Source organism: Sorex fumeus, unplaced genomic scaffold (assembly GCF_029834395.1).
Source record: "Sorex fumeus unplaced genomic scaffold, SorFum_2.1 ptg000047l, whole genome shotgun sequence".
In the NCBI taxonomy this organism is placed as follows: domain Eukaryota; kingdom Metazoa; phylum Chordata; class Mammalia; order Eulipotyphla; family Soricidae; genus Sorex; species Sorex fumeus.
The window spans coordinates 15007340-15151518 of NW_026606104.1; the positions used below are offsets into that span (position 1 = coordinate 15007340).

Sequence of the window (144179 nt, forward strand, 5' to 3'; positions counted from 1 at the left end):
TAAGGCACTAGCCTTGAATGTGGCCTACCTGGTTCCAGTCCCCAGCACTGCAGATGGTCCCACGGGCACTACCAGGGATGATTCCTGAGCACAGACTTTTAAGAGAGCCCTGAGCACAGTTAGCCAAAACAAAAGATAAATGCCATCTTTATAAGTATAGAACTGGTTTGAAAATAGACCACGAAGTCAGGCAGATCAATACAATGTGTAATTGGTGAAGTTGGACTAATGAATATGCCTTACTATGAATGCAAATTTGGGTTTCTACTGCTTCTTTTGAGAGCGATTTTTACTTAAATATGTTGTACCATTGTGGAAGGAAAGAAAGAGTGGCTACCAAATCTTCCACTGAATAGAATGACAGGATCATGGTATAAGTTTGCTTCACACAGGAATTGAACCAGAGCACATACACACAGTGGACAGGAAATCCAAAAGAGAAGAATGAAGTAAAAGTCTTATGAGTTAAGTTTTAATCTATTTACATCACATGTTGATAATGAATAATTAATAAAAATTTAAACTTAGTGTTGTCTTCATAATACTATGAGTGATTTCAGCAATTTCAAGGGAATAGTTTTTCCTTTTGTATTTTTAATGTTTAATATTTATTTGTGGGGGCCATTCCAACTGGTTCTCTGGAGAGCCAGGTGTCTCTCTATAGCCTAATACATGAAATAGAAGACAGTGTTACATCACGCATTTTTGTAATTCTTAGAACATTGCACCATAAAAAGAGTCTTACTGGTCTTTTTGCCACATGATGCTTGACTTCCTTTCCCCCATTCTCTTTCTGGCCACTCTCTGGGACTGTAAAGTCACCAGCACTTCCAAAGCGTTCTGTTCTGCAAAGGAGCACAGCCACTCCTTCCTGCCACTGGTCCTGATCCCAAACTCTTTCATCCAGAAAGTATGGTTAGTAAAAATCATACAGCCTTCAGAAACAAAAGGAAGCCTGGCCTCCTGTAGGTTCTCTGTGTGGAAACATAGAGGAGTGGATGATTTCATTTTCTCTGTTAGAGGAACTGTGCTTTGTTCAACTCATCCTTCGACAGTATAAACCAAATAGCAGAATACTAAAATTTCAAGGATTACTCATTTCATAAACAGGCAGTTTGCAGAAGTTTAATCAACAGTATTTTCTAGCTCCATCATTTTGTACTCTACCACGTGACCATATTTATGATACCACTTTTCCCATTTTGATACTACGCAGCTATTAGGAGAGATGAAGAAATGAAATTTGCTTATAAATGGATAGATATGGAGAGTATCATGCTAAGTTAAACGAGTCAGAAAGAGAGGGACAGACATAGAAGGACTGTACTCATTTGTGCAGTATAATAAAACATAACATGAGACTGACACATAAGGACAGTAGACACAAGGGCCAAGAAGATTGCTCCATAGTTTGAAGCCTGCCTCATGAGCAGGGGCATAAGGCAGCTGGAATAGAGAAGGGATTACTAAGAAAATGATGGTTGAAAGGATAAGTTGGGATGGGATATTTGTGCTGAAAGTAGATAAAGGACCAAAAGTGATGTCCTCAAAGTATCTGTGTTGCAAACCATAATTCCCAAAAGTAGAAAGAATGTATAAGGGAAATTGTCTGCCATGGAGGCAGGGGGAGGGCATGAAAGGGAGGGTATACTGGGGAGATTGGTGGTGGGGAATGTGCACTGGTGAAGGGATGGGTGTTTGAACATTGTATAATTGTAAGTAAAACATGAAAGCTTGTAACTGTATCTCACGGTGATTCAATAAATAAATTAAAAAAAATTGCTGTCTGTAGAAAGATCGCATTCATCTGGGGGATATAAAGTAACAAAATATGAGATTAATACACAAGAATAACTGAGATCAGCACCAGGAGGATTACTCCATAGCTTAGAGGCCAGCCGGGTATTCTAAGGGAAAGGGCAGCTCAGATAGAGAAGGGAGCACCAAATAAAGGGTGTTTGGAGGATCCTCCCAGGAGGGGAGATGCATGTCGAAAGTAGACTATGGACTGAACATGTTTGCCACTCAATGCCTCTTTTGCAGACCACAACACCCAAAGGGAGAGAGAGAACAAAAGGGAATGCCCTGCCACAGAGGCAGGGTGGGATGGGGGGGATGGGGGTGGGAGGGATATTATCCATGGTGGTGGAAAATGGGCACTGGTGGAGGGATGGGTATTTGATCATTGTATAATCAAAACCCAAGCACAAAAATTTGTTGATCTACAACTGTACCTCATGGTGTTTCACTAATAAAAATTTAAAAAAAAGAAAGACATTTTGAATAGTTAAAAAAATTGCTGTCTGTAAGAGACATTGAGAAAAATTTTTAAAAAACCTGTTTACTCTAAAAGAGTTAATTTTGCTTGAGAGAAAGAGAGAGAGAGAGAGAGAGAGAGAGAGAGAGAGAGAGAGACACCTGTCAATACTCAGGGATTACCCCGGGCTCTGCTCTCAGGAATTACTCCTGGCAGTACTCTAGGAACCATATGGGTTGCTAGGGATTAAACACAGATCTTCCGTGTGCAAGCCAAGCACCCTACCTGCTGTTTTATCACACTGGCCCCATTTTGTCATGTTATATTTTACAGTAGCTCACTAGCTCAGAGATTAACTTCTTTGTTCTAACTCCTTGTCTCTGTCCCAATTACTCCCAATATATTATGCAATATGAACATTTAAAAAAAGAAGAAGGATCTTGTCCTGATATGTACATGTAATTCAAGATCATTGGTATTTTACTAACGGTCTTCATTTATATAACCCACGCTATTTTTCAATTGCTTCTCTACTCCTCATCCTCTTATTCTTATCCCCATCCATTTGGCACTTGGCACTTGGCTCTTCCTTACAGGAATTTCCTTTTTCCTTATCTGTTTCTTAAGGTTTAGATGCCTTTTTTCCATAGTTCTTTTTCCTGTACGTTCCTTAATTAAAAGATATCTTTTCACATTATGCTTAATTACTTTTTTGTCTTCCTAACTAAACTGTAGTCTATTGGAAAAACAGATGCTAGGTGACCCCAGGCTCCAACAGAATGCAAATTCATAGTACTCAAAAATAAAATCAATCCAAGTCATTAAAAAATACTGTTTCAAATGCTAGGTGGTGTAATATTTAGAGCAACAAATAGTTGAAAATATATTTATTGTATAAAATTTAAGTGACTGGATTATTCAGCTAGAAATAATATTTATTTTCCCTAAATCCAGATTTCAGGTAAAGAAATAAAGTTCTAAAAGAATTTTATGGGTCCTTCATGCCCTACTGAGGTCACGAGTTGCCCCCTCCACCCCCCAACCCCCAGCAGCTCTCCGGCATGGCCATGGCTCCAGAGGCACAAGAACTTGATGCAGAGTCTGGCAGCTTGCGGCAGAAAAGTGAATGGACTATGCCTTAATCCATGGTACCATGACTCCCCAGGAGGGAAGGGGTGTCGCTTCCTTCTGTCTCTTTCCCCCTGGGCAGCAAGATGGCAGCTGCCTCGAAGCTTTTTGGAAAGCCAGGTATGAGCTGGTGGTGACGGGGCAACTGCAACCTCAATGAAAGGGGGGCATTCCCAGCTCGTCCTTCACGCCCTTCTGAGGTCACGAGTTGCCTCCCTCCCCGCCACCAGTGGCTCTCTAGCACGGCCATGGCTCCAGAGGCACAAGGACTTAATGCAGAGCCTAGCAGCTTGTGGAAGAAAAGTGAATGGACTAAGCCTTAATCCATAGTACCATGCCTCCCTGGGAGGGAAGGGTTGTCACTCCCTTCTGCCTCTCTCCCCCTGGGCAGCAAGATGGCAGCTGCCTCCGAGCTTTTTGGAAAGCCAGGTATGAGCTGGCGATGACAGGGCAACTGCAACCTCATGGAAGGGGGGCGTTCCCGGCTCGTCCTTCACGCCCTTCCGAAGTCACAAGTTGCCCTCCACGAGTGGCTCTCCGGCATGGCCAGGGCTCCAGAGCCACAGAAATCAATCTCATAATTATCTGACTCTTGGCAGAAATCCCTCCAGGCTTAATAAGTAAAATATCAGAAATCCAAAATCATGCATCATGTGGTTCTCATAACCAGCTTAGAAAACAAATTACTTCACAATGCCTTTTTATCAGTTATGATTGTTGGGGGGAAATTCTAAACAACAATGGTGCATTTTTTGTCAAAATAATGAATGTAATCAAAGTAGATAGTTAAGTAGAATTCATCTTCCTCACAGGCATTGGGAGGGGTGGGAGGGAGGTATAGTGGGGTTTTTGGTGGTGAAAAATAAGTACTGGTGAAGGGAAAGGTGTTTGATCATTGCATGACCAAGACTTAAACCTGAAAGCTTTGTAACTTTCCCACAGTGATTCAATAAATTAAAAAAAAAAGAATCTTATGAGTGTTTGGGGTTAGGGGAGCTAGATATATTTTGGTATCATGTGGCAGAAAACCAACTGAAAAAGTTAATACACATATATTTGTGTCTGGAAGAACAATGGGCATATCTCACATAGCACTTCCATGGTGAGATCAGCCTTAGAGTTCAGGCTCTGTATCAGGGGATATGAACAGAGACTCACATCTCCCTTTAAATTCATCATCCCATTACCAATTTCTCCTTTCAGAAGGTAATAATTGGTTACAGAACATTCCTGAGCTGCAAAACACACAACTTTGTTTTCATAGAGATATTATCTTCCCTAATTCTGGCTCAAAAAGTGCTGGAGATGAACTCTGTTAAACTCATTGTGAGTCAGATTCCCACCCTGAATGAATCAACTCTAGGCAGAACAAGATGCTGTTCTTCCTGAGAGAGGTGCTTGCCCTGAGTGAGTCAACAGTAGGAGGAAGGGTAGGGTTAAAGATAAAAGATATGAGAAGGAGGGAGGAGGGGAAAACTCTCTTGAAGTGACCTGTTACTCCAAGTGAGTTCTTCTGGCTTTTCCTGAAAGTATTGAAACTGAAGAACCATGAGCTTCTGAATTTACTGAATCAGAATTTGCATATTAACCTAGTTTCCAGGTGATTTGTATATATATACAATGAACATTGAGAAGCACAGGAGACATTAGCCAGGAATGACATTCTCTGTTTCTTCTGAGGCTGAGAAAATTAGCACTGGTTTCAAGTTCTAACCTGAAAGCATTTCAAGGAAATGTTTGCAACATTGTCCTCAATTTTTGTTTGTTTTGGGGGTCTCCCGAAAAGTCCTCAGGAGATATTATTTACTCCTTATGATTTTAAGACAGTTGGCCTGTGAGGGGATCACCAGGGACACCCTGAAAGTGTTTGGGATACTCTGAGCCATGTGAGGTAGTGTTCAGAGGCAGGCCTTTGGGACATGATCTGGTGATGCTCAAGAAGACAGGGATGAAGTCACATTTGGGATATGATAGCCCCATCCTCTAACTTTGTGCTTTTTCCTGGTCCCTATCCTATATTTTAAAAATATAAAATGAAATATGCTGAAAAGTTTTAATAGTTTATTTTGGAGAAAATTTTATAGAGAAATAAGACACTATTTTTCCCTGGAATAATTTGTTACATATGCAAAGGGACATTGCCATTTCCTTTAGGGTCCCATCACTTTTTGTTTTTTGAACTAATGCCTTTAGTTACTTGGTGGACCCTTTTATTCTGTACACTAATTTCTGGGTTATACTTTGCAGACCAGTACAATGTTCTTTTAAATTTGCTTTTAGCTATAGATGTTGGTGATTCCTATGGGCTGGGCTCCCAGGTGCCTCCTGTGGGCATTCATTATGAAATACCTGGGTGGGGGGAGAGTTTCACAGGGACAGTTGGTACATCTTAGTACCCAATGCTTTTTCCCAAATGTCAGTAGTGGAGCGATGCACCCTTTTTACTTGTAAAAACCGAGCTACTCCATTCTCTGGGCCATTAAAAAGAGTCATCTTGGGGCTGGATTGCTAGCCTAGGGGTGGGGTGCTTGTATTGCACCCGGCTGGCCTGGCTTTGATCTTTGGAAACCTCTATGGGTCCCTGGAGCCCTGCCAGAAGTGATTCCTGAGCACCAACAGGCGTGGCCAACAGCCCAAAATAAATAAAATTAAAAAAGAGTTATCTTCCCTGTAAGAAGAAGATGCCTTAAAATTAATGTCCATTAGTATCCTCCTTTGAGGATAATATTCGTAATATGTGGTTGCTCTGTTGAAAGTTGCCCTGAATGCAAATAAGCATTCCAGCTCAGACCAGGTTCCTCATAGGAAATTTAATTATATTGATTCTGTTACCCCTTCCATGATGAATTTGCTCCCCTGTAAATCAAGAGACAAGCATATGTTACTGGCAGGATCAACTATATAACGATAGCACTGGAACGATAGCCCAGCAGGTAGAGCATTTGCCTTCCACTCGGCCAACCCAGGTTCGATTCCTTTGGCCCTCTCAGAGAGCCTAGCAAGCTACCGAGAGTATCTTGCCTGCACAACAATGCTGGGAAAGCTACCCATGATGTAGTGAATATGCCAAACACAGTAACAACTAGTCTCACAATGGAGATGTTACTGGGCCCGCCGGAGCAAATTGATGAACAATGGGAGGACAGTGCTACAGTGCTACAGATGTTGGTGGTGTTCCATGTGCCCTCATGCACATCCTTATATGATATATATTTACACAGCAAAATGATCATCATAATATGTTTAATCAGTTTCTTATGCCATATCACGATCATGATCACTATCATCCTGTTGTTCGTCAATTGCCTCGAGCAGGCACCAGTAACATCTCCTTCTTCCTAGCCCTGAGATTTTAAAAGAGCCATATTCAATGTTCTTTCAGGGTTAGGAGAATGAGGTCCATCATTGTTACTGGTATTTGGCATATTGAGTACGACATGGGAAGTTTGCCAGACTCTGTTGGGCAGGCAGGATACTTTCAGTAGCCTGCCAGGTTCTCCAAAGGAAAGATGAGATAATAAGATGTCATGCTTCCAGGAGCTGGGTTTTATAGTCTCTGCGTTTTGGCCGTTGGTGGGAACCACCTGGCGCTAGGGGCAGCTGGTGGGTGTGACTCCTACCTACTGGAAGATGGGGGATCTGGGTGGAGAAGGCCCAGTTCCAATTCGAGCAGGCTTGGAGATTTCGGCCTGGGGACCCGCATGCCTGAGTTCCTCTGCCAGTTCCTTCATGCATGAGGCTTGTCCGGACGTGTGGAGAATGGTCTCAGCATGGCTGTGGCTGGTTCTGGAGATCTTCGACTGCTGGGGCTCTGCTGGGGGTGGGGGAGGGAAGCTCAATCCGCCTCTTTCCAAGGGGCCTGAGTGAGGACAGTCAGGTGCAGGGGCAGGAGACTCTGCACTGTTCCCTTCCGGGAGCTGGGTTTTATAGTCTCTACCATATATAGTTATAAATCTTTTATTGTTTTAAAAACTTGGGCTGTAAATAGTAGAGTTTTTATGTGATTGACTCTGTTTAGACTGCAGGTACTGGATTTTGTCTCCTAAAACTACCAAGAGTGACCACTGAGCACAGAACTCGGAGTAAACCCTGAGTACAGGGGCTATAGCCAGTAAGACAATTGCCTCGCACACAGGTGAACAGGGTTCGAACCCTGGATTCCATATGGTCCCCTGAGCACTACCAAAAGCAATTCTTGAGTGAAGACCCATGAGTTACCCCCTTAGCACCACTAGGCGTGGCCCCAAAACCAAAACCAAAAACAAAAACCCTGAGCACATCCAAGTATGTCCCCCAAGCCTCAACCAAATCAAAAAAAAAAACTTTAAATATTTACTTTCACCAATATTTGCATATGAAAGTAAAGTTATAACTAAAGATACCATACTATATATCTCACCAAAAGAAACCTATAATTACCTATTAACATATATTTATGTTACACAGATCTCATCTGTATTTAATTTCATAGACATTTAAAGCTATACACATGCTTCCTCTTCATCCCCAATGCCGTGTTGGTCTTCTTCCCCACCCAAATCAGTTTATCCGCCAGTATTTGAACCCAGGACTTGGCTTTCTCTGTGCAAGCGCCCCAGGTGTCCTCTCGGACACTGCAACAAAAGCAGCCCTGAGCCTCTGTCTCTCCCTCTTCATTCCCAACACTGTGCCCGTCTTCTTCCCCACCCAGTTTTTACCCCCTCACATACCATATTTCTGTGGGGGCGTGGCCTCTTTAGAAGCAGGCGTGGCTTCGGTAGAGGTGGGCATGTCTAATTTTGGTCTGTCAGTCACTCACGCAGCCACAGGTAGTTTGCTCATACCAAGAAGTCTAGTGTAATATCATAGTCCCCATACCTACACACAAACATGAAGAAACAATACAAATCCCCACTATGTGGGGAGGACGATGAAAAGAGTCTAGAAGCCTCAGTAGGTGATACTCACCTAAGGGACCTCTCTGACAAAGAATTCAGATACGAAGTCATGAAGATGTTCAATGAACTCAGTGAAAAGTCAGACAGATATTCAGTAAACTGAAAGAAGACATGAAAGAAACAATGGATTGGACAATTGAGAAAATCTAGGAAGAAATGAGAGCAGAAATTGGAAAGCTATGCACAGAAAGGTCTTGAATTACAGATTCTGTAGATGAAATAAAAAACTCAGTCTGTGCCCTCAACAGTAGAATGACCACGGCTGAAGAGAGAATCAGTGAGCTGGATGATCAGCTGCACCAAGCCAACAGGCAACAACAAACAATGGCAAGGGACCTCAAAATAGCTCTAGAGAGAATCAGAGTCCTAGGAGACGATTCCAAGAGAAACAACATTAGAATCATTGGACTACCAGAAGCTAAGGGAAACAATCCCACGGAAAAAACCACGGTTAAACAAATCATCACAGAAAAATTCCCAGAGCTCGACAACACAGCCATTCACATTCAAAGAGCCCAAAGGGTGCCAGCTAAAAGAGACCCTAACAAAAACACTCCAAGACATATCATAGTTAGAATGGTCGAAGCTGCCAATAGAGAAACAATACTGCAACCAGCAAAGTCAAAGAAGGAAATCACATACAAAAGAGCATCCCTTAGATTCACGGCAGACCTATCAGAGGAAATCCTCCAAGCCCGAATGGTATATAGTGAAAAAACTCACTGAAATGAATGCTTCGCCAAGAATACTGTATCTGGCTAAACTTGCACTCAAATTTGAAGGACTGGTACACTATTTTCTAGATAAACAGCAACGCAGGAACTTCATAGACTCAAACCCTAACCTAAAAGAAGGGTTACAGGGGCTAGTATAAGACAAGATAAACCCTACAAACACAACAGACCCCTACAAAAAGATGACACTAAACCCCATAACAATACTCTCTCTCATTGTCAACGGTCTAAATTCACCAATTAAGAGACACAGAGTGGCAAAATAGATTCAGAGACAGAACCCAACATTCTGCTGCCTACAAGAAACTCATCTCAACAGTCAGAGCAAACACAGACTGAAAGTTAAAGGATGGAAAACAATCCTGGAAGCAAACAGCTTCCTTAAAAAAGCTGGGGTAGCCATACTAGTATCTGAAAATATTAATTTAAGGTTAAAAAAATTAGAAGAGACAGCGAAGCCTATTTTCTCTTTCTCTTCATCAAGGGATACATACAATAGGAAGAAGTCACACTCAATGCCTCTTTTGCTGATCACAACACCCAAAAGGAGAGAGAGAACAAGGGGGAATGCCCTGCCACAGTGGCAGGTGGGATGGGGGGATGGGGGGGAGGGATATTATCCTGGTGGTGGAAAATGGGCACTGGTGGAGGGACGGGTATTTGATCGTGGTATGACCGAGATCCAAGCACAAAAATTTGTAAATCTACAACTGTACCTCATGGTGTTTCACTAATAAAAAAAAAAAAGAAGAAGTCACACTCTTAAATGTATACGCACCTAACGAGGGAACAGATAATACTTAAAACAACTGCAAACAGATTTTAAGGAGGACATTGCTAGCAGCACAATAGTAGCTGGAGACTTCAACATCACCTTATCAATACTGAATAGATCAACAATAACAAAACTCAGCAAGGAAACATTGGGTTTGAAAGAAGAAATAGAAGAGAAAGGGATTATAGATCTATACAGGGCTTTATACCCCAAAAAGAAATAATATACATTCTTCTCCAGTGCTCCTGGGACATTCTCCAAAATAGACCATGTGCTAGGCCACAAAACATACCTCAATAGAATCAGGAAGATACAAATAGTAACAACAATCTTTTCAGACCACGATGCACTGAGAATAGAAGTGAATCACACACAGACATGGAGAACCAAATCAAACACCTGGAAATTAAACAACTCAATGCTGAACAACGAGTGGGTCAGGAAGGAAGTCAAGGACGAAATAAAAAATACCTGGAAACAAATGAGAATGAAGACACAAGCTACCAGAACCTATGGGATGTAGCTACAGCCGTGTTAAGAGAAAAATTTATATCTCTCCAAGCGTTTCTCAGGATGGAAGAAAGGGCCCACATAAACAACTTGACTTCACAGCTCAAGAGCTTAGAAAAGGATCAACAGAAGGAGCCAAATCAGGCTGAAGGAAAGAGATTATAATCCTTAGAGCAGAAATCAATGACATGAAAACCAAAGAAACAATCTGAAAGATCAATGAAACCAAGAGCTGATTCTTTGAGAAATAAATAAGATAGATGAACCACTAGCAACACTAACAAAGAAAGAGAGCGAGAACCCTAATAAACCTATTCAGAAATGAGAAGAGAGATATCACAACAAAAACCAAACAAATTCAAAAGGTCATCAGAGACTACTTTGAGAGTCTGTATGCCACGAAACAAGAGAACCTAGAAGAAATTGCTAAATTCCTGGATTCCTATAATCTCCCAAGGCTGAATCAAGAAGCTCTAGAGTACCTGAATAGACTTATTAACATCAAGGAAATTGAAACTGTAATCAAAATTATTTCCCAAAACAAGGATATTGAAACTGTAATCAAAAGTCTTCCCAAAAACAAAAGCGCAGGTCCAGATAGATTTACTAGTGATTTTTTTCCAAGCATTTAAAGAGGACCTATTGCCAGTTATTCTCAAGCTATTCCAGGATATTGAAGAAATAGAAACTCTCCCAAAACAGTTTCTATGAAGCCCATATCTCTCTAATACCAAAAGGAAACAAAGAGACCACAAGAAAAGAAAACTACAGGCCGATATCCCTGATGAACACAGATGCGAAGAGTCTCAACAAAATACCATCAAATAGAATTCAACAACTCATCAAAAAGCTAATACACTATGACCAAGTGGGATTCATCCCGGGGATGAAAGGATGGTTTAATATTCGGAATCAATCAACAAAATCCATCATATCCACAAAAGAGAAGATAAAAATCATATGATCATATCAATAGATGCAGTGAAAGCAGAGAAAGCACCCATTTATGATGAAAATCTTCACCAAAATGGTGATAGAGGGGACTTTCCTCAATATAGTTAAAGCCAACTACAACAAGACCACACAAGCATCATCCTCAATGGGGAAAACTGAGAGCCTTCCCCCTAACATCAGAGACAAGAATAGGATGCGCACTCTCTACACTGCTGTTCAATATAGTACTGCAAGTACTTTCAATAGTGATTAGTCAAGAAAAAGATATTAGGGGCATCCAGATAGGGAAGGAAGAAATTAAGCTATCACTACTTACAGATGATATGCTAATATACTTAGAAAACCCTTAAACCTCTACCAAGAAACTCCTAGAAATAATAGACTTGTATAGTAAAGTTGCAGGCTATAAAATTAATACCCAAAAATCCATGGCTTTCCTATACACGAATAGTGAGAGAGAAGAAAGTGACATGAAGAAAACAAACCCATTCACAATTGTGCCCCAGAAAATCAAGTATCAGGAATCAGCTTAACTAAGGAAGTAAAAGACCTGTAGAAAGAAAACTACAAAACTGATCCTTGGAACATGTGACAATAGAGGCATCAGTGGTGTTGGTGTCCTTGTCAACATGAACTTGGCCATGTGCATTGATTCATTCGAATGCCTAACAACCTGAATAAGATGTTTACTCTTGAATAGATGTGACTCACTGCCAGCAGTTTTTATCTTCGTCGTCTAAGCACCAACATCCAACTACGATGAAGAAGAAATTGAGAAGTTCTACATGGAGCTGGAGAAGTTCTATAAAGAAGAACACAACTTCTACAAGATCATTGTCAGTGATTTTAATGCAAAGAGAGGACCTAGAATATCGCCTGAAGAACTCCACATTGGGACCCATGGCCTAGAATTGAACAAACAGGGTGAGAGACTGTCTAAGTTCATCATGTCAACCAAGACCATTCAAGGCAACTCGTAGTTTCAGAAGGCCAAATATAAACGTTGAATATGAGAGTCTCCCGGTGGACGGTTTCACAACAAAATTAACCACATCATATTCAATCGGCAGTTTAACTCGACTGATGTCTCTGTTGTCCCAAATTTCCAAACGGGATCGGACACACTGTCTCCTTCGTGCAAAATTCTACTTCACAGAGTGGGAAGAAAGGACTGCAAAGTTTAAGAAGAGAACTCCCAGAACAACCACCAACTGGGAGCTCTTTGGCACTATTGTGGCAATGTGGGAAGATGCCTTCACTGACAACATTGGCGAGGAATAAGATCGACTGGTTCAGCACCTCCATGACTGCAGAAAGAATGCCGAGAGTGAGAAAGCCACAAAAAGACACCTGTCTTCAAAAACTCTTGAGTTCATTCGCCAGCATGGTTTGGCATGAGTCTTCCCCCCCCCCCTTTTTTTATTGGTGAAACACCATGAGGTATGGTTGTAGATCAACAAATTTTTGTGCTTGGGTCTCGACTATGCAATGATCAAACACCCATCCCTCCACCAGTGCCCATTACCACCACCATGGATAATATCACTCCCACCCCCATCCCCCCATCCCATCCTGCCTCTGTGGCAGGGCATTCCCTTTTGTTCTCTCTATTCTTTTGGGTGTTGTGGTCTGCAAAAGAGGCATTGAGTGGCAAACATGTTCAGTCCATAGTCTACTTTCAACATGCCTCTCCCCTCCTGGGAGGATCCTCCAGACACCCTTTATTTGGTGCTCCTCTCTCTATCCGAGCTGTCCTTTCCCATAGAACACCCGGCTGGCCTCTAAGCTATGGAGTAATCCTCCTGGTGCTGATCTCAGCTATTCTTGGATATTAATCTCATATTTTGTTACTTTATATCCCCCATATGAATGCAATTTTTCTATGTCTATCCCTCTCTTTATGACTCATTTCGCTTAGCATGATACTTTCCATGTTGTACCACTTGTATGTAAATTTCATGACTTCATCTTTTCTAACAGCTACATAGTACTCCATTGTGTAGATGTATCAAAGTTTCATTAACCAGTCATCTGTTCTTGGACAATCAGGTTTCTTCCAGTTTCTGGCTATTGTAAAGAGTGCTGCAATGAGCAAACAAGTGCAGATGTTCCTTCGACTATACATTTTTGCCTCTCTGGGATATATTCCCAGGAGTAGTATTGCTGGGTCAAATGGGAGCTCAATTTCTAATTTTTGGAGAATCGTCCATACTGTTTTCCAAAAGGGCTGAACCAGTCGGCATTCCCACCAACAGTAAAGAAGGGTCCCTTTCTCGCCACATCCATGCCAGCATCAGTTGCTTTTGTTTTTGTGGATGTGGGGATGTGGGCCAGTCTCTGAGGTGTGAGATGGTATCTCATTGTGGTTTTGATCTGCATCTCCCTGATGATTAATGATGTAGAGCATTTTCTCATGTGCTTTTTTGCCATTTGGATTTCTTCTTTGAGAAAGTCTCTGTTCATTTCATTGCCCCATTTTTGGATGGGGTTGGATGTTTTCTTCTTGTGGAGTTTAACCAGTACTTTGTATATCCTTGATATCAACCCCTTGTCAGATGTGTATTCGGCAAATATACTTTCCCATTCTGTAGACTGTCTTTGTATTTTGGTCACTGTTTCTTTTAAGGTGCAGAAGCTTCTTAGTTTAAGATAGTTCCATTTATCTGTCTCTGTTTTTACTTGCTCGGCCAGTGGCGTGGCATCTTTGAAAATACCATTAGCTTCAATGTCATGGAGGGTTTTGCCAACTTTGTCTTCAATGTACCTTATGGTTTCTGGTCTGATGTTGAGGTCTTTAATCCATTTTGATCTTACTTTTGTACATGGTGTTAGGCAGAGTTCTGAGCCCATTTTTTTTTTGCATGCAGCCGTCCAGTGATGCCAGCACAATTTGTTAAAGAGTCTTTCCTTACTCCACTTCACATTTCTTGCACCTTTATCAAAGATTAGATGATCATATGATTGAGGGGAGATGTCAGTGTATTCAACCCTGTTCCATTGGTCTGCAGTTCTGCCTTTGTACCAGTACCATGCTGTTTTAATTATTACTGCTTTGTAGTAGAGCTTGAAGTTAGGGAGGTTGATTCCTCCCATTTTCTTTTCCCCAAGAATTGCTTCAGCTATTCGTGGGGGCCTATTGTTCCATATAAATTTCAGGAGTGTTTGCTCCATTTCTTTGAAGAATATCACGGGTATCCTTATAAGGATTGCATTGAATTTATACAATGATTTCGGTAGTGTTGCCATTTTGACAATATTAAGTCTCCCGACCCATGAGCAGGGGATATCTTTCCATTTCTTCATGTCCTCTTTTATTTCCTGAAGTAGCATTTTGTAGTTTTCTTTGTACAGGTCCTTTACTTCCTTAGTTAAGCTGATTCCTAGGTACTTGATTTTCTGGGGCACAATTGTGAACGGGATTGTTTTTTTCATGTCGCTTTCTTCTCTCTCACTGTTTGCGTATAGGAAAGCCATGTACTTTTGGGTATTGATTTTATAGCCTGCAACTTTACTATACCAGTCTATTGTTTCTAGGAGTTTTTTGCTGGAGGTTATTGGGTTCTCTAAGTAGAGTATCATATCATCTGCGAATAGTGAGAGCTTGATTTCTTCCTTTCCTACCTGAATGCCCTTAATATCTTTTTCCTGCCTAATCGCTATTGCAAGTACTTCCAGTACTATATTGAACAGCAGTGGAGAGAGTGGGCATCCTTGTCTCCTCCCTGATCTTAGTGGGAAGGCTCTCAGTTTTTCCCCATTGAGGATGATGCTTGCTGTAGGCTTGTGGTAGATGGCTTAAACTATGTTGAGGAAATCCCCTCTATACCCATTTTGGCGAGGCTTTTCATCATAAAGGGGTGCTGGATCTTTTCAAATGCTTTCTCTGCATCTATTGATATGATCATATGCTTTTTATCTTTTCTTTTGTTGATATGATGGATTATGTTGATTGTTTTCTGAATGTTAAACCATCCTTGCATCCCTGGGATAAATCCTACTTGGTCATGGTGTATGATCTTTTTGATGAGTAGTTGGATTCTATTTGCTAGTAGTTTGTTGGGGATCTTTGCGTCTGTGTTCATCAGGGATATCGGCCTGTAGTTCTCTTTCTTTGTGTTATCTCTGTCTGCTTTTGGTATCAGTGTGATATTTGCTTCGTAGAAACTGTTCGGAAGTGTATTTGATATTACAATTTCATGGAAAAGCTTAAAGAGGATTGGGAGTAAGTCCTCTTTAAAGATTTGGAAGAATTCACTAGTGAATCCATCTGGGCAGGACTTTTGTGCTTGGGGAGACTTTTTATTACCATTTCAATTTCCTTGATGGTGATAGGTCTGTTCAGGTATTCCAGGTCTTCTTGGTTCAGCCTTGGGAGTCTGTAGGAGTCTAGGAATTTATCCATTTCCTCGAGGTTTTGATGTTCCATGGCATAAAGCTTCTCAAAGTACTCCCTGAGGATCCTTTGAATTTCTGTAGGTTCTGTTGTAATGACCCCCTTTTCATTTCTGATTCGGTTTACTAGGGTTTTCTCTCTCCTTTCTTTGTGAGTTTTGCTAGAGGCTTATCGATCTTGTTAATTTTCTCGAAGAACCAGCTCTTGGTTTCATTGATCTTTCGGATTGGTTTTTGGGTTTCCATCTCGTTAATCTCTGCTCTGAGTTTTATTATTTCCTTTCTCCTGTTCTTGTTGTGCTCCTTTTGTTGGTCCTTCTTCAAGCTCTTAAGCTGTGAGGTTAGGTTATTTATGTGTGCTCGCTCCTCCTTCCTGAGGAATGCTTGTAGAGCTATAAACTTTCCTCTTAACACAGCTTTTGTCTTTGACAGTTTCTTTTTCATCAAGGTTTTCTTCCTGTCCCTCTGGGACTCCAATAATTCTTATGTTACCCCTCTTGGCGTCATCACGATCTTCTCTTGCCATCTATTCCCGAATTGTGAGTCTCTTTTCCATTTTCTGCTCTTTTCTGGAGAGTCTCTGAACTTCATCTTCGAGCTCACTGATTCTGTTCTCAGCAGTTGTTACTCTGCTGCTGAGGCCTTCCACTGAGTTTTTCAATTCGCCTACCAGGTTTTTCAGGTCTGACATTTCCGATTGCATTTTCCTCATTTCTGCCTTCAAATCCTCTTGTCTTTTATTGTCATTGCTTTCCACTGTTTCTTTTAGTTCCCTAAGCATCCTAAGTAGCTCCCTTCTGAATTCCTTGTCAGAGAGGTTGTCTAACACTACAGTACTGTTGGAGTCTTCTGGGCTAGTCTCTTCAATAAGAAAGTTTGGTGGGCTTTTCCATTGCTTTACCATTGTGATCAGTGTGGGTGGTTTAGTCCTTCACATTCACTGTTACTATTCTGGTTGAATGAGGAGAGAGTGCCCAGAGCCGTTCAGCTTTGTTGCTGCGAGATGGGCCTCAGTTCCCGTCCCATGCAGATCATACTGTTCCGTCTGAAGGTGGGAAAGGATTTTGGATAAGGTTGGTCGATGGTAGCCACCCTTCTACCTTTCTGAGTCTGACTTTCTTTTCAATCAGGCGTTATTCTTTGTTTTATAACCGACACTGAGTGAAACTTTGGAGGAGGTGCTATTTAGTACTGAGCTTTTTTTTTTTTGGTAGGAGTACTGCTATTTATTCAGCCACTGATTAGCTGATTGAATTGTGCATGAACTCCACCTTACTTTTTTTTTCTTTTTCCATTTTTTAATAATTTTATTTATTGAATCACCATGAGAGCAGTTACAAAGCTTTTGGGTCTAAGTCTCAATCATACAATGAAACATCCATACCTTCACCAGTGCCCATTCTCCACCACCAAAAATCCCAGTATACCCCCATCCCACACCCTCCCCCTGCCTGTGGGGCAGATGATTTCCACATTACTCTCTCTCTACTTTGATCACATTCACTATTTCGACACCAGACCCACCATTATTTAAGATTTTACCCCAACACTCAGATCTGCTGAAAAGGCAACAATAGACAATTTGTGTTCTATTGCTGGTTATGAATAACATATGATGTTGTGTGGCTGCAGTAGGGCCATGTGGTTTTGAAGTTCTGAAATTTTAACACTTAAATCTGGAGGGATTTCTGCCAAAAGCCACTGGGTTTAGAGATCTGCTCCTGAGTCTCTGGAATCATGGCCGTTGAGCAGCTTGATGAGGAGCCAAAGAGGCCATTCGTGGGCGATGATTTTGGGTCTCATTGGGGTGGGGAAGACAGGCCTGGCTCTACCTCCCCCCCCATCCCGTGAGACCCAACAAGTTTCGTCACTGCGGGCCCAAGCCTGACTGTCCAATGGCCTCTGGAGGATGACAGCCACCAAGTCGCCAAGAGGGAGCAGGAGGAGGGACAGAACCCTTTCCTCCCTGGGGTGGCCCGGTGACAGTAACCTACTGCGGGGTCCGGACACATTTCTGACAAAAGCCACTGGGTTTCAAAATCTGTTTCTGAGTCTCTGGGATCAAGGCCGTTGATCAGCTTGATGAGGAGCCAGAGAGGCCGTTTGTGGGCGATGACTTGGGGGTCTCGTTAGGGTGGGGAGGACAGGCCCGGTTCCACCTTCTCCCCACATCCCGTGAGACCCAACAAGTTTCATCACTGCGGGCCCAAGCCTGACTGTCCAATGACCTCTGGAGGATGACAGCCACCAAGTCGCCAAGAGGGAGCAGGCGGAGGGACAGCACCCATTCCCCCCTGGGGTGGCCCGGTGACAGTAACCTACTGCGGGGTCCGGACACATTTCTGACAAAAGCTGCTGGGCTTCGAGATTTGTTTCTGAGTCTCTGGGATCAAGGCCGTTGATCAGCTTGATGAGGAGCCAGAGAGGCCGTTTGTGGGCGATGACTTGGGGTCTCGTTATTGTGGGGAGGACAGGCCCGGTTCCATCTCCCCCCCCCCCCCCATCCTGTGAGACCCAACAAGTTTCGTCACTGCGGGCCCAAGCCTGATTGTCCAATGGCCTCTGGAGAATGACAGCCACCAAGTCGCCAAGAGGGAGCAGGCGGAGGGACAGAACCCTTTCCTCCCTGGGGTGGCCCGGTGACAGTAACCTACTGCGGGGTCTGGACACATTTCTGACAAAAACCACTGGGTTTCAAGATCTGTTTCTGGGTCTCTGGGATCAAGGCCATTGATCAGCTTGATGAGGAGCCAGAGAGGCCGTTTGTGGGCGATGACTTGGGGGTCTCGTTAGGGTGGGGAGGACAGGCCCGGTTCCACCTTCCCCCCACATCCCGTGAGACCCAACAAGTTTCATCACTGCGGGCTCAAGCCTGACTGTCCAATGACCTCTGGAGGATGACAGCCACCAAGTCGCCAAGAGGGAGCAGGCAGAGGGACAACCCTTTCCTCCCTGGGGTGGCCAGGCGACAGTAACGTACTGTGGAGTCCAGATGCATTTCTGCCAAACGCCACTGGGTTTTGAGATTTGTTTCTGAGTCTCTGGGATCATGGCCATTAAGCAGCTTGATGAGGAGCCAGAGAGGCTGTTCGTGGGCGATAACTTGGGGTCTCGTTGGGGTGGGGAGGACAAGCCCGGCTCCACCCTCATCCCGTGAGGCCCTGTGTGTCTCGTCACTGGGGGCCCAAATGTGACTATCCAGTAGCCTCAGACGGATGGCGGCAACTGGGCCGCCAGGGGGAGTAGGCCAAGGCACGAAACCTATTCCCACCTGGGTTGGCCCAGCACTGGTAGTCTACTGCAGAGACCAGACGCATTTCTACCTAAAGCCACTGGGTTCTGAGATTCGTTTCTGAGTCTCTGGGATCATGTCCATTAAGCAGTTCAATCAGGAACCAAAGAGGCCTTGCCTCCTATTATATAGCTGAGCCGGAGGTGGTTTGTGGGTGTGTTTCCCACATACCTAACTTTTGGCCATTTACTTTCTTGGTAAACTTTGCCCCAAGTTTTTGGGGTCTGGCCAAAGGCACAGCAGCAATTTTGGGGTATCTGTAAGTCTGAAGGCGCCATGAGGCTGCTGATGCACTCGCCTCACAGGTACAGATTGACCTGCTGGCAGCACCATACCCCCTAGTACTGAGCTTTTACAGCTCATTTCAAAAAGGTCTTTTGTTAGAAATGGAATAGGTGAGTGGAATGTTTTTGAGTTGTAGTAGAAGTGGTGAGAAATTTTTAGTTGGTATTAGGCGACAAGTTGTGAGATGAAAGTCCTGAGTGCTCAGAGTGGTTAATATAACTGCAGCCACATTAGCGGCTGCCCGCTCAGAAGGCCACGCCCACGTTGGGAGGATACGCCCCATTCTTAGTGGCCACGCCCCTAGCAAGTCCCAGGCCACTCCCACCCAGGATCCTGGAATGGAGGATGGGTAGTGGACAGATCCACGGAGCTGGACAGGCCCCGGGGGTCTCCGCACTGGGGTTCGGTGGGAAGAGATGGTTTGGCATGAGTCTTAGGCAACCACAAGCTAATGTTCAAGCTCACAAATCTGTGCAGAGAAGCGATAAAGGAAGACTTCAAAGAGAGAAGAGAAGCATTGTTGTCCGGTATGGCAGTTTTGAGAGCTCAGACATTAGCTTGTGTTTACCTGAGGCTTGTGATACAGCAGAAGCTGGGAAAAGTTTTTGCAATACTCACTTGTCCTTCGCCAACTATAAGACCAAGATGACTGCCCTCCCACGTCCTGATGTATCTATCACATCTTCCAGGAGAGCAATGGATAAGGTTATCCACAACTTCTACTCGGATCTCTTTGATAGCCACGTCCACCTGCCCACATACCAAATTATGCAGTATGGATTTGTCATTCACAACATTCTCCCTTTCAAAATCTGACATGCCATTTTGTTGATAAAGAAGTGAACAGTACCCAGACAAGGTCAGACCTGAACACCTGAACACCTGAAGAATCTACAGTCAGTACTCGTCAATACACTGGCTCGGTTTTTCACATGCTCCCTGTCTGAATGCAAGATTCCTTCCCAATGGAAAACCAGCAGGACTGTAGTGCTGTACAAGAAAGGAAAAATCCATGACATTGGCAACTATCGCCCAATCTACCTGTTGTCCATTGTCTACAAGCTGTTCACTCGAGTCATCCTGAAAAGAAGAGGCAGAACACTAGACAAAGGACAACGATGCAAGCTAGCAGTGTTATGAAAAGGATTTAGCATGATCAACCATATTCACACGGTACCCAAGCTCATTGAGGTTTCTTGGGAGTTCAATATGCCACTCTGTCTAGCATTCATTGATTTAAAGAAGGTCTTTGATTCTGTTGAGACTGAAGCAGTCATCAAAACCCTAGCAAAATAGGGCGTTAAAACTCAGTACATTAGGATCCTCCGCAAGCTGTATTACGGATTCACCACAAGGATCTCACCATTCTACAAGGAAGTGATCGTCGACATAAAGATAGGGGTTCAGCAGGATGAAACTCGTCAAGAATGTCATGCGATGACTGGAATGGGAATTTCAATTTCACCAAAACTCTTCAGTGCCACTGTTGAGAACATCATGCAATGACTGGAATGGGAAAAAATGGGAGTGACGACTGGAATGGGAAGGGATAGGAGTGAAGATAGATAGTTGGCAGCTACAGCACTTCCACTTTGCTGATGACATCGTTCTAATAACACGTTACCTGTATGAATTCAGGGTTCCATCCCGATGGAAAACTAACGGAATGGTTCTGTTGTACAATAACAATTGTCGTTCTAATAACACCAAACATTAGCCAAGCGGCACAAATGCTGGTTGACTTTGACCATGAGTGAGGAAAGATCAGACTGCAGCTGAATCTCACCAAGACAATGTTCATGAAGAATGAACTAGTCCCTGATGTTCCATTTGCTCTCAATGGAATGAACATCTCTGAATGCAGCAGCTATGTGTACCTGGGTCGAGAACTCAACATGAGGAATGACTTGGTGCCAGAACTGCACAGGAGGAAAAGAGTGGCATGGAGCACCTTCAACAGTGTCTAAGACGATATGGATGATCCTCAAAAAATTAGAAACTGAGCTCCCATTTGACCCAGCAATTCCACTCCTGGGAATATATCTCAGAGAGGCAAAAAAGTATAGTCGAAGTGACATCTGCACCTGTTTGTTCATTGCAGCACTGTTTACAATAGCTAGAATCTGGAAAAAACCTGAGAACAGATGACTGGTTAAAGAACAGTTCCTGAGAACAGTTCCTGAGAACAGATGACTGGTTAAAGAAACTTTGGTACATCTACACAATGGAGTATTATGCAACTGTTAGAAAAGATGAAGTCATGAAATTCATAAACAAGTGGTACTACATGGAAAGTATCTTGCTAAGCGAAATGAGTCAGAAAGGGAGGGATAGACATAGAAAGATTGCATTCATCTGGGGAACATAAAGTAACAAAATAGAAGACTAACACCCAAGAATAGCTGAGATAAGTACCAGGAGGATTACTCCATTGGCTTTGAGGCCAGCCGCACATGTTAGGGGAGAAGGCAGCTCAGATAGAGAAGGGAGCACCAAATAAAGGGTGTTTGGAGGTTTCTCTCACGATGGGAGATGCATGGTGAGAGTAGACTATAGACCAAATATGATTGACACTCAATGTCTCTTTTGCGAATCACAGCACTCAAAAGGAGAAAGATAACAAAAGGGAATGCCTGCCACAGAGGTAGGGTGGGATGGGGGGATGGGGGATGGGAGGAATACTGGGATCAGTGGTGGTGGAGAATGGGCACTGGTGGAGGGATGGGTATTCAATCATTGTATAACTGAAACCCAAGCACAAAAATTTGTAAGCCTACAACTGTACCTCATGGTGTTTCACTAATAAAAATTTAAGGGAAAAAAAGTGTTGAAGAAGTTTTTAAGAGGATGAAGAACCTCCGGCTCCGGGCACGCCTTTTCGACTCCACTGTACTTCCTGTGCTAACATATGCCTCAGAGACTTGGACCCTATTAAAATAGGACGAGAACACTATTCGGGCATTCCAAAGAGGAATCTAAAGTGCTATGCTTGGAGTATCACACTTCACTCACGTGAGAGAAGGCATCCGGAGTTCCGACCTCCATGGACAATCAAGAGTCAGAGATGCTGTCTCATTTGCCAAGGCATTGAAAATCAGATGGGCCAGACATGTAGTGTGATTTAGAGACAACGGCTTCACTAGAGCTTTACCGACTGGAATCCATGGGACGTCAAAAGAACGCGTTGCTGCCCACCTATGAGATGGTCAGACTTTTTCGTCAAAACCCTGAACAAACGGTTTGAAGCCCTTCGTGTTCCCAGAACAAGCACTTGTTATTGGGCCACACTAGCACACAACAGGGACGAATGGAGATGTTAGTGGAGCCTGCTCAAGCAAATCGACAATCAAAGGGATGACAAGTCATACAAGTGATGCAAGTTTTTTTCTACTAGTCAACTCTTCTTCCTGAATGCTGTGCTGTCCGATCTGTTGTGCACCCATTAATGTATGAGAGTGCACATTTTTTAGTGTGGAGTGTTATGTAATATCTTTAATGCACAAAGATATTGCAACTGGAAAAATTTGTTTCCCTCATTTTCTTTTTCTTACGTATTTCTGTAATCTCAGAAGCATCCAGGATTTTGCCAATTCAGTTGCTCTGCAATGATCAAAATCTGAATTATGTGGCTCCCTGACATTTATACATTCCTTGGGTACGGCTGTATACTTTCAGAGCAATGTACGTGACACAAAGCTAATTCTTCCTTTTCTGTGTTGGCTTGAAGAATATCATGAAAGATACAGTAACAAATAAAAACAGATTGCTTTGGAAATATTTTAATTTAGATCATGTAATATGTTTAATTTTTTATTAGATCATAGCCATTATGAATACATAGACTTTTTCATTATTAACTGAGTTAATCATTTATAATGCTGCACGTCTTAAGAATAGAGTTTTACGCTTATTTACATATATGTTCTCCATATATGTTCTCATGCTTCTACCCCCACTTCCAAAATAAAAGTGTCCTTCCACAAAAGTTTCTGAACTTTCTCCACCAATATTGGTTTTCTTTTCTTTTCTCACTTTGGTAAGCTTTTTTTTGTTGTCACAAGCAAAGGTTTTCTAATGATTTGGTTTTGGAGATTCTTTTATTTGATTCATTTTAGAATTATTTTACTTTTTAGTGTCACATCAGTTTTGAGGGTTACTTTTGGCTTGGTGCTCAGGGTCACTCTCTGGAAGTGCTCCTGGGACCATGTGGTACCAGAGGTCCATTCAATCTGGGTCTCTGGTATTCAATCTGGGTCTCAGCCCTTTGAATCTTCTCCTTGCTCCCGATTTTTTAATCAACTATAAGTAACGTAGATGAATATAGTATCACCGGTACTTCTTTTTCTTCTGAATTATTTTGCTCAGCATGAATCCTTCCTGTTTCAATCCTGATGTTGCAAATGGAAAGATTTCACCTTTCTCTCCCCTTTTTGAGTAGTGTGTATATATAAAACACACTTTCCTTATCCACTCATTTATTGTTAGGCACTTGGGTTTATTTTCTGTCTTGGCCAAGTAAGAAAACCAAGGGATGGAGGAACAAAGTGGCCATGTCCTTGTAGACTGGGAATCTAATTCACTCACATGAATGAAAATTCCTTAGCACCATGACAAATCATGATTATATACTCTGTGTTCCTTTTTGTTGGTAAATTTAGGGATGCTGGCAAGCCTGGTCTGACCTAAAATGTGAACCTATTTGTAGGATAGCATTAGTTCATTCTTTTGCCTTTCCACAGGGAGCTTAGCTTTATTGGATTACTCTCATCACAGTGCTCTCATTCCTCTGTGTTTATTTGTAACCTCTTTCTTCGTGTTATGTTAACCTGTAAATATTGTTTGTCTCTTCTCCTTATGTCCTTTGCATAGTTAATTCAGAGAAATATCCTCTTTTTACAGACACAGGAAGACAATTAGTGCAATGCTGATGAGGGACTGGATGGACCCAGGGCAAGCTGTGAGCTACCCTGGCATCAAAATGGACCGAGCTAATGCGCCATAATACTTAACTATAAGTTAAGGGCATAGTCATGGACAAATTCTGTCATGATCCAAAAAGTAATAACTGGAGCAGGACCCTTGTAGGGTTTGGAATGATTAATCTAGCCTGAGCTGAGATCTATAGCAAGATGTCCCCAGGAGAGCCACCCTACATGCTCAATGTATCTCTTACTCTGTCCATACAAAATAACTAATATTAAGAAGTAGAATTAAGATGATAATTAAGATGTTTTAATTAAGTTATTGGACTAAGGAGAGGACAAACACTCCTAGGTGGTATTTCCCTCCCTTGCACCTGATTGGAAATCAGGAAGGGCTTTTGACATGTTGATGTGCTACCCCCAATGCTGGGGAGTTGGGGAGAGACTAGAGAGAGGAGGGAGCAAGATGGAGCACGGAGAGACTAGCAAGGAGGACAGAGGAAGAAGAATGTAGGGGAAGAATACAGGAACAGATGCATGGAGAGATGAAAGAAGTGGCTGCGAGAAAGGAATGCAGAGAGATGAGCGAGAGAGACAAGAGGAGACGGGAATGAGGGGCAGTATGAGACTAGAATGGGGAGCTTAGTGAGACTGGGACAAGAGCTTGGGAAGAGTGGAATAAGTGGCAACTGATCATCAGACAGCTTGGCCCTCATTTCTCCCTTCATCCACCTATGGCATGGACCACCTGGGTCTGGTGAGTAGCCCGAGCCCACAGAACGCAAGTGGTGAGAGTGAGGGCCGCCAGGATTTCCCTAGCCTCCACAGAGATTACACACCCATTCTTCCCAAATTACATAATTTCAGTCATCTTATTTATTACTAGGGGTCTTACTTTTGGCTATGACTTTTAGTGCTAAATAAGGATTGTTTAAACTATTTTTAGTTTTGTTTATCTGAAATCAAAGATTTCAGTAATTTTGTGTAATAATGAAGGAAAAATTCACAAATAGATATGGGGTGTGTGTGTGTGTGTGTGTGTGTGTGAGTGTGCATGCACTCCTGCCCATGACAGACACAATGAGGGTCACAGGTAGGTTGATCGGTGCTTAGGTCTCGTGGGCTCAGGGAGCCACGTGGCACTACATATTGGAACTGAGGGTCTCATGGAGGCATTTCTCTACCACTTGAGCCACAACCACATCCTATTAGGACTTTTTAATAAAAACCAAACACCAATATACACTCTTCGCCGTATGATTTATTGAACTAAAATAAGCAAAACTATGTTCAAAATCTGTTAACTGATTTTTCTGTGAGCGCCTTCCATATTAATACATTGTAGTAAGCATGACCTTGTGTTGTACATAGTTGAATATGAGAAAATTTTGGTGATAATAGTAACATCAATTTATATTTCAATTTAACAAAACCAAACATATTTTTTCCTCAAATACTTGCTATTGTTTTTTGACTCCTAGAAACAATAGACTCGTATAGTAAAGTTGCAGGCTATAAAATCAATACCCAAAAGTCCATGGCTTTCCTATACGCAAACAGTGAGAGAGAAGAAAGCAACATGAAAAACAATCCCGTTCACAATTGTGCCCCAGAAAAGCAAACACTTTTGTATGACTTGATCACTTGTCATTTGATCACTTGTCACTTGATCACTTGACTTCCCATTAATCATCGATTTGCTCAAGCGGGCACCAGTAATGTCTCCATTTGTCCCTGTCGCGTGCTAGTGTAGCCCAATAGCATCTGTTGTATTCTAGGAACACTAACTTTAGCTGCCAGAGTTCCAAGCACCGCCAATACCACAGTAGAAATACTATTCCAGAACTAGGATAATTTTCCTCTTGTTCATCTTGAGGAATAAACAATGCTACTTGTGCAATGTTGGATATTTCAGATTGTTGACCGCTATCATCCACACTTTGAATGGCAAAGAACATGTCGGTTGCATCTTCTCTTGCAATATTGTCTTGTTCAAATGCAAATGTTTCCTTAGAGTTGACATTCTTTGGTATCAGATTCTTAGTGATTACTTGCTCGGCATCATCAAATAGTCTTTAAGATCAAGGATATCTCCACTTTTTCTTATGATATACCGTTGAACTAAAAACGATTACATGTAATTTAGAAACAGAGCATACAATGCTAAATTCCCTTTTATTCTCTCACCTGAAAAATGTCACTTAAGTCATGTTTATTCTCCAAAGACTAGTTTTTTATATAAAAGATGAATTTTAATTTTGATCTTTGCCAGATGCAACGTCTTTGTATGAAAAGTGTGTTCTGTTTTATTGATTTAAGCATGAGTGTATATAGTAAATATTTTAAAAAGTTACCAATTAATGTCAGTTTTATTTTACCTACTTTTACTCTTGCTTTTGAAATGAGCATCTTTCACTCTACATAAAACTTCATCCTTACCTTTTCCGATATCAAAATCATCTCCTGGTGCTGTCCATGTTAAAGTGATCATATTCCCCTCACATGTGGCCTCAAGATCTGTGATTTGATTTGGTGGGAAATAGTCAAGAGTATAGGGATTGAAATTAGGTGGAACACCTTTATGTATAAAGGCACCTCCAGCCGCCATTTTGCTGAAATTCTCCACGTTTGTTTGAATGTCCTTATCAGTCTCAGGTCTTGGTGGGTTTCCTTGAATTTCTCCTGGAATAAAAAATTTCTGTTATTTAATGCACAAAATGTACAAGTATTTTTCAGAACTCAATAAAATAAATTTCTTGTTAATGCTGCTTTATTTCATCCCAGAAATACACAGGTAAAATTGTATTGAATTTGGTGACAAAGTTGCAAATGTCCATCTATGAATGGAAAAAATCTTTCTTTAGTATCCTGACCAGGATCTTGTAGGAGACAGTGCAGCAATGAACTGCTTTGAAATGAATATTGCACTCAATCCCCATGGAGTATATGCCTTTAAATCTTTCGCCCCCATGTGCTCTCTCTTATTTTTTTTTTATTTGAGAAAGTTTTCCTTGTAAGTACTTGAGCCAGGCTCTTCTCTTCCTCCCTGTGCAAGTGCTAAAAAATAAGACTTGGGGTTTTATTCTAATTGTCTTCAGAAATCCCCTAAAAGTCAGAAGATAAGGAATGAGAAATAGGAAACCTAATAAAGAATGTATTCTGTGAGTTTCTAAAAAAAATGCAGTGACGACACGCAGGATGAGAACAGGGACTGGAGCTTCCCCATGCCGGCCCACTGTGGAGGTTGGGGATGGGCAGAGAAATGGAGAAACAGGGACCTGGGCCCCAGGCTAGTCGGTAGTCAGTTTATTTCTCTCTCTTCCCCGGTGTAGTCGGATCTCTCCCCTTACTTCACAATCATAGTCGTAGTTTTGATTTTAGTCCCAGTCATTATAGTTCCATCATCCTAGTCTCCTCGTAGACCTCAAAGTCCTCTACTTCCAATCATCTTTGTCATCTAGTCTTCCTTCTCGTCCCAAAGTCCCAAAGTCTCCAAAGTCTCAGTTCTCATCCTTATTCTACTAGTCGATTTTCTATCTTCAAAATCTATTCCCAACTCTCTAGTCCCCACCTACTCTCTACAGCACTGTTACATATGAAGGGTGGGGATACACGAAGGTGGGGTTGACAGTTATCATAACAACAAATTGAGGTAAAGCCACTCCTTCAAGAGATCAGATAAAGGACAAAATTTCATTTGAGATTATTCCATATTACTAGGAAATCCACTCAAGGGCAGGATTCTTTTGGGGCGGGTGGTGAGGGAGGGGGGAGATTGCTTTCTTCTTTCCTCAGCTTGTAATCTATTTAAAAAATTGTAAATTTACTTCTTATAATATTTTTTATGAACACAGTAAGAGATATATTAAGCTTAAAACTTAGGTCTTCCTGTGGAAATCTCGCTATATATTCTAGACCACAGTCCTCAGGCCAGGTCCTTATTCAGTTGCATCTTTTTGGGTCATGACAGAGTTTGTCCATGACTACGCTCTTAACATATAGTTATGTATTATGGTGCTTGGCCCGGCCCATTTTGATGCCAGCATAGCTCACAGCTTTTCCTGGGTCCATCTAGTCCCTTGTCGGGACCCTGTTCTTGGAGGGCTAAGAACTAAGGGCAACTGAGGCATAAGTCAAGTAAATATGTATCCCCAGGAGTAAATATTATTTTGGAGTCAATTAATTCCCATGTTACAAAGCATAGCATGAGCTGTATTCATGTGAAAAGTATACATTATTAATTAAAGCATGCCAATGACATAAAGGAAAGAGAAAAGCAATATAGGATAATATAGAGCTTGTTGGAATTGGTTGCTCCTCAGGGGCACTGTTGTGGGAGTGGCAATATACCTTAAGCTCCCTGGGAAAGGAGCAAGGACAACCCGATGTTTTCCAGCTGCATTCTTAATCTTTATCATAACCTTACTAAATACATTTTGGTCTTGTAACTGAAAACACTCAAAGTTGTATATATTTATGTATATTTATAGTATATAAATACTATAAATTGCCAGAGTCTGGCAAACTCTCTGTGGTGTACCCAATATGCCAAATACCAGTAGCAATGATGGATCTTGTTCTGCTAACCCTAAAAGAGTCTTGAATATGGCACTTTTTAAAATCTCAGGGCAAGGACGAAGGAGACATTACTGGTGCCTACTTGAGGCAATCGATGAACAACAGGATGATCGTGATCATGATATATGTAACTGAAGGATATATTTTTCAATGGTTTATACTTAAGCACATAACATATTCATCTGATTTCTTCACCTTGAACATAAAATTAAAGGTATTATTGATAACATAGAATATCCTTCAAACTAATGTAATAATGGATTGTATTTATTCATTGATTACAAGGTCATACACTGTACCAAGGGTTATGTCAACTTGGAGGCAAATCTCTTTTTTTTTACCTTTACCCTCAGCTTTATTGAAATATAATTGACACATAAAATAGTTGAAGTGTTAAGTCTACAACGTGTTGATTTGATAGATTTGCATATTGCAAAATGATGACCATTGTAGTTTTCTTACAGTTGTATCATGTCATTTAATTACTTTTTTAAAAGACAGGACATTTAAGATATATTCTTAGCAAACTTCAAGTACTTTCTGTTGCCCTTTCATAGGATATTGTCTCTATCAAGTAGATCAACTTGGGTCTCTGTGATGCAGAAATTAAGAATAAACATTTATCTCTGAATCCTACCCAAGTTTAGGTTTACAATATTTATTTATTATTTTTTGTTTCATATTTTTCTTTATTTTTTTCATAGTGAGACATCATGAGGTACAGTTGCAGACAAACATTTTTGTGCTTGGGTTTCAATTATATAATGATCAAATACCATCCCTCCACCAGTGCCCACTTCCCACCACCATGCATCCCAGTATCCCTCCCACCCCCCACACCCCCCCCCCCCATCCCACCCTGGCTCTGTGGCAGGGCATTCCCCTCTGTTCTCTATCTCCTTTTGGGTGTTGTGGTTTGCAAAAGAGGCACTGAGTGGCAATCATGTTTGGTCTATAGTCTATTTTAAGCATGCTTCTCCCATCCTGGGAGGGTCCTCCCAACACCTTTATTTGGTGTTCCCCTCTTTATCTGAGCTCCCTTTTCCCTAGTATGTGTGGTTGGCCTCCAAGTCATGGAGTAGAATTCCTGGTACTAATCTTGGCCATTCTTGGGTGTTAATTTCCTATTTTGTTACTTTATGTTCCCCAGATGAATGCAATCTTTCTATGTCTATCCCTTTCTTTGTGAGTCATTTCGCTTAACATGATATTTTCCATGTAGTACCACTTGTATACTGGACCTGCCAGTAACTAGACAGTTACACCCACCAACTGCCGTGTAACTCCAACAACGGCCAGGATCCAGAGATCATCACACTCAGCTCCTGGGAGAGAACAAGGCAGAGTCTCCTACCCTATGCCTGACTGTCTCCACCAAGGCCCAACAGCTGAAGACCACCGAGGCCCAGCCAAGGCCATGCTGGGACCACTCTCCACACACTTGGATGAGCCTCACGCCTAAAAGAACTGACAGAGGAACCCAGGTGTGTGGGACCCGGGGCTGAGATCTCCAAGCCTGCACAGTTTGGGACTGGACCTGCCAGTAACTAGACAGTTACACCCACCAACTGCCGTGTAACTCCAACAACGGCCAGGATCCAGAGATCATCACACTCAGCTCCTGGGAGAGAACAAGGCAGTCTCCTACCCTAGGCCTGACTGTCTCCACCAGGGGCCAACAGCTGAGGACCACCGAGGCCCAGCCAAGGCCATGCTGGGACCACTCTCCACACACTTGGATGAGCCTCACGCATAAAAGAACTGACAGAGGAACCCAGGTGTGTGGGACCCGGGGCTGAGATCTCCAAGCCTGCACAGTTTGGGACTGGACCTGCCAGTAACTAGACAGTTACACCCACCAACTGCCGTGTAACTCCAACAACGGCCAGGATCCAGAGATCATCACACTCAGCTCCTGGGAGAGAACAAGGTAGTCTCCTACCCTATGCCTGACTGTCTCCACCAGGGCCCAACAGCTGAAGACCACCGAGGCCCAGCCAAGGCCATGCTGGGACCACTCTCCACACACTTGGATGAGCCTCACGCCTAAAAGAACTGACAGAGGAACCCAGGTGTGTGGGACCCGGGGCTGAGATCTCCAAGCCTGCACAGTTTGGGACTGGACCTGCCAGTAACTAGACAGTTACACCTACCAACTGCCGTGTAACTCCAACAACGGCCAGGATCCAGAGATCATCACACTCAGCTCCTGGGAGAGAACAAGGCAGTCTCCTACCCTAGGCCTGACTGTCTCCACCAGGGACCAACAGCTGAAGACCACCGAGGCCCAGTCAAGGCCATGCTGGGACCACTCTCCACACACTTGGATGAGCCTCACACATAAAAGAACTGACAGAGGAACCCAGGTGTGTGGGACCCGGGGCTGAGATCTCCAAGCCTGCGCAGTTTGGGACTGGACCTGCCAGTAACTAGACAGTTACACCCACCAACTGCCGTGTAACTCCAACAACGGCCAGGATCCAGAGATCATCACACTCAGCTCCTGGGAGAGAACAAGGCAGAATCTCCTACACTATGCCTGACTGTCTCCACCAGGGCCCAACACCTGAAGACCACCGCGGCCCAGCCAAGGCCATGCTGGGACCACTCTCCACACACTTGGATGAGCCTCACGCATAAAAGAACTGACAGAGGAACCCAGGTGTGTGGGACCCGGGGCTGAGATCTCCAAGCCTGCACAGTTTGGGACTGGACCTGCCAGTAACTAGACAGTTACACCCACCAACTGCCGTGTAACTCCAACAACGGCCAGGATCCAGAGATCATCCCACTCAGCTCCCGGAAGCGCGCGGCCGCATTCGAGGCCGCGCGGCATCTTATCATCTCATTCCTAATTTGGTCAAACTGGCAGGCTACCAAATGTAACATGTCCACACGGCTGAGTCTGGCAAACTCCCCGTGGTATACCCAATATGCCAAATACCAGTAACAATGATGGGTCTCATTCTCCTCACCCTGAAAAAGCCTTGAATATGGCACTTTAAAAAAAAAAATCTCAGGGCTAGGACGAAGAAGACGTTTCTGGCACCTGCTCGAGGCAAATCGACGAACAACAGGGTGGTCGTGATGATCGTGATCGTGACCACTTGTATGTGAATTTTGTGACTTCGTCTTTTCTAACAGCTACATAGTACTTCATTGTGTAAATGTACCAAAGTTTCTTTAACCAGTCATCTGTTCTCGGGCACTCAGGTTTTTTCCAGATTCTGGCTATTGTAAAGAGTGCTGCAATAAACAGGCAATTGCAGATGTCACTTCGACTATACTTTTTTTGCCTCTCTGGGATATATTCCCAGGAGTGGTATTGCTGGATGAAATGGGAGCTCAATTTCTAGTTTTTTGAGAATCAACCATACTGTTTTCCAAAAGTGCTGAACCAGTCGGCATTCCCACCAACAGTGAAGGAATGTCCCTTTCTCACCACATCCTCGCCAGCACCAGTTGCTTTTGTTCTTGTGGTTATGGGCCAGTCACTGTGGTGTGAAGTGATGTCTCATTGTGATTTTGATCTGCATCTCCCTGATGGTTAATGATGTGGAACATTTTCTCATGTGCCTTTTAGCCGTTCGGATTTCTTCTTTGTGAAAGTTTCTATTCATTTCATCTCCCCATTTTTTGATGGGGTTGAATGTTTTCTTTTTGTGGAGTTGAACCAGTACTTTGTATATCCTTGAAATTAACCCCTTATCAGATGTGTATTGGTGAATATCCCTTCCCATTCTGTAGACTGTCTTTGTATTTTGGTCACTGTTTCTATTGAGGTGCAGAAGCTTCTTAGTTTAAGATAGTCCCACTTGTCTATCTCTGTTTTCACTTGCTTGGCCAGCGGTGTGACATCTTTGAAGGCACCATTAGCTTCTATGTCATGAAAGGTTTTGCCAACTTTTTCCTCAATGTACCTTATAGATTCCGGTCTGATGTTGAGGTCTTTAATCCACTTAGATCTTACTTTTGTACATGGAGTTAGGCAGAGATCTGAGCCCATTTTGCATGTAGCCGTCCAGTTTTGCCAGCATAATTTGTTAAAGAGGCTTTCCCTGCTTCACTTCACTTTTCTTGCCCCCTTATCGAAGATTAGATGCTCGTATTCTTGGAGGGAGATGTCAGTATATTCAACCCTGTTCCATTGATCTACAGCTCTGCCTTTGTTCCAGTACCATGCTGTTTTAATTATTACTGCCTTGTAGTAGAGTTTGAAGTTAGGGAGGTTGATTCCTCCCATTTTCTTTTTCCCTAGAATTGCTTTAGTTATTCGTGGGGGTTTATTGTTCCATATAAATTTCAGGAGTGTTTGCTCCACTTCTTTGAAGAATGTCATGGTATCCTAATAGGGATTGCATTGAATTTATACAGTGCTTTGGGAAGTGTTGCCATTTTGACAATGCTAATTCTCCCGATCCATGTACAGGGGATATTTTTCCACTTCCTCCTGTCCTCTTTTATTTCCTGAATTAGTTTTTTGTAGTTTTCTTTGTAGAGGTCCTTTACTTCGTTAGTTAAGGTGATTCCTAGGTACTTGATTTTCTGGGGCACAGTTGTGAATGGGATTGTTTTCTTCATGTCACTTTCTTCTCTTTCACTATTTGCATATAGGAAAGCCATGGACTTTTGGGTATTGATTTTATAGCCTGCCACTTTACTATACAAGCCTATTATTTCTAGAAGTTTCTTGGTAGAGGTTTTAGGATTCTCTAGGTATAGTATCATATCGTCTGCGAATAGTGAGAGCTTGATTTCTTCCTTTCCTACCTGGATGCTCCTAATATATTTTTCTTGCCTAATCTCTATTGCAAGTACCTCCAGTACTATATTGAACAGCAGTGGAGAGAGTGGACATCCTTGTCTCGTCCCTGATCTTAGAGGGAAGGCTCTCAGTTTCACGCCATTGAGGACGATGCTTGCTGTAGGCTTGTGGTAGATGGCTTTAACTATGTTGAGGAATGTCCCCTTTATCTCCATTTTAGCTAGGGTTTTCATCATAAATTGATGCTGGGTCTTGTCAAATGCTTTCTCTGCATCTATGGATATGACCAAATGGTTTTTATCTTTTCTTTTGTTGATATGGTGGATTATGTTGATTGATTTCTGAGTGTTGAACAAGCCTTGCATCCCCGGGATGAATCCTACTTGGTCATGGTGTATGATCTTTTTGATGAGTAGTTGAATTCTATTTGCTAGTATTTTGTTGAGAAACTTCGCATCCGTGTTCATCAGGGATATCGGCCTTTAGTTTTCTTTTCTCGTGTTGTCTTTGTTTCATTTTGTTATTAGAGAGATATGGGCTTCATAGAAACTATTTGGGAGAGTTTCCGTTTTTTCAATTTCCTGGAAAAGCTTGAGAAAGACTGGCAGCAGGTCCTCTTTAAATGTTTGGAAAAATTCACTAGTGAATCCATCTGGACCCGGGCTTTTGTTTTTGGGAAGACTTTTGATTGCAGTTTCTATTTCGTTGATGTTAATAAGTCTATTCAGATACTCCAGATCTACTTGATTCAGCTTTGGGAGATGATAGGAGTCCAGGAATTTGTCCATTTCTTCTAGGTTCTCTTGTTTCGTGGCATACAGACTTTCAAAGTAGTATCTGATGATCTTTTGGATTTCTTTGGTTTCTGTTGTGATATCCCCCTTCTCATTTCTGATTTGATTTATTAGGGTTCTCTCTCTCTGTTTCTTTGTGAGTGTTGCTAGTGGTTTATCTATCTTGTTTATTTTCTCGAAGAACCAGTTCTTGGTTTCATTGATCTTTCGGATTGTTTCTTTGGTTTCCATGTCATTGATTTCTGCTCTAAGTTTTATGATCTCTTTCCTTCTGCCTGATTTAGGCTCTTTCTGTTGATCCTTTTCTAAGGTCTTGAGCTGTGAGGTCAAGTTGTTTATGTGCATTGTTTCTACAGACCTAAGATATGCTTGCAGAGCTATAAATTTTCCCCTTAATACGTCTTTCGCTGCATCCCATAGGTTCTGGTAGCTCGTGTCTTCATTCTCATTTGTTTCCAAGTATCTTTTGATTTCGTCCTTGACTTCCTTCCTGACCCACTCGTTGTTCAGCATCGAGTTGTTTAACTTCTAGGTCTTTGATTTGGTTTTCCGTGTCTGTGTGTGATTCACTTCTATCCTCAGTGCATCATGGTCTGAACAGATGGCTGATACTATTTCTATCTTCCTGATTCTGTTGAGGTATGTTTTGTGTCCTAGGACATGGCCTATTTTGGAAAATGTTCCATGTTCACTGGAGAAGAATGTGTATTCTTTCTTTTTGGGGTGTAAAGCCCTGTAAAGGTATATAAGCCCTCTCTCTTCCATTTCTTCTTTCAAAGCCAATGATTCCTTGCTGGTTTTGTTCTTGTTGATCTTTCCAGAGGTGATAGGGCAATGTTGAAGTATCCAAGTACTATTGTGTTGCTTGTAATGTCCTCCTTAAAATCTGCTAGCAGTTGTTTTAAATATTTAGCTGTTCCCTCATTAGGTGCATATACATTTAAGAGTGTGATTTCTTCCTGTTGTACATATCCCTTGATGAAGAGAAAACAGCCTTTACTGTCCCTTCTAGTTTTTTTCAAGGTGAAATTATTGTTGTCGGATATTAGTATGGCCACCCCAGCTTTTTTGCAGGAGCTGTTTGCTTGCAGGATTGTTTTCCATCCTTTGACTTTGAGTCTATGTTTGCTCTGAGTGTTGAGATGAGTTTCTTGTAGGCAGCAGAATGTTGGGTTCTGTCTCTGTATCCATTTTGCCACTTTGTGTCTCTTAAATGGTGAATTGAGACTGTTGACATTGAGAGAGAGTATGGTTATGGGGTTTTGTGTCATGTTTCTGTGCGGGTGTGTTGTGGTTGTAGGGTTTGTCTTGTCTTATATTAGCCCCTTTAGGCCTTGTTTTAGATTTGGTTTTGAGTCTATGAAGTTCCTGAGCTGCTGTTTACCTAGAAAATAGTGTAGCATTCCTTCGATTTTGAGTGAGAGTTTAGCCGGATAGAGTATTCTCGGTGAAGCATTCATTTCAGTGAGTTTTTTTAGTATATCTGGCCACTGCCTTCGGGCTTGGAGGGTTTCCTCTGATAGGTCTGCTGTGAATCTCAGGGGTGCTCCTTTGTGTGTGATTTCCTTTTTTGCCCTTGCCGCTTGCAGTATTGTGTCTCTTTTGGCAGCATCGATCATTCTAACTATAATATGTCTTGGAGTGTTTCTGTTGGGGTCTCTTTTAGCTGGCACACTTCGGACTTCTTGAATCTGAATGGCTGTATTGTGGAGCTCTGGTAATTTCTCGGTGATGATTTGTTTAAACATGTTTTTTTTTCATTGGGATTGTTACCCTGAGTTTCTGGTAGTCCAATGATTCTAGTGTTGTTTCTTTTGGAATCATCTTGTAGGACTCTGATTCTCTGTAGAGCTATTTTGAGGTCCTTTTCCACTGTTTGTTGTTGCTTGTTGGCTTGGTGCAGCTGATCTTCCAGGTCACTGATTCTTTCCTCAGCTGTGGTCATTCTATTTTTGAGGGCAGAGAGTGAGTTGTTGACTTCATCTAGGGAATCTGTGATGCGTGCCATTTCTGTGTGAAGTTTTCCAATTTCGGCTCTCATTTCTTGCTGTATTTTGTCAATTGTGCAATCGATTGTTTCTTTCATGTCCTCTTTCAGTTTAGCGGATATCTGTCTGTTTCATCGAGTTGATTGAACATCTTAATGACTTCATATCTGAATTCCTTGTCAGAGAGGTCCCTAAGGTGGCTAGCACCTAGTGAGTCTTATGGACTTATTTTCTCGTGGTCTCCCTGTGGCGGAGATTTGCGTTATTTCTTCATGTTGTTGTGTAGGTGTAGGGATGAGATTTCTTGATTTGTGTAAACTACCTGCAGTCACATCAGCTTTGTCCCACCAAAAATTAGGACACGCCCACTTTCTAAAAAGCCACGCCCACTTCTAAAGTGGCCACACCCCTACAGCTACCTGGTATGTATCCCGGGAGAAAAGATTTGGTGGGAAGGAGAGACCAGCTGGGCTTGGGCGGTAGAAAGGGAGAGGCAGAGGGGCTCGGATCAGCTTTGTTGCCCGGAGTCCGCGGAACGCCGCCTCCGTGGCTTGCGCAGTGCAATCCAAAGTTCCAGGTTCGAGAAACGACGCTAAAACTGACCTGGGTATTTAAGAAGGGAGACCAGCTCGGCTTGGGCGGCGGAAAGGGAGAGTGAGGCAAATCTCTTTATGACTATGAACTTCATTATAGGAGATAAAAAAAAAAACTTCAGTTCCAGTTATAAACTGTATGAAGCTTTATTTATTTATTCCTTAAATTTTATTTTTATAAAGTTTTTCATAATTGATTACACTCAATATTCCAACACCAATCCCATCACCATTACACATTCTCACCACCATTATTTTGAATTTTTCCAAGCACCACTGAAGCCTACTCTAATAGCAGCCCTAAATAATTTATTTTGTATTGTTTGTAATGAATAATTTTCTACAAATGCTCAAAATGTATGAAGTTTTAGCAATATCAGATCATAATTATTGAAGCCAGTACAAGATTTAGGACATTTATGACATACTTACCATTAACTACCCAGCCTGGTACAAATGCTGCTCTATTTGGGGAATATCTTAAGCTTCTCATGGCAGTTGCGCCTCGATGAACCTGTATTTTTAAATTATGTCAGCCATTTCCTTTATAATCTGTATAATATCTGGAGTAGTCACCATATTCTTTATAGAATCGTCACCTAGTTTTAGAAAAGAAAGAGTGAACTACTTTTGTAAAGAAATTTATGTATTTTGAAATTAAACATTTATTTATATTATAACAGTTTGGGCTTTGTGTGAGAGATACACATCTATCTATAATATATACATATATAATATGTCAACAATTATGTTTAGTGATATATATTTACATAAATATATACTTTAGTATATTTGTATAATATTACATATATTGCTATTTTTATCTGAAACATCTTTCTCTTACAAAATTATAAGCAGATTATCATGAAACTTTTTACCATTTGTCAACCAAATGATTTAAAATGACTTGTCGTCTTACTTTACTCAAACATATTGAGGTGTCTGTTCAAATTAGATGAATTTCCATTAAATGCATATTTTTGCATAGATTTTAATTTCCACTTAAGTCATGAACAGATTACTTAGACTTAAAAAAATCTTCAACTCCTGATCACTGTGATCCATTAACTCCCTACTCTGACATTGCAAAACTTATCTTTCATTAGAAGCAACTTTTGGGAGAAGATCAGAAATACCCTCTCATAAGCATATTTCTTGATAGTATAAGAACTGGAGGCTCTTGTTAAGTAGCAAACATGTTTTACAGAAGGCTGATAATGAAAGATAAAGGTTCTTATGATAAGTTTTTTGAATCTCTGTCCCACTCTGGATCATAAATGGAACACAAATATCTCAATCTCTCAGTGAAGGGTCCTATTTAGTGTGCATTAAAAATCCTTCAGGGCTAGAGCGTACACTGGGGCAGGCCTCTTGGCACTCTCCTTCAGCATTTCTCTGGACGTGAGCAGACCCACAGAGTCCAGGTGGAGATGGCTGGGAGGATAGGATCACTGATATTTGGGCAAATCAGTTATAATGTGTCACAGAAGAATTTGGAAAAAGGAACTATTTTAAAGGCACCGATTGAAACTTCTGTTAAGTCAGATGCTCGTTGCGTATATTGCTTTTTTTTTTTTTGCCTACTGAACTCTTAAAGGAAAGTGAATTTCTGAAAACTATTCAGAGTCTTGTTAAAAAAAAGTAGTTAAGCATCATTTACCTATACAAATTAGGAGACAGAAGACAATGTTCAACACCTCATCTTATTTCCCACCAGTCAAATTTGGTGTCTGATACCCCATGACTTCCAACGCTCTTGTGGCAGTTCTGCTGCCCTTAGGCCTAACTCCCAGGATTATTTTTATTTTGTAAGTTGTGTTTTGTTTCAGCTCTTGGGAATCCCTTTGCCTGTCACTCCCTACAAAGGACCCAGGACTTACCCTTACCCTCATATGACCACTTGTGTTTGATCCTTCTGTTTAGTCTTTCATAATGATATTTGAAGCACTTAAAATATGAAGGAACCCTTTTTAAGAATCTTAATGTTCCATCCTCAATAGCTTGAATATGACATCCTTAACTTTAAAAGAGATATTGGTTGATATATGACAAACAATAATGTCAGTTCTTGTTCTAGAGATCAATGCAAATAACATTTACTGAGTGTTTACCATGTGTAAGCTATATGATAGTCATTTATAGGTTTTACCAAGACAGATTTTTTTGGATCCTGATGTTCATCAATAATATTCATCAATTCTCTTGGTGTTTTTACTATTGTTCCTTAACATAAAGATATAAGTTCATCCATGAAAACCTGTAAATTACCTGCACCATTATCTAAAAGTTCCAAAGTTGTGGTTCCATGGTCTGATTCAATGATGGCTCTCACAGAGGCTCCAAGAATGGGTGTAAACCCTTTTAGTACTTCTGCATATACAACCATAGGGCTGGGGAATTTGTGCCTTGATTCATTTTAGCATTTACTGTGATTGGAGACACAGAAGAATTTGCTACCTGAGAATTTACGGTAATAGTTAATATTTCTTCATTTGCTTTGGCTTGAAGACTGTAAGTCCAAACACCATCCTAAAAATTAAATGGAAATGTGATAGGCATCCAAGATCAAACTCTTTTATGTATTCCTATTTTTGTATTCCAAAATATATTTACAAGTATGTTGCACAATAAATAGTGTGTTGAGAGTTTCAAAGGTTGGAGGACAAGATAGGATGAGAGAAGAAACAATTTGAACAAAGTATCTGTTGTAATGCATATTCACCTCTATGAAACCTTAGGAAGTATAAATTTTTGAAAATTTACCATGCGTTTAACCTCAAATTCTACAGTCTATGATATGATAATGTTATGAAATAATTCTAGGGGCTGGAGAGATAGTACAGGGATTAAGGTATTTTCCTTGCATTTGGCCAACTCAGATGCAATTTCTGACCCCAGAGCCAGCAACAGCTGTGAATCCCACCAAATTAGTCCAATGCTTCCTACTTCTCAAAACTACACATTAAATAACTATGTTGTGCATTCTCTTACTATAGACTCAGTTATTCTAAGTTTTAAAAAATATTGTCTTTTTCTTACTTCAAATGAGTTAGTTCTTTTTTCCATCCATACCATAATTTTCAGGACCACGTGTTTATAGCAAATACTATCTATTTACTCTTAATTTTTGAATATGCTATAAGTATTGACACTGTATTTATATATAAGATATTTCAACTTTGAAACAAATTTTTAAGAAAATACAAAGATTGATTACCTTAGCAATTCCTGGAATACGAAGGTAGGTCATATTGGAATCTTTATCTTCTGTGAAATTTTCCATCTTTGTTCTTTCGGGATCTCGGAGAAAAATTAGGGGAAATATTTTGTCCCATGTGATGAGAAAGAATGTTTCCTTTCCCACGGTGCTATCAATGATTATAGTGTCATTTATCCACTGACTTTGGTTGAGCTTTTCCCCACTACTTTCAAGCTGTTTAAGCAAAAGTTTGAGTTAGCAACTAGAGAAGAGAATTCTTTCATTCATTTTCATTTTTTAAAAACGTAATTCTTAATTTTTGGCCTCACAAACTTATATATGGAATACTACCTTAGGCTTTAGATATCTCTCACATCTGATTATTATATGACAGTTTTAGTCAGAAAGTTCAGAAAGATAGAATCTGAGGAGGAGACAGGGTATGATAAAATGCACATGAGTAGGGCCATAGTCTCTACAATGAAGGGTTTCACCATGTTTTTCTTTCCTCAGTTGTTATGGCAAATACCCACTTCAAGTATGAATAAGCTGGTATGTGTATATGCTTGAGTATACCTGTGCATGCTGTTATTGATTTACTTATTTTTATGCTCACTTAATACTTCTTGATGTGGCAGAGTATTTAAATAGAAATAGAATATGGTAAGGGGTAGGGTCTGCTCAAGAGGGCCATCAACACTACCACATTATGAGACAAGCACATAATGGATATTTTATTGACTTGAAATCTTAAAATTTTCTCACATGGTAGAGTGAGTAACTCTGGGAAGTAAACCTATCCATCAAGTCTAGAATTTTGAGAATAACAGATATGAAAGATTTTCTCTGAGGGGCTTTTTATAGGGAGGTTTTTTTCAACTCTGTGGATAGCTCTTAGTCAAGGAGAGCCAGTCATGCCCATTTCCTAAGAATATGCACTCCACCTTGTCATTTTAATGATAGGAAGTCCCACTCCCCTGCAACTCAGTCCAAAACCACCAGTACTTTTACCTAAGAGGTGACATGAAGGATGTGTTCTAATAGCATCATTGGTGACAAAAATCCTAGTCCTGTGGATACAGCATTACTATCCCATTAAATTGAAGTATGAATGACTTATTTTGGATTCAGTATCAGAAAACCATAAGAAAGTTAGAAGAATTTGGCTGCATGGTAATGCTACACAAAATCAATGAATGAAAAGTGGGTTGCTTCTCTTTTAAGTTCCCACAAACTCTGATTATTATAACATACTTCTGTGTAGTTACAATCGTCTTCCAAGAGCTACCCCTCATTTACATGAATCCATATTTTTCTTTACAAAACTTTCTCCCTATTATTTATTTTAAAATCTATTGGTATTTCAAATGGGGTATTTCTAGCTGACTTATTAATTCTAGTCTTAAATTTTTAAATTTCTTTCATATACTCAATTTTAGTATTCTACCATATACTCAAAGTTAAAAAGTTAAGCAGAACACAAAATACTCCTTAAAATCATTACTGCAAGGTCTGAAGTGATAGAACAGGTAGTTGGGCACTTGTCTCACACACAGATCACCCAGATTTGAGCCCCAGCACCCCATACTGACCCCAGAGCCTGCCAGAAGTGATGATCCCTGATCACATAGCCAGGAGAAATCCCTGAGCACTGCTGGGTGTGGCTACTCTACCCCAAAATCCCTTCTCTATTGACAATTTTTCTTGTTTATTTATTGATAGAAAGGAACGTCATTTACAACTAAACTCTCCTCAAAATACAAAATATTATAAATATTCAAAATAAAAACTCCAAAATATTTTTTAAATATTGAATTAAAAACCTATCATTAGAAATTAAGTTAGAAAGGCATTGCAATAGGAATTCCAAAATATTTAAAATATAATGAGAATGTTTTTATTACCAGCTATCAACTACCAATTATTGCTATCAGCTATCAATTACTAAAGAGCATAAAAGTATCCCCATAAATTGTTAAGCTCTATATTATTTTTATTCAGTGAGTGTTATCGTCATTGTCAACTATATTGAAACCCGCAAAAATAAACTTTGTTTTTTTTTTTCAGTTTCTTCTTCACCAATTTCAAAGCTAGATCTCAGAGCAAACTTAATCTATTTTGTAGGAAATAACATATCTCCAAAACAATCTGTACTTTTAGCTTATCCCTTCATCCTACAGCTTCTGTGCTCCTCTTGGTTGGAAAGTAGAGGAAAGCAAATCTATTTAGTTGATCATATATATTTTAAAGTAGGTAGTGACTTGTAGGTAGAATTATAAGTCAGAATTCTTGGCATATAGTTACATGACAGGGACTGGAGCAATAGTTCAGTGGGTAGGGCATTGTCTTGTACTCGGCCTGCTAGGGTTCAATCCCTGGAATCCCATATGGTCCCCAAGCTCCACAGGAGTAATTCCTGAGTGCAGAGCATGAGCATTGCTGGGTGTGACCCAAAACACATAAAACAAACAAACAAACAAAAAGGGAAATAAACACAAGATATAGATGGTGTAAATGGATAAGAACAAATAGGGAAATTTATAAAACATTTTGAAGGAAACAGACTAAAGACATTTTATTTTTCACATGAATAAAGAATAATCTGGGTTTATGCAGTTTTAAAATCTAAATAAAATGCAGTTATTAAATGTCGTTATTAAAACATAGGTGCACAAGTTGAGTAAAGAGGAGAATGAAGTGAAATTCAGTGAAAATTATCACAAAAATTAAGGGGGAAATGTTGGCATATATCTCTATATATCCATATATAGTGATATATATATATAATGATTCTTTTGCTTCTGTGATAGGTTGCTTCCATTTTCACACCCTGTTCTCATGTTTATTTACTTAATTGAATATATTCCATAGTAGTGAGGCTTGGGGAAATCTTAGAAGTATGGCATTTTTTTCACACAGTGAGAGAAACAGGATTATATTTTTGAACAAAGTCCATTTTTTCATGGGAAATTTGATGTGCTATTATTCCTTTACCAAACCCTGTGGGAAAGGAGAAAGAATCTATATACCTGTTATTTCATCACTTAATTCTGTACTTTTAGGGGACATATGTATAGAATATATGCATAATTTTAGGGTGAATATTTAAAGTAAAATATACTTTGTCAAAAACCAAAAGAGCTCAAAACCAAAAACAAATTATTATTTTTTTGATTAAGACGATAACCAAAGTGTCAAGAAATAAGAACTCTGACCTGAAGAGATTTTTCAGAGAGAGGAGTGTTTTCTGATGTGAGGGCTGAGAAAGCTTCCACAAGGCCATTGTTCTCAGAAGCATCAGTAGAAAAAAATGCTTTCCTCTTTAAATATACATACAAATTAGAGTGATTCCTAGAAGATGTGTAACTATAAATTACATCTTAGTGATTAATAACACAGCAGAGCAAACACACCATAGTTTTTTAAATATGTGTTATTAGACCCCAATAATTAATAGAAAAACTTATCTGAGGCATTAACTCAAAATTTTTTAGATGGGAAGTATAAGTTGCTTTTGTTCTTCACTTATAATTGTAGATGGTTGAAATACACCAAATTATCATAAAACACAAGAGAATTTTCTATAATTAAATGTATTAAAGCTCATAGATTCCACACGGCCCTTTGTGGTAATTATTTACTTTCATTTAAGATACAGGTCTGAAAAGGATGGCTTTCAGGTATTTTAGCCAGGGCAGATCAATATCAAAAAACTAGAAAGATTAAGGAGATGCTAAATTAAGTAAGATATGTTGGTAGTGTGGAGAAAAAAATGGTAAGAATGGAGACAGTTTTTAAAAACCTATTAATTATAGAAGCCAGAGTGATAGTACAGTGGGTAGGCAGCTTGCCTTGCAAATGGGTTCAATCCCTGACGTCCCATATGGTCCCTGAGCACTGTCAGGAGTGATCTTTGAGTGAAGAATCAGGAGTAACCCCTGAGCATTACTGTGTGTGTCCCCCAATTCCACCCAAATCCCCCTCCAAAACTTACTAATTGCTATGGGGTGGGATGTGGCAGGATGCTTGGGGGAAAATAAATAAGTGACCATCAAATCACCTTGAAATGATGGGAGTATGTACAATTAAATATTTAAAATCACATGTTTATTTGATAGATTAGAAATCAACCTCATGCATTCATTGACATTAATGATCAGCATTTCCTACTGTTTGATGTACTGAAAACATGTCATTTCATCACAAACCTGAGATAACAATTTTCATAAAACTAAGCTAGAACTGTTACTTAGATCTATTCACCCAGTTCTTCTGCTAATCCCACTCCCCTACTCTACTCTGTAGCAAATGCCTTGATCTGATGGTTTCTCATAAGGTTTCATTGCCATCCCAACATATTTTTCCTTATGCCCTGATTTATCTTCTTTTATGCAATTTTCTTGCGAAAAAAAAAACACACCTTGTTTATGACTCAATCCAGAAGTCACCTCATCTTCGATGTCTTCTTTCCTAACTGTAGAGCATGGGAGAATGGTCTTCCTCAGACTACATTGTACTTAATTTCTACATAGCCTTATGCACCAGAGGAAGATTAGCTGATTATGCTACCTGTTATCTGGTAAGAAGTTTTATTTGTCTCTCTAGTCAGCTGTTGTGAGCACTTTGAGAAAAGAGAATGGTTTTGCTGTATCTCTGATCTCAGCTCTGGCAGTACTAACAGAGAGTAGCTTTAAGAAGCAATTGAGTTTTCTACTTCTACATTTACACACTACTATTCAGGGAATAAAATATACAGGTCATGTATTACCTGTTTGGGTGCTCATTTCAATGACATTTGTTTCAGCTTTTGGTCCCAAAGCAATTAAATGAAGGACTGCCTCACTTTTGGAAGGCAGCTATGCTCACCACTATACCACCAATGCAGGATTGTCCCACTTTTGACCATTTCATCAACACAGTTTATTGGAGTGTTATTCTCCCTATCAGTCAGCAGTACTATTTCATATCCATTTAGTCTGGGATATGTTGATTGAATTCCTGGAAACATAACCAGAAGGTAATTACTTTCTGTTCCTAGATCAGCTAGATTTTATGAAATTTATGGGAATATACACAGAGAAATGTAAAAGTAAAAGGATATTCTTTCTTTCCCATTCTTTCTCTCCCCTCCCTCCCTCCCTTCCTTCCTTCCTTCCTTCCTTCCTTCCTTCTTTCCTTCCTTCCTTCCTTCCTTCCTTCCTTCCTTCCTTCCTTCCTGCCTGCCTTCCTGCCTTCTTCCTTTCTTCTCTTTCTTTCTTTCTTTCTTTCTTTCTTTCTTTCTTTCTTTCTTTCTTTCTTTCTTTCTTTCTTTCTTTCTCTCTCTCCCCTTCCTTCCTTCCTTCCTTCCTTCCTTCCTTCCTTCCTTCCTTCTTTCTTTCTCCTTCCTTCCTTCCTTCCTTCCTTCCTTCCTTCCTTCCTTCCTTCCTTCCTTCCTCCCTCCTTCCTCCTTCCTTCCTTCCTTCCTTCCTCCTTCCTCCTTCCTTCCTTCCTTCCTTCCTTCCTCCTTCCTCCTTCCTTCCTTCCTTCCTCCTTCCTTCCTTCCTTCCTTCCTTCCTTCCTTCCTTCCTCCCTCCCTCCCTCCCTCCCTCCTTCCTTCCTTCCTTCCTTCCTTCCTTCCATTCTTTCTTTCTTCTTTTTTTCCTTTATTTTTGTGTGTGTTTGGGCTACATTCAATGATGCTTAGATTATACTGGCTTTACACTCAAGGATCATTCCTTGAATGTAGAGCTAGGAGATCATATGAGTGCTGGGGATTAAACCCTGGTCAACCACATCAAGAGAAGCACCCTTCCCACAGTAATATCTCTCCAGTAATATCTCTTCTTTTCTATTATTTTTACATATTTGTTCAGATCACAGCCAGTGAGTTAGTCTAATTTGACTGCTTTGTAGGCAGTAGAGTTGCTTCATTCATCTAAAGAACTGAATTAAAATTTGAAGTTGTACTGAGAACTCAGTGAAAGACTTATATAGAGAGATAAATAGCAAAGATAACTAATTTCTTCCTTAACTCAGTCTTATAAAGTTACTCTTTACTGAAAAAGTTTCCAGGTATTTCATATTTCATGAAGTTTCATCCAAGAATGACCTTCCCCCTGTTCCAAGATCACAACCCTGTTATAACACTTCCTACAATTTATTTCATTTGGGGAGTTGTATTCTTAAAGCATATATGTCTGATACTTAAAGCCTTGAGTATCTTTCTGTTGTTCTTATACTATAAACCTTATTTTTTTAAGCTTTAAAATCTAACCATTTATCTGCAAAATGCATTTTATATATTTGTAAAAGTTCACAGAACACTACTATCATTTCTTGAAATAATCTAGACCTTTTACAGCTCTTTCCCAAAGAATATTGCATGTGCTCGCTACCTGAACTACTGATTTGTCATCCTTTAAATCTTCACTAGAATGTTAGCTTCAGTGGCTTCAGTGAAGTGAACTATGCTTCAGTGAAGGTATCCTGGGCCTCCCCTTTCCCTATCACATCAACTAGTTTGGTTCCTTCACAAAACATTGTGCAAAATACACATTTATTGTTTCTATGTATGCTTTATATCCAATTAAATTCTCTACTAAACCAGCAAATTCTCTAGTAAACTATCCATCCATGGACCAGTGTTGATCCACAGGTATTGACACCCACTGATTTACTCCCTAGTTATGACTGCTGGCCTATGGACCAGGATGAAGGATAGAAATCCACGATGTAAAAAGGTTGGAAATAATGTGGTAAACTAATCAGAGTAATAATGTAAATTTTCCAAAACAAAAATTTCTAGTGACTTTTCCCCCTTTGTGCTTAGTCCTATGATTTTTAGGTTTAAAAAAATCACATTAAAGTTAAGGTTCAAGTATGAGAAAGAGCAGTTAACATTAAAATGTTTTAATAAGATATACAAAGGAAAACTAATTTGCCACTGTGATTTTTACCCGTATAGCCGTTCGAATTCCTGAGCTAATGAAAGTTCCTCCCAGAGGATTCAGAGGTAACTTTGTCAAGAGTGCCTTTCTATCTTTTTGATTTGTTATTTGGGTTAGAGGGCTTTGGACGACAGCATTACTATCAAAAACAATTATTCCCACCCAGGATCTGTTTTCAACAGTCTACAGCAGGAAATGTTTTGCCGCTTGGTTCGTTCGAGTCAGACGATTAGAACTCTGAATTATAAAGAACAAGAAAAATTATCAAATGATGTTCAACTGGAAAACAATGACAGATTACATAAAATGAGTAAACAGCATTTGTTGTTTATATTTTCTCTCATGAGTAATTGATGTTATAGCATTTTTAGATAAAGTTCAAATAGTTATGTGTATTATGGAATACACGTATTAAAAAAGTAACTAGAAATGATTCTTGGTTCTAGAAGTAGAAATTGATGGTAGTCACAATGCCTAATTATCATTGGGATATAATGTTTCAGTTGTGTCAAGATTAAACCAATCACCAAGTTCCATGGTTTGAAACTAGAGGACAATGGGTTACTGCTCACTTTAGAGCAACATTTGTCTGTCCATTGGGAAATAGGCTGCCTCTAAAATGAAACATCCCAGTAGTAGATATTCTGAGAGACCCAGTTGCTATCTTTCCCATTTTCTCTTTTATTTCTAACCTTTTCCCCCAACCATCAAGTTTCAGACAATAGATTTATTGAAAAATTTGAGGGGTGAGTATAGGTATCCCATGAAGACTCACATCTTTCTTTCCTAGGTGATTGACCTTGTTCTAGATCTCTTCATTGTTTTTTTCCCCCCCTCAGTCTAGTAACACCAACTAACTTTGGTACCTCTTACCAACACATGACCTTTTGTTTTTCTGAACTCTCTAGGACCAAATCACAACAAGAAATTTCTTCTATATCATATACAACTTAATTTTGTTGTTCAACGTGGCTCTACCTGCACCCACCGAGGGAAGGATGCTTATGTTTATCTTCTCCCAATGAGAAACCTCATCTTTCCTCAGTGGCACTACCCATAACTTATGTTTTCTGTTGGCGTCTTTTCTGTTCGTATTGGTGTCTTCTTTTTGGAGCTCTATGTTTTTATGGAAGGTTCAGCGGCATCATTCTCTGCTTTTTTCCAGTAACTCTGTTTTATTAGAGATACTATTCCTGATCTTCAGAATGTTATGTTATATCTTAAATGTGTTCTCCTTCTGAGTGCTTTATGATATTATGTAGGCTCATATGTGGTACATTCAAGTCAATTTTTTAGTCCCTTTATACCATACAATCTATTCTAGACAAAAGAGATACAAAGAAGAATAAGATTGCTTTTCACGTTCGATTCTGAGTTCAAAAGGAGTCCCCAGTCTCCTTTATAGGAGATAAATGTATGAGCTTAGTGCAACTTATTGTAATGGAGATTTGCATAGGTCGTTTTGGGAGACTAGAAAAGGAACTTTCCTTACTCCAGTTTGGAAGACAAACATATCATGGATGAATTGGATGCATGCACTAAACTCTGAAGGATGTATAGAAGACAATAAGGTTAGGGTGAAAGGGGAGAAATTTTTCTCTAACTGTGAACTCTTCTGGAATAAGTGTTTCTATTTCTAGGGTCTAGCACAATGTGTAGATTTTACTGAATGTGCGTAGAAGAAATAAATGGCTAGATGTAGTCATATCTTCCTTACAATGTGTTCAGTGGTTACCCCTGGCTCTTGTTTAGTTACTCTCTATGGTTCCAGGTATCAAACCCAGACCTTCTGTATGCAAAGCATATGCTCAGCTCATTGAGCTATCTCTGTAGACCTCATATTGCTTATTGTCTATTTCTTTGAGAACAAAGATATTATCTGATAACTAATTCCAACAAAATAAAGCTTATGAAAATTCTCTGGCTGATCTTATCTCTTTACTTTGAATAAAACTACAAATCCATTCTCTTCTTATGTCTACCAAGTATTTCTAGTAGATATCGGGGGCAAAGTTAGGGAATATTTCCATATTTCAATATGTAGTTGTGAGCAAAGAAAATATTACAAAAGGGTTTCAAATTTCTCTCAATCAACTCCATTTTCTAGAAAGAACAGACTCTCATGGGTTATGTCTTTTCAACTCGACCTCCAACTTTTTTCTTCATTACAGTATTCACTGATTCTCTTGAGGTCATGATTACAGAAATTGATTGCTATCATGAAGTTTTGGACAAAGTAGATACAGGTTACAGGCTGAGCTTTTAGGCTTTGATACCTCTGCATCTGTGTCCAACAAGTGTGGGCCCACATACTTACTTCCATGCTTCCAGACTTATCAAGAACTAAACACACAATTCTTTCACCTACCGTTAGTAATGAGAACACAGGTAGAGGGGGTGGTGCCATCATAAGGCATTGTGTTATTAATATCCTCAGAGGTTCTGATCACTTCCCATGTGCTTCTGTGATTACACTTTTTATTTTGTAGGTTTGGAGCTTCTTTATTATGGTTCTTTTCATTACAGAATCTCATGACCTAAAAGTTCTACAAAATACAAAAAGATACATACAGAGCATTAAAATACATCGAATATGAATTTTATTATTTACTTTATTATTTTATTTGTTCAGAAGTTTCAAAACCTTTAAAAAACCCTTTGTAAGTATGTTGTCTAATGACATATAGAGTTACAATATCAAGACAAATTTCCAGTAACAGTAGAAAATATCAGTTTAGTGCTCATTATGTGTTAGTGACATTTCAAAAAATTCTGTACTAATCCAGGTAGTCTTTCAGTTATCTTTATGAATATTTTATAAACTCAATAACATATAATTTGATTTTAAGTATGCAACTTGAAATGACAGTTGGTATACTTACAGAATCTATAGCTTTCATAAACATTACTGATGTTTTAGCAGTTTGCTTTTTGTCAGGGAAGAACTGACAACCTCTTTTATACAGTCCTGTGGTAGAATTCAATCTGCAAGGTCTTAGTACATCACTGCCTCTTTGATCCTTATAAACTCTATTTTTACCAGCAATGACTTTGAAGCACCTGAAAAATATTAACATTTTTATCCTTTAAATCAATCCAATTAACCATTGGAACTTAAAAGAACTCATGTGTTTATATTTACATTGATTATCATCTTGAAGTTTTGTTTTTATAACATTTTTGTTGTTGTTGAGTGACCCTGTTGTGCTTACTTCAGCTTATGATATACAAAGTTATTGCCTCTCCACCACTACCAGAGTGCCAAGATCCTCCACCAGGTTTAATCAGATTTGTATATCAACTCATCCTCTTTGACAGCGAAGTTTAAGTGTCTCTATAAGAGAAGTTACTTTTTTCAGGAAACTGAGGCTGAAATTTTAATTTTTTATATTTCTTTGGGGGTGCTTTAGGGTCACACTCAGCAGTGTTCAGAGGGTCCTCCTGGCTCTCTGCTCAGGGATTACTAATTCCTGGTGTTGCTCAAGGGAAACATGTGATCCTTGCAATCGAACCAATTCCCCACATACTCTCCCTCAGATTCCACCAGACGAACCTTTAAGTGGTAACCCCAGTATATGCAAAAGTTATTTTGCTGTTGGCATGAAAGCTGCTGCTTGACCAGGAAGTCTTGGCATGTGCCCTTAGATTAATGGCTGCATGTTCTCTTCTCCAACATCTTTCTAGTAGCTTTGTGGTGGTAAATGCATTGCAGATATTTAAACTAACTTATGAAAATATTTATTCTTGGAGTAACTTGAGCTTCTTTGTAGATTTCAAAAACAATATACCTGAAAGAATGGGAACTACTATGGGGAGGCATTTTGATAAAGGTATTAATGCATGATATTGGCCAGTGGTTACAATAAATAAGATGGGATTGTAAACATAGCCCACGTTTCTAATGTTGTTCCAGTTCAAACAAGCAATTCAAGAAGTCATTTCTTAAGCAGGGAGATGGTACAGTGGTGAAGGCAAATACTGGGCTTTTCGGGATTCTGTTCTTGGTGCCATGTGGTCCCTCATCACTTCAGATAGATAACGGTATATGAAACCACTGGGTTAGTGGGCTGAGAATCACAGATGTGGTCACTTAGTACCACTAGGTGGTCTGAGTACCACTTGTGAGACCCCCCCCCCCCATCTCCCCCAGAAGAAGAAATAACTTGATTTTATTTAGTCATTTAGGGAGTTAGTCTCCTAGAGCCATATATATGTCTATTGCCTCAATATCATGAGGCATAATGATATTATATATATGTAAGTCAAGAAAAATTTTCTTTAGCAGACATTAGACATTTTGAGAAAATGTGGTATAAACATATAAAATTATTTTAATGTGTCCTAAAACAAGTGTGTTTAGGTCAGTGAAGTCTTCATTATATTCCTCTCTGATTTTTGTCCAAAGTCCCAACCCCTAGCAGTGCATTTGAAATTGATTAAATTAACGGCACTTGTATTTGGATTTGTTTCCCTCGCTCTTGCTCTTAAAACCAGGAGGATTGTGCTCTGTACTTTATTAATTGTGATGTTAGATAAATATTTTTATTTTTTAATTTCCTTATATTTCAGATGCTTTTTTAAAAAAATCCTGGTATCTCACAGTACTAATGTACTAAACATGAAATGTCTGCTTTCTAAAATGTTTCATAAGGACACTAGCATCTTAAGTGGGGTAAGTTCACAATAATTTGTATTTATCTGTTCATGTTGTTGTTGGAGACTGGGTGTCCCAGGCATTGCTCAGGAGCCCCTGGGCCCATAGACCAACAGTTCAGTGTTCTGGGCCAGAGGCTACAGTGCTGCTTGGGCCCTGTGGTGTTGGGGCTACCTGGGCAACAGGCTGGTTCTGGGAGCCTCCAGTGCTGTATCTAGAGATGATTGAGGAATACATGTGGCTGGGAATTGAACCTAGGTCTATCTAAACACTGTACTGTCCTATTCCCTAAATTTACAATATATAGATAAGTTCTTAAAAAATGTACTTGATAAATACAAAGAACTTTCCATTTGGCTTTTAAAGTTGTTGATGTTTTACTCAGTCCACAGTCACCACTAACTGCTAGTCGTCGTTATTCATTCTTTTCTAATTCAATTTTGGTCTACTAGCATGTAGTACAACATTTCCACAGAGGACAGTTTCAGCACAATTGCCTTCTGCCAGCTATAGTGTCAAGCTACAAACATATGTCATCCAGCCTACCAAATATTTTTCTTGAATTATGTGTAGTTTAAATGGACAACAAGCTACTTTAAGATTCATTTGCTAAAATAAAACCAGTTTTATGATACAGCCTATATGACATACTTTTAAATGAAAATAATCAGCATTTAAAAGAAATTTAAGAACAGTAGTAGCTCTTCGGGGCCCTGCCCTTCAAGGATCTTAGGGGAGCCGAGAGCACGTCCCTTTCGGGTGCCCTGTGTGCTCCCCCTTTTCCCTTGGCTGGGGACCCCGTCCCCCAGGCAACCAGAGGAGATTTTGGGGAACACTTACCCGAGTTCCACCAGACTTCTCATCCACCTCTTAGGGCACTGCCCTTCCAGGTTCCTGGGTGGGAGTGTCCCTGGGATCGGCTGGGGGCGTGGCCTTTCCAAAAGTGGGCGTGGCTTTCTTTGAGGCCAGCACCAGCTCAGGCTGCCAGAGTTACATTTCCAACTCCCAGCACTCTTGACTCTCATCCCAGCCTTTATCACCTAATTCTGTTAAAAAAAAATTCTGGCCACCTCAACTATAATACAACAATAAGCCACAGGCCTACTCCAATTCTAACAAAAGACCAGTACACAAGAAGCTGTACAAGCCCAATATTAAAGAGCACCTCCTACAAAGCTTCACTAGATGTCCGTCATAAGCCGAAGAATAATGCCTGAGAGGAAGGTCAGATTCTAGAAAGGGAGAAGGTGACCACAATCGACTGACCTTATCTAGAATCCTTTCCCATAATAAGAGGGAACAATGCTAGTGAATTTTAGGGTTTTAGCTATAGACAACCAAAACAACATGAAGAAACAGCGCAAATCTTCACTTCAAAGAGAGGATGAAGAAGAGTCTCGAATCCTCAAGTGGGGTTATCCACAAATATGTTCTCTCTGATAAAGAATTCTGAGATGAAATGCTGAAGATGTTCAAGGAACTACTCAAAGAATAAATGGAGGAGATATCTAAAGGAAGAAATGAAAGAACCAGTAGAACGGATAGTTGTGAAAATACAGGAAGAAATGAGAGCAGAAATAGAAAAGCTAGTGTCACAAATAAAAGATTCGGTAGATGAAATTAAAAACTCACTAGGTGCCTTCAGCAGTAGGATGAATACAGCTGAAGATAGGATCAGTGAGCTTGAAGATGAGCAACAGAAATCTCATAGAGAACAACAAACATTGGGAAAAGACCTAAAAATAGTTCTAGGGAGAATCAGAGACCTAGGGGATGATGCCAAGAGGAACAACATTAGAATCATTGGAATACCAGAAGGACAGGGAGGCAACCCCAATGAAAAAGCCACAGTGAAAGAAATCACTGCTGAAAAGTTCACAGAGTTAAATAATTCAATTATCTAGATCCAAGGAGCCAGAAGGGTGCCAGCTAAAAGAGACCCTAATACAATCACTACAAGGAATATAATAGAATGATGGATGCTGTGCATAGAGACACAGTACTGAAAGCAGCAAGATCAAAGAAGGAAATCACATACAAAGGAGCACCCTTAGATTTACAGCACACCTATCAGAGGAAACCTTCTAAGCTCAAAGATAATGGTGGGAAATAGTGAAAAAAGTCAATGAACTGAACACCTCACCAACAATACTTTATCCAGCTAAAGTGTTACTCAAACTCGATGGAACTATATACTATTTTATATATAAACAACATCTCAGAAACTTCATAGACTCAAAAACAAATTTAAAGGAATGATTAAAGGAGCTCCTGTAAGATAAGAAGGAAAACACTTATAAGTGCAACCAACCCTGCAGAAAGATGGCACAAAACCCCATAACAATAATCTCTCGTAACGTCAATGGTCTAAATACACCACTCAAGAGACACAGAGTGGCAAAATGGATCCAGAAACTGAAATCAATATTCTGCTGTCTACAAGAAACTAATCTGAATAATCAGAGCAAACACAGATCAAAGTAAAAGGATGAAAAACAAAAGGCAAAAGGTCTTCTTTGCCTGCAAGCAAACAGCGAGAAAGCTGGGGTTGCCATACTAGTATCCGACAACATAAATTTCATGTTGAAAAAGATTCAAAGAGACAGCAAAGGCCATTTTCTATTTATCAAGAGATACGTACAATAGGAAGAAATCACACTCTTAAATGTATACAAACCTAATGAGGGGACAGCTAAATACTTAACTACTAACAGATTTTAAGGAAGACTTGCTGGCAACACAATAGTAGTTGGAGACTTCAACATCACCTTATCACCTCTGGATAGATCAACAAGAACAAAACTCAACAAGGAAACATTGGCTTTTAAGGAAGAAATAGAAAAGAGAGGGCAATAGAGTTATACAGGGCGTTACACCCCCAAAAGAAAGAATACACATTCTTCTCCAGATAACACAGAACATTTTCAAAAATAGACCACGTGCTAGGCCACAAAACATGCCTCAATAGAATCAGGAAGATAGAAGTAGTATCAGCAATCTTTTCAGACCACAATGTGCTGAAGATAGAAGCGAATCACACAGAGACATCGAGAAACAAACCAAACACCAGAAATTAAACAACTCAATGTTGAACAATGAGTGGGTCAGGAAGGAAGGCAAAGACGAAATCAAAAGATACCTGGAAACAAATAAGAATAAAGACATGAGCTACAGAACTTATGGGACACAGCTAAAGCCTTGCTAAGAGGAAAATTTATAGTGTTACAAGCATTTCTACGGAAAGAGGAAAGGGCCTACATAGATATCCTAACCACACAGTTTAAGATCTTAAAAAAGACCAACAAAAGGAACCCAAAATACGTCGAAGGAAAGAAATAATAAAACTTAGAGCAGAAAAACAATCCTAAAGTTCATTGAAACCAAGAGCTGGTTCTTTGAGGAAATAAACAAGATTGATAAACCACTAGCAAGACTCACAAAGAAAGAGAGAGAGAACCCAAATAAACTGAATCAGAAATGAAAAAGGAGACATAACAAAAGAAACCAATGAAATTCAAAAGATCATCAGAGACTACTTTGAAAGTCTGTTTGCCATGAAACAAGAGAATCTAGAAGAAATGGATAAATTCCTGGATTCCTATAATCTCCCAAGATTGAACCAGGAAGACTTGGGATACCTGAATAGACCAATTCATATCAAGGAAATTGAAGCGATAATCAAAAGTCTTCCCAAAAACAAAACCCCAGGCCCAGACGGATTCACTAGTGAATTCTTCCAAACATTCAAATAAGACCTTTTGCCAGTTCTCCTCAAGCTTTTCCAGGAAATTGAGGAAACAGAAACTCTCCTAAACAGCTTCTATGAGGCACATATCTCCCTAATACAAAAAGGAAACAAAGATACCACCAACAAAGAAAACAAAGATACCACTAACAAAGAAAACTATAGTCCAATATCCCTGATGAACACAGATGTGTAGATCCTCAACAAAATATTAGCGAACAGAATCCAAGAACTTATCAAAAAGATCATACACCACCACCAAGTGGGACTCATCCCGAGGATGGTTTAACATTCAGAAATCAATCAACATAATCCATCATATAAACAAAAGTAAAGATAAAAACCATATGATCATATCAATAGACACAGAGAAAACTTTTGACAAGATACAGCACCTGTTTATGATGAAAACTCTCACCAAAATGGGTTTTGAAGATTTCAAGACAGTAAAAGCAATCTACAACAAACCCATGACTAGCATTATCCTCAATGGGGAAAAACTAAGGACCTACCCTCTAAGATCAGGAACAAGACAAGGATGCCCACTTATGTTCAATGTAGTACTGGAAGTACTTGCAATAGTGATCAGGCAAGAAAAAGACATTAAAGGTATCCAGATAGGAAAGGAAGAAATCAAGCTCTCACTATTCGCAGATGATGTGATACTATACTTAGAGAACCCTATAACCTCCACCAAGAAACTCCTAGAAACAATAGAATTGTACAGTAAATTTGCAGGTTATAAAATTAATGCCCAAAAATCCATACGCAAATAATGAGACAGAGGAAAGTGACATGAAAAAAAAATCCCATTTACAATCTTGCCCAGAAAATCAAATACCTCGGAATCAGCCTAACTAAAGAGGTAAAGTAACTCTACAATGAAAACTACAGAATGCTACTCCATGAGATAAAAGAGGACACGAGGGAATGGAAACATATTCCTTGCTCATGGTTAGGAAGAATTAACATTGTCAAAATGGCAATACTCCCTAAAACATTATACAGATTCAATGCAATCCCTATATGGATACCATGAAATTCTTCAAAGAAACCGATCAATCACTCCTGAAATTCATATGGAACAACAAACGCCCATGAATAGCTAAAGCAATTCTTGGGAAAAAGACAAGGGGAGGCATTACCCTCCCAAACCTCAAACTCTACTACAAAGCGTTAATAATTAAAACAGCATGGTACTGGAACAAAGGCAGAACTGCAGACCAATGGAACAGGGTTGAATACACTGACATCTCCCCTCAATCATATGATCATCTAATCTTTGATAAAGGTGCAAGTAATGTGAAGTGGAGTAAGGAAAGCCTCTTTAATAAATTGTGTTGGCATCATTGGACGGCTACATGCAAAAAAATAGGCTGAGAACTCTGCCTAACACCATGTACAAAAGTAAGATCAAAATGGATTAAAGACCTCAACATCAGACCAGAAACCATAAGGTACATTGAAGATAAAGTTGGCAAAACCCTCCATGATATTGAAACTAATGGTACCTTCAAAGATGCCACGCCACTGGCCAAGCAAGTGAAAACAGAGATAGATAAATGGGACTATCTTAAACTAAGAAGCTTCTGCACCTCCAAAGAAACAGTGACCAAAATACAAAGACAGTCTACAGAATGGGAAAGGATATTCGCCGAATACACATCTGACAAGGGGTTGATATCCAGGATATACAAAATAATGGTTAAACTCCACAAGAAGAAAACATCCAACCCCATCCAAAAATGGGGCAATGAAATGAACAGAAACTTTCTCAAAGAAGAAATCCGAATGGCAAAAAAGCACATGAGAAAATGCTCTACATCATTAATCATCAGAGAGATGCAGATCAAAACCACAATGAGATACCATCTCACACCTCAGAGACTGGTCCACATTCAAAAGAACAAAAGCAACTGATGCTGGCGTGGATGTGGCGAGAAAGGGACACTCCTTCACTGTTGGTGGGAATGTCCACTGGTTCAGCCCTTTTGGAAAACAGTATGGACGATTCTCAAAAAATTAGAAATTGAGCTCCCATTTGACCCAGCAATACCACTCCTGGGAATATATCCCAGAGAGGCAAAAATGTATAGTCGAAGTGACATCTGTACTTGTTTGTTCATTGCAGCACTCTTTACAATAGCCAGAAACTGGAAGAAACCTGAATGCCCAAGAACAGATGACTGGTTAAAGAAACTTTGGTACATCTACACAATGGAGTACTATGTAGCTGTTAGAAAAGATGAAGTCATGAAATTTACATACAAGTGGTACAATATGGAAAGTATCATGCTAAGCGAAATGAGTCAGAAAGAGAGGGATAGACATAGAAAGATTGCATTCATCTGGGGGATATAAAGTAACAAAGTATGAGATTAATACCCAAGAATAGCTGAGATCAGCACCAGGATGATTACTCCATAACTTAGAGGCCAGCCGGGTATCCTAGAGGAAAGGGCAGTTCAGATAGAGAAGGGAGCACCAAATAAAGGATGTTTGGAGGATCCTCCCAGGAGGGGAGATGCATGTCGAAAGTAGACTATGGACTGAACATGTTTGCCACTCAATGCCTCTTTTGCAGACCACAACACCCAAACGGAGAGAGAGAACACAGGGGATTGCCCTGCCACAGAGGCAGGGGGGGATGGGGGGGATGGGGGTGGGAGGGATATTATCCATGGTGGTAAAAAACGGGCACTGGTGGAGGGATGGGTATCTGATCATTGTATAATTGAAACCCAAGCACAAAAAATTGTAAATCTACAACTGTAAATAAATAAATAAATAAATAAAAATAAAAATAAAAAAATAAAAAAAAAACCAGCATGGTACTGGAAGAAAGGCAGGGCTGCAGACCAATAGAACAGGGTGAAATTTTGTACACACAACCCCAATTGTATGAACATCTAATCTTTGATAAGGGAGCGAGAAATGTGAAGTGTAGCAAGAAAAGCCTCTTCAACAAATGGTACTGGCAAAACTAGAAAACCATATGCAAAAAAATGGGCTTAGACCTTGAGCTAGCACCATGAACAAAAGTCAGAACAAAATGGATGAAAGATCTCAATATCAGGACAAAATCCATAAGGTACACTGAGGACAAGGTAGGCAAAACCCTCCACTATGTTGAGGCTAACATCTTCAAAGATGATACTCCTTTGACCATCCAAGTGGATACAGAGATAAACACATGGGACTATTTTATATTAGGAAGGTTCTGCACCTCAAAAGATATAATGACCAGAATGCAAAGACAATCTACAGAATGGGAAAAGATATTCACCCAATACCCATCCGTTGGGCTGGAGTGATAGCACAGCGGTAGGGCGTTTGCCTTGCATGCAGTCAATATGGCCGACCCGAGTTCGATTCCTCTGCCCCTCTCGAAGAGCCCGACAAGCTACTGAGAGTATCTCTCCCGCACGGCAGAGCCTGGCAAGCTACCCATGACGTATTCTATATGCCAAAACACAGTAACAATAAGTCTCATGATGGAGACGTTACTGGGCCTGCTCGAGCAAATCGATGAACAACAGAAGGAATGTGACCATGACCCATCCGTCAAGGGGCTGATATCAAGGATATACAAAACACTGGTTGAACTCCACAAGAAGAAAACATCTAACATCATCAAAAAATAGGGTAATGAAATGAACAGAAACTTTCTCAAAGAAGAAATCCGAATGGCTAAAAGGCACATGAGAAAATGCTCTGCATGACTATTCATCAGAGAGATGCAGATCAAAACAACAATGAGATATCATCTCACACCTCAGAGACTGGCCCACATCCACAAGAACAAAAGCAACCGGTGCTGGCGTGGATGTGGTGAGAAAGGGACTCTCCTTCACTGCTGATGAGAATGCTGGCTGGTCCAGCCCTTTTGGAAAACAGTATAAATGATTCTCAAAAAATTAGAAATTGAGCTCCCATTTGACCCAGCAATACCACTCCTGGGAATATATCCCAGAGAGGCAAGAAATTATAGCTGAAATGACAACTGCACTTGTATGTTCATTACTGCACTGTCCACAATAGCCAAAATCTGGAAAAAACTCGAGTGCCCGATAACAGATGACTGGTTAAAGAAACTTTGGTACAATCACACAATGGAGTACTATGCAGCTGTTAAGAAAGATAAAGTCATGAAATTTACATACAAGTGGTACCACATGGAAAGTATCATGCTAAGTGAAATGGGTCAGAAAGAGAGGAACAGACATAGAAAGTTTGCATTCATCTGGGGAACATAAAGTAACAAAATAGGAGACTAACACTGAAGGATAGCTGAGATAAGTACCAGGAGGTTCACTCCATGGCTTGAAGTCTAACTGCACATGCTAGGGGAGAGGGCAGCTCAGAAAAAGAAGGAAACACCATGAAAAGGGGGTTGGGAGGATCCTCCCAGGATGAGAGATGCATGCTGAAAGTAGACTATAGACTGAACCTGATTGCCACTCAATGTCTCTTTTGCAAACTTCAGCAAACAAAAGGAGAGAGAGAACAAAAGGGAATGCCCTTCCATAGAGGCGGGATGGAATGGGAGGTAGGGGGGAGGGAGGGATACTGGGATCATTGTGGGAGGAGATTGGGCACTGGTGAAGGGATGGATACTTGATCATTGTATAATTGAAACTCAAGCACAAAAACTTGTAAGGTCAACAGTTGTACCTCATGGTGTTTCACTAATAAATAGAAAGAAAAGAAGTAACAACCTAAAATAATTTAAGAAAATTTAAATGGTCATACCTTGTTGCTTCAATTTTCTTGTTTGAAGCAGCATAGAAAGGCTCATCCTCATTATACTCATGAAACACTCCCCAGCGGAGGTGAGCCCATTCATGGACAATCAGTTAACCTGTGAGTAATATTTCAAATAGAAGATCAGAATTCAAGTGGCAAAAGTAGTTCGTCAAATAGTTTCTAATTTTTAAGAAAATATTGATGTTGTTTTAAATAAACTAAATAGGTGTGATAGCACAGTGTAGGGAGTTTGCCTTGCCCACAGCCGACCCAACCAACCCAGATTCAAATCCTCTGCCCTTCTCAAAGAGCCCAGGCAAGTCTCCAAGAGTATTTCACCTGGAAGGCAAAGCCTGGCAAGCTACCATGACGTATTCAATATGTCAAAAAAAGTAACAACAAGTCTCGCAATGGAGATGTTACTGGGCCCATTCCAGTAAATCGATGAACAACAGGAGGACAGTGACAGTGATACTATGTTATATGTACTGTTATTAGTAAGTACATTATTTTTTATTTTGAATGTTAAATAAATGAAATATTTGGTTCATGTATCCTAAGGGTATAGAGACTGGGCTCGGCGTTTGGTTTTTGGAGAGAAAAACATCTTGGATTTTTGGTTCTACAAAGCTCTCTCCAACCAACAAAATAGGTAGATATGCAATATACCAATGACACTAAAATTTCTGACAGTATAAATTAAATAATAAAAATGGTCTGTATATGTTTCTTAAGGGTTTATAATTAAAAATATGGAAAACATAGCTATAGACTATATAATAATAATTTCATAAATGTCTAAGGGAAGTAATTTATTGTTCTTAAATATAATCAATTATAACATAAAAATTATTAATTGTATATATTCAGCACCATATTTGAAATTAAAAGATCAGTAATATACAGTTCCTGACAGGGAAAAGTTTACATAGAGGAAGTCAGAATAAAAATCTTTTCCTAAGGATCATTACAAGTAAAATAGAAGAATCAAGGTAAATACATAGCTTAAAGATAGAAAAAAATGCAATTTTAATCAATATAGAAAAAGTCCACTTTCCGGACCCGCGTGGCAGCTCCAGCCGAGACTCCCGCATGACTGAAGACCCACAGAACAAGATAAGCGGAACTCTCTGAGACCTTGGACTCCAGACTCGGCGGACCCAGGGACAGAGCTTCTCTGCTTGCTCTCACCACCACAGGTGACAAAGGGATTCTAATCAGGAGCCCCACACTACCCTGCCCTGTCTGCTTCCATCAACCACCAGAGATTGAATTGCGCACAGGAGACCCACCCTACCCAGATAAATACCCCACTGGCAGACTTCCACTCTCAACACTACTTCCACTACCCAGCCGTCGCCACACTCCAGGACGCTTTCCGGACCCGCGCGGCAGCTCCGGCCGAGACCCACGCACAACTGAAGACCCACAGAACAAGATAAGCGGAACTCTCTGAGACCTTGGACTCCAGGCTCCGCGGACCCAGGGACAGAGCTTCTCTGCTTGCTCCCACCACCACAGGTGACAAAGGGATTCTAATCAGGAGCCCCACACTACCCTGCCCTGTCTGCTTCCATCAACCACCAGAGATCGAATTGCGCACAGGAGACCCACCCTACCCAGATAAATACCCCACTGGCAGACTTCTACTCTCGACACTACTTCCACTACCCAGCCGTCGCCACACTCCAGGACGCTTTCCGGACCCGCGAGGCCGCTTTGCGGCTGCGCGACACATCATAAGACACTAAATACCCATCTTCCGGAATTGTCGTACCATATTTGATAGGGTTCAAATATGGTAACACCTACAAGGGTGATTAGAGGTCGCCCCAAAAGCCTCTATCCCTCTCGGAAAGACTGGCAAGCTACCGAGAGTATTCTGCCCACACGGAAGAGCCTGGCAAGCTATCCGCTGTGTATTCGGTATGCCAAAACCAGTAACTACAACTGGTCTCATTCACCTGACCCTGAAGGCTTCACCGACATGGCAGCACTGAGAAGGATGAGAAAGGAGAGGCCGACAAAATCTCAAGGCCGACCTAGGCTGCCACAACGAAGGAAGACAAAAATGATCATCTGTACTTTCAATGCACGTACGCTAGCATCAGATGCATCCATCGAGGACCTGATGGTACAAGCGCGAATGATCAAGTATGACATCATTGGTCTGACCGAGACAAGAAGGCACGAATCTCAACATGCCGTTTTCGACACTGGAGAAGAATTGTTCCTCGGAACATGCGATAAAAGAGGTGTTGGAGGCGTCGGTGTCCTTGTCAACACAAACTTGGCCAAGAGCATTGATTCATTCAAATGCCTAACAACCCGAATCGGACGTTTACATTTGAATAGATGTGACTCACTGCCTGCAGTTTCTATCTTTGTTGTCTACTCACCAACATCTCATTATGATGAAAGAGAAATCGAGAAGTTCTACATGGAGCTAGAGAAGTTCTATAAAGAAGACCACACCTTCTACAAGATCATTGTGGGTGATTTTAATGCCACGATAGGACCGAGAAGATCAGCTGAAGAACTTCACATCAGGACCCATGGCCTAGAATGGAACGAACAGGGTGAGAGACTGTTTGAGTTCATCATGTCGACCAAGACCATTCATGGTAACTCACAGTTCCAGAAGGCAGAATCTAAAGGATGGACATGGGAGTCTCCCGGTGGACGATTCCACAACAAAATAGACCACATCATATTCAATCAACGGTTTTGCCTGACTGATGTCGCTGTTGTCCCAAAATTTCGAACGGGATTGGACCACCGTCTCCTTCATGCAAAATTCTACTTCACAGAGCGGGGAGAAAGGGCTGCAAAGTTCAAAAAGAGAACTACCAGAATGACCACCAACTGGGAACTCTTTGGCACTATTGCAGCAACATGGGAAGATGCCATTGTTGACAATATTGATGAGGAATACGATTAACTGGTTCAGCACCTCCATGTATGTGCGAGGAACGCCAAGAGAGAGATAGCCACAAAAAATCGCCTATCTTCGAAAACTCTTGAGCTAATTCACCAGCGTGGTTTGGCGCATGCCTCAGGCAACCGCAAGCTAACGTCCGAGCTCGCAAAGCAGTGCAGAGATGCGATCAAGGAAGACCTCAAAGAGAGAAGAGCAGAAGTACTGGTAGATGCGGCAGAAGCCGGGAAAAGTATTCGTAACGCCCGCCTGTCCTTCGCCAACTATAAGACCAAGATGACTGCCCTCCGACGTCCTGATGGATCCATCACATCCTCCAGAACGGCAATGGAGAAGATTATCCATGACTTCTACTCAAATCTCTTCAATAGCCATGTCCACTTGCCGACATACCAAATTCCGCAGGATGGATATGTTGTTCCCAACGTTCTCCCTTCCGAAATCTGAGACGCCATTTCGTTGGTAAAGAAACAAACAGCACCCGACCCAGACAAGGTCAGACCTGAACACCTGAAGAACCTGCCGTCAGTACTCATCAATACACTGGCTCGGCTCTTCACTCGCTACCTGTCTGAATGCAAGGTTCCGTCCCAATGGAAAACCAGCAGGACCGTACTACTGTTCAAGAAGGGAGACATCCATGACATTGGCAACTATCGCCCGATCTGCCTATTGTCTGTCATCTACAAGTTGTTGACTCGAGTCATCCTAAATAGGATTGGCAGAACACTAGATGAAGGACAACCATGCGAGCAAGCAGAGTTCCGCAAAGGATTCAGCACCATCGACCATATCCACACAATAACCAAGCTCATTGAGGTTTCTCGGGAGTTCAAGATGCCGCTCTGTTTAACGTTCATTGATTTAAAGAAGGCCTTTGATTCTGTTGAGACGGAAGCGGTCATTGAAGCCCTAGCCAATCAGGGCATTCAAGCCCAATACATCAGGATCCTCCGTGAGCTGTATTGCGGATTCACTACCAGGATCTCACCATTCTACAAAGAAGTGATCGTTGATGTCAAGAGAGGGGTGCAGCAGGGTGATACCATTTCACCAAAACTCTTCAGTGCCACCCTCGAGAACATCATGCGACGACTGGAATGGGAAGGAATGGGAGTGAAGATAGATGGTCGGCAACTACACCACCTCCGCTTTGCTGATGACATTGTTTTAATAATGCCAAACATCAGCCAAGTGGCACAAATGCTGACCGACTTTGACCGTGCGTTTGGAAAGGTAGGACTACAGCTGAATCTTACAAAGACAATGTTTATGAGAAACAGCCTTGTTCCTGACGCCCCATTCACTCTCAATGGAATGACCATCTCCGAATGCAACAGCTATGTGTACCTAGGTCGAGAGGTCAACATGACAAATGACCTGGCACCCGAGCTGCGCAGGAGGAAGAGAGCGGCTTGGAACGCCTTCAAGAACGTCGAAGAAATAGCTAAGAGGACGAAGAACCTCCGGCTCCGGGCACATCTCTTTGATTCTACTGTTCTTCCTGCATTAACATATGCCTCAGAGACTTGGACCCTACGCAAACAGGATGAGAACGCTATTCAGGTCTCCCAAAGAAGAATAGAAAGAGCTATGCTTGGAATATCACGTTTCACTCAAATGAGAGAAAGAATCCGGAGTTCTGACATCCGTCAACGATCAAGAATCAGGGACACTGTCTCATTTGCCAAGGTGTCGAAAATCAGATGGGCTGGTCACGTAATGAGATTTAAAGACGACCGCTGGACTAGAGCTGTTACTGACTGGATTCCATGGGATGTCAAAAGACTGCGTGGCCGCCCACCTTCCAGATGGTCAGACTTCTTCGTCAAGATCATGAACGATCGGTTTGAGGCCCTTCATGTTCCCAGAGTGAACAGATGCCATTGGGCTACACTAGCATGCGACAGGGACAAATGGAGACGTTACTGGCGCCCGCTCAAGCAAATCGACGACTAACGGGAAGTTAAGTGTGATTAAGTGTGATAGAAAAAGTAAATAGCACTGAAAAAAATGTTGGAAATCATATCTGTTTGATTGCAGTGTATTCCTGTCATTGCTGAGCTTTGAAAATAAGCGGGGGAATGTGAATAATGTCATACAAAAATCGTATGTCAAACTTTTTAGCTTTTGATACTCAAAAAGTGTTTGTTGGCCTAATAGGATTAGCAACATTATCACCCGGGAGTTTACAAGAATTGCAAAAAACACACGTGGCTAGAATTCACATACTAGCATATTCCTAAGTAACTCTTTATGTTAAACTTCAAAACCACTTCTTTAAGGTTTCAGAGTTGAATCGAGCCAGTGTAGTAAACTGGAGTTATATATAGGAGGGGGAACCCTATATCAGTTACTAAATAGGAATTTGATGAATTTTAATAAAATTCAAAATTGCATACCCTGTGACTTCCCCAGTATAGTCCCCTCTCAAAGTTGCTTTGTTCTCAGTTTGTGGCTGCCCTGGCCCCTATTCCCGCCTGTATTTGCAGGGTGTATATGATAGAACCTAAAGGGTACACATTAAGGTGGATGTGGCAGGATATGAATTATTAAATTTTTTGAGGGCAGTATTCATCTCAGCATATATGCATATCAAATTACCATGTTGTACACCTTAAAATTTTTTATTTTTATTTAAAAATGCCAGCTCTCTTAGAATTCCTTTCCAATGTACATCACCTTCTCACTTTCCATTTGTCCCATTCTCAGTTGTAAAAGGATTTTATGCTGGATGTTATTCTAATATGTGCTTTGGTGGCTGCTATATTCACACTGATATGCTGCCTGGATGGTCCACTTTTCTTTTAGGTATGTGATGCTATCATTTTTAGGATAAATTACATAAACTCTGAAGACTTTCTTATTAATATTTTTTCCCAAAAGCCATTTTGTTTTTAGGGTACAGTTTACTAGGATCTGACTTTTTTCTCATACAAATGAGTCACATTATGGCAATTGCAGGCATAGCTGGAGCATAAAGAATGCTGTCAGTTATGGAATAGGTCTGAAGTGAGCACAGAAGTTCAACTCCTAACTCCCATAGAAGCTGGAAGTTGAAAGTGGATATAAATTTGAAAGTAGAGATTTTTTTCAGTCAAGGTATATTTTAAAGAATGGGAATAAAAAGAATAACTAGAGAGCGTGTAAAACCTGAATTGTATAGTGATAAATAGAGTTGAAAAGAAATAAATAAAAGTACCATTGAAAAGTGTTGAGGCTTTCTTGAGCTTTGAAATGTGTGTTTTGTATTGGTTTGTTGTTATGGTTTTGTGATTTTTTTTAAATCTTGGAAGCATATTAAATGAGTCAAAGAAAAATAGCAGGAATTTAGTACTAAGGATTGACAAGTAGAATCAAATAAAGATAACAGTAATGAGGAAGTTGGAATTTTTATATTTAGAGTTGTAATGACTGACTTTATCTAACATGCCAAGTAGGGAAGATGTATAGCTAGAAAGGTGTAAAGGAACACTGGTGACAGAGAGCAAAGAGGGTGATGCTTAATGTATAGGGGGAGTAGAAGATTTGGATTTGAGGAAGGAGCTTTTAAGACTGGGTAGGGTGCAGTTTCCAATAATGTTGAGGACCAGGAGCAAGCTGAATGTTCAACAGAGACAAGGGATTTAATCAAAGCTCACTGAAGGGGCATGGGAAGAGGAAGAGGTGCACGTGGTGTATGTTGTGGACTCAGGAAAATTTTCTTAAACAATAGTGACATGTGATTAAAGCCTTCTTGAACAACATTTTCATCATAAAAATAATTTGCTTTACTTCTTTTGAACTAGTGATCTTAACTTGTAATTTGAAGTAGACAGAATTGCCATTTTTATAGCTAGAGAGCTTCATTTACTTGGAAAGTTCATCTGATTCAAACAAATAAGTTGAATAATATTATCGGTCACTAATAAAGCCTGAACATTTTATCCAGTCCAGAATATGTATCTTGGAAGTTTTCAGCTTATCATGAGCTGTCTTTCATGGAGGTACAAGATGATTCATTATTGCCCAGTTGTGGAATACTAATTTTTCAAGTCCTAAAATGCCTTGAGAAATACATGTATAATTTGCTTCCCTATGATCACATTTTCATAAAAACTATACTGAATATGATTGAATGAGATATTTACATATATATCTGATATTTATAACAATTTTGAAATTTAGAATTTCTCTATTTATGATTGACTGTTTTAGAAAATAAGCACAGAGAGGCTAGACCATTGTCCAAGGACACACAGTTGGTTTAACAGGAGTTAGGATTTGAACATTGTACAAAGCTGACTTTTTACTCAATTTTATTAACTAGAACTCCTACCTGATGGTCCATATTCATTTTGCTTTTTTCTCAATAGAAAATCAGGGGTCAAATGAATGCATTCTCCTTTTTCTCCACACTCTGAAAAGTGTCTGGTGTAGGGTTCATCTCTACCTGGCAATGCAGGTGGTGCAACTATGACAGTAGCCTGAGAAGGTATAAAATGATTTTTCAAACATTAGAAATAGAAATGATAATATTTAGTCTGAAACACTCTGAAATAATTAATCTTCAGTAAAATTGAGGAACAACAGAAAAAAAATATATATATATATTTTGGAAAATATAACTTCTAAGAGGAGTTTTATTGAGCCTTACATGTTTTTAGCTTTCAGATCTTGGCCTCATACATTCAGGTTTTTGTTTTCAGGTGTCTGGGATTAATATATTTACATTTAAAAATATTTTCTGTTTTCTGTGGCTTTAAACAGGTAAGCAGAAGCTTCAGTCACCATGTCCTGTTATTAAAGGGAAAATGTAATATGGTCAAGTGACATGAATTAAAAAAGCAGAGATTCATTACAAACATTTCTTTATTTAATAGCAGTTTGAAAAGTAGAATCTCAGCCTCAAAATTTCTACTCTGCCATCCACATTTGCTACACAAAATTAGTTCTTGATCTTGTACACAATAATTTTCACTGTAGTTTTGCAGAGATAGTACGTGAATTTAGGTGCTTGCCTTATATGTGGTCAATCCAGGTTTAATTCCCACCATCACATATGATATCTTGTCCACTTTCAGGAGTTACCACTAATTAAAGAGTCAGGAGCAACCTTTCCGTACTATTGGACATGGCCCAACCTCCATTTCCCCTGCCTCCTAGAACTTCAGATGTCTCATAATTCTTCATCAAATGCTTCTGTTTCATGTTCAGAGAAATTTTATGATATGATAAAGACATAGAATTCAGAGTAATTATAATTATAATATAATTACTAATTATAAAAACTAATTATAATACTGGAATTAGTTTGGAATTTTTTGGGTGATAGATCTTGCCAATATATGTCTTGCTGAAGCTCAATTTTCTCATATCTTAGATTATTTTATAGTTCCAGGAATTGAATTCAAAGTATCACAAGGCAAGTGCTCTACCACTGAGCTAGATTTCAATCCTTATTACTTACATTTAAGGATAATATAAGGATGGAATGACTAACCTCCATTTTTTACCTCTGAATGCAAAACTGAGGTATCAAGTGGGTGAGATATTTTGGGGAGGGATGGGCAAATATAAGGGTGACAGAGAGACATTGGTGGAGGTTATTTGGAAACTTGGTTATGGTGGAGACTTAGTAACTTTTCATCAAAACCAGTCAAGCTAATACTATTGTAACCATTTGTCCAATACAATAAAAGCAAATACACAAATGTGAAACAAATTATAAAGTACTCAATATATGCAATCATAAAACTAATTACTCTTACTTTTATAATTGATAATCATCACTCTTACTTTTTTGGGGAACTAGAAGGACTTTAAAGATAACAGACTTAACTAATGTGAGTGGAAATAGACTATGGGGATGAGTCATAGGAGAGATTACTTTCACTATGCTATCACCCTCTAGGAGAGACTTACTACAGTGCAGTTTCACAGGAAGTACATTATACAATTCAGACACTTTCTGTTTACTTTGTAGTTTTTATAGCCCTGTGCAACTTACTTTGGCAAAGAAAGAATTTCACTATTCTATGTCAAAGAACTGCTGTGAAGCCTTGAGGTGCAACATGGTGGCCTTTGAACTTTTCAGGCTGAATTTCTATAGTTTCTTTTCTTTCCACCTCTCTCTTCTTTCTTTCACCCCTCTTTTCTCTATTAATTTAGTTTATTTTATTTAAAACTTTGTGTTTATACATTTTCAAGTATAGAACAATTACATTTTCTCATTTTTAACTTCAAGATATGTAAAGTGGAATTTTATTTTATTTTATATTTAGGGTTTTTGGATCACAGCCATCAATGCTCAGGTGTTACTCTTGGCTCTGCATTCAGGAATTACTACTGGTGGTGTGTGGGGAATGGGATACGAGGAATCAAATTCAAGTTGTCTGCATGCAAGGCTAGTGGCCAACCAACTGTACTATATTTTCAGTCCCTTTAAATGAAATTTAAAAAATCAAATTAGGTAATCCAAAATGAAACAATTAAACATTTGAAAATTGGTTCATAAAGTTCTGTTTACTGGGACATATCATAAAAATTTTGAACATATAATCAGGATAAATATGATTATATACATATGTATATCCCCACCTCCCAAATATATCTCACCTCTCAAGGCAGAAGTTTGAAAGATTTTGTTAAGCACTCACTGGATATATGATTTAAATTTAACCAGGCTTGACAGTCTTAATAAAAAAATGTGTACTGCGAATGGCCAAAAGGCACATGAGAAAATGCTCTACATCACTAATCATCGGGGAGATGCAGATCAAAACAACAAAGAGATATCATCTCACACCACAGAGATTGGCCCATCTCCAAAAGAACAAAAACAACCGGTTTTGGCATGGGTGTGGGGAGAAAGGGACTCTCCTTCACTGCTGCTTCAGTTCTTTTGGAAAACAGTATGGGCAATCCTCAAAGAATAAATTAGAAATTGAGTGCCAATTTGACCCAGCAATACTACTCCTGGGAATATATCCCAGAGAGGCAAAAAAAGTACAGTTGAAATAACATCTGCACTTGTATGTTCATTGCTGCACTGTTTACAACAGCCAAAATCTGGAAAAAAACCCAAGTTCCCTAGATCAGATGACTGGTTAAAGGAGCTTTGGTACATCTACACAATGGAATACTATTCAGCTGTTAGAAAAAGATGAAGTCATGAAATCTGCATACAAGTGGTTCTACATGGAAAGTATCATGTTAAGTGAAATGAGTCAGAGAGGGACAGACATAGAAAGATTGCACTCATCTGTGGAATATAAAGTAAAAGAATGGAAGAGTAACATGCAAGAATAGTGGAAATAAGTAACAGGAGGTTTGCTCCATGGCTTGAAAGCCGGCAGCACATGCTGGGGGAAAAGGCAGCTTATATAGAGAAGGGAACACCAAGTAAAGAGAACACCATGCTCTGGATAGGAGTTGCATGCTGAAAGCGGATTATAGACTGAACACAATAACCACTTAATACCTCCATTGAAAACCACAACACCCTAAAGGAAAGATGGGGTAGGGATCTGGGAGGATTACTAGTATCATTGGTGGTGGAAAATGGGCACTGGTGGATGGATGAGTACACAGTCATTGTATAACTGAAACCTGAGCACAAAAGTTTGAAAGACTACAACTGTAACCCATGGTGTTTCACTAAAAAAAATTAAATTTTATTTTAAAATGTGGACTGTTTTTCTAATCTATGTTTGAATAGCAATAATTTTAACTTGCAAATTAAACTATTCTCAATATGCACGCAGAACAGGTAACTTCTCACAAATTAATACACATGAGGTCATGAAAGATCCACCCTGTTCTTTCAGTTAGCCAATTCTTAGTGGAATCTCAAGTTATCAACCAATATGTGTAGTACAGATGTGCCTATGCAGGTATGTGTACAAACACCTACACAGACACTCATAATACTGGGTGTAAATAGTAATAGGTATAAGTATTGCTGGGTATAAATAGTACTGGTTATAAATAAAAGTCCCTGAAAACATTAATTTCTAGTTGATGCTATGACCCGAGTGCCTTGGTATAGATTTTATATGTCAAAATAGAAAAGTAGTGCTAAAATATTACTTTCATCAAGGCAAAATTTAAATCACCTGTTCCTCAGTATAAAAGCTTAAGCTCTTAAGTATATAAATAGATATAAGGTCAGCCAAATAAATACATTTTGACAAAGTGATACTGCTAACACCTGGGAAATCTGCATTGTTCTCTGGTGGTTCTTATTTTCCTTACAGTCTGTGTTCAGATTTTGTTCTGTATTGAGTCCACAGAATTTGATGGTCAGTTACTTAGCCAGGTCTGCCTTGCAACAAGGCCTGTTTTCATCCTATTAAGTTTCTTCTCAAAATTCCTATAATGTCTGAACTGGGTCAAGAAGATGAAGACATTGATATTTCTAAAAACAAGCACCCTCAAACCCAAAGACACAAGAATAAAAGGAATGAGGATAATGAACAGTTGACATCTCAAGACATAATTATTAATCCAGTATAAAAATTATGATTCAATGATACTGCTAGTTAAGGATAATTTAATTGATGATAGTTCCATCTTCTCCAAGTGATCAGGCCAAAATCCTAAAAGTCTTCACTCCTATCTTTTTCATATTCTCCCCTAGCACATATACATTAAAATCATCTGAAAAATTGTCCATGATATCTTCAGAATATGTTCTGATAACATCATTTGAGTTCTCTCTCCTACAATATACTGATCCTTAGTCACCACAACTTCTCAATTATAACAGCCTCTGAACCCAGTGTCCCATTCCACCTCTATGGTCACAGGATGTGTGACAAATGGAAGCATCCTCACCCTCAGGGTTTTGACCTTGGTACAGGCAACAACTGCTGAACATGCAGGAGCGAGCACACCCCTCCTCTGCTCACACCCACCCCTTTCATGGATTTCTGTTACACTCAGAGTCATTCTAGAGACATGGGAGTTGCAACCTCAATCTCTCTGCTCTGCACACCCTTTCATCTGCTCATTCCACTTGTTTCCCAAGTCATACCAATCCAGATCTTACTTCCACATCTCGTCACCTGCTATTTTCTCTCCCTTGTTTTCAGTGGGCTCTTTCTTCACGTCTCAGCTATCAGCCTCAGATATTATCTCCAAAGTGAAGCTTTCCCTTGCTATCAAATATGAAATGTAACCACATTCTTTCCCTTCCCCAGCACTGCCAACATTTAGCATTCCCTTTTGCTGATTTATTTTTCTTCATAGCAGCTTGCTATGGTCTGTCTTGCTTTTTGTTATCTATTATTATCCACAACCTGAGAATAACATGCATTGCCCAGGAACTGGCACTTTAAAAATTTCCTAGTGTCCCCCTGACTCTCCAGAAGAATTAATTCCATAAGTGTTTAGAAACAGAGCAATTCTAACTGCTGAGGTTCTAGATGAAAAACTGTGGCTCAGGAAGAGGCATATTTCATATTTTTTTGGTCTATGGTGAGAGAAAGCAAAACCCTTTCTGCTCCTCCAATTCTCATGGCTCACTGCAGCATCATTTCCACGGAATCATGCTGCTTTTAAGTTTCTTTGAGTGTTTTCTTAAATCTTTCTAATAATAATCACTAACATGTTCTCTTTTTCTTAATTCAAGCAGAATTCTTACCTGTATTTCTGTAATTAGAGCTTCATTTTTGGCACATCAGCGTTTATAGCAATGAGAATACCTTCATAGTCATTGCCTTTCAGTTCAATCAGAGGCAAATTGCAGGTATAGGAAAGAGAGGAAGACAAAACTTCTAAGTGTTCCCATCCTTCCTGTCTCTTCTCTCTTCTATCTTGAGAAAAGCCACCTTATCTTTCACCTCATTTTCCTCATTTTTATATATTGATAAAAATTACAAGGAGATTATGGGTGTGGATCGTACAATGTTCAATTTGACAGATATGAGGCAGTATTGTACTTTAGACTCCTGTTTGATTTTTTGTATATTACTGTATTTACTGTATAAAGTGATAAGAAGCAGGAAATAAGGACTTTTGAAATAAGATTATTACCTGTCTCTTCTGTTTTTTTTTCTTCTTTTTTTTTTTTGGTCACACCCAGCAATGTTCAGTGGGTACTCCTGGCTCTGCACTCAGGAATTACTTTTGGAAGTGGTTGAGGGACCATATGGAATGTCAGGGATTGAACTTGAGTCAGTTGTGTGCAACGATATGCACTGCCCACTGTACTTTCACTCTGTCTCCGAGATTATTACATGTTTCTTATTTAGGAAGATTTTTTTTAAACTTTCTAATCTGGATTGATTTCCTAAATAAAGGCATGTGCTTTGTAAATTCTGTCAAAGCAATGTGAAAAGTAATGTTTCATAATGAAATGAATACAAACAGTACTGCTAATGTCCTCAGTTTTACAATGTGATGTAATTATCATTGAAATTAGTTATCAGTATGTAGTGGCTGTCAATTGGATATTATCAAATTTAAGTAGCACCTGATGGTTTGGAAATATAAATTAGTCCTGATGGTTTTGAAATATAAATTAAAATATTTTATTTGGCCGTACATAGCAGTGTTCAGGGATTTCTTTTGTTCTGTGCTCGGGGATCACTTCTGCATACCTGTCAGAGCTCGTGGGACCATATGGGGTACCACAGATGGAACCCAGGATGGTCACATACAAAACGAGCACACTACCTGCTATACTATCACTTTTTGACTCCCCAAATTAAAAAAAATTTAAGACATTAATCAATGAAAAAAGATTTTACCAGGTTTTATGAGTCAATTTTTTAAGTCTGTCTAGTATAAAAATGAATATAATTTGCTTTTATGTAATTTACTAACATACACTTGTACCATGATCAACAATGTCTTATAGTATGCTACTGAGTAGCACTGTAGCACTGTTCTCCTGTTGTTCATCGATTTGCTAGAGTGGGCACCAGTAACATCTCACAACAAATTGTGAGACTTGTTGTTACTGTTTTTGGCATATTGAATACATCACGGGGAGCTTGCCAAGCTTTGCTGTGTGGGCAAGATACTCTAGGCAGCTTGCTGGGCTCTCTGAGAGGGGCAGAGGAATCGAACCTAGGTCGGCCGCGTGCAAGGCCTTACCCGCTGTGCTATAGCTCCAGCCCAGAGGCAGAGTAAATAATATTGTTAATATTTACTCAGTGTTTCCTACAATCTTTCACATAATCTTCACCACATATATCTAATGTGTCAACAACCTTCATTTTAGGTATGGGGAACTGAGGCACACAGAATTCCAGTAACTTTCTAACATAACAGTGCTAGTAAATGGCAGAGTTTTGATTTGAACCTTAGATTTTTATCCCAGATTCGATAGAATTAATAAATCCACAATCTGATTATAGGTTCATAAGACATAATATGATGACAGGTTTTAAAAAATGAGAGTGAGGACTAGCTTAAGATTTATGTAGATATTGCTAGCCATCAGGGAGATGCAAATCAAAACAACAATGAGATATCATCTCACACCACAGAGACTGGCATACATTCAAAAGAACAAAAGCAACCAGTGCTGGCTTGGATGTGGGGATAAAGGGACACTCTTTCACTGTTGGTGGGAATGCCCACTAGTCCAACTTTTCCGGAAAACAATATGGACAGTTCTTCAAAAACTAGAAATTGAGCTTCCATATGCCCCACAATACCACTTCTGGGAATATATCTCGAGGGTGCAAAAAAGCACAGCAGAAATGACATCTGTACCTATATGCTCATTGCAGCACTGTTCACAATAGCCCAAATCTGGAAACAACCCAAGTGCCCTAGAACAGATGACTGGTTAAAGAAACTTTGGTGCATCTACACAATGGAATTCTATGCAGCTGTCAGGAAAGAATAAGTCATTAACTTTGCTTATAAATGGATAGACATGGAAAGTATCATGCTAAGTGAAATGAGTCAGAAAGAGAGGGCTAGACATAGAAGGACTGCACTCATTTGTGGAGTATAAAACAACATAACATGAGGCTGACACCTAAGGACAGTAGATACACGAGACAGATAGATTGCTCCATAGCTTGGAGCCTGCTTCATGAGCAAAGGGGAGAAGGCAGCTGGAATAGAGAAGGGATCACTAAGAAAAGGTTGGCTCAAGGAACTGGTCAGGATGGAAGATGTGTGCAGAAAGTAGATAAAGGACCAAACCTGATTACCTCTCAGTGACTGTATTGCAAACCATAATGCCCCAAAGTAGAGAGAGATTATGGGGAATCATGTCTGCCATGGAGGCAGGGGGAGGGTGGGAAAGGGGGGTATACCGGGGATATTGGTGGCGGGGAGTGTGCACTGGTGAAGGGAATGGGTGTTTGACCATTGTTTGATTGTAACGTAAACATGAAAGCTAGTAACTATTTCACGATGATTCAATAAAATTAAAAAAAAGACTTATGTGGATGAGTCAAGAATTTCTATTTTTAAAACATAAGAAATAATGACTCAATAGAAGTCCAGAAAAGCACTGAAATGGAACAGTAGAAGGTATTGTTAATACCTCCAGTCATTGCTCTCTGAGGCTATGACCAGAAGATACCTATATTGCATTTTTGATCAACCATTATCCCTAAGGTTGAGGTTTTATCTCTGACTCTGCATGTTGGGCAGCATTCTACACCTTTCCATCCTCTTAGGAATATTACAGGACAATAGTACATTCATAGAATTAATACATTGTGCAAGAGACAGAATGGAATTGTTACACTGACAAATTCCATGAAATCATGACTTACATGCACAATTTATGAATTTATGTAATTTAGGTAGAAAGAGACCATCAGGAAATTTCCCTCTGATCCCCCTCAACTCTTCTCATGCCCCCTACCTCAGCCTGAACTCTAGCTACAAGACTTGTGGGAAGCCCAACATGTTACTATCCTGCAGGGTTGGTGCTCAGGAACTAGCTTTTGACTGAAAATTTGAGTTACTGAGGATTGTCATTTTAACCTCAAATAATGGCCTGAGCAGGATTATATCCAAGGCCTTGGAAGGATTGGAAAACCAGAGAAATGCAGGTCTCTTTGGAATTTGTAGAGTATCTTAGTTATTTTGAATAGGTATTTTTTCCTTCCTCAGTGAGTCTAAGAAGGTCTTAGTTAGAAGGTTGGGAGAGAGGTTTGCCAGTTAGGAAAAGCTTCCCTTAAGGTCCTGGGCACGTATACTTCAGGGAAACAGACATCTACGACAGTCCTCTTTGCTTATAAGGAAGAGATGATGTATGGAACTGGAAAGAGACTGAACAAGACTCTCTGAATTCCCAGAGACAATTCTAGAGACAAATGTATAAGTCTGACTTAATCTCTCTCTCTCTCTCTCTGTCTCTCTCTCTTTCTCTCTCCTTTTCTGAATTTCTAAGCCTCTTTAGATATTGAAGTGGGAGTTCCTTCTGTGCCTCAGAGTCATCTCTAACTATAACGTATTTGTGTGTGTGTATAAAGAAAATATTACTATTTTTCAAATTAAGAAAGTACATAACAAGTTCAAATTGGCTGATTTTAAATATATTAAGAATATTGTAGAATAGGGACGTGGCAATGATTCTAAAGATGATGTGACTATGCATGAATCATGAGTATAGCTTCACAGAAAATATTAAGTTTAGCTGAAAAATTGCTGATTAATGAACATGCATAGATATTTTGGTTGGTTTCCAAGTTGGGGATTATATAACATAAGTGAAAGGTTTCTTATAAACCTTAACTACCCCTCAGAAATTAATGAATTTAAAATAATTTTTGTTTTATTTTAGTTATTATTGTTTTTAGTGGTACTCATTATTTCATTATCTTCTTAAATTATTGGATTCATTGTCCTTAGTTTTATAATGTAGTTATTTTTCTATTGTATTAAATTGTTATTTTATTTTTGTCTTATAGTTTAGCAACGCATTATGAAATAAATTAAAATTCTTAAACAAATATTCACTTGATCTCTTGATCACTTGACTTCCCGTTAATCGAGTTGCTTGAGTGGGCACCAGTAACGTCTCCATTTGTCCCTGTCGCGTGCTCGTGTAACCCAACGGCGTCTGTTCATTCTAGGAACACGATGAGTTTCAAACCGATCATTCAGGGTCTTGATGAAGAACTCTGACCATCTGGTAGGTGGCAGGCCACGTGGTCTTTTGACGTCCCATGGAATCCAGTAGGTAACGGCTCTAGTCCAGTGGTCGTCTCCAAATCTCATTACGAGTCCAGCCCATCTAATTTTCAATGCCTTGGCAAAAGAGACAGCGGCCCTGATTCTTGACCGTCGATGGAGGTCGGAACTCCGGATTCTTTCTCTCATTTGAGTGAAACAGTGATACTCCAAGCATAGCTCTTTTGATTCCTCTTTAAGAGACCAGAATAGAGTTCTTATCCTGTTTTCAAATAATAATAAGTTATAATAAATAACAATAACAAATAATGATAAGATATAGTAAAAGTTCTTTTAGAATCATTTGGCCATTCCAACAAATTTTAATATATTGTGTTCTAATATTCACCATATTTTTTTATTAGTGAAACTCCATGAGGTACAGTTGTAGACTTACAAATTTTTGTGCTTGGGTTTCAGTTATACAATGATCAAGTACCCATCCCTCCACCAGTGCCCATTTTCCACCACAATGGGTCCCAGTATCCCTCCCATCCCCACCTCCCCCATTCCACCCGGCCTCTGTGGCAGGGCATTCCCTTTTCTTCTCTCTCTCTCCTTTTGGGTTCTGTGATTCTGTGGTCTGCAAGAGAGGCATTGAGTGGCCATCATGTTTGGTCTATAGTCTACTTTCAGCATACTTTTCCCATCCTGGGAGGATCCTCCCAACACCCTTTATCTGAGCTCTCTTCTCTATCTAAGCTTCCCTTTCCCCCAGCACGTATGACTGGCCTCCAAGTCATGGAGCAAATTTCCTGGTACTGATCTGGGCCACTCTTGGGTGTTAGTTAGTCTCCTATTTTGTTACTTTATGTTCCCCAGATGAATTCAATCTTTCTGTGTCTATCCCACTCTTTCTGACTCATTTCATTTAACATGATAATTTCCATGTAGTACTACTTGTATGTAAATTAAAATGACTTCATCTTTTCTAACAGCCATTGTGTAAATGTACCAAAGTTTCTTTAACCAGTCATCTGTTCTTGGGCTCTCAGGTTTTTTACAGATTCTGGCTATTGTAAAGAGTGCTGCAATGAACAAACAAGTGCAGATGTCCCTTCGACTATACTTTTTTGCCTCTCTGGGATATATTCCCAGGAATGGTATTGCAGGGTCAAATGGGAGCTCGATTTATAATTTTTGGAGAATTGTCCTTACAGTTTTCCAAAAGGGTTGGACCAGTCGGCATTCCCACCAGCAGTGAAGGAGGGTCAATTTCTCGCCACATCGGCGCCAGCACTGGTTGCTTTTGTTCTTTTGGATGTGGGCCAGTCTCTGAGGTGTGAAATGATATCTCATTGTTGATTTGATCTGCATCTCCCTGATGATTAATGACGTGGAGCATTTTCTCATGTGCCTTTTAGCCATTCGGATTTCTTCTTTGAGAAAGTTTCTGTTCATTTCATCTTCCCATTTTTTGATGGGGTTGAGTGTTTTTTTCTTGTGGAGTTCAACCAGTACCTTGAATATCCTTGATATCAATCCATTGTCGGATGTGTATTCGGCGAATACACTTTCCCATTCTGTAGACTGTCTTTGTATTTTGGTCACTGTTTCTTTAGAGGGGCAGAATCTTCTTAGTTTAAGATAGTCCCATTTGTCTATCTCTGTTTTCACTTGCTTGGCCAGTGGAGTGACAACTTTGAAGATACCATTACCTTCAATATCATGGATGGTTTTGCCAACTTTGTCTTCAGTGTACCTTATGGATTCCGGTCTGATGTTGAGGTCTTTAATCCATTTTGATATTACTTTTGTACATGGCGTTAGGCAGAGATCTGAGCCCACTTTTTTGCATGTAGCCATCCAGTTTTGCCAGCACAATTTCTTAAAGAGGCTTTCCCTGCTCCACTTCACTTTTCTTGCCCCCTTATCAAAGTTTTGATGATCATATGCTTGAGGGGAGATGTCAGTATATTCAACCCTGTTCCATTGGTCTACAGCTCTGCCTTTGTTCCAGTACCATGCTGTTTTAATTATTACTGCTTTGAAGTAGAGCTTGAAATTAGGGAGGTTGATTCCTCCCTTTTCTTTTTCCCAAGAATTGCTTTAGCTATTCGTGGGGGCTTATTGTTCCATATAAATTTCAGGAGTGTTTATTTCATTTTTGATGAATGTCATGGGTATTCTTATAGGGATCACATTGAATTTGTACAGTGCTTTGGGAACTATTGCCATTTTGACAATGTTAATTCTCCCCATCCATGAACAGGTGATATTTTTCCAATTCCTCATGTCATCTTTTATTTCTTGAAGTAGCGTTATGTAGTTTTCTTTGTACAGATCCTTTACTTCCTTAGTTTAACTGATTCCTAGGTACTTGACTTTCTGGGGCACAATTTTGAATGGGATAGTTTATTCATGTCACTTTCTTCTCTTTCACTAGTTTTGTATAGGTAAGCCATGGATTTTTGCGTATTGATTTTATAGCCTGCAAATTTACTAGAGAAGCCTATTGTTTCTAGGAGTTTCTTGGTAGAGGTTTTTAAGTTCTCTAAGTATAGTATCATATCATCTGCAAATAGTGAGAACTTGATTACTTCCTTCCCTACCTGGATGCCCTTAATATCTTTTTCTTGCCTAATCGCTATTGTAAGTACTTTCAGTACTATATTGAACAGTAGTGGAGAGAATGTGCATCCTATTCTTGTCCCTGATCTTAGGCGGAAGGCTCTCAGTTTTTCCCCATTGAGGATGATGCTTGCTGTAGGCTTGTTGTAGATGACTTTAACTATATTGAGGAAAGTTCCCTCTATCCCTATTTTGGCGAGGCTTTTCATCATAAACAGGTGCTGGATCTTGTCAAATTCTTTCTCTGCATCTATTTATATGATCATATGATTTTTTATCTTTTCTTTTATTTATATGATGGTTTATGTTGATTGATTTCGAATGTTAAACCATCCTTGCATCCTCGAGTTGAATCCCAGTTGGTCATGGTGTATAATCTTTTTGATGAGTTGTTGAATTCTATTGGCTAGTATTTTGTTGAGAATCTTTGCATCTGTGTTCATCAGGGATATTGGCCTTTAGTTTTCTTTTCTTGTGGTGTCTTTTTTTCCTTTTGGTTTTAGAGAGATATGGGCTTCAAAGAAACTGTTTGGGAGAGTTTCTGTTTTTTTTCAATTTCTTGGAAAAGCTTGAGAAGAACTGGTCCTCTTTAAATGTTTGGAAAAATTCACTAGTGAATCCATCTGGACCTGGTCTTTTGTATTTAGGAAGACTTTTGATTACAGTTTCAATTTCCTTGATGTTTATAGGTCTATTCAGGTACTCTATATCTTCTTGATTCAGCTTTGGGAGATGATAGGAATCCAGGTATTTATCCATTTCTCCTAGGTTCTCTTATTTTGTGGCATTCAGACTTTCAAAGTAGTCTCTGATGATCTTTTGCATTTCTTTGGTTTCTGTTGTGATATTCCCATTCTTATTTCTAATTTGATTTATTAGGGTTCTCCCTCTCTCTGTTTCTTTGTGAGTGTTGCTATTGGTTTATCTATCTTATTTATTTTCTCTAAGAACCAGCTCTTGTTTTCATTGATCTTTCGGATTGTTTCTTTGGATTCCATGTCGTTGATTTCTGCTCTGAGTTTTGTGATCACTTTCCTTCTGCCTGATTTAGGCTCCTTCTGTTGATCCTTTTCTAAGATCTTGAGTTGTGAAGTCAAGTTGTTTATTTGCATCCTTTCTTCTGTTATGAGATATGCTTGCAGAGCTATAAATTTTCCCTTTAATACGGCTTTCGCTGCATCCTATAAGTTCTGGTAGCTTGTGTCTTCATTCTCATTTGTTTCCAAGTATCTTTTGATTTTAATCTCTGACTTCTTTCCTGATCCACTTGTTGTTCGGCATTGAGTTGTTTAATTTCCAGGTGTTTATTTTGGTTCTCCGTGTCTGTGTGTGAGTCACTTTAATTCTCAGTGCATCATGGTCTGAAAAATTTGTGGATAGTATTTCTATCTTCTTGATTCTATTGAGGTATATTTTGTGGCCTAGGACATGGTCTATTTTGAAAAATGTTCCATGTGCACTGGAGAAGAATGTGTATTTTTTCGTTTTTGGCGTGTAAAACCCTGTATAGGTCTATAAGCCCTTTCTCTTCTATTTCTTCTTTCAAATCCAATGTATACTTGGTGAGTGTTCTTGTTGATCTATGCAGAGCTGAAAAGGCAATGTTGAAATCTCCAGTTACTATTGTGTTGCTAGCAATGTCCTCCTTAAAATCTGTTAGCAGTTGTTTTAAGTATTTAGCTGTTCCCTCATTAGGTGCATATACATTTAAAAGTGTGATTTATTCCTGTTTTACAGATCGCTTGATGAAGATAAAATAGCCTTCGCTGTCCCTTCTAATCTTTTTCAACGCAAAATTAATGTTGTCAGATTCTAGTATGACCACCCCAGTTTTTTTGAGGGAGCTGTTTGCTTGCAGGATTGTTTTCCATCCTTTGACTTTGAGTCTGTGTTTGTTCTGACTGTTGAGATGAGTTTCTTGTAGGCAGCAGAATGTTGGGTTCTGTCTTTGAATCCATTTTTCCCCCCTTTGTCTCTTAATTGGTGAATTTAGACCGTTGACATTGAGAGAGATTATTTTTATGGGGTTTGGTGTCATCTTTCTGTAAGGGTGTGTTGTGCTTATAGGGTTTTTCTTGTCTTATAGTAGCCCCTTTAGCCCTTGTTTTAGGTTTGGTTTTGAGTCTATGAAGTTCCTGAGCTGCTGGTTATCTAGAAAATAGTGAGTGATTTTGAGTGAGAGTTTAGCTGGATAGAGTATTCTTGGTGAAGCATTCATTTCATTGAGTTTTTTTCACTTTATCCAGCCATTGCCTTCAGGCTTGGAGGGTTTCCTCTGATAGGTCTTCTGTAAATCTAAAGGGTGCTCCTTTGTATGTGATTTCCTTCTTTGCCCTTGCTGCTTGCAGTATTGTATCTCTATTGGCAGCATCAATCATTCTACCTATGATATGTCTTGGAGTGTTTTTGTTAGGGTCTCTTTTAGCTGGCATCCTTTAGGCTCTTTGAACCCGGATGGCTGCATTGTGGAGTTCTGGGAATTTTTCAGCAATAATTTGTTTAACTGTGGCTTTTTCGTTGGGATTGTTTCCCTGAGCTTCTGGTAGTCCAATGATTCTAATGTTGTTCCTCTTGGAATCATCTCCTAGGACTCGGATTCTCTCTAGACCTATTTTGAAGTCCCTTGCCACTGTTTGTTGTTTCCTGTTGGCCTGGTGCAGCTGATCTTCCAGCTCACTGATTCTCTCTTCAGCTGCAGTCATTCTATTGTTGAGAGAAGAGACTGAGTTTTTCATTTCATCTACAGAATCTTTTATTCGTGACATTTCTGCCCTCATTCTTCGTGTAATTTTTTTATTTTTCTGTCATGTTACTGGATATCTGTCTGACTGTTTCATTGAGTTCATTGAACATCTTTATGACTTCATATCTGAATTCTTTGTCAGAGAGGTCCCTTAGGTGAGCAGTATCGACAGAGTCTTCTGGATTCTTTTTGTTGTCCTCCCCATGTGGTGGGGATTTTTGTTGTTTCTTCATGTTGGCGTGTAGGTTTGGACTAGGTTCCTTGGGGACTAGGTTCCTTGGTATGGCTAAACTACCTGCAGCTGCGTGAGCATGGCCCACTGAAAATAGGCCATGCCCACTTCTTTGAAGCCATGCCCACTTCTGAAGAGGCCACGCCCTCATGGGAACCTGAGTTTGGTAGAAGATCAACTCAGCGTGAGGGGAAAAGAGGGGAAGGCAGACGCTCAGAGCTGCATTTTGGGCGAAGAGGGAAAGGCAGAAGCTCAGAGCTGCGTTTCTCCCAGCATCCGGGAGGATGTCTGAGGGGCTTATGGGGAGAGACCCAAGTCCTGGGTTCAAGTACTGGCAGATGAACTGACCTGAGGTTTTAGAAGATCAGTGCAGCATGAGGGGTCAAGAGGGAAAGGCCAATATTCACCATATTTTATGTTTCACTGGTGAATTTGACATTTATTCCTACTTACCATGTAATTTTGATCTTAATTGCTATTTAATTATGCAAGAATTTAAGAGATGTGGAAGATTTGAGATATTTAAGAATACTTAGGCTATTTTCTGTAAACCTTCCATGTGTCCTTAAGTAGTATCACGATCACAATCATCCTGTTGTTCATCTTTGCCTTGAGCAGGCACCAGTAATATCTCCTTCGTCCTAGCCCTGCGATTCTAAAAAGTGCCACATTCAAGGCGCTTTCTGGGTTAGGAGAATGAGACCCATCATTGTTACTGGTATTTTGCATATTGGGTATGCCACAGGGAGTTTGCCAGACTCTGCCGTGTCTGCAGGTTACATACAGTAGCCTGTCAGCTTGTCCAAATCAAGAATGAGATAATAAGATGTCGGGAGCTGGATTTTATAGTCTCTGGGCCGTTGATGTGATTACTCAGCGCCAGGGGGCATTTGGTGGGTGTGACCCCTGCTTACTGGAAGATGGAGGATCTGGGTGGAGGATGCTCAGCCCTGATCTGAGCTGGCTTGGAGGTCTCAGCCCCGGGACCCACATACCTTTGTTCCTCTGCCAGTACATTCATGCGTGTGGAGAGTGGTCTCAGCATGGTTGTGGCTAGTTCTGGAGGTCTTCGGCTGCCAGGGCTCTGCTTGGGACAGGGAGGGAAACTCAACCCACCCTCCTCCAAGGGGCCACGGTGAGGACAGCCAGGCGCAGAGTCAGGAGACTCTGCGCTGTTCTCTTCCAGGAGCTGGGTTTTATAGTCTCTCGGTCTTGGCCATTGATGGGATTACAAGGTGCCGGGAGTGTGTGTGTGGGGGGGGGGGGGGTGGTGGTGGTTGGTGGGTGTGACCCTCGCCTACTGGAAGATGAAGGATCTGGGTGGAGGATGCTCAGCCCCGATCCAAGTAGGCTTGGGTGTCTCAGCCCTGGGACTCGCATGCCTTTGTTCCTCTGCCAGTACTTTCATGCGTGTGGAGAGTGGTCTCAGCATGGTTGTGGCTGATTCTAGAGGTCTTCGGCGGACGGGGCTCTGCTGGGAGTCGGGAGGGAAACTCAACCCTTAAGTAACAATAATTTAATAATGATTTATTAATTTGGGGGGCTACACCCAGCACTTACTCCTGATTCTGTGCTTAGGAATGACCCTGGTGGTTTTAAAGGACAATATGGGGTTTCAGGATTGAACCCAGGTTGTTTGCATGCAAGATAAGCTCCTTACATGTTGTTCTACCTGCTGTCTCTGGCCCCTGGTTATATTAATTTTTTATCTCACATTTTATTAATATCTCTAGCTTAGATATGCTTCATTAAACATTTGTAAATATGTTTCTTTGCAAATATGATTACAAAACAAACAAACACTGTCCTCCCATTGTTCATTGATTTGCTTTAGGGGGCCCAATATTGTCTCTATTGTGAGACTTCTTGTTACCGTATTTGGCATATTGAATACTCTTGGTAGCTTGCCAAACTCTCTGAGGGGCGGAGGAATCGAACCCGCTCTGCCAGGCTGGCTGCACGCAAGGCAAACACCCTACTGCTGTGCTATGATTACTGTATATTATTTCTCTGTAAAATGGTTTCATTTTCATATATATAAACCATATTTAATTTTAAAGCAGCTTTTTAAAGTTTTGTTTGAAGATCATAGCTCAAATAGGAAGGAAATTTTGATTAATAACAGATTTATTAGGTAATGGGCCGTAGTCTATACTATGCACAAGTTGTCTCCTCGAAGAACCTACATTTAAAGTAATTTATTTAAATTCTTTACCTTACTTTCCTTATGTCTCCAACATTTTGTTTTATTTACATTTGAATCAATAGCAGTTTTATAAAAATGATAACAGAAACAGATTTGAAATTTCTATGTTAAGTTTATTATTAAAGTTAAAGTTCTTTATGTTACAGGGGGATGTATTTATCAAAATGAAGAAGAATGAAATATAAATTTTATATAATATTTTCTTATTAACAATACATCTCAGATTTCTTATCTTCTCTGGGAGTTTATGAGAAGAACCCTGATTTCTTCAGATATAGAGTAAGTCTTTTGATTACGATGGTGGCATAGGTGTCTCTTGACATTGGACTTTTAGGTCATAAGTGAATCACCTGCTTAAGAGTAATAGCCAGTTAGCTTCATGATGGAAAGAGGATTTATTTTATGATGATGATACAGGAAACCAGTGGATGATTTCCCTCTGGGTTTTCTGGAAGGAATAATATCTATATTCTTTTTAAAAGAAAAGGAGAGAAAAAAATAGTATGGTGGGTAAGATGCTTTCCTTGCACACAGTCGACCAAGGTCACATTGGGCATCACATACTGTTCCCTGTACCACTCCTAGATTGATCTCTGAGCACAGAGCCAAGATTAAGTCCTGAACACTACTGGGAATGGACCCAAACTAAAACAAAAACATGTTTTACACTGGTGGAAGGAAAGAAAGTATGGCTTCCAAATCTTCCTCTGAATAGAATGACAGGATCCTGGTATAACTTTGCTTCACACAGGAATTTAACCAGAGCATGCACACAGTGGACAGGGAAATTCAAAAGAGAAGAATGAAGAAAAAGTCTTGTGAGATAAGTTCTAAGCTAGTTATATCATATGTTGATAGTAAATAATTAATAAAAATAGAAATTTTATGTTGTCTTTATTATATTATGAGTGATTAATTCAGTTCAGAAATTTCAAGGGAATTGATTTTCCTTTTGTATTTTTAATGTTTAATCTTTATTTTGCAGGGGACCATTCCAACTGGTGCTCTGGAGATCCAGGTGTCTCATTATAACTATGTGAAATAGAAGACAATGTTACATCACACATTTTTGTAGTTCTTAAGATATTGTACCATCAAAAGAGTTTGACTGGCTCTTTTGCCACATGATGCATGACTTCTTTTCCTTCATTCTGTTTCTGGCCGCTCTCTGCGACTGTAAAATCAAAGCACTTCCAAGACATTCTGTTCTGTGAAGTAGCACATCCGATCTTTCCTGCCCTGCTTCTAATTCCAAACTTTTACATCCAGAAAGTATGGTTAGTAAAAGTTGTACAGCCTTCAGAAACAAAAAGCCAGGTCTCCTGTATGTTCTCTGAATGGAAATGCAGAACAGGAGATGATTCCACTTTTCTATAGAGGAACTGTGCTTTGTTCAATTTATCCTTCAGCATCCTTTCTACAAGCCAAATAGTAGAAACTAAAATGTGAAGGATTGTCCATCTCATAAACAGGCAGTTTTGCAGAAGTTTGGTCAACAGTATTTTCTAGCTCCTATCAGCTTGTACTCTACTACGTGATCATATTTATGATATCACATTTCCCATTTCGATTCTTCAAGTAGTTTATAGTTTGGTACATATTACTTTTTTTTAGTTAGGATACATTACAAATTGCGAAATTTATTAATTTAAATTTTATCATCCAATATTACTTATAATAACTATTTCTCTCTAATAAAAAGCCCTTTAGATTTTGTGAAAAATTGTATTTATACTTCCTTTATGCACTTGACCACATTCATTTTCCTAACTGACGATTATTCAATAGTTACCTTAAATATGAAGTTACCTTTATGAAGTTTAGCCTCTCATTGTCCTTTTCTCAACCTTTGTACCTTTTGGGCCATAACAAATTTCTAATCCACGAAATCACCAGATTTCAGAATCTAAGATTTGTGTTTTAGAGTATTCAAGTAAGTGAATGTTAGTGCTTCTGGTTCCATTGCTGATACAATAGATAAGAACAATAGTGTCCTAGGAATATAAGTGAGTTAGTGGCAAAACTCCATCCAGAGAGACTTCGCATCAGCTTTCAAGGTCTACATGATTTCTTCTCATGGTTTCTTGATAGCCAACACTGAAATGATGCCTCTTTTTTCCTGGATGCTTCTTCTGTTTGGTAAGAGTTAATTCAATGACTCTACCCTCAGTCAAGGCAAACATTTAATTTTGGATTTTGTAAGGTTAGAGGATGCTAAGGAACTTAATATATTGCTCCTAAATGGAAATGATTTCTCTGAAAATAAGAAGAGATGAAAGGGATAGGAGAAAAATTCTTGACCAAGGTTGTTTTAAACAGAAAATTGTTCCAAAGTATGTCACTTCAGGAACAAGTACTCACATATTCATCTCTTCACAGTGATACCTCTCAGATGATCTTTTTATATATAGCAAATTCTATATGGATTATCACTGTCACTGTCATCCTGTTGTTTGTCGATTTACTTGAACGGGTGCCAGGAATGTCTCTATTCCTCCAAGCCCTAAATTTTAGCAGCCTCTTCTTACTCATCTTTTCCCAATGATTGGAGGCTCTTTCAGGGTGAGAGGAATGAGACCTATTGCATTGCTGTTACTGGTTTTGGCACATCAAATATGCCACATGGAGCTTGCCAGCCTCTGCCTGTGTGGGCGGGATACTCTCGTAGCTTGCAGGGCTGTCCGAGAGGCATATATTTATATATTTCTTTCTGTGATTTTTTGCCTACTGTCTGATCCCTATCAAATGTGGTGTGGTAATTATGAAAAATGGGTAGAAAGTGTTTTATAATGTGTCATGCGAATGTTTTGCGCTTTTGCGGCCATGCTGCCTGGAGTGTGGCAGCAGTTGGGTAGTGAAGGTTGGCTGCCAGGGCTGGGTCACTTGGGGTGGGGAGGGTTCTCACCCACTCCCCTCTGGGGAATCCCGAGTGAAAACAGCCTGGCGTGGAGTCTGGTGGCATGGCCATGGGAGCCTCATTTTGTACTCCCGTGTGGGAGGAGCAACTGTGAGACTCACAGCTGCTCCTATAAAGATTAAGAACTAATATTTACTCAGCATTTACTCTATGTAGAGCCTTATATTTTATCACTTACTTGAGGTTGTACTGTTATTTTCCTTATTTAAAATGATGGAAAAGATTATATATTTAAAAAATACTTAAATTCACATAGCTAGGGGTGAAGAGGGCATGGAACTTGAATGCTTGTCTATTTCTACATAGTACATGTGAAGCTAAATTTTACTTAGCTGCTTATACCTTGGGTTATGATATTGGACACTCTAGATATTCTTCCCCAGATCCCCTCACATCCCTTTTACTGTTCCTTTATCTTCTTTCTTCTTTAACCAATATGCTTTTTCTCCCAGTGACCCATACAAGAACTTTTTTATAGGATGGCCCGTCCATAACTGCTTTGCCTTTTTATACAGAGAGTTATAGGTAACTTTACAGCATGTAGGTCATCAAGTGTAATGCAGAGATAGGAAACTTAGTTTAGTACCAGTTCTGAGGTAAACTCACATACTCGCACTGCCTATGGAATCAATCCATCTCTGTGGCTCTTTGCCTGTAATTAACAACCTGCTTTAATTCTAGTCTTACCTTGTTTTATGTTCCCTCCTCTCTCAACCATTTTCTGCTCTAGAACTTCCTTAGACATTGCTTTTTACAAATCTTTATCTCAAAGCGTGTTTTCAGTGTTCCTATTGTAAGGTATAATATTATATTATTATATCAAATAGTAATATTAAAATTTGTATATAGTAAGCATTGTAATATACCCAGCACTCATCACGGTCATGGTCCTCTTGTTGTTCATCGATTTGCTTGAGCGGGCCCAGTAACGTCTCCGTCATGAGACTTGTTGTTACTGTGTTTTGGCATATCGAATACACCACGGGTAGCTTGCCAGGCTCTGCTGTGCGGACGAGATACTCTCGGTAGCTTGCCGGGATCTCCGAGAGGGGCAGAGGAATCGAACTTGAGTAGGCCATGTTGGCCGCTTGTAAGGCAAATGCCCTACCGCTGTGCTACCGCTCCAGCCCTCATAACATTCTATAAATCTATTAACTCATTTAATCTTCATAAAAACCCCATAAATGTATAGCATGCTCTTTTTACAAAGGAGTACATATTCATAAGCCCCATACTGTATTTCTCCAAGGTGAATAATTTTCCTAGATAAGTTCAACTCAGAGTCAAGCCCTCCACCTAAGGAAGAATATTAAAAACAGATACAAAAATCCCCAATTCTCACATATTTTATGTTTTATTACTAATTTTATGTTTTTCTCCTAACTTACTCCTAAGACAGAAGATCTAGATTTCTTTTGCTTGGACAGCAAGAAATTTTTTCTAGATAAAACATAGTATATATAACATATCAGGTGATAATGTCCATTTAATTAGCAACTTGGCTATTTTTGGACTATTGGCTTTGTGGTCAGCACATAAGATAAAAATATGCTTACCTCAGAGGAATCAAACATATTGTAGAGCTATTGACCTGATCAATTCTGCTATAAAAAGTTTGATTGCAAAAGGAAGTGGAGCAATGCTTTTTAAGTTAGTGTTGGAGATGGAGTTGAATTTTAGAGAATAGATTGACTTTAATGCTTTGTTTTTCAATTTAATTTTACTTTCACTTTGTTTCTGCATATAAGAATTGTACTGGAAATAAAGGCTAAAGTCATGTATAAAAAATGGGCTATTTTTCTACTTCCAATACAAAGACCTGTATTCTAATGTACTTGCTAGAGAGATCAGTACTTGTTTCTTTCTCTGATGAATAGGTTAAGCCTAGTCACTGTCACCTGTTGTCTTTAAAATGGCACAGATGTATTCGACAATTATTTTGTTCACTCCCAAGTAGTGTTTTCTTGAATTTACAGCTATCTATCGCTATAGTAAAAATTTGACTCCCAAAGCCAAGGTTTTATATTTTTATATTTCTATTATGGGAAAAACATGGAGATATTAATGCAATGCTAGATAAAGAGCAATAATTTCCCTAGTTTGTGAATCCAGGTTATTGAGATGAGTATTAAGTCCATATGTTTAGACACATTCCCCTTCTAATCCCTCCACATTGTAGCAAAAGCAAGATTTAAGTTGAATGTAGTTTCACACAGCAATTTGCATACCACATCTCACTCAGCTTGTCTAACATTTGATATTGCTCAACAATGCCTAATTTTTGAAATGGCCTTTTTTCTTCATTTATATAACCACACTCTTGATTGTATTTGCACATCTTTGCCTGTCCCTTTCCAGTGTAGTTCATAATAACTCTTTTCTATACTGCTCATTAAGAACTGATTCTTCTCAAGAGCCAATTTGACTACTTTCTCTTCTCCCTGTGTTTCCGTGGGTGATCTCATTCCCACACATTCAGTTATCCTCTTTTACTCTGATATCAACTTCACATCTAGCCCAGACTTTTCAACAACATCCCAAGATTCAAGAAAAAATGAAGTATGAAACTCAAAGTATTGGAAGAGCAACATTAAGCCTAATATTTTAATTGTCACTTAAATGTTAGAATGGACTAAAGTAAAAATAATGCCTGAAATGCTAGTTCTCGGATCACCTAAACCTACACCCCGTAAACATTCTTGGAAGAAGTTATCCTGAAAAAAGCAACACAAAGGGGAATCAATAAGCTGTTGGAACTAAATATAATAAATATTCTAGGGAAACTGCTATCAAGCAGGCAGTGATTAACAATTGTAATCTATTCATTTGTATTTGAAACTATAGAAAATACCAACAAGAAGGAAGCTGGTATTGGAGTCTAGAGAGAAAATAATCTGCTGACACATTTCTGCTGAAACTGAAGTTACTGAGTACTGCTACAGGAAATATAAAAAGAATACATGAGTAGACTTAGTAAGTTGAGAAAACTCAAACCATGTGTGATTTTTAAACTAGCAGAGTAAAATCTAGCCTATTTGATGGAAGTATGAAAGCTATGAGGAGCATGAGAAACAAAAATGTGTGTGAAATGAAATATATGATAAAGGTAGAGAAATAATTCTTATAAACCTCTGTGTATTCACTACACTTTTAGTAAGACAGAGTCTCATATTTTGAGAAGATTCAATAATTTGCCGCTTGTAAGAGACATTAAAAAATATTTAAAGAAAAAAACCGTTTAACCTAAAAGACTTCATTTTGCCTATTATTTTCTTCTTGTGTCGCACCTGTGAATGCTCAGGGAGTACCCCTGGCTCTGCTTTCAGGAATTACTTCTGGTTGTGTTCTGGGAGCCATATGAGGTGTTGGGGATTCAACCCAGGTCTGCAGTGTGCAAGCCAAACACCCTACCTGCTGTACTATCACACTGACTCCGTTTTGCCTTGTTATATCTCACAGTAGTTTATTATCTCAAAGATTACCTTCCTTGCTCTAACTCCTTGTCTCTGTCCCAATTTCTCCCAATATAGTATGCAAAATGAGTTTTTTAAAAAGCAGGATCTTGTCCTGATATATATGTAAATATATGTATGTATATATTTTCATTCATATAACTCTTACTATTTTTTAATTGCTTTTCTACTCCTCATCCTATTGGTCTCACCCCACCCACTTGGCATTTGGCTCTGCCTTAATGGTATTTCCTTTTTCCCTATCTATTTGTCTTTCAAGTTTTAGATAAGGAGCTATTTGTTCATAGTTCTTTTTCCTGCATGCTTCCTTAATTAAATGATACCTTTTCACATTATGCTAATTAGTTTTTTCCTTCCTAACTAAACTGTAAGCTATTGGAAAAGCAGATTCTAGATGGTCCCAGTCTCCAGCAGAGTGAAAATTCATAGTTCTCAAAATTAAAATCAACCCAAGTCAATACAAAAGACTGTTTCAGATGCCAGATGGTGCAATAATCAGAGCAACAGATAGTTGGAAATGTATTTATTGTATAAAATTTACAGTGACTGGATTATTAATTGGAAATAGAGATAAATAAATGAATTTTATTTATTTACAAATAAATAAAAAGTAAATAAATAAATTTCTAGAAAGAATTTTAAGAGTGGCTGGGTTTTGGGAGGGCTAGTATTCTTTGTTGGTATGTGACAGAAAACCAGTTGAAAATAGTTTAATACATATATATTTGTGTCTTGGGCCGGAGCAATAGCACAGCAGTAGGGCATTTGCCTTGCACATGGCCAGCCGGGCCGACCCAGGTTTGATTCCTCTGCCCCTCTCGGAGAGCCCGACAAGCTACCGAGAGTATATTGCCCGCAAGGCAAAGCCTGGCAAGCTACCTGTGACATATTCAATATGCCAAACACAGTAACAACAAGTCTCACAATGGAGACATTACTGGGCCTGCTCGAGCAAATCGATGAACAATTGGTGCACAGTGCAGTGTACTGCTATATTTGTGTCTGGAAGAACAACAGGCATCTCACATAGCACTGCCATAGTGAGATTACCCTTAGATTACCCTTAGAGTTCAGGATCTGTTTCAGGGATACTAGGGAATATGAACATAGAGGCATTTCCCCCTTCATCTTAAACTCATCCTGTTACCAAATTCTTCTTTCAGAAGAAATAATTGGTTAGAGAATATTCCTGAGCTGCATAACACACAATTTTGTTTTCATAGAGATATTATCTTCCTTAGCCCTGGCTCAAAAAGTGCTGGAGATGAACTCTGTTAAGCTCATTCTGAGTCAGCTTCCCACCCTGAATGAATCAATTCTAGACATGACAAGATGCCGCTCTTCCCGAGAGAGGTGATTGCCCTGGGTGAATCAACAGTAGAACAAAGGTTAGGGTTAAAGAGAAAAGTTATGAGAAAGAGGGGAGAATTCTCTTTTTTTTCTGAGATAATTCTTTAATAACAATTTCTAGAAGAATTGTGTAACAATTTTTTAAGTAAATTTATAATTAAAGAACTTACAAACTCATGAAGAACTGTTTAAACCATGAGTTTCTCACAAAATGAGAATTATAAAGTATACAAATCTGCTACTTAAAATGTGTCAATATAATACTGATATTTTAATGACGCAGATGAGTGTGAATACCCAACCCCTTCCTTTCTATTCATGTCTGGCTGAGAAGGGAAGAAGGAAGAAATCAAGGCTACTGAAATACAAGGCTACTGAAAAAAAATCTTCATGTTGTTTCCTGTGCCCACTAGTTGGGGGTATGGTCTTTTTCTCTGGAGTTCAAACACAAGATAAAAGGCTCTCCTTCACAATCAGAACCGATCTGCTGCTCTGCTAGCCACAGCTTGAATGTTGCCTTAGACCTTTGAAGGAGGATTTCCTAGGATGAAGTTGCAAATAGCAGTTCTTGCCATCTTGAGGTTTCGGAGAGAGCCAAGGATGTGAACTTTCACATCAGCCAGAACTCTCCGTGTCCATGTCACATTCTCTATGGTGAATTTGGTGTTTCTTCCTTTGCCAGCAATTCTTCCAATAGCTCTGGAGAGGTGGTCTCCCTTCGGGGCTTCACATCTGTGATTTCAAAAGACTCTAGAAAGAAGTCATCCAGTCTGATGAGGGGAAGTGCATCCTCCACCTGAAATCCCAGGACAAAGGCTTTCACAAAGTCAGTGGCTTCTGTCAGAGTGCTAACATCTTTGGTATCTTTACATGTCCTAATCTCTACATTCCTCGATTTCGAGTTAAAGCATATCTGAAGTCCCAAGTGTCCTACAGTCGGAGTAAAAATCTTCACCCCCTTCTCTTTGAAGGGCATGTATCTGTTGGCTGGGACTGGAACTTTGCTGGTTTCGCCTTTCCCATTCAGTAACGCATCCCCGGAGAGGGGCGGAAACACAGGCCTCTTGGCCGGCCGGGCCTCAACCGTGTCCATACCACCCGTGTCCGCGCCCTCTTCCGCCGCGGATGGCTGCTCAGCCCGCCTTTTCCTCGCCCGCCAGCGCCCCTTGAGGAGAACGTGGGTGAAGCTGTCATCAGCACCCACCCTCTGCGCCTCCATCCCACTCTCCATCCGGAAGCATCTACCGCCTTCCAGCTTGGTCCGGGGGACAAGCCCTTGAAGTGACCTGTCACTCCAGGTGAATTCTTCTGGCTTTTTCTGGAAGTATTGAAACTGAAGAATCCTGAGCTCCTGAATGTATTGAATCAGATTTTCATATTAACCTAACTTCCAGGTGATTTGTATATATACACTGAAGATTGAGAAGCACAGGAGACATTATCCAGGAATGATGTTCTCTGTTTCTTCGCAAAATTATCCCTGACTTTAAGTTTTAAGCAGAAAGCGTCTCAAGGAAATTTTTGAAAGATTGTCCTAAATTTTTGTTTTGGGGGTCTCCCAAGAAGTGCTGAGGAGATAGGGCTTTCTCCTTGTGATATTAAGACAATGGGCCTGTGAGGGGACCACTGGGACACCCTGACAGCGTTTTGGGGACACTGAACCAAATATGGTGATGTTCAGAGACCTTCAGGACTGTACCTGGTGATGCTCAAGAGGACAGGGATGAAGACACATTGGGTGTATGATAGTCACACTCTCTAACTTTGTACTTTCTCCTGGCCCCTAACCTGTAGCACTGTAGCACTGTCCTCCCGTTGTTCGTCAATTTGCTCAAGCGGGCCCAGTAACATCTCCATCATGAGACTTGTTACTGTGTTTGGCATATCGAATATGTCACAAGTTGCTTGCCAGGCTTTGCTGTGTGGGCGAGATACTCTAGGTAGCTTGCTGGGCTCTCTGAGAGGGGCGGAGGAATTGAACTCCGGTTGGCTGGGTTGGCTGGTGCAAGGCAAACACCCTACCTGCTGTGCTATTGCTCCAGCCCCTCCTACATTTTGAAAATATAAAATGAAATACGCTGGGAAAAAATTCAGTAGTTTATTTTGGAGAAAATTTTACAGAGAAATAAGTCACTGTATTCCCCTGGAATAATATGTTACATCTGCAAAGAGGCATTGCCATTTCCTTTAATGCTGTATCACTTTTTTGTTTATTTGGAACTAATGCTTTAAGTTACTTGGTGGACCCTGTGGTTCAGGGAATGAATCCATTTCCTCACACAGGTCAGGCATCTGCTCTACCATTGAGCCATCTAAACCACCTGTCACAAACTCTGGATTATCATTCTGAATATTCTGTACTCTAGCTTCTGGGTTATATTTTGCAGACCAGTACAATGTTCTTATAAATTTGCTCTTTGCAATAGATGTTGGTGGTGTTTCATGTGCCCTCATGCACATCTTGATCACTTGATCACTTGACTCTCCGTTAATCGTCGATTTGCTCGAGTGGGCGCCAGTAACGTCTCCATTTGTCCCTGTCACATGCTAGTGTAGCCCAATAGCGTCTGTTCGCTCAAGGAACATGAAGAGCCTCAAACCGATTGTTCATGATCTTGATGAAGAAGTCTGACCGTCTGGTAGGTGGGTGGCCATGCGGTCTTTTGACATCCCTTGGAATCCAGTCGGTAAGAGCTCTAATCCAGCGGTCATCTTTAAATCTTGTTACGTGACCAGCCCATCTGATTTTTGACACCTTGGCAAACGAGACAGCATCCCTGATTCTTGATCATCGATGGAGATTGGAACTCTGGATTTTTTTCTCTCATTTGAATGAAACATGATATTTCAAGCATAGCTCTTTCAATTCCTCTTTGGGAGACCCGAATAGCGTTCTCATCCTGTTTGCGTAGGGCCCAGGTCTTTGAGGCATATGTTAGTGCAGGAAGAACAGTAGAATCAAAGAGATGTGCCCGGAACTGGAGGTTCTTCGTCCTCTTAGCTATTTCTTCGACACTCTTGAAGGCGTTCCAAGGCATTCTCTTTCTCCTGCACAGCTCGGGTGCCAGGTCATTTGTCATGTTGACTTCTCGAACTAGGTACACATAGCTGTTGCATTTGGAGATGGTCATTCCGTTGAGAGTGAATGGGGCATCAGGAACGAGGCTGTTTCTCATAAACATTGTCTTCGTAAGATTCAGCTGTAGACCGACCTTTCCACACTCACGGTCAAAGTCAGCCAGCATTTGTACCGCTTGGCTGATGTTTGGTGTTATTAAAACAATGTCATCAGCAAAGCAGAGGTGGTGTAGTTGCCAACCATCTATCTTCACTCCCATTCCTTCCCATTTCAGTCGTCACATGATGTTCTTGAGGGTGGCACTGAAGAGTTTCGGTGAAATGGTATCATCCTGCCAAATCCCTCTCTTGACATCGATGATTACTTCTTTGTAGAATGGTGAGATCCTGGTAGTGCATCTGCAATACAGCTCAAGGAGGATCTTGATATATTGAGCTTGAATGCCCTGATTGGCTAGGGTTTCAATAACCTCTTCCGTCTCAACAGAATCAAAGGCCTTCTTTAAATTAATGAATGTTACACAGAGCGGCATCTTGAACTCCCGAGAAACCTCAATGAGCTTGGTTATCATGTGGATATGTTTGATGGTGCTGAATCCTTTGCAGAACCCGGCTTGCTCGCATGGTTGTCCTTCATCTAGTGTTCTGCCAATCTTATTTAGGATGACTCGAGTAAACAACTTGTAGATGACAGACAATAGGCAGATCGGATGATAGTTGCCAATGTCATGGATGTCTCCCTACTTGAAAAGTAGCACATCTTGATATGATATTTATATACATGGTGAAATGCCACTGTCACTGTCCTCCCATTGTTCATCGATTTGCTGGAGTGGGCACCAGTAAAGTCTCCATTGTGACACTTGTTACTGTGTTTGGTATATCAAATATGTCATGGATAGCTTTCCAGTCTTTTCCCTGAGGGCAAGATACTCTTGGTAGCTTGCTGGAATCTCTGAGAGGGGTGGAGGAATCAAACACGGATTGGCTGGGTCAGCCACGTGCCAGGCAAATGCCCTACTTGCTGTGCTATCGCTTCAGCCCATAATGAAATGATCATCATCATAATTTTGATCAATGTCTTATGCCATATATAGTTATAAATCTTTTTTTGTTATAAAAACTTGGGCCTGTAAAAAAGTAGAGTTTTCATATGACTGACTTTGATTAGACTGTGGGTACTGGATTCTGTTTCCTAAAACCAACAAGAGTCAGCACTGAGCACAAAACTAGGAGTGATGTTGGCGGACCCCACAAGTGGTTCACACGAGTCTGGAGGAGAGAAAGACGGTCACCCTCTCTCACTCCGCCTCTGCCACCCAGAAGCCCCTGGGAAGACTAGGACCGGTAAAGTCTGCAGTGACCCCCTGCTCAGCATGGGCCTGCGCCCTGCCAGCCCCACAAGGTGGCTGTCAGGCCACACCTGAAGTCCGCTTGGTCTTCTCAGCGTGGGGGTTGATTCCCGCCACCTGATTGCTCAGGGAGCCATGGACTCAGGTCCGGGAGAGGATTTGCTCTTTGCAGGAAAGGAGAGGCCAGTCCCAGGCTTTACCTAGGGTTTCTACGGTTCTTGTCTTGCTCGCAGAAAAGAATTTCAGGAGTAGACAAGCAGTGAAGTAACAGATTTTATTTGGAGGTTTTTGGAGAGGAAGAGAAAGGGGTAAGCAAATAAGTGGGGGAATGGAGAGTAAGAGAGAGAGTAATGTGCTCAGAGAGAATGCAGGCTTCTCCAAAAATGGAGAGAGCCTTGAATGGGCTTTTGGGTAGGGTTTTATAGGCTCTTGGGGTTGTCTTAGTCCGGAAGTTCTTGAGTCTTCTCTGGGCTGATCCACCAAAAGTTAATCGGATTAAATATGCAGATGTGCCTGATGGCTTGCCTGGTGAGTGATCAAATTTCTTCAGGGTCTGCTGAAGGGCTGATCGGGTCTTGTTTCCTTCCCAAAATTTTGTTGGTCTAAATTTCATTGCCAAGGGCCTTTCCCTGTCTACCTGCCTACATCGGGAGTAAACCCTGAGTGCAGGGGACAGAGCAATAGTCACTGTCACTGTCACTGTCCTCCCGTTGTTTATTGATTTGCTCCAGTGGGTCCAGTAACATTGTGAGACTTGTTATTGTGTTTGACATATTAAATACGTCATGGGTAACTTGCCAGGCTTTGCCCTGTGGGTGAGATACTCTCAGAAGCTTGCGGGGCTCTCCGAGAGGGGGTAGAAATAAGTTTGAATTTATTTTCTTATGAAAAGTACCTGGACATAAATACATATGTCAAAGGATAAAGACTAATAAGGCCCTTATCAATTCCCTGTTGGTTTCTAGAAACATAGCATCTGTTTATGGCTCATGAGACATTATATGAACATATACACCCCACTGTACTTTAGAATTATTATCATTTAAAGATAATTTTACTTTCAAATGTAAAATTAGTATTGTGCATTTATTTTAAATTTTGTATCATGGATTTTTGTGTTGTCATTGCTTTTGTCACTGTTGTTGAACATTTGAATTGCTTTGTAGCATAGAAAAATAAGACTGAAAAACATTCTCCATTTGAAGGAAATTTGGGTTGGACAGGGTAGAATGATTCATGTGTTGTATGTGGCTAACCCTTTATGGTTCCTGCATTGTCAGTGCAGAGTAACGTTGACTCTCTTCCCCTGAGTGCAGAGCCATGAGTAAGCCCTGATATCACTGGATATGACACTCATTCCCTCTAAGAAATACTCAAACAAATAAACAAAAACATGAGGCAATTGGATGAATGAATGTATTCTGGTGTTTATTTAAATCTTTTGTTTGTTATACTTAGTTACATGTATCATTGCTTGATCTTAAAGAACACTGATTCACTACCAGGTATGCATATTTTATGCATGAGTTTCTGTTTAGATTCAGTCCTATTAAGTAGTAAAACCAAACAACAATAAAACTCCTTAGAAACAAGATTATGTTATATTGGTGAATTCAAACTTGCTTTATTCACCATTACACTAGAAACAAACAAGCAAACCATGAGGTAAACACTGCTCATTACCCCTGGTTTCCTCTACTGGAATATTCCCAAGTATATCTAGGAAAATAAATAAGGCATTAGATAAGGAAAGTACATAGAACATTAAAAGAAACTGGAAAGTGTATAAACTCTTAAGGGGCGGCCAGGATGAGGTCCCGGTAGTTCTCCCCCTAGCCACCCGTGATTCCGGTGGTCTTGGGTCGCTCTCCCAGCCAGGGGTGCCCAGGCAGAAGGTGGAGGAAATGCGGACCAAACCAGTTGATTGATTAGATGCCATTTATTCCGTTCTCCCATGCACCTGCCCCAGTTTCTCTGAGCCTCCCATTCTAATCTCACACTGTCCCTCATTCTCGTCTTCTCCTGTCTCTCCCACTCATCTCTCCACGTTCCATCTAGCAGCTTGGGCTCTCTCTCTCTCTACTTGCCTGCTCCTGTATTCTACATTCTTCTCTCTTTGTCCCTGTTGCTAGCCTTACCGTGGTCCATCTTGCCACCCTGCTCTCTCTCCTCTCTCCAGCTCTCTTGCCTCTCCAACTCTCCAGCATTCTGGGCTGACACTGCACTCAGTCAAGTAGCCAAATCAACATAAGAAAGACCTTTCTGAGGGCCCATCAAGTTCAAAGGGAACAGCACCTAAAAGGTATTCCAAAGCCCTTCCTGACTGCCCAAGGGCAAAATACCTCCCACAGTGTTTTTCTCCCTTCCTCAGTCCAATACTCTATCAACATCTTAATCCTAGTTATTTTTGTACAGACACAGTAAGAGATACATTGAGGCTTGTAGGGCAGCTCTCCTGGGAACATCTTGCCACAGACTACTTGCTACAGTGCTCAGGCCAGATTAATCATTTCTAACCCTAGCAGGGTTCGAATCTAGTTATTACTTTCTGGATCATGACAGAATTTGTCCGTGACCAAACTCTTAATTTGTAGTTGAGCATTATGGCACTTTGGCCAGGCCCATTTCGATGCCAGGGGAGCACATAGATTATCACTTGCTCTGGTTCCATCCAGTCCCTCATCGGGACCCTGCTTTTGGGGGCAGGATCCTGCTTTGGGAGGCCTAGGAAGTAAAGGCAGCTGAGGTTTAGGTGAAAGAATAGATGCCCAGGAGGAAAATATCACTGAGAGTCACGTTACAAAAGCATAGCATATACTGTCTTCTTGTGTCCATACAAAAAAGACATTGCTCTGAATAAACTATGCAAAGAAATTAGGGAGAAGAGAAAAACAATATTTACCAGTGAACAGAGCACAAAGAAAGAAGTTACAAATAAACACAGAAGAATGGAAGCACTGTGATGGGAGCAACCCAATAACTCTAAACTACCTGAGGCTATGCAGGAAGGACGAAAACAGTGTTATACTACAGGAAATATTTCTTGTGTATTGTTAGGACTAGGATCGTGATCTCCCTTTAACAACAAAGAGACTCCAGAGAATGCAAACAGCAAGCAAGGTTAATTGTAAGACTGGGTCGAGCTGCCTATGCAGACACACAGGTCAGTCAGGTTGGGCAAGACCTCGAGCTTCTTCAAAGGAGATCTTATATAGGCCTTTACTGGCCGTTACAGCAGAGCCCATGCATTTCATGGCCTATAGATTCGTAACAACATGTACTTTCTTAACCAATCCATTTAAAAGTACATCGCTCCTTAGCCTATAGATTCAAAGGTCACATTTACATACATGGGCATTGTGGGTAGCGGGTATCTCATAAATCAGATATCTGGTTATCTTCTCTGTCTAACTGGTTCCCGTGATTTACAGCTTAGGACACCTGCATTCCTGTGGAGGGGGATAATGGATAAGGAAGAGCCAACAGTGGAGGCAGGATTTACAACTCAGGGCTCTACTAGGGAGGGGGCAGGATTTACATCTCAAGGCTTTATTAGGGAGGGGACAGGTAAGGAAGAGTTACTAATTAGCAGAGTTTAGCTCTGGAATTTCCCTCTGGGTTCCATGGGACTTTATAATCCTCCCTTTCTCTACTTCATATTGAGCAATCTTTCTCAGTGGGCCCTTCATACAGAGGAGTAGTCTTCCCCAGTGAATGGCAGCGTCCAGTATTGTTGCTGTAGGACCAAGAGTTGACAATTCTGTCTTTGACAAATGCCACAAGGCGATTCAAGATGTAAGGGCCCACAGTTACCAGAATTAGGAGGATTATCACTGGTCTAACTAAGGCAGATAGGAGGGGCCATCCAAGGGGACTGGTTGAATCAAAACTCAAACCAATTCTCCCAGGCCTCCCTTTCTCTCCGGCGTTGTTCAAGGCCTTCCCGTAGTTTGGTCTCAGAGTCTCAGACAATCTCAGTGTAATCAGCGTAGAAACAGCATTCCTCTCCCAGAGTGGTGCAGAGCCCTCCATTCTTGAGGAACAACAGGTCGAGTCCTCTACGGTTTTGGAGGACTACCTCGGACAGGGATATTAGAGATTTCTTGAGATGGCTGATAGTTTGTTTGATGCTGTCTTTGAAAAAAAAGAGCTAAAGCTACAGAAACCAGACCAACATTGGCCAATTCACAGACTGGGCGAAAGCAATTAATTCTGCACTTTGAGCTGAGGTTCCCCCTCGTAAAGCTCTGGCTTCCAATGCTCTGATCAGATTAGTGACAGCATGTACAATATTGAGTTCCTTTATAGGTCAGGCTGTTTACCTTCAGCCAGTAAACCAAGTTTTATCTAAAATTCCCAAAGGGGGTACCTTTTAGATCAACATTAGAATACATGTATTCAATCACCTCTGTAGAATTAGAATCTGATTCTTACAAGAAGCAAGTTACAGAAACATGGTTTTCTCTCCACCTTCACTTTAAAACTTTGCCAGATAGCTTAACAAACCTGGCTTTTCCTTTTGCATAAACACAGCAAGATTAGAGAACTCTCCATTTGGTATACCCCATTATTTACTGCGAAATCCTGGGGGTCGGCTAAAGACAGGAGAGATACCAGTAATGACATTAATTTTATCTGGCACGTCAGAGTTACCCAAGCCTGGCCATAAGATGTCCTGCGATGAACTGGATGGCCTTGAACCTTCAGGTTGAACTGGATGTGGCTTTGGGCCTCATTTTCCACAGAGATGTCCTGGCAGAAAGGAGTCCATTCCATCCCTTCTTCAGGACTGGGAGAAATCCTGGTTTTTAGGTTCTTTCCTTGACACTGAGAGTAGGCCCAGACTGAGTTAACCTATATTCCTCCATAGCAATGAGGATTTCCAGTCTTTCCTTGAGCCAGCTTGCCTCTAGGGTTGCCCTGAGGTTTATAGGGTGCTTGAAACAGTGCCTGTTAAGTCCCAGCTCCTGTCATTTAGACAGATCCCCTGGCTGTTTCCCTGAAAGAGGGCTTTGGGGTCCCATAGCTGTTTTTCCCTGTCAGCTGTGACAGGAGTCTGGACAATCTGCCCAATATCTTTTTCATAGAGCTCACCAAAAAGGCACTAGAACAATTTTGCAGATGTAATTTGAATAGTTTCTTATAACAATACAGTTTGATCAGTTCCTATTCTTAAAATACAACCTCAAACCTTCTACACATTCCTTAACGTTCATTCTGTCCTGTAATTTTCCTTCATCTGGTTTCAAAACCATCTTCACTTTAACAGGATTCCTTTCCTTTTTCCCCACTGATGCCATCTCCATCCCTTATCTTTCAGACTTATGACATATATCTATATTAGTACAATATGATCTTCCAAGTTTAGAGACAAGTTACCAACCATCTCACTTAACATGACAAAACTGTACTCTGCAGTGCTATTTCAAAAGCATTAGATCAGTTCTCTAGATATTCAAAAGGCCTTAAAAATGCTCACAATTAAAGATCTTACAAGATATATTCACTGGGCAAAAGATCACTTTACATTAGAAATTAACCAAGAGACATTTTAGAATTCTGATTTCCAGGAAAACACAAATACAAAAAGATTAAATAACTCAGATTACCATGAAACATTAAGGATTTCACACGTTTATAAAAACAGGTTAGGATCGAAGAAAGAAAAACAAGTTCTTAATCAAGGAAAAACAGTTTCGGTCCCATGAGCTGGTCAGCATTCATCTGGGTCAGGGCCTCGTTCCTCACATTTTCCATGAAATACTTCATTCTTTTTTTTTATTAATTTTTTTTATTTTTAGTGAAACACCAGAGGTACAGTTGTAGATTTACAATTTTTTGTGCTTGGGTTTCGATTATACAATGATCAAATACCCATCCCTCCACCAGTGCCCATTTTCCACCACCATGGATAATATCCCTCCCACCCCCATCCCTCCCATCTCACCCTGCTTCTGTGGCAGGGAAATCCCTTGTGTTCTCTCTATCCTTTTGAGTGTTGTGGTCTGCAAAAGAGGCTTTGAGTGGCAAACATGTTCAGTCCATAGTCTACTTTCAACACGCATCTCCCCTCCTGGGACAATCCGCCAAACACCCTTTATTTGGTGCTCCCTTCTCTATCTGAGCTGCCCTTTCCCCTAGAATGCCTAGCTGGCCTCTGAGCTATGGAGTAATCCTCCTGGTGCTGATCTCAGCTATTCTTGGGTATTAATCTCATATATTGTTTCTTTATATTCCCCAGATGAATGCAATATTTCTATGTCTATCCCTCTCTTTCTGACTCATTTCGCTTAGCATGATACTTTCCATGTTGTACCACTTGTATATAAATTTTATGACTTCATCTTTTCTAACAGCTACATAGTACTCCATTGTGTAGATGTATCAAAGTTTCTTTAACCAGTCATCTGTTCTTGGGCATTCAGGTTTCTTCCAGTTTCTGGCTATTGTAAAGACTGCTGCAATGAACAAACAAGTGCAGATATCACGTCAACTATACATTTTTGCTTCTCTGGGATATATTCCCAGGAGTGGTATTGCTGGGTCAAATGGGAGCTCAATTTCTAATTTTTTGAGAATCGTCCATACTGTTTTCCAGAAAGGCTGAACCAGTGGACATTCCCACCAAAAGTGAAGGAGTGTCCCTTTCTCGCCACATCCGCGCCAGCATCGGTTGCCTTTGTTCTTTTGGATGTGGGCCAGTCTCTGAGGTGTGAGATGGTATCTCATTTTGGTTTTGATCTGCATCTCCCTGATAATTAATGATGTAGAACATTTTCTCATGTGTTTTTTTGCCATTCGGATTTCTTCTTTGAGAAAGTTTCTGTTCATTTCATTGCCCCATTTTTGGATGGGGTTGGATGTCTTCTTCTTGTGGAGTTCAACCAGTATTTTGTATATCCTTGATATCAACCCCTTGTCAGATGTGTGTTCGGCGAATATCCTTTCCCATTCTTTAGACTATCTTTGTATTTTGGTCACTGTTTCTTTTGAAGTGCAGAAGCTTTGTAGTTTAAGATAGTCCCATTTATCTATCTCTGTTTTCACTTGCTCGGCCAGTGGCGTGGCATCTTTGAAGATACCATTTGCTTCGATGTCATGGAGGGTTTTGCCAATTTTGTTTTCAATGTACCTTATGGTTTCTGGTCTGATGTTGAGGTCTTTAATCCATTTTGATCTTACTTTTGTACATGGTGTTAGGCAGAGTTCTGAGCCCACTTTTTTGAATGTAGCCGTCCAATGATGCCAGCACAATTTGTTAAAGAGACTTTCCTTATTCCACTTCACATTACTTACACCTTTATCAAAGATTAGATGATCATATGATTGAGGGGAGATGTCAGTGTATTAAACCCTGTTGCACTGGTCTTCAGTTCTGCCTTTGTTCCAGTACCATGCTGTTTTAATTATTACTGCTTTGTAGTACAGTTTGAAGTTAGGGAGGTTGATTCCTCCCATTTTCTTTTTCCCAAGAATTGCTTTAGCTATTCGTGGGGGCTTATTGTTCCATATAAATTTCAGGAGTGTTTGCTCCATTTCTTTGAAGAATGGCATGGGTATCCTTATAGGGATTGCATTGAATTTATACAATGCTTTCGGTACTGTTGCCATTTTGACAATGTTAAGTCTCCCGACCCATGAGCAGGGGATATCTTTCCATTTCCTCATGTTCGCTTTTATTTCCTGAAGTAGCGTTTTGTAGTTTTCTTTGTACAGGTCCTTTACTTCCTTAGTTAAGCTGATTCTTAGGTACTTGATTTTCTGGGGCACAATTGTGAACGGGATTATTTTTTTCCATGTAGCTTTCTTCTCTTTCACTGTTTGCGTATAGGAAAGCCATGGACTTTGAGTATTGATTTTATAGCTGCAACTTTACTATACAAATCTATTGTTTCTAGGAGTTTTTTGGTGGAGGTTATTGGGTTCTCTAAGTAGAGTATCATATCATCTGCGAATAGTGAGAGCTTGCTTTCTTCCTTTCCTACCTGAATGCCCTTAATATCTTTTTCTTGCCTAATCGCTATTGGAAGTACTTCAAGTACTATATTGAACAGCAGTGGAGAGAGTGGGCATCCTTGTCTCATTCCTGATCTTAGAGGGAAGGCTCTCAGTTTTTCCCCATTGAGGATGATGCTTGCTGTAGGCTTGTGCTAGATGGCTTTAACTATGTTGAGGAAAGTCCTCTCTATACCCATTTTGGCTAGGGTTTTCATCATAAAGGGGTGCTGGATCTTGTCAAATGCTTTCTCTGCATCTATTGATATGATCATATGCTTTTTATCTTTTCTTTTGTTGATATGATGGATTATGTTGATTGATTTCCGAATGTTAAACCATCCTTGCATCCCTGGGATGAATCCTATTTTGTCATGGTGTATGATCCTTTTGATGAGTAGTTGGATTCTATTTGCTAGCAGTTTGTTGAGGATCTTTGCATCTGTGTTCATCAGGGATATCGGCCTGTAATTCTCTTTCTTTGTGGTATCCCTGTCTGCTTTTGGTATCAGTGTGATATTTGCTTCGTAGAAACTGTTTGGAAGTGTTTTTGATATTTCAATTTCGTGGAACAGTTTAAAAAGGATTGGGAGTAAGTCCTCTTTAAAGATTTGGAAGAATTCACTAGTGAATCCATCTGGGCAGGACTTTTGTGCTTGGGGAGACTTTTTATTACCATTTCAATTTCCTTGGTGGTGATAGGTCTGTTCAGGTATTCCAGGTCTTCTTGGTTCAGCCTTGGGAGTCTGTAGGAGTCTAGGAATTTATCCATTTCCTCGAGGTTTTGATGTTCCGTGGCATAAAGCTTCTGAAAGCACTCCCTGAGGATCCTTTGAATTTCTGTAGTTTCTGTTGTAATGACCCCCTTTTCATTTCTGATTCGGTTTACTAGGGTTTTCTCTCTCCCTTTCTTTGTGAGTTTTGCTATAGCCTTATCAATCTTGTTAATTTTCTCGAAGAACCAGCTCTTGATTTCATTGATCTTTTGGATTGTTTTTTGGGTTTCCATCTCGTTAATCTCTCCTCTGAGTTTTATTATTTCCTTTCTCCTGTTCGGGTTGTGCTCCTTTTTTTGGTCCTTCTCCAAGCTCTTAAGCTGTGAGGTTAGGATACTTATGTGTGCTCGCCCCTCCTTCCTGAGGAATGCTTGTAGAGCTATAAACTTTCCTCTTAACACAGCTTTTTCTGTGTTCCATAAGTTTTGGTAACTCGTGTTCTCATTTTCATTGGTTTCTAGGAATCTTTTGATTTCCTCTTTGATTTCTTTTCTAAGCCACTCATTGTTCAATAGAGCACTGTTTAATTTCCAGGTGTTTGATTTCGTTTTCTGTTTTTGTGTGTGATTTACTTCTAATTTCAGCGCATATTGGTCTGAGAAGATTGTTGATACAATCTCTATCTTCTTAATTTTATGGAGGCATGTTTTGTGGCTCAGCATGTGGTCTATCTTGGAGAATGTTCCATGTACGCTTGAGAAGAATGTGTATTCAGCTTTTTGAGGATGAAGTGTCCTGTATATATCTACTAAGTCCCTTTCTTCCATTGTTTCCCTCAGGTGAAGTATGTCCTTGCTAAGCTTGAGTCTGGTTGATCTATCAAGAGGTGACAAAGCGGTGTTGAAGTCTCCCACTAGTATTGTGTTGCTATTGATGTCTTTTTCCAAATCTATGAGTAGTTGTTTTAAGTACTTTGCTGGTCTTTCATTAGGTGCATATACATTTATTATTGTAAGTTCTTCCTGTTGTACAGATCCTTTGATTAATAAGAAATGGCCTTCACTGTCTCTTATGACATTCTTCACTCTGAATTCGATGTGGTCTGATATTAGGATGGCTACCCCAGCTTTTTTATGGGGGAAGTTTGCCAGTAGGATTGTTTTCCAGCCTTTGACTCTGAGTCTGTGTTTGCTTTGACTATTGAGATGTGTTTCTTGCAGGCAGCAGAATGTTGGGTTCAATTTTCTAATCCATCCTGCCACTCTATGTCTTTTAATTGGTGCGTTTAGCCCATTGACATTGAGAGAGTTTATTGTTATGGGATTTTGCCTCATTGTTCTGTTGAAATTTGGTGTATTTGAGGGGCCTGTCTTGCCTTAAAGTAGCCCATTTAGTTGTTCTTGTAACCATGGTTTTGAGTCTATGAAGTTCCTGAGCTGTTGTTTGTCTGTGAAACTGTGTGTTGTTCCTTCTATTATGAATGAGAGTCTCACTGGGTAAAGTATTTTGGGAGAGGCATTTATTTCACTGAGTTTTTTCACTATGTCCCACCACTGTTTGCAGGCCATGAGGGTTTCTTCAGAAAAATCAGCAGTGAATTTTAAGGATGCTCCTTTGTAAGAGATTTCTTTCTTCGAACTTGCTGCTTTCAGAATTTTGCCTCTGTCTAAGGTTTTGGTCATTTTGATCAGAATGTGTCTTGGGGCATTTTTATTCGGATTTCTTGTAGCTGGTACCCTTCGGGCCTCCTGAATGTGGTCACAAGTTTTCTTCAGCTCTGGAAACGTTGTAGCAATGATGCCTTTGGCAGTTTCTTCTTCATCAAGGTTTTCTTCCTTTCCCTTTGGGACTCCAATAATTCTTATGTTACCCCCCTTGGCTTCGTCACGATCTTCTCTTGCCATCTGTTCCCGAATTGTGAGTCTCTTTTCCATTTTCTGCTCTTTCCTGGAAAGTCTCTGAACTTGATCTTCGAGCTCACTGACTCTGTTCTCAGCAGCTGTTACTTTGCTGCTGAGGCCTTCCACTGAGTTTTTCAATTCGCCTACCAGGTTTTTTAGGTTTGACATTTCTGATTGCATTTTCCTCATTTCTGCTTTCAAATCCTCTTGTCTTTTATTGGCATTGCTTTCCATTGTTTCTTTTAGTTCCCGAAGCATCCTAAGTAGCTCCCTTCTGAATTCCTTGTCAGAGAGGTTGTCTAACACTACAGTACTGTTGATGTCTTCTGGGTTAGCCTCTTCAATAATGGAGTTTGGTGGGATTTTGCGTTGCTTTACCATTGTGACAAGTGTGGTATAGTCCTTCACGTTTACTCTTAGTTTTCTACTTGATATGTAGTGTGTGTTGAGATAGGCTTATGAGTTATTGGCTACTGTGTTCTAGTGGCTGAGCTAAAATAGAGACGATTACATCTAAGAAGGTAGCTTATGGTTCCTAGGGCATATGTAGTGAGAGAATATTTCACGGCCGCATTAGCGGCCGTGGCGCCGGAAAGTGTTCCTGCGCTGGTACCTGATTGGAAGGAGGAGAGGGGTCCCCTTCAGCTTTGTTGCCAAGGCGTGGGGCTCAGTTCCCGTCCCGCGCAGATCAGGGGAAAGAAACAGCTGTGTTATGAGATCGAGCTAGTTGTGCATGCCCAGAGAGTCCCAGGCCCTGGAGGCGAGCTGTACCTGATTGGAAGAAGGACTGGGGTCCCCTTCACTTTGTTGCTGAGCCATGGGGCTCAGTTACCGTTCCGCGCAGATCAGGGGAAAAAACCGGCTGTGCTATGAGATCGAGCTAGCTGCACATGCCCAGAGAGTCCCAGGCCCTAGAGGCGAGCTGTACCTGATTGGAAGGAGGAGCGGGGTCCCCTTCAGCTTTGTTGCCGAGCCGTGGGGCTCAGTTCCCATCCAGCACAGATCAGGGGAAAAAACCGGCTGTGCTATGAGATCGAGGTAGCTGCGCATGTCCACAGAGTCCCAGGCCCTGGAGGCGAGCTGTACCTGATTGGAAGGAGGAGAGGGATCCACTTCAACTTTGTTGCCGAGCTGTGGGGCTCAGTTCCCGTCCCACGCATATCAGGGGAAAAAAACCAGCTGTGCTATGAGATCGAGCTAGCTGTGCATGCCCAGAGAGTTCTAGGCCATGGAGGCGAGCTGTACCTGATGGGAAGGAGGAGAGGGGTCCCCTTCAGCTTTGTTGCCGAGCCATGGGGCTCAGTTCCTGTCCCGTGCAGATCAGGGGAAAAAAAACGGATGTGCTATGAGATTGAGCTAGCTGCGCACGCCCAGAGAGTCCCAGGCCTTGGAGGCGAGCTGTACCTTTGCGATGCTCGCCCCGGGGCCATCCCACATGGATTTTTACAACCTCAAGTCGCCTTGGCCCCGGGCAGGCGACCGAGAGGAGCTGGTGGCGGCGCCTGCACCAGAGCCGGAACGAGCCGGAGCGGGAGGCGGAGGCAGAGGAGGCAGAGGAGCTGGGCTGCGAGGGAGGGAGGAAGAGGAGGAGGAGGATAGGAGAAGGAGGAGGAGGGGGAGGCTCGGCTCCCAGCCGGGGCCGAGCGCCGAAATACTCCATTCTTATCTCAAATTTTGACCAAGGCACAATGCTATGGCTTGAGACTATAAGGCTGACATCTAAGATCAATTATAATTTTTTGCTTAGTACCTCTAGAAATTTTAGTTACCAAAAGTCTCAGAGATCAAATAGAACACTGAAAGGATAAGTTTTGCAACCAATTTTATAAGAAACTCATGTTTTAAACTAACCAATTACTCTTTGAACCTGTTTTTATGTCAACACCCAAGATTTTCTAGGTCGAATATCCTAATAATCCAGTGCAGATAAAAATATGTACATTGATATAACAGCATAAAACCTTTGAACCGCCAATTTTTAAAAAAAAATTTATTATTGAAACACCATGAGGTACAGTTGTAGACTCACAAATTTTTGTGCTTGGGTTTCGATTATACAATGATCAAATGCCCATCCCTCCACCAGTGCCCATTTTCCACCACCATGGATCCCAGTATCCCTCCTACCCCCATCCCCCCCCATCCCACCCTGCGTCTGTGGCAGGGTGTTCCCTTTTGTTCTCTCTCTTCTTTTGAGTGTTGTGGTATGCAAAAGAGGCACTGAGTGGCAATCATGTTCGGTCCATAGTCTACTTTCAACATGCATCTCCCATCCTGGGAGGATCCTCCAAACACCCTTTATTTGGTGCTGCCTTCTCTATCTGAGCTGCCTTTTGCCCTAGCATGTGTGGCTGGCCTCCAAGCCATGGAGCAAACATCCTGGTAAGAATCTCGGCCATTCTTGGGTGTTAGTCTCCTATTTTGTTACTTTATGTTCCCCAGATGAATGCAATCTTTCTATGTCTATCCCTCTCTTTCTGACTCATTTCGTTTAGCATGATACTTTCCATGTAGTACCACTTGTATGTAAATTCCATGACTTCATCTTTTCTAACAGCTACATAGTACTCCATTGTGTAGATGTATCAAAGTTTCTTTAACCAGTCATCTATTTTGGGGCACTTAGGTTTTTTTCCAGATTCTGGCTATTGTAAAGAGTGCTGCAATGAACAAACAAGTGCAGATGTCCCTTCGACTATACTTTTTTACCTCTTTGGGATATATTCCCAGGAGTGGTATTGCTGGGTCAAATGGGAGCTCAATTTCTAATTTTTTGAGAATCTTCCATACTGTTTTCCAAAAGGGCTGAACCAGTCGGCATTCCCACCAGCAGTGAAGGAGTGTCCCTTTCTTGCCACATCGGTGCCAGCACCAGTTGCGTTTGTTCTTGTGGATATGGTCCAGTCTCTGAGGTGTGAGATGGTATCTCATTGTGGTTTTTATCTGCATCTCCCTGATGATTAATGATGTGAAGCATTTTCTCATGTGCCTTTTAGCTATTCAGATTTCTTATTTGAGAAAGTTTCTTTTCATTTCATTGCTCCATTTTTTGATGGGGTTGGAAATTTTCTTCTTGTGGAGTTCAACCAGTACTTTATATATCATTGATATCAGATGTGTATTCGGCAAATATCCTTTCGCATTCTGTAGACTGTCTTTGTATTTTGGTCATTGTTTCTTTGGAGGTGCAGAAGCTTCTTAGTTTAAGATAGTCCCATTTATCTATCTCTGTTTTCTCTTGCTCGGCTAGTGGCGAGACATCTTTGAAGATACCATTAGCTTCAATGTCATGGAGGGTTTTGCCAATTTTGTCTTCAATGTACCTTATGGATTCCGGTCTGATGTTGATGTCTTTAATCCTTTTTGATCTTACTTTTGTACATGGTATTACGCAGAAATCTGAGCCCATTTTTTTTTCCTTGTAGCCATCCAGTTTTGCCAGCACAATTTGTTAAAGAGGTTTTCTTACTCCACTTCACATTTCTTGCTCCTTTATCAAAGATTAGATGATCATATGATTGAGGGGAGATGTCAATATATTCAACTCTGTTCCATTGGTCTGCAGCTCTGCCTTTGTTTCAGTACCATGCTGTTTTAATTATTACTGCTTTGTAGTAGAGTTTGAAGTTAGGGAGGTTGATTCCTCTCATTTTCTTTTTCCCAAGAATTGCTTTACCTATTCGTGGGGGCTTATTGTTCCATATGAATTTCAGTAGTGTTTGCTCCATTTCTTTGAAGAATGTCGTGGATGTCCTTATAGGGATCGCATTGAATTTGTACAGTGCTTTGGGAAGTATTGCCATTTTTACAATGTTAATTCTCCCGACCCATGAGCAGGGCATATCTTTCCATTTTCTCATGTCCATTTTTATTTCCTGAAGTAGCGTTTTGTAGTTTTCTTTGTACAGGTCCTTTACTTCCTTAGTTAAGCTGATTCTTAGGTACTTGATTTTCTGGGGCACAATTGTGAACGGGATTGTTTTTTTCATGTCGTTTTCTTCTCTCTCACTGTTTGCATATAAGAAAGCCATGGACTTTTGGGTATTGATTTTATAGCTTGCAACTTTACTATACAAATCTATTGTTTCTAGGAGTTTCTTGGTGGAGGTTTTAGGGTTCTCTAAGTATAGTATCATAGCATCTGGAACCGCCTTTTTTTATAAAACATGATAAAATTTTCTTTGGCTTAATTTCAATAGTTCTTCTACCTTAGTTATTTAAAATCTTGAGCTTTCTACACCAGATAGTTTTTAAAGTCTTCTGCTCTCACGCCTGGCTGTTCTCACTGGGGTCCCTTGGAGCGGGGCAGGTTGAGTTTCCTTTCCCGCTCCAAGCAATGCCCCGGCAGCCAAAGACCTCCAGAACCAACCATAGCCATGCTGAGACCACTTTCCCCACGTCCGGAGAAGCCTCATGCATGTTGGAACCGGCTGAGGAACCCAGGCATGCGGGGCCCAGGGCTGAGATCTCCAAGCCTGCTCGGATCAGGACTGGGCCTTCTTCACCCAGATCCCCCATCTTTCAGTAGATAGGCATTACCTCCACCAGCTGCTGCCAGTGCCAGGTGATCCCATCAATGGCCAAGACCCAGAGACTATAAAACTCAGCTTCCGGAAGTGCGCAGCCACATTTGTGGCTACGCGACATCTTATTATCTTGTTTTTACTTTGGAGAACCCAGCAGGCTACTGAAAGTATCCTGCCCACATTGCAGAGTCTGGCAAATTTCCCGTGTCGTACTCAATATTCCAAATATCAGTAACAATGATAGGTCTCATTCTCCTAGTCCTGAAAGAGCATTGAGTATGGCTCTTTTAAAATCTCAGGGCTAGGAAGAAGGAGATGATACTGGTGCCTGCTCGAGGCAATCGATGAACAACAGGATGATCGTAATCGTGATACTTTTAACAATTCCACAAGAATACAAACATGTTTTCAGACACAGAAAAGGTTCTTTAGGTTTTTACCAAACTTTGATATTATCAGATATAATAACACTTGGATTGTCAATGTTTATGGAAACATAAGAAAACTTTGTTTATTTTGATGCCTTCTGTACCTCTGTTATTTGTAAAACAGCTAAATTCCTCATTACAATTGGCTGAGGCTTGTAAGATAAACCCTTGCATTCTCTGAACTTTATTTCACTTTAGTTTTAGGCTCTAGTTCCACAGCTCTTCTAGATAGAAGAAATTCTTTTTTTTCTGTTTGGGTCACACCTGGTGATGCTCAGGGATTACTCCTGGCTCATGCACTCAGGAATTACTCTTGGCGGTGCTCGGGGCACCATATGGGATGCTGGGAATCGAACCCGTGTCAGCCATGTTGGCTGCGTGCAACGCAAACAACCTACCCACTGTGCTATCGCTCCAGCCCCGATAGAACAAATTCTTAAATTCAAAAAGAATTTCAACTGTTTATAATCATATATTCATTAATGTTCTTCTAACAAGAAATTTAGATTGAGAATTCTGCTTTCTCTGTAGGCTCAACCTTCTGATAAGAAATCTTCCTTTAACCCTTGTCTAACAAATTCCAAAAGCAACTGCATTTCTTAAATCACTGGGTTGCATATCACTGACTTCTCTAGAATTTATTCTTCTGATTTCAGCCTGGTTCCAACACTCCAGTGTTCCTCATAGACAGAGAGACAGAGAGACAGACAGACAGACAGACAGACAACGAACTGACTAAAACACCACACCTACATGTGCACACATCTGCAGTTGATCAATCGATTTGACCCTTCAAAAATGTCAGGAGAAACTGATAGACTGAGAAAGGAAGGAAGTCCCCAGGGCAAAGAAGCCTTATCTGCTGATTGGGAACACTGCTCCCCATTTCCCAGCCTGACCAGCCAGTCTTTTTATTGTTAAAAATGGGTCAAGAAAACGCTTTTGTTGATATAAGCCAGCAAAATAAACTATGACAAAGTTGTTGAAACCTAAGGTGGTCAGATGTTACCATATTTTGGTCAAGGCTAATTCTGAGGCAGCGAGCTAGTATCTTCTTATCAGACATGGGGATAGACTGCCTTAGTGACACACTTCTTTGTTTCTGATATCAGTTAATCATATGATCTTGCATTTTCCTGCCTCCTCTGCTTTGGTAATCCTATTTCTTTTGTTACCTGCAAAGATCTGACTGCAAAATGATCTGGTAATGCAGACTGCCATTCACTAGCTACCCTTCCTGACATTCTAACTTATACTCAGACCACATCGTGGTGTTACAGAGGTCAACAAAATACTCCTTATCTAAACTACCTAGTTGGAAGCTTCTCAGATTATTGCAAGCAATAATCTATGAAAAAGGATGGTTCCTTGGCAAAACTTTTCTCCAGTTCTATCACTTTGACCTCTCCCAAGAGACCCCTCCTAAATTGGCCTTAACTTTGGCCTCTCCCGAGGTGACTCTAACCCCCCGTAAATTGGCCTTTACTCAGAAACTCATTGGATTTGGAACATCTTCACCAATGGCCTCTGCTTCCACTGCAGGTGTCCCTGGGCGGGCCTGGCATTGGGCAGATCCACAGCTCTGTGCCAGAGCCAAACCTAGTTCTGTGATATTAAAATCTTTGCTCCTTAAAAAAATAGTTCTGCCTTTCTTAGCTTGCTACCTCTTCCCCACTTTTTCCTGGCTTGCTGCTTTTCTCAGGCCTCTTACCTGCCTTTTACCCTTTTTTTTTCTTTCTGCCTTATACCTGAACTGCCTTCATTAGCATTTCGTTTGACCTCTAGCTGATCTTCTGGTTAGACTGAGACTGGGTGGGGAAAATGATTTTCTACCTAGAAATCGGTCTGCCTTAGTTTCCCAGAGTCTTCTCACTAGGGGGCTTTCCTCCTGTCCCTCCCATAGTGGACCATGACGCAAAACAGACAAAGGAGGGGTGCCTCTTGCAGAGACCATTCAGATGCTTGCATGGCTGGTGGAGAACTTGGCCATAGTGGTTTATCATTGTGACTTGCGACTGGCAGCTATGCCAATGCACCCTTGATCGTACATTCTCTGTGGAATCTCAGGCAACTCACTCGAGCTCTGTGACTTTAGAGGGACTTTAAGAGTGCCAGATCGTGTAGCTACAAAATCACGCCCAATAGGAGAACCTATCAGGGTGCTCATACATGCACACATTCACACAGATGTCATCACATTCCTCCCCCATGCCCTGTAGAGATTTCCAAGGTAGCATACCTTCACAGCAGATTTTCCACAGGTTACCTCTTTTACCCGAGTCACAGGGTTTTCTGAGAAGGAAACTCATGGGGGCCAATCCATACCAAAGGAAGGCAATTCTGATGAACAATAAGTGCCAAATAATCACGCCCAGATCCTGAGCTTTCCTGTGGATCTCAGAGAAGTGATCAAGAATTAAAGCTTTGGTTTAATTTGATTCTGATCCATATTAAACAATCTTAATAAAAAGAATTAGGAGAAAGATAATAAGACAAATACACACATCAAGGACCTACACACAGATCACACTCCTGCACTCGCTCGGACTGTACTTCTTTCACACGGGTGTGCACCACACTCACCATGGTCACACTGGGATTCCCGAATTTGCCCAAAGGGTGTCCACGTGATTTTCACCTCTTGAGGGTTTAGTTCTTCCAAGTCTTCTCCTGGTGCCAGGTTTTCCAGAACAGATGAGGACCCAGAGAATATGTCCTCCAGAACAGATGAGGACCCAGAAAATATGTCCTCCCAATCCTAGGATAACAGATGAGGGCCCAAAAAACCCTTATGTCCCTCAAGTCCTCCAAGTCAGGATTGGCCACTTCCCTGCCACGGTCCAGAAGGGGACACCATCCCCCGAGAAACCAGATGGAATATTCCCCAGAATTTAAGTCCTTTTCAAAACCCGGTCTCTGGGCCCATTTGCCATTTGGAGACCTCGCTGGAACCTCCAAATGTTAGGACGCGGATCGTGATCTCCCTTTAACAACAAAGAGACGCCAGAGACTGCAAACAGCAAGCAAGGTTAATTGTAAGACTGGCTAGCCTGGGTTGAGCTGCCTACACAGACACACAGGTCAGGCAGGTTGGGCAAGACCCCGAGCTTCTTCAAAGGAGATCTTATATAGGCCTTCACTGGTCGTTACAGCAGAGCCCACGCATTTCATGGCCTATAGATTCGTAACAACATGTACTTTCTTAACCAATCCATTTAAAAGTACATCACTCCTTAGCCTATAGATTCAAAGATCACATTTACCTACATGGTCATTGTGGCTAGTGGGTATTTCATAAATCAGACATCTGGTTATCTTCTCTGTCTAACTGGTTCCCGTGATTTACAGCTCAGGACACCTGCATTCCTGTGGAGGGGGATAAGGGAAGAGTTACTAACAGAGGGGCAGATAAGGAATAGCCAACAGTGGAGACAGGATTTACATCTCAATTAAGAAGGTCAACAGTGGAGGCAGGATTTCTGCTCAGGGCTCTACTAGGGAGGGGGCAGGATTTACATCTCAAAGCTTTACAAGGGAAGGGGCAGGTAAGGAAGAGTTACTAATTAGCAGAGTTTAGCTCTGGAATTTCTCTCAGGCTCCCATGGGACTGTACATGTATCAGTCATATAATTTTAAGTATTAGGTCTATAATAGAACATAATAAATTTTTTTGAAAGCTAAAATGCAAGAGAAACTATTAAGTTTTGTGAGATTTTAATTACTTTATGTCAGTTAAACTAAAATGCATTTAAATTTTTCTGTACTGCTATATTAAAATATTTATTATCTTTGTGAAATTTCAGAAATTTATCATTATTCATTGATATATGTGTGTCACCACCCCAAAATAAATTAAAAAATAGAAAAGAGAAAAGAAAGTGTATCATTTTTTTCTGAGGTCAGTTGGTTTAGTTCCATTTGTCAGCAAGGAGGTCTTAGTAGTACAAGGATGAATCTACATTATAGAAATGACTGCAGATAGGAGAAATGCTTGTGTTCATGCTAACTTTGCCACTAACTATTCATTTTGTCCAATCATTGTCTGCCTCACTTTACTGATGTGGATAATTGCTGTCACTTGGTGGTGGAGGGTTAGTACAGTAGGTCGCACACTTGTTTTGCATGTGTCCCTCCTGGGTTAGATCCACAGTTGAGCCAGCCAGGAATGATTCCTGAGTCCACAGCCAGAATTAAACTTTGAGCACAGCCAGATAGGACCCCCAAACAAAATAAAACAGAAAGACAAAACAAAAACAATTACCATCACCAAGTTTCTGCAAAGACAACATGAAAAAAAAATATAGGAGAAACCCTTGAAGAAGTATTGTGCATAAAATACAAAAAAATGACAATTCTTATTTGTATAAAATATCCGAGGGCGGCTGAGGAGATCCCAGTGGCTCTCCCCTTCGCCGCCCAGGTTCAGGCGGCCTGGATCACTACTCCGGCCAGTGCGGCCTGGGCCATGGGGCAGACAGCGGAGGAAACGAGGAACAAGCTGGTTGATTGATCAGTTGCTGTTTATTCCATTCTCCCCATGTGCCTGTTCCAGTCTCTCTGAGCCCCCCATTTTAGTCTCACACTGCTCCTCATTCCTATTTCCTCCTGTCACTCCCGCTCTTCTCTCCATGCTCCATATCACAGCCTGGGTGCTCTCTCTCGCTCTCTCCTCTCTCTCTCTCTCTCCCTCTCTCTCTCTCTCTCTCCCTCTCTCTCTCTCTCAACGTGCCTGCTCATGTATTCTTTTTCTACATTTTTCTCCCTCTGTCCCCCTTGCCAGTCTCTCTACACTACACATGCTGCTCTGCTCTCTCTCTCTCTTATCTCTCTAGTTCTTGTCTTTCTCCAGCTCCCCAGAACTCTGGGCCATGCTACAACCAGTCTGGTAGCAAAATTAACATAGAAAGCCCTTTCTGACTGTCCATCAGGCTCAATGGCAGAATCACACTTAGGCTTATTCCTAAACACTTCCTGACTGCTCATGGTCAAAAATACCTCTGAAGGTGTTTTTCTCCTTTCCTCATCCAATGACTCAATCAACATCTTAATACTAGTTATTTTGTATGGACATAGTAAGAGATACACTTGAGGTTTGTAGGGCAGCTCCCCTGGGAACATCTTGCCACAGACTCAGATTAGAGAGCTCAGGCCAGATTAATCTTTCCTAACCCTAGCAGGGTCTGAATCTAGCTATTACTTTTTGGATCATGACTTATCATTAAGCACTGGGGCATTTTGGCCAGGCCCATTTCAATGCCAGGGTAGCACATAGCTGACCGCTTGCCCTGGTTCCATCCAGTCCCTCTTCGGGACCCTGCTTTTGGGTGTGCTAGGAAGTAAGGGCAAATGAGGCTTAGGTTGAGAGAACAGATACCCAGGAGGAAAATATCATTTAGAGTCAAATGAGTCCCACAGTTACAAAAGCATAGCATTTACTTCTATCTTTTTGTGCCCATACAAAAGGGACATTGCTTTGAATAAACTATACAAAGGACTTAAGGAGAAGAGAAAAATGATATTTACAAGTCAACAGAGCACAAAGAAAGAAGTTACAAATAAACACAGAGAAATGGGAGCACTGTGATGGAAGTAACCTAAAATAAACATAAGCTACCTGTGGCAATATTATCCTATACTAATTATCATTGTTAATCAATATACACTATTTTAATTTTTATTAAAAATTAAATTTATTTTAATTTTTATTAAAAATTAAATCTATTTTAATTTTTTAATTAAGATAGCTGTCCTGAGGCCCAGCTCTGGGCAACAAAGCTGAACGGCTCCAATTCCAACAGGTACAGCCCGCCCCCAAGGGCCTGGGTTCCTCTCCGGGCACGCGCAGCTAGAAACAGCCCCGAGACAGCCGGTTTTCAACCCCTGAGCCGCGTGGGACGGGCACAGAGGCCCAGCTCTGGGCAACAAAGCTGAACGGCTCCAATTCCAAACAGGAGACATTCCCAACTCCTCGCCCAGTGCCAGGGACTCTTTCCGGAGCCGCGGCCGCTAACGCGGCCGCGAAATATTTTCCCACTACATATGCCATAGGAACCATAAGCTAACTTCTTCGATGGAAACTTCTCTATTTTAGCTCAGCCACTAGAAATACAGTTGCCAATAACTCATAAGCCTATCTTAAACTCACACTGCATATCAAGCAGAATAGTAACACTGAACGTGAAGGACTAAACCACACCTCTCACAATGGTAAAGCAACGCAAAAGCCCACCAAACATTCATATTGAAGAGTCTAGCCCAGATGACACCAACAGTACTGTAGTGTTAGACAACCTCTCTGACAAGGAATTCAGAAGGGAGCTACTTAGGATGCTTAGGGAATTAAAAGAAACAATGGAAAGCAATGCCAATAGAAGACAAGAGGATCTGAAGGCAGAAATGAGGAAAATGCAATCAGAAATGTCAGACCTGAAAAATCTCGTAGGCGAATTGAAAAGCTCAGTGGAAGGCCTCAGCAGCAGAGTAACAGCGGCTGAGAACAGAATCAGTGAGCTCGAAGATGAAGTTCAGAGACTCTCCCGAAAAGAGCAGAAAATGGAAAAGAGACTCACAATTCGGGAACAGATGGCAAGAGAAGATCGTGATGAAGCCAAGAGGGGTAACATAAGAATTATTGGAGTCCCAGAGGGACAGGAAGAAAACCTCGATGAAGAAGAAACTGTCAAAGACATCATTGCTACAACATTTCCAGAGCTGAAGAAAACTTGTGACCACATTCAGGAGGCCCGAAGGGTACCAGCTAGAAGAAATCCGAATAAAAATACCCCAAGACACATTCTGATCAAAATGACCAAAACCTTAGACAGAGACAAAATTCTGAAAGCAGCAAGATCGAAGAAAGAAATCTCTTACAAAGGAGCATCCTTAAAATTCACAGCTGATTTTTCTGATGAAACCCTCATGGCCCGAAAACAGTGGTGGGACATAGTAAAAAAACTCAATGAAATAAATGCCTCCCCCAAAATACTTTTCCCAGCAAGACTCTCATTCATAATAGAAGGAACAACACAGTTTCACAGACAAACAACAGCTCAGGAACTTCATAGACTCAAAACCATGGTTACAAGAACAACTAAATGGGCTACTTTAAGGCAAGAAAGGCCCCTCAAATACACCTAATTTTAACATAACAATGGGACAAAATCCCATAACAATAATCTCTCTCAATGTCAATGGGCTAAACGCACCAATTAAAAGACATAGAGTGGCAGGATGGATTAGAAAATTGAACCCAACATTCTGCTGCCTGCAAGAAACGCATCTCAATAGTCAAAGCAAACACAGACTCAGAGTCAAAGGCTGGAAAACAATCCTACAGGCAAACAGCTCCCATAAAAAAGCTGGGGTAGCCATCCTTATATCAGACCACATTGATTTCAGAGTGAGGAAGGTCATAAGAGACAGTGAAGGCCATTACTTATTGATCAGAGGATCTGTACAACAGGAAGAACTTACAATAATAAATGTATATGCACCTAATGAGAGACCAGCAAAGTACTTAAAACAACTACTCATAGATTTGGAAAAAGACATCAATAGCAACACAATACTAGTGGGAGACTTCAACACTGCTTTGTCACCTCTTGATAGATCAACCAGACTCAAGCTTAGCAAGGACATACTTCATTTGAGGGAAACAATGGAAGAAAGGGACTTAGTAGATATATACAGGACACTTCATCCACAAAAAGCTGAATACACATTCTTCTCAAGCGTACATGGAACATGCTCCAAGATAGACCACATGCTGAGCCACAAAACATGCCTCCATAAAATTAAGAAGGTAGAGATTGTATCAACAATCTTCTCAGACCATAATGCGCTGAAATTAGAAGTAAATCACACACAAAAACAGAAAACTAAATCAAACACCTGGAAATTAAACAGTGCACTATTGAACAACGAGTGGATTAGACAGGATATCAAAGAGGAAATCAAAAGATTCCTAGAAACGAATGAAAATGAGAACACGAGTTACCAAAACTTATGGGACACAGCCAAGGCTGTGTTAAGAGGAAAGTTTATAGCTCTACAAGCATTCCTCAGGAAGGAGGAGCGAGCACACATAAGTAACCTAACCTCAGAGCTTAAGAGCTTGGAGAAGGACCAAAAAAAGGAGCACAACCCGAACAGGAGAAAGGAAATAATAAAACTCAGAGCAGAGATTAACGAGATGGAAACCCAAAAAACAATCCGAAAGATCAATGAAACCAAGAGCTGGTTCTTTGAGAAAATTAACAAGATCGATAAGCCTCTAGCAAAACTCACAAAGAAAGGGAGAGAGAAAACCCTAATCAACCGAATCAGAAATGAAAAGGGGGTCATTACAACAGAAACCACAGAAATTCAGAGGATCCTCAGGGAGTACTTTGAGAAGCTTTATGCCACGGAACATCAAAACCTCGAGGAAATGGATAAATTCCTAGACTCCTACAGACTCCCAAGGCTGAACCAAGAAGACCTGGAATACCTGAACAGACCTATCACCATCAAGGAAATTGAAATGGTAATAAAAAGTCTCCCCAAGCACAAAAGTCCTGGCCCGGATGGATTCACTAGTGAATTCTTCCAAATCTTTAAAGAGGACTTACTCCCAATACTCTTTAAGCTTTTCCACGAAATTGAAATATCAAAAACACTTCCAAACAGTTTCTACGAAGCAAATATCACACTGATACCAAAAGCAGACAGAGATACCACAAAGAAAGAGAATTACAGGCCGATATCCCTGATGAACACAGATGCAAAGATCCTCAACAAACTACTAGCAAATAGAATCCAACTACTCATCAAAAAGATCATACACCATGACCAAGTAGGATTCATCCCAGGGATGCAAGGATGGTTCAACATTCGGAAATCAATCAACATAATCCACCATATCAACAAAAGAAAAGATAAAAAGCATATGATCATATCAATAGATGCAGAGAAAGCATTTGATAAGATCCAGCACCCCTTTATGATGAAAACCCTAGCCAAAATGGGTATAGAGGGGACCTTCCTCCACATAATTAAAGCCATCTACCACAAGCCTACAGCAAGCATCATCGTCAATGGGGAAAAACTGAGAGCCTTCCCTCTAAGATCAGGGACGAGACAGGGATGCCCACTCTCTCCACTGCTGTTCAATATAGTACTGGAAGTACTTGCAATAGCGATTAGGCAGGAAAAAGATATTAAGGGCATTCAGGTAGGAAAGGAAGAAATCAAGCTCTCACTATTCGCAGATGATATGATACTCTACTTAGAGAATCCAATAACTTCCACCAAAAAACTCTTAGAAACAATAGACTCGTATAGTAAAGTTGCAGGTTATAAAATCAATACCCAAAAGTCCATGGCTTTCCTATACGCAAACAGTGAGAGAGAAGAAAGCAACATGATAAAAACAATCCCATTCACAATTGTGCCCCAGAAAATCAAGTACCTAGGAATCAGCTTAACTAAGGAAGTAAAGGACCTGTACAAAGAAAACTACAAAACGCTACTTCAGGAAATAAAAGAGGACATGAGGAAATGGAAAGATATCCCCTGCTCATGGGTCGGGAGACTTAACATTGTCAAAATGGCAATACTACCGAAAGCGTTGTATAAATTCAATGCAATCCCTATAAGGATACCCATGACATTCTTCAAAGAAATGGAGCAAACACTCTTGAAATTTATATGGAACAATAAGCCCCCACGAATAGCTAAAGCAATTCTTGGGAAAAAGAAAATGGGAGGAATCAACCTCCCGAACTTCAAACTGTACTACAAAGCAGTAATAATTAAAACAGCATGGTACTGGAACAAAGGCAGAACTGCAGACCAATGGAACAGGGTTGAATACACTGACATCTCTCCTCAATCATATGATCATCTAATCTTTGATAAAGGTGCAAGTAATGTGAAGTGGAGTAAGGAAAGCCTCTTTAATAAATTGTGTTGGCATCACTGGATGGCTACATGCAAAAAAATAGGCTCAGAACTCTGCCTAACACCATGTACAAAAGTAAGATCAAAATGGATTAAAGACCTCAACATCAGACCAGAAACCATAAGGTACATTGAAGATAAAGTTGGCAAAACCCTCCATGACATTGAAGCTAATGGTATCTTCAAAGATGCCACGCCACTGGCCGAGCAAGTGAAAACAGAGATAGATAAATGGGACTATCTTAAACTAAGAAGCTTCTGCACCTCCAAAGAAACAGTGACCAAAATACAAAGACAGTCTACAGAATGGGAAAGGATATTCACCGAATACACATCTGACAAGGGGTTGATATCCAGGATATACAAAATACTGGTTAAACTCCACAAGAAGAAAACATCCAACCCCATCCAAAAATGGGGCAATGAAATGAACAGAAACTTTCTCAAAGAAGAAATCCGAATGGCAAAAAAGCACATGAGAAAATGCTCTACATCATTAATCATCAGGGAGATGCAGATCAAAACCACAATGAGATACCATCTCACACCTCAGAGACTGGCCCAAATTCAAAAGAACAAAAGCAACCGATGCTGGCGTGGATGTGGCGAGAAAGGGACACTCCTTCACTGTTGGTGGGAATGTCCACTGGTTCAGCCCTTCTGGAAAACAGTATGGACGATTCTCAAAAAATTAGAAATTGAGCTCCCATTTGACCCAGCAATACCACTCCTGGGAATATATCCCAGAGAGGCAAAAATGTATAGTCGAAGTGACATCTGCACTTGTTTGTTCATTGCAGCCCTCTTTACAATAGCCAGAAACTGGAAGAAACCTGAATGCCCAAGAACAGATGACTGGTTAAAGAAACTTTGGTACATCTACACAATGGAGTACTATGTAGCTCTTAGAAAAGATGAAGTCATGAAATTTACATACAAGTGGTACAATATGGAAAGTATCATGCTAAGCGAAATGAGTCAGAAAGAGAGGGATAGACATAGAAAGATTGCATTCATCTGGGGGATATAAAGTAACAAAGTATGAGATTAATACCCAAGAATAGCTGAGATCAGCACCAGGAGGATTACTCCATAACTTAGAGGCCAGCCGGGTATCCTAGAGGAAAGGGCTATTCAGATAGAGAAGGGAGCACCAAATAAAGGATGTTTGGAGGATCCTCCCAGGAGGGGAGATGCATGTCGAAAGTAGACTATGGACTGAACATGTTTGCCACTCAATGCCTCTTTTGCAGACCACAACACCCAAAAGGAGAGAGAGAACACAGGGGATTGCCCTGCCACAGAGACGGGGGTATGGGGGGATGGGGGTGGGAGGGATATTATCCATGGTGGTGGAAAATGGGCACTGGTGGAGGGATGGGTATCTGATCATTGTATAATTGAAACCAAAGCACAAAAAATTGTAAATCTACAACCTTAAAAAAAATAAAATAAAATAAAGGGGGGAAAAAAAAAAAAAGATAGCTGTCCTTCATCTAGTGTTCTGCCAATCCTATTCAGTATGACTCGAGTGAACAACTTGCAGATGACAGACAATAGGCAGATTGGGCGATAGTTGCCAATGTCATGGATGTCTCCCTTCTTGAACAGTAGTACAGTCCTGCTGGTTTTCCATTGGGACGGAACCTAGCATTCAGACAGGTAGCATGTGAAGAGCCGAGCCAGCATATTGATGAGTACTGACGGCAGGTTCTTCAGGTGTTCAGGTCTGACCTTGTCTGGGCCGGGTGCTGTTTGTTTCTTTACCAACGAAATGGCGTCTCAGATTTCGGAAGGGAGAACGTTGGGAACGACATATCCATCCTGTGGAATTTGGTATGTCGGCAAGCGGACATGACTTTCGAAGAGACTTGAGTAGCAGTCATGGATAATCTTCTCCATTGCCGTTCTGGAGGATGTAATGGATCCATCAGGACGTCGGAGGGCAGTCATCTTGGTCTTGTAGTTGGTGAGCCGGGTTCCGCAAAGGATTCAGCACCATCGACCATATCCACACAATAACCAAGCTCATTAAGGTTTCTCGGGAGTTCAAGAAGGCCTTTGATTCTGTTGAGACGGAAGCCGTCGTTGAAGCCCTAGCCAATCAGGGCATTCAAGCCCAATACATCAGGATCCTCCGTGAGCTGTATTGCGGATTCACTACCAGGATCTCACCATTCTACAAAGAAGTGATCGTTGATGTCAAGAGAGGGGTGCGGCAGGGTGATACCGTTTCACCGAAACTCTTCAGTGCCACCCTCGAGAACATCATGCTACGACTGGAATGGGAAGGAATGGGAGTGAAGATAGATGGTCAGCAACTACACCACCTCCGCTTTGCTGATGACATTGTTTTAATAACACCAAACATCAGCCAAGCCGCACAAATGCTGGCCGACTTTGACTATGAGTGTGGAAAGGTAGGACTACAGCTAAATCTTACGAAGACAATGTTTATGAGAAACAGCCTTGTTCCTGATGCCCCATTCGCTCTCAACGGAACGACCATCTCCAAATGCAACAGCTATGTGTACCTAGGTCGAGAGGTCAACATGACAAATGACCTGGCACCCGAGCTGCACAGGAGGAAGAGATCAGCTTGGAATGCCTTCAAGGACGTCGAAGAAATAGCTAAGAGGACAAAGAACCTCTGGCTCCGGGCACAGCTCTTTGATTCCACTGTTCTTCCTGCATTAACATATGCCTCAGAGACCTGGGCCCTAAGCAAACAGGATGAGAACGCTACTCAGGTCTCCCAAAGAAGAATAGAAAGAGCTATGCTTGGAATATCACGTTTCACTCAAATGAGAGAAAGAATCCGGAGTTCTGACATCCGTCGACGATCAAGAATCAGGGACGCTGTCTCATTTGCCAAGGTGTCAAAAATCAGATGGGCTGGTCACGTAATGAGATTTAAAGACGACCGCTGGACTAGAGCTGTTACTGACTGGATTCCACGGGATGTCAAAAGACTGCGTGGCCGCCCACCTACCAGATGGTCAGACTTCTTCGTCAAGATCATGAACGATTGGTTTGAGGCCCTTCATGTTCCCGGAGTGAACAGATGCCATTGGGCTTCACTAGCACGTGACAGGGACAAATGGAGATGTTACTGGCGCCCGCTTGAGCAAATCGATGACTAACGGGAAGTTAAGGGATTAAATGAATTAAGATAGTATTGTTTACAGTATATTAAAGTATTGAACTTATGACTCTTTTTATTCTAATTATTGCTACTAGAAATATAATCCACTGACTTGAATGTTTCAAATGTAGTGAGGCTATAATTTTTACTGTTTTTGGAGTTAGTCAGCCAAGGATTTGACACAAAGATCTTTATTATGAGGCACAAACACCTGAAAGTATGACTCTTTCAGTTACATTTCCTATGTTCGTTCAAATTGTGTGTGTTTGTGTGTGTGTGTGTGTGTGTGTCTGAGACTGCATGAATGAGCAGATGTGAGTGAAATATTCAGGTGATGGAACAGAGAGTGAAGGTGTCATGGATAACCAATGTTCAGGTTCTCTCAGCTAGTGTTTGCCTCTGGTAATTGGACACTTGAAGAATCTGAGAGCTCTGAGTGTCTCTATGACTGAAATATGATTAAGATTTTAATACCTTTAAGATATTGATTCTAAAAGCAAAGGGTTTTGACAGCGGTTCCTGCTAACTCCAGTCAAAGCTTGTGTTTAAACTCATATCGTCATACAATTTTCTACAGCTCTTAACTGCAGAGTGAAGGAAAACAGTAGGACCTTAATTAAAAAACATGATTGATGAACAGGTGATCCCTAATACTAAGCACCCTGAGTTTGAAAAAGAGATATACTGCTTCTCTTCCTTCTCCTCCTCTTCCTCCTCCTCCTCCTCTTCCTTCTCCTCTTCTTCTTCCTCTTCTTCTTCCTCTTCTTCTTCTTCTTCTTCTTCTTCTTCTTCTTCTTCTTCTTCTTCTTCTTCTTCTTCTTCTTCTTCTTCTTCTTCTTCTTCTTCTTCCTTATTTTCTTCTTCTTCAACTTCTTCTTCTCCTCCTCCTCCTCATCCTCGTCCCCTTAGTCCTCTTCCTTCTTCTCCTTCTACTCCTCCTTTTCCACCTCTTCTTCTTATTTCTTCTACTTCTCTTCTTTCTCTTCCTCCTCCTTCTCCTTCTCCTTCTTCATCTCCTTCCCCTTCTCCTTCCTTTTTTTTTAAAGAACACACAAACCATTGCTTGGTTTGCTTCTGTGTGTTTGGGACTCATACGGTGCTAGGGATCAAATCTGGGCCTCCTCTATGAAAAATGCATGCTTAGTCTGGTGAGTTATCTCTGCAGACTGGCTGTGGAGAAGTTCTTCATGTGAGAGTAGCCATGAATTAAGTAATATGTGTGGTAATATGTGTGGTATTGTGCCTTAGCAACTGCTGTTATATAAAGTAATTCATACAACACTTAGAGGCAGATATTACTATCTCACTTTTACAGAAGAGAAATCTAAGGCTAGCTATCATTCAATTTATATCAAAGTCTATCTCCTTATACTTAAGGAAAGGAATAGAATGTACAGGAAAGTAATTTAAGAGAGAGAGAAAGAAAAAGTCTGAACAAATACCACCAAGTCTAGACCTGGAGGCCCTCTAGAATCATTGTGGTCACTCTGGTAACCCCAGAACCACTGAGCCCCAACAATTCCATATCACCTGGGACCAAACATTGAACTATCTTGTCCAGTTTGCTGCTTATTGCCTGAAGTATTCCAGGATCTTTTAAGAACTGATTGTCTCTTCCACAGTGGATCTATTTTATATCCATCTGCTATAACAGTGACTACAACACAGTGAAATTTAAAGATTCTTGTTTAAAAACATAAACATAAAACATAAATTCTGTAACCAAACATTGCTGTTTCAGTGTCTATTCTGTTTTCCACAGTCTTTAATCAAATCACTTAATCACTTAACTTCCCGTTAGTCGTCGATTTGCTCGAGCGGGCGCCACTAACATCTCCATTTGTCCCCGTCGCGTGCTAGTGTAGCCCAATGGCATCTGGCTGACTCGAGTTCGATTCCTCTGCCCCTCTCGGAGAGCCCGGCAAGCTACCGAGAGTATCTCACCCGCACTGCAGGGCCTGGCAAGCTCTCCGTGACGTATTCGATATGCCAAACACAGTAACAACAAAGTTTCCAATGGAGACGTTACTGGGCCCGCTCGAGCAAATCGATGATCAATGGGAGGGCCTTTACCTTTACCTTTACACAGTACACTGGACTCATATCTCAACCTCCATTATATAATTCTTATGAGGACAGCTGGGCTGCCACATCTACCACTAGCTTACTCCAATCAAAATACTAGCTAAACTCGCCAAAATTACGGTGAACACAAGAATCTAAAGGAGCCTAATATAAAAGAATACATTCCCTGAGGTTGCATTAGAAGCCCCACATAAGTCATGCAGGAACACCAAAGAGGAAGTTAATATTCTTGAAGGAGACAAAGGAGATCACCATAGACTAAGGTCATTCAGAATCTTCTTATTTGGACTTAGAATTGATCAGGAGATATATTCTTGAAATATGGAAGGGCAGAATTAAAAATGTAGTCATAACTGCTAAGGAGAGGTAATGGGAAGCTAAAGGACAAATGCAAATTCTTTGGCTTCTTTGATTTTTTCTACCTTCTATCTTTTTTCTACATTCAGTCATCTCTTCTTCCTGAATGCCGTCCTGTCTGATCTGTTGTGCTCTCACTAATGTATGAGAGCGAACATTTTTTATAGAGGGTTGTGTAATGCCTAATGCACAAAGATAGTGCCACTGGCAAATTTGTTTCACTCATTTTCTTTTTCCTACATATTTCTTTAATCTCAGAAGCATCCAGGAATCTGCCCATTCAGTTGATCAGAAACGATGCCACGATCTGAATTTTGTGGCTTTCTAACATTTATACATTGCTGTATATCACCACTTCTGTTATCATATTCATCACATTTTATGGTGAGTAGATAAAATTTTCAAACTTTAGTATTATTTTATAATGTCTCAAATACCCTTGAGTGTTTGAGTTTAATAAAAGCATTCCTTTAGTATTCTAAAATTATTTTATGAGTTCAAGTTCACACGTGTGAATTAAAAATTCATAAATGTCCTTCATTTTTTATTGTTTTTATTGTTTTTTAGAACCCTGTCTTAGGTCTATCTGAACTTCTCCTGTTAACAATACAAATAGTGGTACTGACAAGTATACTAACAGCTTCTAGAGTTTCAACCACTGCCAACACCACAGTAGAAATACTAATTCCAGAACTAGGATAATTTTCCTCTTGTTCATCATCTTCTTGAGGAATAAACAATGCTACTTGTGCAATGTTGGATATTTCAGATTGTTGACCGCTATAATCCACACTTTGAATATCAAATAATATGTGGGTTGCATCCTCTCTTTCTACATTATCTTGTTCAAATGTTTCCTTAGAGTTGGCATTCTTCAGTATCAGATTCTTAGTGATTACTTGCTCGGCAGCATCAAAATTGTCTTTTATATCAAGGATAACAGACAGACAATAGGCAGATTGGGCGATAGTTGCCAATGTCGTGAATGTCTCCCTTCTTGTACAGTAGGACAGTCCTGCTGGTTTTCCACTGGGACGGAACCTTGCATTCAGACAGGTAGCATGTGAAGAGCTGAGCCAGTGTGTTGATGAGTACTGACGGCAGGTTCTTCAGGTTTTCAGGTCTGACCTTGTGTGGGCTAGGTGCTGTTCGTTTCTTTACTGACTAAATGGCATGTGGGATTTCGAAAGGGAGAACATTGGGAACGACATATCCATCCTGTGGAATTTGGTATGTGGGCAGGTGGACATGGCTATCAAAGAGATCTGAGTAGAATTAATAAATAATCTTCTCCATTGCCTTCTGGAAGATGTAATAGATCCATCAGGATGTCAGAGGGCAGTCTTCTTGGTCTTGTAGTTGGCGAAGGACAGGTGGGCATTACGAATGCTTTTCCCGGCTTCTGCCGCATCTACCAGTACTTCTGCTCTTCTCTCTTTTAGGTCATCCTTGATCGCATCTCTGCACTGCTTTGTGAGCTTGGACATTTGCTTGCGGTTGCCTGAGGCATGCGCCAAACCAACTTGATAAATAAGCTCAAGAGTTTTCGAAGACAGTCGTCTTTTTGTGGCTATCTCTCTCTTGGCATTCCTCGCACAATCGTGGAGGTGCTGAACCAGTCGATCATATTCCTCGTCAATGTTGTCAACAACGGCATCTTCCCATGTTGCAACATTAGTGTCAAAGAGATCCCAGTTTGTGGTCGTTCTGGGAGTTTTCTTCTTAAACTTTGCAGCCCTTTCTCCCCGCTCTGTGAAGTAGAATTTTGCATGAAGGAGACAAAGGTCCGATCCCATTTGGAATTTTGGGACAATAGCGACATTGGTCAGGCAAAACTGTCAATTGATTATGGTCTTTTTCATTGTGGAACTGTCCACCAGGAGACTCCCATGTCCAACGTTTATATTCGGACTTCTGGAACTGTGAGTTACCATGGATGGTCTTGGTCGACATGATGAACTCAGACAGTCTCTCACCCTGTTCCATTCTAGGCCATGGGTCCCGAAGTGGAGTTTTTTGGCTGATTTTCTCGGTCCTACTTTGGCATTAAAATCACCGACAATGATCTTGTAGAAAGTGTGCTCTTCTTTATAGAACTTCTCCATCTCCATGTTAGAATGTCTCAATTTCTCCCTCATCATAATTGGATGTTGATGCGTAGACAACGAAGATAGAAACTGCCGGCAGTGAGCCACATCTATTCAAGTGTAAACGTCTGATTCGGGTTGTTAGGCATTCGAACAAATCAATGCTCATGGCCAATTTCATGTTGACAAGGACACCAACGCCTCCGACACCTCTTTTATAGCATGTTCGGAGGAACAATTCTTCTCCAGTGATGAAAATGGCGTGATGTGATTGATGCCTTCTTGTCTCGGTCAGACCAATGATGTCATACTTGATCATTCATTCTTGTACCATCAGGTCCTCGATGGACGCATCTGATGCTAGAATATGTGCATTGAAAGTACAGACGATCATTTTTGTCTTCCTTCCTTCGTTTTGGCAGCCTAGTTCGGCCTTGAGATTTTATTGGCCTCTCCTTCCTCAACCTTCCCAACGCTGCCATAATGGTGATGGCTACAGGGTCAGGGGAATGAGTAAAGTAAAAATAAAGTAAAGGCCCTCCCGTTGAGCATCGATTTGCTCGAGCGGGCCCAGTAACGTCTCCATGGGAGACTTTGTTGTTACTGTGTCTGGCATATTGAATACGTCACAGGGAGCTTGCCAGGCTCTGCCGTGTGGGCGAGATACTCTCGGTAGCTTGCCGGGCTCTCCAAGAGGGGCGGAGGAATCGAACTCGGGCCGGCCATGTTGGCTGCGTGCAAGGCAAACGCCCTACCGCTGTGCTATCGCTCCAGGGGAATGAGATCCATTGTAATTACTGGTTTTGGCATATGGAATACACAATGGATAGCTTGCAAGGCTCTGCCGTGTGAGCAGAATACTCTCAGTAGCTTGCCAGGCTCTTCGAGAGGGGTAGAGGCTTTGGGGGCGGCCTCTAATTGCCTTTGTAGGTGTTCCCATGGTTCAAACTATATTTGAACTCTATCAAATATGGTAATGCACTTCTGGAAGATGGATATTAAGTATCCTATAAAGCGACCTGGAGCATGACAGCGGATGGGTAGTGTCTATTGTCTGTCATCTACAAGCTGTTCACTTGAATCATCCTTAATAGGATTGGCAGAACACCTGATGAAGGAAAACCATGCGAGCAAGCCGGTTCCGCAAAGGATTCAGCACCATCGACCATATCCACATGATAACCAAGCTCATTGAGGTTTCTCAGGAGTTCAAGATGCTGCTCTGTCTAACATTCATTGATTTAAAGACTGCCTTTGATTCTGTTGAGACGGAAGTGGTCATTGAAGCCCTAGCCAATCAGGGCATTCGAACTCAATACATCAGGATCCTCCGTGAGCTGTAATATGGTTTCACTCCCAGGATCTCACCATTCTACAAAGAAGTGATCATCAATGTCAAGAGAGGAGTTCGGCAAGGTGACACCATTTCACTGAAACACTTCAGTGCCACCCTCAAGAAGATCATGCGACAACTGGAATGGGAAGAAATGGGAGTGAAGATAAATCGTCGGTAACTACACCACCTCTGCTTTGCTGATGTGATTGTTCAAGACAATGTTTATGAGAAACAGCCTCGTTCCTGACGCTCCATTTGATCTCAATAGAACGACCATCTCCAAATGCAACAGTTATGTGTACCTAGGTCGAGAAGTCAACATGACAAATGACCTGGCACCTGAGTTGCACAGGAGGAAGAGATTGGCTTGGAATGCCTTCAAGGGCATTAAAGATATAGCTAAGAGAACGAATAAACTCTGGCTCTGGGCACATCTCTTTGATTCCACTGTTCCATCTGCATTAACAATCGCCTCAGAGACCTGGGTCCTAAGCAAAAAGGATGAGAATGCTATTGGGGTCTCCAAAGAGGAAACAAAAGAGCTATGCTTGGAGTATCACGTTTCACTTAAATGAGAGAAAGAATCTGGAGTTCCGACCTCTGTCATTGATCAAGAATCAGGGACACTGTCTCGTTTGCCAAGGCGTCAAAAATCAGATGGGCTGGACGCATAATGAGATTTGGAGATGACTGCTGGACTAGAGCCATTACCAACTGGATTCCACAGGACGTCAAAAGACCACATGGCCGCCCACCTATCAGATGGTTAGACCTCTTCATCAAGATTCTGAATGACCAGTTTGAAGCTCTTCGTGTTCCCAGAGCGAACAGATGCCATTGGTCTACACTAGCATGCAACAGGGACAAATGGAGTTGTTACTGGCACCCGTTCAAGAAAATCAACCCTTAACGGGAAGTTAAGTGATCAAGTGATCAAGGATATTTCCACTTTTTCTTATGATATACCCTCAATCTAAAAAATAAAATGAATTTTCTATTGATATCACTTTACTTTCATCCCAGATATACACAAGTAAAAATGTATTGAGTTTGGTGACAAAATTGCAAATGCCCATTCATGTGTGGAAGAATCTTCCTTTAGTATTCTGAGCAGAATCTTGTAGGAGGCAGTGCGACAATGAACTGCTTTGGAATGAATGTTACACTGAATCCCCATTGAATATATGCCTTTAATTTTTTTCCCCATGTGTGATCTCTCTTATTTTTTCATTTGAGAAAGTTTTTCCTTGGATCTACTTGTGCCAGGTTCTTCTTTTCCTCCCTGTTGCAAATGCTAAGGAATAAGACTATTTTTTTAATTTTATTTTTATTCTATTTTTTTCTATTTTTCCTATTATTCTATTTTATTCTGTTTTTCCTCAGAAATCCCCTAAAAGTCAGAAGATAAGGAACGAGAAACAGGAAAGCTAATAAAGAATGTATTCTGTGAGTTTCAAAAAAAATGCAGTGGGGGCACGCAGAATGCCAACAGGGACTGGAGTATTCAGTGGTCGAGAACCGCCTCCCTTAGACTGGCTTATGGCGGTGGACAGAGGATGGGCGGGCAAATGGAGAAACAGGGAATTAGGCCTCAGACTAATCAGTTTATTTCTCTTTCCCCAGAGTAGTTCAATCTCTCCCTTTTTGTTAAGAGTCATAGTTTTGGTTGTAGTCCCAGTCTTCAGAGTTCCATCACCCTACTCTCCTCATAGACCTCAAAGTCCTTCACTTTCAGTCATCGTTGTCATTTAGTCCACCTTTTAGTCCTAAAGTCCCAAAGTCTCCAAAGTCTCAATTTTCGTCCTCCTTCTAATCCTCGACTTTCTAGTATTCAACGTGAAGTCCCAACTTTCCAGCTCCCTCTTACCCCACACAGCATAGTTATATAACAATCATGAAGGGTGAGGATACACAAAGATGGGTTTGATCATTGTCATAACAACAAACAGAGGTAAAGCCACCCCTTTAGGAGATTAACTCAAGGACAAAATCTCCTTTGAGGAGATTATTCCAGATTACTAGAAGATCCGCTCAAGGTCTAGATTCTATCCAGGGTGTATTTCTTTCTTCTTTCCTCAACTCTCAATCTATTTAAACAATCATAGTAAGTTTACTTCTTATAATATTTCTAGTCATTTTGTATGAACACAGTAAGAGATATGTTAAGCTTAAAACTTGGGTCTTCCTGCGGAAATCTTGCTATATATTCCAGACCACAGTTCTCAGGCCAGGTGAGTTTTTCCTAACCCAGCAGGGTCCTTATTCAGTTACTTCTTTTTGGGTCATGACAGAGTTCCCCCATGACCATGCTCTTAATTTATAGTTAAGTATTATGGTGCTTAGCCTGACCCATTTTGATGCCAGGGTAGCTCACAGCTTTCCCTGGGTACATCCAGTCCCTTATTGGACCCTGCTCTTGGAGGGCTAGAATCTAAGGGCAACTGAGGCTTAAGTCAAATAATAGGGATGCTCAGGAATTATTTTGGAGACAATTAACTCCCATGTTAGAAAGCATAACATAAACTGTCTTCCTGTGTCCGTACAAAAAGGACATGACTAAATAAACCATGCCAATGCATATAGGAAAGAGAAAAACCATATAGGAATATTATAGTGCTCGATGGAATTGGGTGTGCCTCAGGGGCACTGTTAGGGAATGACTCAATAAAACTTAAGCTCCCTGGGAAAGAGCAAGGAAAACCCAATGTTATCCAATAGAATTCTTAATCTTTATCATAACTTAACTCAATATATTTTGTCCTGTAACTTAAAACACTCAAATTATGTCTATATTTCTATATATTTATAGTATATTTAAGTGATATTCGGCAGGGTGATACCATTTCACCAAAACTCTTCAGTGCCATCCTCGAGAACATCATGCGATGACTGGAATGGGAGTGAAGATAGATGGTCAGCAACTACACCACCTCTGCTTTGCTGATGACATCGTTCTAATAACACCAAACATCAACCAAGCGGCACAAATGCTGACCGACTTTGACCGTGAGTGTGGAAAGGTCGGATTACAACTGAATCTCAAAAAGACAATGTTCATGAGAAACAGTCTTGTTCCTGATGCTCCATTCACTCTCAACGGAACCACCATCTCCAAATGCAACAGTTATATATACCTAGGCCGAGTAATCAATATGATGAATGACCTGGCACCTGAGTTACACAGGAGGAAGAGAGCGGCTTGGAATGCCTTCAAGAGGGTTGAAGAAATAACTAAGAGGACAAAGAATCTCAAGCTCCGAGAACATCTCTTCGATTCCACTGTTCTTCCTGCATTAACATATGCCTCAGAGACCTGGGTCCTATGAAAACAGGATGAGAACGCTATTCGGGTCTCTCAAAGAGGAATCGAAAGAGCTATAGAGCTATGCTTGGAGTATCACACTTCACTCAAATGAGAGATAGAATCCGAAGTTCCGATCTCCTTCAATACGCAAGAATCAGAGAAGCTGACTCATTTGCCAAGGCATCAAAAATCAAATGGACTGGACATGTAATGAGGTTTACAGATGACCACTGGACTAGAGCCATTACTGACTGGATTCCACGGGACGTCAAAAGACTCCGTGGACACCCACCTACAAGATGATCAGACTTCTTCTTCAAGACCCTGAATGATCAGTTTGAGGCTCTGCATGTTCCTAGAATGAGCAGATGCCATTGGGCTACGCTAGCATGCAACAGGGATGAATGGAGACATTACTGGCACCCGCTTGAGTAAATCGATGAATAACGGGGTATCAAGTGATCAAGTGATTTAAGTGAAGTATAAATTTTGCATTGGTTTATATTTAAGCACATAATATAGTCCCCTGATTTCTTTACCTTGAACTAAAAATTAAAGACATTATTGATAATATAGTAGTATCCTTCAAACTAATGTAACAATGGATTAGATTTATTCATTGATTACAAGATTTCATACACTTTTCCAAAGATTATATCAACTGGGAGGCAGATTCCTTTTTGACTATAAACTTCAATATAGGAGATGAAAAACCTGCAGTTATATATATAGGGCTGGAGCGATAGCACAGCGGTAGGGCGTTTGCCTTGCACGCAGCCAACATGCCTGACCCGAGTTCGATTCCTCCGCCCCCTCGGAGAGCCCAGCAAGCTACCAAGAGTATCTCGCCCGCACGGCAGAGCCTGGCAAGCTCCCCATGACGTATTCGATATGCCAAACACAGTAACAACAAAGTCTCCAATGGAGACGTTACTGGGCCCACTCGAGCAAATTGATGATCAACGGGAGGGCCTTTTATAGTTATAAACTGTATGAAGTTATATTTACTTATTCCTTAAATTTTATTTCAATTTTATAAATATTTCATAATAATTTATTGCAGTCAATACTGCAACACCAATCCTACGACCATTACACCTTCCCAACACTATTACTTTGAATTTTTTCAAACACAACCAAAATTTAGCCCAATAGAAGGCTCTTAATAATTTATTTTGTATTGCTTATTATGAATAATTTGCTAACATGTTCAAAATGTATGAAGATTTAACATTATCAACTCATAATTCTTTAAGCTAGCACAAGATTTAAGACATTATGAAGTACTCACCATCAACCACCCAGCCTGGTACACGTGCTGCTGTATTTGGGGAATATCTTAAGCTTCTCATGGCAATTTCTCCTCCATGAACCCGTACTTTTAAGTTATATTGGCCATTATTTTTAAAATTGATAAAATAACTGGAGTAGACACCATCATTCTTTATAGAATCAGCACCTTGTTTTAGAAAACAAAGAGTGAACTACTTGTAATGAAAATCATGCATTTTGGAGCTAACCATTTGTTTATATTACAACCCCTTGATTGGGCTCTGTGTTAGATATACATATATATATATTATGTCTACAATTATGTTTGATGATATATTTTTACGTAAATAGATGCTTAATATGTATATTTGTATAATATTACATGTACTGATATTTTTGGGCTGGAGCGATAGCACGGTGGTAGGGCGTTTGCCTTGCGTGCAGCCCACCAGGCTGAGTCAGGTTTGACTCCTCTGCCCCTCTCGGAGAGCACAGCAAGCTACTGAGAGTATCTCGCCCACATGGCAAAGCCTGGCAAGCTACCCATGACAGATTCAATATGCTAAACACAGTAAGAACAAGTCTCAAAATGGAGACGTTACGGGGCCTGCTCGAGCAAATCGAAGAACAATGGGAAAAGAGTGACAGTGACTGATAGTTTTATCTTAAACACCTTTATCTTACAAAATTATAAACAGATTATCATGAAACTTTTTACATTTCCCAGCCAAGCAGTAAATGGCTTGCCCTCTGACTTTACTTAAACTTATTGAGGTGTCTGTTCAAATTAAATGAGCTCCCATTAAATACTTATTTTTGTATAGAATGTAATTCCCATTTATTCATCAATATATTACTATTTTTTATTTTTTAAATTTTTTTATTAGTGAAACACCATGTGGTACAGTTGTTGACCTGACAGTTTTTGTACTTGGGTTTTGGTTATAAAGTGTTAGAGTACCCATCCCTCCACCAGTGCCCATTATCCACTACCAATAGTCCCAGTAACCCTCCCACCTCTCCCATAGCCCCGTCCCATCCCGCATCTGTGGCAGAGCATTCCCTTTTGTTCTTTCTCTCCATTTGGTTGCTAAGGTTTGCAAAAGAGGCATTGATTTGCAATCATGTTCAGTCTATAGTCTACTTTCAGCACGCATCTTCCATCCTAGGAGAGTCCTCCCAACATCCTTTACTTGGTGTTCCATTCTCTGTCTGAGCTGCCCTTTCCCATAGCATGTGCGGCTGGCCTTCAAGCCATGGAGTAAACCTCCTGTAACTTATCTTGACAATTCTAGGATGATGGTCTCCTATTTTTTTGTTATTTTATATTCCCCAGATGAATGCAATCTTTCTATGTCTGTCCCTATCTTTCTAACTTATTTCACTTAGCATGATACATTTCATGTAGTACCACTTGTATGTAAATTTCATGACTTTTTATTTCTTTTCTAACAGCTGCACGGTACTCCATTGTATAGATGTACCAAAGTTTCTTTAACCAGTCATCTGTTCTCGGGCACTCTGTTTTTTTTCCAGATTTTGGCTATTGTGAACAGTGTAGCAATGAACACAGAAGTGAACATGTCACTTCGGCTATACTTTTTTGCCTCTCCGGGATATATTCCCAGGAGTGGTACTGCTGGATCAAATGGGGGCTCAATTTCTAATTTTTTGAGAATCGTCCATACTGTTTTCCAAAAGGACTGAACCAGTCCGCCCACCCACCAGCAGTGAAGGAGAGTCCCTTTCTTGCCACATCCATGCCAACACTGGTTGCCCCTGTTCTTTTGGATGTTTGCCAGTCTCTGTGGTGTGAGGTGATATCTCATTGTTGTTTTGATCTCCATCTCCCTGATGATTATTGATGTAGAGCATTTCTCATGTGCCTTTTAGCCATGTGGATTTCTTCTTTGAGAAAGTGTCTATTCATTTCATTACCCCATTTTTTGATGGGGTTGGATGTTTTCTTCTTGTGGAGTTCAACCAGTACTTTCTATATCCTTGATATCAACCCCTTATTAGATTGGTATTGGGTGAATATTCTTTCCCATTTGGTAGATTGTCTTTGTATTCTGGTCACTATATCTTTTGAGGTGCAGAAGCTTCTCAATTTAAGATAGTCCCATTTATTTATCTCTGTTTCCACTTGGTTGGTCAGTGGAGAGTCGTCTTTGAAGATACCATTAGCCTCAATATCTTGGATGGTTTTTTTCGATCTTTTTTTCGATGTATCTTATGGATTTTAGCCTGATATTGAGATCTTTAATCCATTTTGATCTGATTTTAGTGCATGATCTTAGGTCGAGGTCTAAGCTCATTTTTTTTTTTTGCATGTTGCTGTCTAGTTATGCCAGCACAATTTGTTGAAGAGGCTTTCCTTGCTCCACTTCACATTTCTTGGTCCTTTAACAAAGATTAGATGTTCATACATTTGGGCTTGTGTGTAGGGATATTCCACCCTGTTGCATTGGTCTATGGACCTGCCTTTGTTCCAGTAGCATGCTGTTTTAATCATTACCGCTTTGTAGTAGAGTTTGAGATTGTGGAGTATAATGCCTCCCCACGTCTTTTCCCCAAGAATTGCTTTAGCTATTCTTGGACGTTTGTTGTTTCATATGAATTTCAGGAGTGCTTTATATATTTCTTCGAAGAATTTCATGGGTATCATTATAGGGATCACATTGAATCTGTATAATACTTTGGGGAGTATTGCCATTTTGACAATGTTAATTCTCCTGATTCATGAGCAGGGGATATATTTCCATTTCCTCGTGTCCTCTTTTATTTCATGGAGTAGTGTTTTGTAGTTTTCACTTTACCTGTCCTTTACCTCTTTAGTTAGGCTTATTCCGAGGTATTTGATTTTCTGGGGCATGATTGTGAATGGGATTATATTTTTCATGTCACTTTGCTCTCTCTCATTATTTGTGTATAGGAAGGCCATGGATTTTTGGGCATAGATTTTATAGCCTGCAACTTTACTATACAAGTCTATTGTTTTTAGGAGTTTCTTGGTAGAGGATTTGGGATTCTTAAGATATAGTATCATATCATCTGAGAGCTTGGTTTCTTCCTTTTCTACCTGGATGCCTTTAATGCATTTTTGTTACCTAATCGCTATTGCAAGTACTTCCAAAACTATATTGAATAGAAGTGGTGATAATGGGCATCCTTTTCTTGTCCCTGATCTTAGAGGAAAAGCCCTTACTTTTTCCCCATTGAGGGTGATGCTTGCCATGGGTTTGTCGTAGATGGCTTGACTATCTTGAGGAAAATTCCTTCAAAACCCATTTTGGTGAGAGTTTTTATTATAAATGGTTGCTGGATCTTGTCAAATGCTTTCTTTGTGTCTATGGATATTATCATATGGTTTTTATCTTTACTTTTGTTGATATGATGGATTATGTTGATTGATTTCTGAATGTTAAACCATCCTTGCATCCCCAGGATGAATCCCACTTGGTCGTGGTGTATGATCTTTTTTATGAGTTGTTGTATTCTATTTGCTAATATTTTGTTGAGGATCTTCACATCCATGTTCATCAGGGATATTGGCCTATAGTTTCCTTTGTTGGTGGTATCTTTGTTTGCTTTTGGTATTAAGGAGATATGGGCCTCATAAAAGCTGTTTGGGAGAGTTGCTGTTTCTTCAATTTCCTGGAAAAGCTTGAGGAGAACCGGCAAAAGGTCTTCTTTGAATGTTTGGAAGAATTCACTAGTGAATCCGTCTGGGCCTGAGCTTTTGTTTTTGTGAAAACTTTGGATTACCACTTCAATTTCCTTGATATGAATGGGTCTGTTCAGGTATCCCAAGTCTTCCTGGTTCAGTCTTGGAAGATCATAGGAATCCAGGAATTTATCCATAACTTCTAAGATCTCTTGTTTCGTGGCATACAGACTCTCAAAGTAGCCTCTGATGATCTTTTGAATTTCATTGGTTTCTGTTGTGACGTCCCCTTTTTTATTTCCGATTCAGTTTATTAGTGTCCTCTCTTTCTTTCTTTGTGAATCTTGCCGGTGGTTTATTGATCTTATTTATTTTCTCAAAGAACCAGCTCTTGGTTTCATTGACCTTTCGACTTGTTTCTTTGGTTTCTGCTCTAAGTTTATTTTTTCTTCCCTTCAGCCAATTTTGGGTTCCTTTTATAGGTCTTTCTCTAAGATCTAGAGCTGTGTCGTTAGGTTATCTATGTAGGCCCTTTCTTCTTTCTTTAGGAATGCTTGTAACACTAAATATTTTCCTCTTAGTGCAGCTTTAGCTGCGTCCAATAAGTTCCAGTAGCTTGTGTCTTCATTCTCATTTGTTTCCAGGTTTCTTTTGATTTTGTCTTTAACTTCCTTCCTGAACCACTCATTGTCCAACATTGAGTTGTTTAATTTCCAGGTGTTTGATTTGTTTCTCGGTGTCTTTCGGTGATTCACTTCTATGTTCAGAGCACTGTGGTCTGAAAAGATTGTTGATACTACTTCTATCTTCCTGATTCTATTGAGGCATGTTTTGTGGCCTAGCACGTGGTCTATTTTGGAGAATGTTTTGTGTGCACTGGAGAAGAATGTGTGTTCTTTCTTTTGGGGGTGTAAAGCCCTGTATAGATCTATTAGCCCTCTTTCTTCTATTTCTTCCTTCAAAGCCAAAGTTTCCTTATTTAGTTTTGTTCTTGTTGATCTATCCAGAGGTGATAAGGGTTGTTGAAGTTTCCAACTATTGTTGTGTTGCTAACAATGTCCTCCTTAAAATCTGTTAGCAGTTGTTTTAAATATTTAGCTGTCCCCTCATTAGGTGCGTGTACATTTAAGAGTGTGATTTCTTCATATTGCACGTATCCCTTGATAAATAGAAAATGGCCTTCCCTATCCCATCTATTCTTTTTCAACCTGAAATTTATGTTGTCGTATATTAGTATGGCCACTCCAGCTTTATTGAGAGATCTGTTTGCTTTCATAATTTTTTCCCTTTAACTTTGAGTCTGTGTTTGTTCTGACTGTTCAGATGAGTTTCATGTAGACAGCAGAATGTTGGTTTCAGTTTCTGGATCCATTTTGCCACTCTGTGTCACTAGATCGCTGTATTTAGACCACTGACATTGAGAGAGATTATTGTCATGGGGTTTTGAGCCATCTTTCTGTAGGGCGTTAGTTGTGTTTATAAGTGTTTTCCTTCTTATCTTATAGGAGCTCCTTTAATCCTTCGCTTAGGTTTGGTTTTGTGTTTATGATGTTGCTGAACTGTTGTTTATCTACAAAATGGCTTACAGTTCCATTGAATTTTAGTGAGACTTTAGCTGGATAAAGTATTCTTGGTTAGACATTCAGTTCATTGAGATTTTTCACTATATCCCACCATTGTCTTCGGGCTTGCAGGGTTTCCTCTGATAGATCTCCTGTAAATCTATGGGGTCCTCCTTTGTATGTAATTTCCTTCTTTGACCTTGCTGCTTGCAGTATTGTGTCTCTGTCCACAGCATCCATCATTCTGACTATGATATGCCTTGGAGTGTTTTTATTCGGGTCTCTTTTAGCTGGCACCCTTCCTGCTCCTTGGATCTATATGTCTGCATTCTTTAACTCTGGGAACTTTTCAGCAATGATTTCTTTGACTGTTGCTTTTTCATTGGGGTTGCCTCCCTGTCCTTCTGGCACTCCAATGAATCTCTTGGCATCATCCCCTAGGTCCCTGATTCTCCTTAGAGCTATTTTGAGGTCTTTTTTCATTGTTTTATGTTCCCTATGCGATTTCTTTTGCTCATCTTCAAGCTCACTGATCCTGTCTTCAGCTGTATTCATCCTACTGCTGAGGACACCTACTAAGCTTTTAATTTCATCTACTGAATCCTTTATTTGTGACACTTCTTTTTGTAGCTTTTTTATTTCTGCTCTCATTTCTTCCTGTATTTTCTGTACTATCTGTTCTACTGTTTCTTTCATTTCTTCCTTTAGCTTTCTGGATATCTCCTCCATTGATTCTTTGAGTAGTTCCTTGAACATCCTCTGCATTTTATCTCGGAATTCTTTATCAGAGAGAGCATATTTGTGGATAACCCCTGTTGGAGATTTGGCATTTTTTTCTTCGTCCTCTTCTTTTAGTGGAGATTTGCAATGTTTCTTCATGTTGTTTTGGTTGTCTAGATGTAGAACCCTGGAATTCATTGTCATTGTTCCCTCATATCGTGGGAAAGGATACAGGGTAAGGTAGGTCAGTGGTAGTCACCCTTCTCCCTTTCTAGAGTCTGACCTTCCTCTCAGGCATTATTCGTTAATTTATAACAGGCATCGAGTGAAACTTTGGAGGAGGTGCTCTTTAATATTGGGCTTGTAGGGCTTCTTGCATACTGGCTTTTTGTTAGGAGTAGGGAGTGGAATATTGTTGTTATGTAATTGAGGTGGCCCGATATTTTTAGTCGGAAATAGGTGATAAAAGCTGGGGTGAATGGATGAATGTCTAGAGTGCTGGGAGTGGGAAATATAACTGCAGCCAGGTGAGCTGTCGCCCTCCTCAGAGAAGGCCACACCCACTTTTAGGGAGGCCACAGCCCCTATGTTGTGGCCACGCCTCCAGCCAGTCCCAGGGACACTCCCACCCAGGAACCTGGAAGGGAGAGGCCATAGAGGTATTTGGGAAGTCTGGTGGAGCTCTGGCTCTCAGGAAGGTGTTCTCCAAAGAGTCCTCTGGTTACCTGGTGGAGGGGGTCCTGGATAGTGAGATAAATGGGGTGCGTGTGCGAGGAGCGCGGGGAAATGTTTTTCCATTTTCTAACTCCAAAATATACCTTCCAAATGTGTTGTATTATAAATGGAGAGGATTGAGAGTTTTAAAGTTTGGAGGGTAAAATTGGGTGAGAGATGAAACAATTTGGACAAGTTATCTGTTGTAATGCATATTTACTTTATGAAATCTTAAGAAGAATAAATATTTGAAAATTTACCAAGTTTTTTCCTCAAACTCCACAGTCTATGAAAAGATAGTGTTCATGAAATAATTCTTCTGGGGGCTGGAGAGATAGTACAGGGATTAATGTAATTTCCTTATATTTGGCCAACCAGGCAATTCCTGACACCACATGGGCTGCTGACCCCAGAGCCAGGAGCAACCGTGAGTCCCACCAAATTAGTCCAATGCTTCCTTCTTCTCAAAACTACACATTAAATAACTATGTTGCAAATTCTCATACTATAGTCTCAGTTATTCTAAATTGCTTAAAATACTGTTTTTTTCTTATTTATAATTCATTAGTTCTTGCTTCTGTTCCTACCACATTTTCAGGACCAAGTGTGCGTATAACAAATATTTTCTATCTCATCTTAATTTTTTGAATATGCTGTAAATATTGACATCTGTATAGATATACAAGATTTTTTCAGCTTTGAAACAAAGTTTTAAGAAAGTGTAAAGACTGATTGATTACATTTGCAATTCCTGGAATACTGAGGTAGACCATTTTGGAAGTTATATCACTTATGAAATTTCCCATCTTTGTTTCTTCGGGATCCTGGAGAAAAGAGGCAGTGCTTTGACTCATGTGATGAGAACAAAGGTGTTTTTTCCCTAGGGTGCTATCAATGATTATAGTGTCATGTATCCATTCATATGTGTTGAACTTTCTCCCCCTACTTTCAAGCTGTTTTAACAAAAATTTGAATTAAAATCTAGAGAAGAGATCTATTTCTTTTGTTATCATTTTTAAAATGTAGTTCTTAATTTTGGGCATTACAACAAATATATATATGTATATATATATATGTCATACAACCTTTGACTTTTGATCTCTCTCACAGCTGATTATTACATGACAGTTGTTAGTCAGAAAGTGCAGGTATATAGAATCTGAGGAGGGGACTAGGTATGATAAAATACACTTGAATAGATCCATAGTCTCTACAGTTAAGGGTTTCACCATGTTTTTCTTTTCTCAGATTTCATGGC

The 144179-nt window shown here is 40.5% G+C and overlaps 2 pseudogenes; both read right to left on the reverse strand.

The window, feature by feature from the left end:
- Positions 1–25328: 25328 nt before the first annotated feature.
- Positions 25329–74316, reverse strand: LOC130031505 (calcium-activated chloride channel regulator 4-like; annotated as a pseudogene).
- Positions 74317–93159: 18843 nt separating this feature from the next.
- On the reverse strand, positions 93160–93968 carry LOC130032054 (RNA-binding protein PNO1-like; annotated as a pseudogene).
- Between the last annotated feature and the right edge of the window lie 50211 nt (positions 93969–144179).